We start from the raw sequence: 115,236 nt of genomic DNA, 5'->3' as shown, positions 1-115,236 counted from the left end.
TAAGCCTTGTTCAAAATAGCAAGGATCTGCATAGCTGTTTCAAACAAAAAGGTTTTTAACATTTCCCAATTTAAGTATACCAAACCTGTGAACCCGGGGGCGTGGCCAGTAATGACCCCAGGGGCATAATTTGAACAAACATTCACAAGCAATTGTGACTTTACATGTAAACTTGGCTAAAATTAAACTTCGCTCATGAAGACTTAACCAAAAATAGACTTAGCTAAAAATAGCATTTTTTATACTTTCAAGACCCATAATCTAGGCATGCATATGGATATCTAAATACTGTAGAAGTTTCATCAAGATACAATTAAAACTGAAGACTGTATCATGTTCACAAGCAATTGTTTACAGACGCACTGATTTTTTTTATTCTTTCAAGGCCCATAATCTAGGCATGCATGGGCGGATCTGGATGGTCTCCGAAAGGAACTGAGCTCTAATGGATATCTAAATACTGTACAAGTTTCATCGAGATACAATCAAAACTGAAGACTGTATCATGTTCACAAGCAATTGTTTACAGACTCACAGACGCATGAATGCAAGGACACAGGGATGCACATACAACGTACACATAACCATCGCATAAGCTCTTCTGGCCTTTGGCCACAGCTCACCCATATTCATGATTGTTGAAGACAACATTGCAGACAAGTTTTCTGACCAAGATCCATAACAACAAATAAATTAACAATGAGGATATCTGCTCTAGTTTTGACCTAGTTACCTTTTTTTTTGCTGAGTTTATCAATATTAATATTTGTTAAAGACAACATGCAGAAAAGTATTCCGGCCAAGTTTCGTCAAAATTGGATAAAAACTACATGTATTGAATTAATGACACTGACAACAAGTAAAAGCTTTTAACTCTGAATCGTTTTCAACACACGCCCTCGCTGTTTTCGCCCATCTATAACCAATTATGTTGTCCCAAGGGCATACATGACAAAAACATATTTCCAGCTCCAAGCCATCATGAACTATCAATAGATGGGACAAAACATTTGTCATGAAATGGCATAAAGAAATGCACTTTTTCTTAAGTCAAGCACACTGAACAGACACACTGTACAATATGTTCATTGAGATTCTCCCCTTAGGAATAGAAATATAAAATGTGTTAATGCCACAATGTTTATCACAACAATAATCATCATAACATAAAAACCATCATCTCCATCTCAAATGTAAACCATCATCATCATCATCATCATCATCATACCTTTACCATATAATGAGTAAAATTTATCAACAAATGCACCAAAATGTGACATTGACCTATGAAAAAGGGCAGTACATGAAAGTTAAAGATCAACCACAGACCTTTGATGTATGAATGTGGATCTTGCATACAACACACAATCTTTATATGCCAAACACATGTGACCTTGACCTTAGAGGTGGAGACATGGGTCTTGCACGAGACCCATCGTCTTTGAATGTCAAACACATGTGGCAAGTTATTTTAAAATATGTCCATACAAGAGAAAGTTATAGCCCGGACACGACAACCTATACTCTATGTCCTTATATGCAGCATTCCATTGTGAATAGACACCTTAGTGTGACCTTGAACTTAGAGGTAGGGACACGGGTCATGCACATGACCATCTTCTTGGTATGCCGAACACATGTGGCAAGTCATTTTAAAATCTGTCCATACAAGAGAAAGTTACAGCCCGGACACGACAACCTATACTCTGTCTTTATATGCAGCATTACATTGTAAATACTAAGTGTGACCTTGACCTTAGAGATAGGGAAACAGGTCTTGCCTCGACACTTCGTTGCTATGTCCAACACATGTGGCATGTCATTTTAAAATCTGACCATACAAGGGAAAGTAATAGCCCTGACACGACAACCTATACTCTCAGTTCTTATATATGCAGCATTCCATTGTGAATAACGCTAAGTGTGACCTCAACCTTAAGAGGTAGGGACACAGGTCGCCATGACATGTCGTCTTGGTATGACGAACACATGTGGCAAGTCATTTTAAAATATGCCCTTACAAGAGAAAGTTACACCCTGGACACGACAACCTATACCCCATGTCCTTATACGCAGCATTCCGTTGTGAATAACACTAAGTGCCACCTTGCCCTTGGGAAAGGGACACAGGTCTTGCATGCAAAACGTCTTGGTATGTAGAACGGTATGTGGCAAATTATTTTACATATGTCCATACATGAGAAAGTTACAGCGTGGACACAAGTTACTAAGCCAGACACATGGACGGACGGTGCGATTTAAATATGCGTACCTTAGCGGCATAAAAACAACATATCAACCTCATCAAAATTTTTCGGAAACTGTGAGTTATATTTTTTTCTTGAATCTGACATATAAGTATTCAATTCAATAATCAAGCAAACTGGCCCTTTATTTATTTTTCTTGGGCAGATCACTTGATTATTCTCATGAACCACACTAATAAACCACCTAGGGGGTGCAATAACAACAAACAAAATTCATGCAGCTGTATGCTAGCATGAAACACCGCCAGGCAGTGTGTTTGACAATTTGTAAGAGCATTCTTTCGAATGAATTGGCGGGTCCTGAAGAGGACCCTATAGGATGGACAGAAGGAAGTAGGCTGTTTCTGGAAGAAGAAGGTGTCGGAGACGTCGACGATAGATTTCTGGGATGTCGAGATGAAAACCGGGACTGGGGGTGTTTGTTGTCTTAGTAAATGTCTTGTTCACGAGTCTGTACAAAATGTCCTGTTGAAACTCTGCTTTATCACAATGTCTTCTCACACAATTAAACAAATAACAAATTATATGTATAAACAATTCAAAACTTCTCTTTCTTACAATTCACCATCTTTGTTGAGACATAAGTTTTTTGTGTAAGTCTAGCACAGATAATTGCTTTCATATCGTTCCGTTAGCTGCTTATTTGCACACTTACATCTGTAGCACAGTCAATTATGGCAAGCGTAATGGCTTGGCCTTTAATCACAGTTAAAACTGTTGTCTGTGTCTAAAGTTTTCTTTTGCTGAGATCATAGCAAATTGGTCATTCTTAAGGTATCACTTTTACAAAACTGTCCACATACATTCCATATTTAAGCTTTCAAGTAAGAACATTGTCCTTCTGAGATCGAGGCTGGATTCAAATGCAGCCCCTTTTACACGATCTCCATATCAGTCGTTGTGATACCTTTTAATGGCAGGCAGGACATAGCGACGCCCTAATCCGCAAGTCCTGTGTTTGACACTGTGAACTTGGGATTGTTTCAAAGTCCCTGATGAGAACTTGTGTTTGGTCTCAATGGTGAATATATTCCCTGAATACACCTGAATACAATATGTAACAACTGGCTGCATTGTACACAATAACAGTTCAAATGCACAAACGAGTAATGAACACACACCTGAAAATAGTACGACCCGTCGTTAATTTCTGTAACGTTGTTCGATGAAGAACCAAATACATGATGTATAGCTGGTTTCCATAGATCACAACGTTGTTCGATGTTGAGCAGAATACATGAAGTATAGCCAGTTTCTGTTTCACAGGGTCAGAATACAAATTGATAATCATAGTGACTGCTTCCTAGGACTTGGTCCGATTCAACAGAGTAAATTCTATAATTATAGTGTTCATTACATTCATACACAGCTGTTGAGAATGATGCCGAGAATTCTACATAGTATTGGATTACAATTTGAACAAAATTCAAAGATCTATAGATACACAAAACATTGCCTAAATATCAATTATCCTTTAACAAAGATTTCCATTTCTTGATTCTATCTTTACATACAAGATTGATTAAATATCAGTAATCAGTTAACAATGATTTTTCATTCCTTAATCCATAAAACTCATTTCTTAATTCTATAACATTTGTACATAGAATAGTAGTTATATATACAAAAGTTGATCTTTCAATGTTTTTAAAAAAATAGATTTGGTATATACGAATTAATCACATATGACATGTTAGCACAACAGTTTCCCATATATTAAACCTTTATACACTTCAGCATGCAACAGGTTCTAGAACCGTCATATGGTGGACATATCACAATTTTAGATACTAATATAATATTTAGCAAAACAAGAAGTGGAGATTACTTAACAAATCAAGGCTTAACATAAAATATTTATTAATTTAAATTTATGCATTCGTATATTTCATATCACCCATGTTTCACAAAAAATCCTGTACCCTTTCAAAGTTACTATTCAGTGTTCTTCGGCCTTGATTTGTAAGGCTTTCTAGCGTCAATTCCGTACAATGAATAAAGGACTAACATCAAAAGTTTGTATCAGATTTCATTCAGAGTAAGGCCGTTGCGCATCTTAACAAAGACTGATCTCGTTAATTTGTCTATTCATTGTTCACATTTGCTATCGTGTGAATTACTTGCACCATAGAACATAATCTCCACTTATACATAAATGCCTTTCCAGGAATTTTAAGTTTGATTTTCATGTAGTTATGAACATGTAGAAAATGAAATATTTAAAAAAAAATGAATGTTTTAAAACAGCACAAAGTATTGACTTTTAAAAATTGAACAACACCAAAATTCCTGAAAACGTGGCATCGAAGACAATAACAATCAAGAATAAGCACAGAAAACATGTCATATATTGCAATATCAACTAAAATGACTTAGCCCTATTTGATTTTCAAATCACATTTACTCCTCAATTCCGACAAATGCAGTAGTTTATAAATTTCAGTATTTTTTTTTTCATTCAATAATTTTTGAAACAATATTAGGGTCCTGAGTAATCAAGAACTCAAAATATTGTGATTACATCTCAAGAATATAAATATTATATCTCTAAACGCATGTTTTTGTATTTTTTTCTCTTTCGATATAAAGTAAGTTAAATAAACTCTAAATAATAAAAACACATTTTTTTCGTCTACTACATTTGTCCCCATTTCATGATTTTCATGTTTTATAAAAACTAGCTGAAACATTCACATTACCCTTAATGGTCAATCTGATGGAAATACTGAGTCATTTATGTAGTTGAGATCACTTGCCATAACCATTATAGAACTTCATTATAATCATAATGCACAATTCGATAGCACACCTTATGATAAGGTAACATAGCCGCTTGGATCAAAATCCACATACATCATCCTATATATTATTAAAAGGATTTCATCTTCTTCTCAGTAGCCTTCTAAACAAACCCCCTTTGAAACGTAACTACAGTTTGCCGAAGGGCAAAATTTGCACCATACTAAAAACAGAGTTTCTGACTTAAAATACGTAAAAATCTAACATAAAAATATTTGTATATACAAATATCTGACGATTCCGTACAAACAATATTGCACATAACTTAACTGTGTAGTGAACAATACACTTATTTAGACAACAGCTCAGCCCTAAAATATATTTACAATAAAAATTGCAATTTGGTTTTCAACCAAAGATCCCAGTAAGACAAGTGGTTGTAGATATAAAATATAAAAATCTAAGGGAGTTAAAACTAAAATGGAAAATAAAATTTTATCAGTGGTTATCCCCCTTATCCATTCAATGTTTTTGATTTTTTGGTCCAAAATTATACAACGATATTGTAAAATAGGAAGTTAGATTTAAATAGTGCTAATATTAAAGCGTAGACCGCTTCACATCATGACATGCCCAAAAGAGATTTCCATTTTAATTAAAACTCCAGATTTAAAACGGTGGTAAAAGATAGAAAGTAATCCAGTATTATCCGGTAAACAATGTTAACAATGGCATATGAACATGATACATGAAAAATGATTAACAGAACTCATGAAATCTGTAATGGACATGAACGTTAATACTGACTCATGAGCAATGTTAAGAGCAATGAAATAATGAGAAATGTTAATGAAATCAAAATGGAATGACTTAATTCAATGTCCTAACATCTTAATTATCAAATTTTCCGGTCAGGCTATACTTGCTGTGCAGCAACTTTCAGTAACATTTTCAATTGGCTCGACACATCTGATCCACCTCCTGAAGATTCTTGTCTGATAAATGAACCAAAGCTCATCCAATGTGATGGGGGTTTTGGCAGGAACTCGGGTGATGGTGGGTCACTAAATTTGGCTCCAGCATATGCACTGTCACCTGGCGATGGTGACCGACTCGAAGAGTTGGACGATGAGTCGACATATCTTGGTGGGGGAGAAACCCTTTCGGACTGAAACACTGGCCGTGCGTGTGTAGGAATTGCACTGCTTTCAATGGGACTGCTCCTACATGTAGAAACCAGAGGGTCAATATTTTGAAAAAAATACAGTCCACCTTGACACTGTCATGGTGTATTTAAAAAATTATATTTGTCTACGTATAAAGGTCAGTATCAACAACAATGTTTTGACAATGAATTGCTGACAAATAAGTATCAGAGTACTGGATGGTACATTTGATACAACCATTCCATATAAATTTACACATTCCAAAAAAGTGTGCCTAAATTACTATTAAGTAAATATATATCACTTTTTGTATTACTTGACCACAATTAAAACTGTCCAAAAACATAAGACTTGTCCATACAAATCTGTGTCCATTTGTAACTTAATTCAAAAGTGATGATGTTGATTGGGAACCCCATGTTTCTTTAATATGGTTTACAAATTTTAATCCTGTAAATGAGTCGTCTTATTGGCCTGATTGGACCACCAGCGCTTTCAAGGAGTGTCAATTACAAAATATGCAGATTACTGTTCAATTTCCAATTGGTTGCTTATGTGATATAAATACATATAACAATTGTCTGATGTCATCAATGGCTTTCCACTTTAGATACACAAATAAGACGATATAGGTCAGGGTCGCTAGCTCAGCACCTAAAAATAACCTGGCATATGGCCAAAACAACATTACCTATCCTCGATGAGCTTAGGGGATGGAGAACCCCTCGAACTGTTACTGTTGTAACGCTGCCTTCTGTTTTGCCTCTTTCCAACGTCCCTTGGCTTCATTGTTCCTGACCAAGTCATTCTGTGGCTGACAAATTCAAACCAGAATAGTTGGACCCCCGAAGTTTGGCTGAAAATCGTAACTACCCTTTTAAGTGGCTTGATTTATTTATATTACATAGAAGAAACTTATTTGATACAGATAATTTCCCATGACAAAGATTCAAAACACAAAAATCATAAGTACTCACGAATAATTCCTCCGTTGATATCGAAAACAAAGATGGCTGTCCTTTGTTTACAGCTTTGACCTTTTCAATTTCGTCGATTGTCTTGGTCCTTGTGCTATACTAACCCTAAACTCCTACGTCGTTATTTCGACCTCTTTGATGGGAAAATTTTGAAATGATTTCTTTCGACCTAAACCTTACTTAATTTCTGAGACTAATGATTTCTTTTCACTCTACGCTCGCCCAACTTGGCTTCTCCTTTACATCTTTCTCGCTAACAAAAACACTGGAGCGTGAGCCAATCAAAGATAAGGAAAATAGTCATATGACTGTCATGTGACAACAAACACCAATCAAAAAGCGATTATTTTAAGACGCGCACTGACCGACATGATTTTCTATTGTTAGAACTACATGTACAATATTGACCCACAAACCGTGAAAATTAGGTCGAATATGCCATTATTTTTAATCTTATCCTACTATACCACATAGTGCCTTTTATGACGGTAGAATACATACTACAACATTTATTTTACCTTTATTTCTTTCCTTTATTTAACTGTATATATTGGTTAATGGCCCCAATTGAACTCGTGACGTCAGAAACAGGAAATCGAATTGGGGTACCTACACTTCAGAAAATTGCAATCAAAATTATTCTTTTTAGGGTTCCGCCGCGTAATATCAATGGAAGTTAAGGTTTGAAGAAAACAAAAGTACCAACTTCAACTCTTTTAACGGTAAGAAACTCACTATGCACGTCTCTGGAATGATATATCAATCGATTTTATTTGCATGAAATTCGTACTCAAACCATTTCGAACCATATGATATTTCATTAAAGGAAGAGAAAACCGTCAGAATATGTATTTTACGCGCGCAAGTGTTGATGGTTATAGTAAGAGTTAACTCAATTACTTATTTATAGATTGATTTGCTACCAATACTAAAATTTACCAACAAATGACCAAGATAAGCAATGATCAGTCATGAGTGTGCGCCTTTTATAATAAATAATGTTTTTTATTTTAATAAATAATGTTTTTTATTTCTTTGCAGGGAGTAAAAAAACATTGTATTTTGCAATCTTTAGCTTTTGGTTATCACATGTTTTTTTTAGAATTCATCAAACTTTCAATTCTAGGTGGCGGAGGGTCAATCAAACCTTTAAGAAATCAATTCGCAACAATGCCCATAGCCTCTCCACAGAGCGATGCAGAACTTCTTCAACTTATTCTCCAATCAAAACCCCACAGTGTTGCTGCTCAGTCCCAACTTGTAGCAAATTATACTGGCGAAGGTGGGGCATGTGGATCTGATCTCCATGGGATATCGCCTGGAGGGGCAGAAGGGGACTCCGAGTATTTCAGCACCCACAGCCCTCCAATACTGAATCTTAGCCCAAATCTGAGTCCCTCAAATGAGCACCATCGTACGTCACCATGCTACGATTTGAGGGAGTCTACACGTAAAAGAGCATTGCAAGGTAAATGTTTTCTCAATGCTTTCAAGGCTTATTTTGAAGAGATAATAAACAACCTCATTAATACTAATATTAGGATTGATGGCTTTCAATTTCAGATTATTGTACAGTTGTTAAGTCATTTCTTGGCTTGAAATTTGTCTTAATCAAGACAATAATTAATTTCTAGTCATAATCATAAAGAATTTCAACTTACGCTGGTTTAAAGCCAATAAATGTCACTCATCCGATACACACAACCTGCATCAGATTTGCAATAACATGTGCCAAGCTGCCAACCAATGAGTTTGTATTCTAATTATTACTTAAAAATACTAATATGTACTTCAAACGGATCTAAATAGCTTTTTAAACAGATTTTACAGCAAACTTAGTCCCTTGACATTTTCTTGGAGCCTGAATCCCTCATACTTAAACTCAATTTTCATGATTGGGATTTTAAGTCTATTATCCCTGAATTTTATTTTGAGCATTCGATGGGACCTAGACAGTAATTTTTCTTACTTTTAAAATGTCCCGCCTTAAAGAATGAATATGAAGAAATGCATAACATTACCACAGGGGCAGGGTGCATTGTTTTCCCTATGGGTGCTTTTTTGAAATATTTTATAATAATAGTTTAAAAAATAGAAGTATTGCAATATACATGTAATTCTAGTTTATACATGTCTCCATCATTATTTGTAAGACTGGGAATATTATTTTTGGTAAATGACCGGTGGGGGGGGGCCAGGGATTGGGCATAACAACACAATATGCGCTTGTGAACATTACAACTTAGTATAGAAATGCATTTGTAAAGTTTCTGTTTATGAAGGAACCGGGGAGAGTGTGTTGAAAGGTTTTCATCATACAAGAGAAGTTAATATTGTGAAAATAAGCTTTAAATTATTTGTGTATGAGTTGATGACTAAACATTAGTAGGGTTATTTTCAAGTATTATAAAATTAACGGTAGCTAATTGTTCAATTAATCTTAGATTTAATTGTTTTGTTTCAACATGCCATGGTCAAGATTGGTGTTGAAATGAAACTCAAGTGTAGTTGTATATAAACTTGTCAGCAGTTTGGTTTGACTTGAAAAGGGAAGGGAATCAAAATGATTGCATTGTCTTTCACACTTTTTATAATGTTGTGAGTGCTAATCATTCATTCATTGTCTATTCTGGGGGTTGGAGAAGGGGTGTCAGTATTTGAACAGATTATAATGTTTAATCACACAAACTGCTAAAGCTCTTCACATAATTTTGTCATCGAAATTAGGCTTTTTGATGTACAAGCCTGAATTCTTATACTATTGCTTGGCATCAAGTTTTTTTAACAAGCCCTGCTACATGTATATTAAATTTAGAATTTGAGCAAGCCGAGAAGACATTTTATCAGTGCAGGGCTTGCAGGCTTGTGTTCATTTCGACCACTGTTGGCATAATGGTAGGGTGAAAATCAGTCAAAGTTGATCATAAAATGGTCAATCCATTTCGATCAATATTTTTTTATTCCTCTTAAATAATACTATTACAGCCATCTTTGATTTGGTTTTATTCCAAAACGGTTTTAAATTGAAGGTAGTAATGGTACACCCTTTAATATAGAAAGGGCTTCTAAAAACAGCAATTTGCCGATCTGGACTGATTTTGACCAAGACAGACCGATTTCAGTTTCAAATAGTGTAAATAAAATCGGTCCGATTTTTCTATTTTTTTTCTAATTCGGTTCAAAACGACTTAGTCAGTAAAAGTTGTAGAAATTGTAATACACAAACATTCATAGGTCATTCTCACATTCAAAACTACCCCTGATAGGTCATAAAAGTGTCTTAGTTACCATGAGACGGATGTGACCAGCTCCTTTTTCGCTACGCTGATCAATATATAGCCTATCTGTTAATTAGCAGACGCGTGCAATCGGTCCAATCACGTGTTTTGGTATAGTGGCAGAAGGCACAATTAAACAAACTATGTGTTAATTATGTGCCTGAAGCTATCCTGATTAAGTGTTAAAATTGGTCCATATTTTCACATGGCAATATGCTATGTCGTCGTTGATCATTACATTCATGATATTGTAACAGTCCGCTGTAGGCGGCGGATGTGCGTTCATAGTCTCCACTTTTATGCACTTGCTAGAAAGCTCAGCTGTCCTGTGAGGCATAGAAAGTTGGAACTTCAACAATCTTTAAAGCTCTGCTTTCCTGATTATTGAAGTGTAACTATGTGAGAATAGAGAATAGAGAAGTTATATATAAAGACCAGTGGACCCCTTCAGGGTCGAGCATGCTGTTGGTGTTTGTTTCATTATGCCAGAAAGCTCGGCTGTCTGGTGTTTGTTCATTGGCTCGCACGTTACAATATATCCGTTTGTTGATTACCAAATGGTAAAATTTAAATTGTAATAAAGAACCATTGCTGCTTAAAAATGGTTTTAAAGATAAATGCATTTGTCATCCATGAAAGCATTAAAAATCCGAATTAATTAACCTAGTAATATATAGGATATCAACAGCGACACTCTTGATTAACTACACAGTCTGAAATCTGAGTGCACCGCTTAGGTCATATTAATTCGCAGTAATGAAAAAATCGTTGTCAATATCGCACTTATAGCTTGTTGCCCCGATTATAAATCTAGATATATATTATTATTCAAGATTATCAGTTGAATGTTGACCCACTGTAGAAGCATTAAGCAAATAAATCATAATACTGTTTCACTTTTTGTCGTCTGACTGCTTCGCAACAGCCACAGTTAATTACGATCGCAGTCATTCTTGTTACAAAGGCTATGCTTGCTCTAGAGCCCTCTTTCGCATTGCCACATCGTAAAAAAATACTGACAGAAAAGCATTCGGAGCTCCTCGGCCATTATTTTCAAAAACAACCTCAGTCGGATGTATGCCGGTACATCAGTTGAAGTAGTCTGTAAATTTTTGAAAAATATCATTAATTAAATGTAGTGTTTAAGAGTTGTATTCATTGCTCTCAGTTTAAATTGATTGCCAGTGAAGTGTATTATTGCAAACATAATTAATATTCCCAAGAGTTGAGTCATAAAGTTTAACTACTAAATAAGATAACTACGCGATTATTTGCAGCGGACTTAACAAACCACTTTTTGAGTATGTAAACCGTCCAAATACATACGAGTTTTTTTTTTATAAAATGGCCAAGGAGTTCCGAAGTTCCGAAGGGACAGAAAAAACATCATGAAAATGTGCGACATTTCTATATAATCAGGCTATTGAACAGGTCTTTTTTTTAGGGGGGGGGGGGATTTTTTTGGGGAGGGGTTGTCGACGGGTCCGGACCGATTGAGGTTCCAAAATTTTAGAAGCCCTGAATATAACAATTTGTATTTGTACCAATACGACACAGATGATTAGTTTTTATGTTGCAATGGCACATTTTAAAGTTGAGTTTATGCCAATTATGTAGCTCTGGTGCTCAAACTGTTCTATAATTTGTGAAGTCAAAGCAAAAGTAAAGAAACAGCTTTCAACACATACAGTGTCCTTGGACTCCAAAGTTTCCAAATTTATTGAGGGACACAGACCCTACACATCTCCCGCTGGAACACCATAATTTCAGTTAGAAACAAGGAACCTAAAATATATGTTAATTTTAAGCAAGCATTAAGTTAAAATAGGCGACCATATTAGTATCCGGATGGAATATAATAATTTCAGTTAGAAAGCTAGAAACCAAAAATGAATGTTAAGTTTTAAGCAATATAACAATCAAAATTATTGGTTTATATTCGTATATTTACTAAAGGGAGAAAAATTGTGCATATTAGAATGGGATAGTCAAATCTGGTATTGACAATGTTAATTCGCAGACAAAATTGATTTGCATTCTGGGCATTTGTAAGTAATTTCATCAATTTTGGATGAAAAATTACCTGCAATCATAAGAATGCCACATCAGCAATACCCATACTACTACTACTACTACCACCACCACCACCACCACCACCACCACCACCACCAATAGTAATAAACACCTCAATGCAAGGATACCAGGTTTTTAATGATTGACTGAAATACTTCATCCTTCCTTGTGAGATACAGTTTCAACTGTTTTTCTATTTTTATTACCCTGATCTTGACATTGATTCAGGGGCCCCAGGTGCAATCCCATGAAAGTCCTCTATTTACTCTTCCAACATACCATGTTTGGTCACAATATGTAAATCCTAACTAAAGTTATTTATTTTGAACCATATTTTTTAGCTCACCAGAGCACAAAGTGTAAAGTTTACAGGTAGCTTCATTACATGACTCTTTACAAATATAAAACAAGGCATATGAAGATATGTTTAAATTGCAACATTTTTATTATACCCCCACAAACGAAGTTTGAGGGGGTATATAGGAGTGAGCTTGTCGGTCTGTCGGTCGGTCTGTCTGTCTGTCATTCTGTCGGTTTTCATGGTTCCGGACGATAACTCATGAAAGGCTAGACAGATTTGAACAATTTTTGGTACACAGGTGTAACATCAGAAGATACAGGTCAAGTTCGATATTGGGGCTGGTGGGGCCAAGGTCAAGGTCACTGTTACTAAAAATAGAAAAACGGTTTCCGGACGATAACTCATGAAAGGCTTGACAGATTTGAACAATTTTTGGTACACAGGTGTAATATCAGAAGATACAGGTCAAGTTCGATATTGGGGCTGGTGGGGCCAAGGTCAAGGTCACTGTTACTAAAAGTAGAAAAACGGTTTCCGGACGATAACTCATGAAAGGCTAGTTTTTCTTGTCAGCAGTGTAACTTCTAAATTACTCAACAGATTTAAATAAAACAATACATGCATGATAAAAGAAGATGCAGTGTGCAGTAACCTTGGAGTTATGGCCTCTTTCAAAGGAATGGTTTGCCATTCCTGTGTCCAGGCGGCATTTGGGGGTATTCGTCAGTCCTGTGACAGCTCTTGTTAATGCTTTATCACAGACTTGTGGCCCTTTGCTAAGGTGAGCATTTTAGGGCCATCATTGCCCTCTTGTTTGCTTTTAGTAATAGTGACCTTGAGGCTAGGGGCCCCAAATGCAATACCATGTAAGGTCTCCATAAACTCTTCTGTTATACCAAGTTTGATCGCAATATGTCGACCCTATGATTTTAATCATTCATGCATTGTCTAGTCTGGGGGGCGGGTGAGGAGTCAGATAAAATTTGAACAGATTATAATGTTTAATCACACAAACAGTAATTCAGTACCAACCGTTTTCCTATTTTTAGCAACATTGACCTTGATCTAGAGCCTAAGGTCCCTAAACCGAATCCCAGGAAAGGTCTTTATAAACTTCTTTTGCACCCAGTTTGGTTGCAATATGTCAACCCTAACTTAAGTAATTCATAACCAATCATTTTTAGCTCGACTATTCGAAGAATAAGGAGAGCTATACTACTCACCCTGGCGTCGGCGGTGACGTTGGCGTCACACCTTGGTTAAGGTTTTGCATGTAAGCAACTTTAAGTCATTATCTCAGTAAATACATCATGTATTGCATTGAAACTTTGGATATGTATTCCCAACTATCTTACATACTAAATTAATGAAGTTAGATGACAATTATTTGAATATAATGCAAATAATAGGCCTTTATTATTCAACTTAGAAATTCTGGTTAAGGTTTTGCGTGTAAGCACACATAGGTTAATATCTCAGCAACTACTTGAGGTATTGCATTGAGACTTAATACAATGGTAGTCAACCATCCAACCTACTTAATTAACCAAGATAGATAACTCTAGTTTGCATTTAATGCAAAATAATTGCCCTTTATTATTTGACTTAAAAATTATGGTTAAGGTTTTGCATGTTACCACATTTAAGTCAATATCTCAGCAAATATATCATGTATTGCATTAAAACATTAGATATGTATTCCCAGATAACACTTTTTTGAATATAATGCAAATTGTGGGCCTTTATTGTTTGACTTAGAAATTCTGGAAAAGGAAATGGTACTCAACCATCTACTTAAATAACCAAGTAAGATAACTCCAGTTTGCATTAAATTAAAATAATGGCCCCTTTTTATGCGACATAGAAATTCTGGTTAAGGTTTTGCATGTAACCACTTGTAAGTCAATACCTCAGCGAATACATCATGTATTGCATTGAAACTTTACACACAGGCTCCCATCTATTTAACCTTCTTATTTAATCAAGTAAGATAACCCTATCTTTTATAATATATAGTTTTTGCCCCTTTATTATGCGACTTAGAAATTCTGGTTAAGGTCTTGCATGTTAGCACACATAGGATACTATCTCAGCAACTATTTGATGTATTGCGTTGAGACTTTATACAATGGTATTCAACCACCCAACTTAATTGAATAACCAAGTTAGATAACTGTATTTTGCAAATAATGGCCCTTTATTATTAGACTTAAAAATTCTCGTTAATATTTTGTATGGAACCACATTTATGTTTATATCTCAGCACACCATGTATTGCATTGAAATCTAATCTAACAGTGATCCATGCATGTTTTGCCAAAACTTTTCAATCCTTACATTGAAAAGCGGCGGAAAAGTTGAGCGCGCTGTCTCTGTGACAGCTCTTGTTCTAGTTTTAGTAACAGTGACCTTGACCCTAGGGTCCCAAAACACAATCCCATAAAAGGTCTCCATAAACTCTTCCTATATACCAAGTTTGGTCGCTATATGTCTCACCTACCTAAAACAAGCTTTAGCAAAGGTATTTAATATGTCGGGATATCTATATAACATGATTTGAATTAGGATGCCATAAATGTCAATGCAATGGTGAATAAGATGGTTGGAAGACAAAAAGAATGGAAGCTTGAATGCAAAATACATGCCTTATACTATTACTAATGATAATCAAGCATTCTGCACTAAGGCTTCATGCGCGCAGTCAAGTGGTTTAGTTTCCCCCACCGCCTATAGGAGGAATAAATTTAAGAGTCTACTTGCAGCATGGAGGATGACTTTATTTTTAATTTTAGTCATGTAAAGCTCTCAAGACAAAAACAGAATTATGGTTTTAGGAATTAATATAAGTTATTTAACTTGTTTTCCAATCCATTAATTCAATTAGATCATATTCATGTTTTGTACCTATTGTCTGTAAATTTTTGTAATATAATATTGTTTAAACTAAAACTAAAACAAATTGTTATGGTAAGCTGTGAATTAAGTTTAACAAAACTAATGGTGTACTCTGTATAATGAATACATGATGGTCATCAATTATGCTGCAAAGATATCGTAAGTGACTCAATTTTCTTGTACACAGTGATCGAGCACTCCACTTGTTCTTACTTTAGAGCTTTGAGTCCATATGATGAACCACATTCAAATATCTTAATGGAAACCAAATTTCTATTTTTAATAACAGTGACCAAGTTGACCTTTTTTGAACAGACCCAAAAGCAGTGATGGCAATCCAAGATAGCTTTTAACAGGTTTTGACTATACACCAAGTTTGGTGTCCATATGATCAACAAAACCAAAGTTATTGGCTTGAAACCCCTAGTTGATGACAACAGAATACCTGCCCGTCCAACGACTGCTGACACACCATTCTAACTACCTGATTTTCTTTTAAAAAAGCCGGGTAAAAATCATAGAGGTATGTAAGAAATTAAACCCTGTTACGCAATCGGAACTCAGCCATCTCCGCCATACAAAGAGCCTCGATTGTATGGCAGTGCGTAAGTAAAAGTAGTTTGTCAAATTTTTAATAATGATATTAATTAATTGTAGTGTATTTTCATGCCCCTGAAGGAGGTAGTATTTAAATCGCACTTACCATCGGCCCACACGTCAGTCCATTTTTTTGTGTTCAGGCTGCAACTTTTCATGCAAGGAACGATTTTTAAAATACCTGTCTCGTTCAATGGCACTTCAGGGGCATTGGTCACTTACTGTGTCAGCTCTTGTTTATAATTAAGTTCAAATTGATTCCCAGGGAAGTGTATTATTGCATAAGTAATCATTCCTAAGAGTGAAGTACTTGGGCTTAAATGCTTAATTGAAATAACTTAGGAATCTACTAACAGCGTTAAGTTAAATGTTAAGAATTCAGACATTATAAATTGTCAATATACATCCGAGGATGTCTTTCACAGAATTTTATGCATAGGGTTCATACTCTCAGAATGTCATACACAGGATTCTTACTCTCAGAATTTCATACACAGGACTCCTCTCAGAATATCCTACAAGGGGTTCTTACTCTCAGAATTTCATACACAGGATTCTTTCTCTCAGCATTTCATACATAGGACTTCGACTATCAGAATTTCATACACAGGATTCTTACTCTCAGAATTTCATACACAGGATTCTTACTCTCAGAATTTCATACACAGGATTCTAAGAATTCTCTCAGAATTTCATACACAGGATTCTTACTCACAGAGTTTCATACACAGGATTCTTACTCTCAGAATTTCATACACAGGATTCTTACTCTCAGCATTACATACATAGGACTCCTACTCTCAGAATTTCATACACAGGATTCTTACTCTCAGCATTACATACACAGGACTCCTACTCTAAGAATTTCATACACAGTATTCTTTCTCTCAGCATTTCATACACAGGGTACCTACTATCAGCATTTCATTCACAGGATTCTTTCTCTCAGAATTTCATACATAGGGCTCCTAGTCTCAGCATTTCATACACAGGATAATTCTTACTCTCAGAATTTCATACACAGGATTCTTATGCTCAGAATTTCATACACAGGATTCTTATGCTCAGAATTTCATACACAGGATTCTTTCTCTCAGCATTTCATACATAGGACTCCTACTCTCACCATTTCATACATAGGACTCCTACTCTCAGCATTTCATACATAGGATTCTTTCTCTCAGCATTTCATACATAGGACTCCTACTCTCAGCATTTCATACATAGGACTCCTACTCTCATAATTTCATACACAGGATTCTTTCTCTCAGCATTTCATACATAGGATTCTTTCTCTCAGCATTTCATACATAGGACTCCTACTCTCAGCATTTCATACACAGGATTCTTTCTCTCAGCATTTCATACATAGGACTCCTACTCTCAGCATTTCATACACAGGATTCTTTCTCTCAGCATTTCATACATAGGACTCCTACTCTCAGCATTTCATACATAGGACTCCTACTCTCAGCATTTCATACATGGGATTCTTTCTCTCAGCATTTCATACATAGGACTCCTACTCTCAGCATTTCATACATAGGATTCTTTCTCTCAGCATTTCATACATAGGACTCCTACTCTCAGCATTTCATACATAGGACTCCTACTCTCAGCATTTCATACATAGGACTCCTACTCTCAGCATTTCATACATGGGATTCTTTCTCTCAGCATTTCATACATAGGACTCCTACTCTCAGCATTTCATACATAGGATTCTTTCTCTCAGCATTTCATACATAGGACTCCTACTCTCAGCATTTCATACATAGGATTCTTTCTCTCAGCATTTCATACATAGGACTCCTACTCTCAGCATTTCATACATAGGACTCCTACTCTCAGCATTTCATACACAGGATTCAATCACAGGGTTCTCAGAATTTAATTCACAGGTTTTTTTAATTTCATACACAGTTTTTCTTATGTGTGGACAAACTATTTCTCAAACCTGTTTTTTAATACTTTCAACAGACTATTATTGGCTAAAATTTTGTCAAATTGTGAACACAGGTCTTTATAGAATTTTAGATACTGTACAACATTCAAGGATACTAATAGGTATCTCTCCTTTTTACATGTATGCAGCTGGCACATTGTGATCAGTGATAATAGATTGACATATCGGCAGTATTATTATATAAGTTATTGGAATTTTTAAAAAGATAAAAGCATAGGCAGATCCATGGGGGTTGCGGACCCGGCGCGCGCCCCCCTTAAATTTTCCAAGTATATGTATAAATTATTAACATCGTTCCATCATTGTAGATAGCTTTTAAGGTTATGATTTGCTCCACACAAAAAAATAGATCTCGATTTACCGTGGTTGTATCGAACATCTATTTGGCCACATTGGACTGTTACGAAACGTAGTTTTGTAGTGATTATCGGACGGCTGAAATACATGCGGGGAATATCGGACACAACAGTTATTTTAATAAAATATGTTCTGGTTTTATTCGACATTGTGTTGAATGTATTAACCCTGAGAAGTCAGTGAAACAGACGTTTGCTCGTCTGTTTCACTTTTCGGATCGTTCGTCATAATGACTAAATACAATGTACAGAATAGCACCCAGCAGACTACGTTCTGTGCAAACAATTTTGAAATGATAAAAGGAACACATTAATTTGAAAAATACTTTTATCTGCATGTAATAGAGGTGAAAAATAATACGTTTGTTGTGTCTATTCATTAGAATAACATATATAAACACACCAATACAATATAATATTCAGAAACGGTAAAGTAAAGAGGTGTCCTAGAGAAAATATGCCAGAAAGTCAGTTAGATTGCGAATAGCAAGATGTGCAACTCTGTATATTGCTGTAAACGCGTTAGGTTAGAAAGAGTATCGTTTCTTCCACAGTATAATAATATTTCTGTAGCAGTATCAGTAGCCTATGTCTTACATCCCCTTCACTGCCGGGAGCAGTTCGGAACGTGCACAATATTTCGTCCGATTCAATTTGATTGTGTTATGCCATATGCGAAATGCTTTTTGGGAAATGATTTTTGTGCAAAATGCGAGATGCTAAATGCTTTTAAAATGCTTCATGCGAAATGCGAGATTCGAAGGAAATCCGTTATTCAGGAGGTGTTACTATATTTAGATTTCCGTAATTCCGTACCCCGCCATTCGATTGGTCGAAAATGAAACTATTGTTCTATATATAGCATTTGCATAACGCATTTCGCAAGAAGCATTGAGCCCCGGCGTTCCATAGTAAACACATGCAATAGTTTAAGAGCTTGAGGCCGTCATGAAGGCCTCCGACCCCCTGAATTACCATGAAAACACATGGGGGCCTTAGCGGCCAACAGAAGTCAATTTCAGAAGTTACGCCCCCCCTAACTGAGAAACCTGGATCCGCCACTGAAAAGCATCCTTTAAATAACTAATTGTGATTCCAAAGTTCTTTATATATATATAAAAAACATTGCCGCTCACATGTTTTAAAACATGCTCTTATTTGTAGAATTTCTATCTCTTTAGAGCAATTTAATTACACCAATTCGGAAGTGCCTTCTCATTGTTACATGCCATATTTCTTTTAATTAATAAATCACACTGAATCAGAGCCTGGTTAACCAGCTAGTGTTGATGTAAATATTTGCATGAAAATAGGGCAATTAATACAATGGTGTTTGTGGTGAACCTAGAAAAACATGTATATGGTCCCTTATGTAATAAGAAAGAGCATGAACACATATTCGACAGTGAAACAGTCATGGAAGAAAAATAAGAAAATAAAATGTTATACCCTCCACCAAAATATAAAATAAATTGGATGAAAATCTAGCAATTATTTTATGTTGGCCTCAACAAACATGAGATTGTTAAAAAGAATCATGCTTATGATGCTGTCTTCAGTTAAGACCAATTTGAGAGACCGGATGTCTCACTATATCTCTCTTGAAGCCAGCATGCATGTGTGAATCGCTGAATAACCCACCTAATAAAAAACACTTTATAACGAAATGGAACTTTGATGTTCATTTTGTAAAAAAAGTTCTAAATGATTTAATCAGAATCTATCCAGTGTGCCCAGTGGCAGAAACATAAGCATGAACACTAATAAATATTTTGGTTCAGTTGTTCAAGCTTTGACTAATACTTGGCCTGCCCTGCCGGAGCCTTTTTCCAATGATTAAAATGATCAAGTATCGATAACCTGTTAAATTATTTTTTTAATTATTGAATAATAAGAAAACTGCAATTAATTACACTAGTCATTATTTTATGAACTCAAGATGGTTCAGGTCATTGAACAAGGTGTGTTTTTTCATGAAACCAATCAAAAAATGTTGGCCATGTTACAAGAACCATATTTTTTTCTTTCTTGGCCTTTGTCTATTATCTGTTATCACTGTATGGAAATAGGACCAGCCTGGTCTGTGTTTGCAGATGATATCCTATCTCCCTAGTCTGGCAAGCACCCACTTTATACAGTACAAAGCCTTGAGATGGCAACTATTAAAGTAACTCTCTCATTTTATTCATGCCGGGGATGCATTTTATTAGTGTGTTTGTTTTTTTTAATTGAGTTATTTAATCAATTTATTTGATAAAACACCAAACAACAATTTATGTTTGTAAATGTAGTCTTAAAATCATTTGATGTAATGGCATGGATTGTTTTCCCAGCAAAATGATGAACATTGTCTCACTTTCAAATATTTTGGATAAAAATAGTATATTTGAACTGATTTTTTATTCATACTGTTTGTGGTCACCAAGACGGACAAGATGATTTCCTCTGGGTACTCCAGTTCCCCCCCCCCCCCCCCCACAAAACAAGACCACACCCTTGTGTAAAATCTTGCCAACAAGAGTGATTAATATAACTTTTTAATAACTTGTTTCACAATTGTGTAAAATAAATATGGTTAAACTAAACCGCTGATTTTTTAAGAAGGACAATCATCAGCTGTGAGAACCCATGGTTGGTCTGATTATGAAGATGTTCATATCTAACCCTTTCTAACGTGAGAGTCTCTTTAAGTAAACAACATATGCTTGGACTCTCATGTATGGATTGATTATTGAACTTTGTCTCCAGTTTCGAAACTTTCCACTTTCCCCGAACAGGAAATGATCATGGCTCTGAGGACGTGTCAAATTTATAGTGGTTTGCTTTCAAAATTTAGAGCTAACATATTCAAAAGTTGTTGATAATAATTATTCATGATTGATAAAATTCATGATTCTAAAGCTGCATGTTGAATAATTATAAGTTAGATATAGTTGATTGTGATTAAATATTCTCACTAGGAGATCCAGGGGTGGGGGGAGGGGATCCGGCGCGCAACTACCTTAAATGGTCCAAGTTTACTTTTTAATTCAATAACGGCATGGAAAAAGGAATAAAATATGCACAAAATGTACCATTTCATTCTAGAAGTTTTCTTGAGTGGTGTAACCCCAAATCCTTCTGCCAACATTTTAAACCAAATAAATTTCAGTTTTAATGGAGGGACTGGAAGACAAAACGTTACGCCCCTTAATAATAATGTTAAGCCCCCTCTTATGTCTAGTCATGGATCAGCCCCTGATTCTTGTGAAATGTAACCCTTCAAAACATGATACAACTGCGTAGAATGTTGCTTTTTGTTCTTTGAATATTTATAGAGTGTCGGGTCTGACAAATTATTAGATTTATGTTGAATAATCAATGAGCGATGTCAGGTATTAAAATAATACTTTTGGATGAACAAGCCAGAATTCATTACTTGCAGGGGCGGACCCAGGAATTGATGTTAGAGAGGGCATCATAATAAAAAAATTGGTTTAAAATCTTGGCATCAGGGTTTAGGAGTACTCCCCCATGAAATTTATACAATTCAAACCAGAAATGGTGCATTTTTATGGTATTTTATTACTTTCTCCTATAGAGTGGCCTGTATCAGGGTATCATTGAAGAAATGTACCCTGTTCAAGTCTTCATAATTTATTTTGTTTGTGCTATTCTATTTAAAATCCAGATAGACTTGATCACGCCCAGAAAGAATTAACCTGAGTGTTTGTTTGTAGGCTTTTGATAATTTTTGACAATTGCAATGTGTGTCTCAGCTTTGAAAAAAAGTACACTCCTGTGAGTGGGTTGTACATGAGATCATTATTATTTTCACTGACACAGTTTCGTAGTACTGTGACTAAAGTTACTCAGTGAAGCAGTGCGAATAATCTCAAGTTATTCCTGCTTGCTGAGCGCTGAAGTGTATTGAAATTTCAAATAATCAGTACTTGTAGATCTTTAAGTCTGCGTGACAGTTGCTTGAGTAATAAGCTAGGCGTCGCTCGAGGCTTTAGTGCAGTTTAAGTCTTTGTTAGAATCTTTGCTTTCATCTGTAACGTCAGAAGGCCTTCACACAGTAAACATGTAGATTTTATTAAAAAATTTACAAGATTTTTTCTCTCTCTTGGCCTGTGCTCAATATCGTCCATGCTCTGTTAGCATGCGGGCTGTGTTTGTCGATACAATTTACTTGCCAGCCGTCTTATTTTATCCTCTCCCCCTAGCTACTAGAGCAGTTAGATAAACTTGTGGTTTTCTTTCCCTTGCAAGCAGTGTTTAGTAAAGACTTCACAAAGGAAAATACACTTTAAAGCTTATATTATCTTCGAGCAGATCAAATGCTTTGAAGGAAATATAAATCAGTATTTACAGAATATGTTGTTAGTTTGTTCATGTCATTAAAGCTTTGCAACCAATTTTCATCGATTTTTTCTCTTATGGAAAACATTCCTAAACTTTTGATCATGGCCGATGATTCACGCCCATTGATCAAGAAACTTGAAGCCCTACTACTGTGACATCAAAGTGTCGCCCCAATATCTAGATGTAATAGCCCATGTTACTAATAATACCTGTGGTAAACACATACTATCCCAGTTTTTTTAATAGGCGTATTTAACAGTTGGATTCAAAAAGTGTGAGCCATGCACTAAAACTTGTTGCCTGACATTCTTTTAATGGTCTATCTGAGATTGTTACACATTCAAGACAACCTGTCAATTTAAAAATGTTGTAGATAGAATATTATGTTACTGGGAATTGAGAAAGCTGAAGTGTTTAAGACATTTAAATCGCCAAGGGACGGAGCTTTTGTTTGATAAAAAGTAAAGGTATTTAAAAATGAATTCATCATTTTTTTACGAAACTAGATATCTTGACATTGTGAAAACTCATTTCTTCAAATTTTATGACATGGCCGCACCTCATATAATCTTTGGTAGTGTGGGAAACCATAGGTCTTCTAAACTTCATACCAGGGGCTCACAAGATCCCAGACATGTATCCTTTGGATTCTCAATCATGACAGCAGAATGGGGCCTTCAGTATGTTTCTAGGTGAGCTTTTGTGATCGGTCTTTGTCCGACAATCCGTCAACTATTGCTTTAAAAACATCTCCTCTGAAACTACCTGGTCAAATTCAATGAAACTTCACAGGAAGCTTCCTTGGGAGTCCCTCTACAAAAATACAACAAGGGATCACGTAGTTTAACAACAAAATGGCCGACTTCCTGTTTTGCTTTAAAAAAACATCTCTGAAACTAACAGTCCAAATTCAATGAAACTTTACAGGAAGCTTCCTTGGGCGACCCTCTACAAAAATACAACAAGGGGTCATGATTGATCAACACCAACAACAAAATGACTGACTTCCTGTTTTGCTTTAAAAAAACATCTCCACTGAAACCTTACAGGAAGCTTCATTGCATGACCTTTACAAATATAAAACAAGGCATCATCATCAGTCAAGATATGTTTAAATTGCAACTTTTTTATTAATGCTTTATCATAGAGTTGTGGCCCTTTGCTTAGGCGAGTGCTTTAGGCCATCGTGGCCCTCTTGTTTTAAAATGAGTTTTTACCAGTACAAGATTCAATGATTATCAATACATTCTCAGTAAACCATGCACTGTTACATAATCTGATAGCGTGTTCTGGCACTGGAGTTCTAAGACAGATTTCCATGTCTGGCAAAAACAAGAAAACATAAAATAATGATATTATGCAAGAATCAATTGTAATTGTGGCGGCCCAGGAAACTGGCAGCACCTTGTTTGGTTTTCAAAACGCTGCAACGGTCCAGTGATATTATTTTTTAAGGGCTTTTGACCCTTGAATGGCCTCAAATGTAAGGAAAACCAATGGTCTATATTGTGCTTCTTTAATGGTTTTGACCCTAAGGGCCTCAACTGTCTAAGAATGACCACATCTTTACAACTTTCTGCCATGTGTTAAACATTCCCTACAGGTCCAAAATCCTTTGAAAAATTGTGCGGGCACACCTAGCATGCTGGGCAATTTCTCCTGTGTTATCTTTGTTTTGACCACATACTTTCATCAGATGATTGTAGGCTTTGGTTAGTCATTTTAAACTGGAATCGACTCGTATGCTCACATGATTATTAAATGGGTTTCAAAATATATAGGTAGAACACAATATAGAAAAAAAATAATTATAATCAATAAACTTATGAATGAAACTAAACCTGGCTTTGGTAGCAAGTTAAGATGTGTTCAGACGTGAGATTATATTCTTAAGATGCTCATGACGGCATGATAACCATTGGGCAGTTTTAGGTATTGTCAAGGTTTTCTTTGAAGTTAGGTGCTTTTCATGTTATAAACTGGCCATATGTATGAAAAGTGTCAGCTAAAAAAGAAATCATTAATGAGGTAAAAAATAATAAACAGTTTTTTCATCATTTTTCTACACACATTTTTTTAGGTGTGCGTAATGAAAAAGGTTTTGTTGTTGTTGTATTTTTACTTCCTAACCTGTTTTTAACCCCCCAGAGCAGTGGTCAAAATAAGAACTAGCCTGCAAGTCTTGCACTGGTGAAAAACTTGAGAAAATTCTGGATTTTATGTAGCAGGGCTTTTTGATTTTTATTCCAAACACTTTAGTAAGAAGTTTGGCATATTCTTCCAAAAGTATTTTTTTTTATGAATGCTAGAAGCTAAAGAAATTAAGGGCTCTTGTTCTTTTGTTAGTCAGTCAGGAAACACCAAACAAATTATTTATACATTGTGGATTAATCAGGAAACAAACCAGTCTGAGTCTCAAGATAAAACTCCAGGTTTAAATTGTCTCCCTTAGAGAGTGATTACACTCTCTGAACATCACTGTAGGGCAGGTTTTACGGTATGGAGGGCTAATCTATATCGACTGAATGCCGGGCGCATTGGGCTACTATATACATGAAGATCAATGAAATTAGTGAAAAATTCATAGAATGCATGCATCTTTTAGGCAAATTTGGATTTAGATAGCAATTCTTTTGCAGGATTATTGAAAATTTAGATGCTCAATGCAGGCAATTGTGTGTAACAAAGTTGTGCTAAATTTGAAATAAGTGATTCATGAGTTTAGGTTCCTTTACCTGAGGTGGCTAGCTGGAGGATATATTTTGTGTTGAACATATAAAAATAAAGAAGGAAAATAGTTTAAACATCTTTTAAAAACACTCTTGACGATGTACATGATATTTCAAGGTGAGATAAAGCTCTATTTTTGTTGGGTTTGTGATAAAATGGAGGAAATTACTTTTATAAGTTGAAACACAACTTCATGTATATAAGTCCACTTCTTAGCCAATGGTATGGTTTCATGCTTGTAGCCTGTGAATGAATATATCATTGTTAGTTTAGAAAGAATGTTTATGCATATGTATGTCTATTTTGTGATGATAAAGTCCTCTTTTTTTTGCAATTTTCGAAGGTCATTTAGCAACAAAGTGTATAATTGATCATTACAAATTACAATTTTGCAACTTAGAAACAACATCAAACATAGCATGGAAGGAATTTGTCTGTCTTAGCAAAAATTGATGAGAGGATTTTGCTTATGGGAGATTTTTTCCTACAATCAAATAAAACAGTTTTTAATTTCTCCTTAGAAGTATTTTTTTTCCAGCATTTCAATCGCTCCTTGCCTGTGACTTATAGCTTTAAAATGCGTCCGTTTAATAAATTAATAATAAATTTTGTTTAGCACAGTTACTTTTGTGATGAAGGCTTATAAATTATAGAATTATGCAACAGCCTGTTGCCTCGGCAAATACCAGTTTTGGCTTCGGGAAATTTAAAGGGGTCATGTGTCCCGTATTGTTTGCCGTCATGTGGCCATGTTACATTTGTAGGTTGACTGGTATTTTTTGTAAGGAAAATAAAAATGATTATTGGTAAACCAGGCCCAAGAAAAAAACACCCTATGAAATTGACTATAGGTCAAATTGCACTAATATTATTTTCTTCATCGAGACGTAAAAGGATCGGACTGTAGATAAAAGAAAAGCTATGAAATTGGTTTAAATTTGGATTTTGCGATATTTTAGTACGGAGCTCCTGAAAATTAAACACTCTGGCCTAACCAGTAGTGGCTTCCATTTAAAGTGGCCATGTGTCCGCTGTTTTGATTTATACCAACTGCCTCTTGGGTGAGAGGAGGAGAGGTAGATACCAGTATACCACTTCACAATCATTTCTCTATTTGGAGAAGTGTTTCTTGTGTTAATGGAATTTTTAAAATGTTTTATTTTGGTAAACCATTTGGACAAGTAAATAGTAAAATTGTTGCAAGGCTTTGGAAATTATTTCTGTGATTGTCAATATTTTTCCCAATGACACAACTTCCACATTTAAGCAATTCAGCGCTTACATGGATGTCATGGAAGACTAATGTGTAAAACATAAAATTGGTTCTATTCAAACCCGCTGCATGTTATGCAGGCAGTCAGCGCTGTTTTGGAGAATTCCAAAAAGTTCTGTCTCATTTCCCCAAAACTGATTTAACTGTGCATTCAAGAACAGAGAGTTTCTATGTAACATGTGTGTTGCCAAAAAGCACCATTTTGAAGAAACGTTTTTTGTACCAAAATAACCAACCTTTTAAGACCGTAAATCATGCCCCAGAAAAGGGTTTAAAGGTTCATTCAAGAATAGAGAGTTTCTATAAAAGCAACACATGTTGCCAAAAAGCACTCTATATATGTGAGGCAGCAAAAATCTTGTCAGGAGGATTTACAAACTGCTTTCATGCAACATTCGTTTGCATAGCAGTTTACTTCTGAGAGTTACGGAAGCTTAGACCCTTATCAGTACACAAGCCCATTATGTAACTTATGGAATTTTTACCGCAATCCCTTTCGCAGTCACATTTTCAGTATGGTGGTTTTGTCATAATTGTTTCGTTCCATTTCTGGAAACAAATGATAAATGTGTGACAAATAATAGGATTCGCTTCCTGTTACGTGTACAAATGGTACATCTGAGTGCTACAGAGTAAACATCTTATGCAAGCAACATGCTTATGACCCCAATCAGAAAGCAAGCCCATACTATATTTCAACACAATCATCCCTTTTCGCATTGACATTCTGATCAAGGTAGTTTTGTTAGTTGTTTATTTGCATTCCTATTTGTGGAAATGATGATACTATTTTAGGTTGTTTTGGCGCAATGGTTTGGCAAATAATGGTATCGCTTCCTAATATGTGTGCAAAATGGAGTTTTTTCTTTTGAATAGTAACAGTTTGATCAAAAGCTCTCTCATAGTTTTCTATTGCATGACTTTTCCAGGTTGGTTTGGCCTGATTGTGCGACAAATAATAAGGATTCTATTTCAACTATTAAAAATGTCATAGGTATATATAAAAATAAGAAAATAGTGGTGAAAGTACCTCAGGATGCTCTGTATCTGCCATTAGATATTTTTTTGCGTTCTTCTCATTTTTTGGGCTTGGTTTTAATATGAGTCCATTTAGGGTAATTCCTGTTTTAAAACACCTGACCTGCCAAGTAAAAATACTTCCATATATAAACATATATTATGGTAACAAATAGGTTGATTATAATTGTTTAAAAACAAAGTAAAATATCCTGTTTAATTGCTATAACATTAGATGGATGAGTTCATGCCCTGAGTTCATGTTCTTTATTATGTTTTGATTTCTTTCAGATGCGAGTCAGCGTGAAAACCAAGCTGCCGTTCATCACCAGGCGTCATACTTCTCGGGATATATAACTGAAGACGTGGGCAAGGTATGATCACTTTTTTGGTCTTGGCAAAATGATAAGATTATTTTTAGTATCTTCCATGGCTGAGAGTATAAGGTAGGTTCATCCCAACCCAAGTGCAGGGTGTTTTGTGAAAATAAGGTTTACCGAGTCCCTAGGACACCCGGCACAGAGGATGGGATGAATGTATATTATATGAGCGGCCATGCTTTTTCTCCCACCTCATTTGAACAAAATATCGTAAAGATGTATTTCATTTTTTTTACATACGGGTACTTTTTTTTTTATCTTTGCCCTTGGGCAAGATAAGGATTTCCAGCATGGCCAAATATTTGGATCTAACTTATTTGGTTTGGAAGAAAAGGCTTTTTTAGAGCTTTCAATCCCACTAAATGCTTACACTAAAAGGCTTTTTTGTCGTCTTTGACTGTAAACCGGTAAAAATCAGAATCAAGGTAAGCTTTCACAGAATGCAACAGTCAGGCAGAATAGCTTTTACTTAGAGATGCATTTACTGTCATAAGTTAACATCTTTCAGCAAAACACATTTAGACAACATTCACTTTTCTTGGTGCAACATTTAGGCATGGCAATCTCCTCAGTACAACACTAATATACTTACAACTTCTCTTGGTGCAACATTGCAGTAATGTTAATGCACTTCTTTCATTGTAACATTCAGGCAAGAATACCTCCTCTCAGTGCAACATTCTGGCAAGAATAACTTCTCTCAGTGTAACATTCAGGCAAGAATACCTCCTCTCAGTGCAACATTCTGGCAAGAATAACTTCTCTCAGTGCAACATTCTGGCAAGAATAACTTCTCTCAGTGTAACATTCAGGCAAGAATACCTCCTCTCAGTGCAACATTCTGGCAAGAATAACTTCTCTCAGTGTAACATTCAGGCAAGAATACCTCCTCTCAGTGCAACATTCTGGCAAGAATAACTTCTCTCAGTGTAACATTCAGGCAAGAATACCTCCTCTCAGTGTAACATTCAGGCAAGAATACCTCCTCTCAGTGTAACATTCAGGCAAGAATACCTCCTCTCAGTGTAACATTCAGGCAAGAATACCTCCTCTCAGTGCAACATTCTGGCAAGAATACCTCCTCTCAGTGTAACATTCTGGCAAGAATAACTTCTTTCACTGCAACAGTCATTTAAGCTTATCACTTTTTTCATTGTATCTTTTAGTCAAGGTTATAACTTTAACCATTGCAACATTCAGGCAAGATCATAATTAATATCAGTGCATCATTCAGGCATGAGTAACCTCTCTCAGATCCACATTTGGCAATGTTTTCTAATCTCAGTGAAACATTCAGGCAAGAATAACTTCTCAGTGCAACATTTAGGCAAGAATGACTTTTCTCAGTGCAACATTCAGACAAGGTAATAACGTTTGTCAATGTTACATTCAGGCAAGGATAATGTCTCACTACAAATATAATCACTAGACTCACGTTGATGGAATTTGTCTCGAAATAGTTTGAGCTGATAATTATACGATAATGTAAGGATAGAACAATGGATGATGTATTTATAAACTAGACATACATGGATGTGATTTGTCCGCGGATTTGCGTAATACCACAGATCTAATGGCCCTAGAGACCCCCCCCCCCCCCCAAAAAAAATAAATAAATATTTTTTTTACCTGAAAAATATTATTTGGTTGCTTTCAGTTGTTTAAGTTAATATTCCAGCTTGCTTCAAATTAAAAGTCAGGAGAGACCTCAAAAGAGCAAAAGAATTTTCTCTTCTACAGCAGTGTGCTTTTGACGCCAAGAGCGCCTCATAAACCCATTGCCGAAAATGTTTCAGCCCTCGTGCTGCCCAATCAATCACATCCCTGACATAATAGCACAAGGATATCCGATATATGAGTTATATACTTATAATATATATGTATATATTTATGTGTGTTTATATATGAAAATATGCGGCTGATTCCAGGAACTTATATTTGCTAGTGGTAATGTAGATGGGATACAAAATCACTCGAAACCACAGTTCTTTAAATGGTATTGTGTTGCCGTGATAATATTTATTGCATACAGACCAGTCTCTGGTGTTGATCAGCTTTTCTCAGAATTCTCTTGGCTTGCCTTATGTCTGCATTTTCTTTTTCTAGAGGCCATAATGAAAACAATTCTTTCCTTCTGCTTTTTAACTTGTTGAACATTCCAACCTTTGTGTACATGACACCCCCCCCCCACTCCCCCTCTGCCTCCCCCCTCCCTAAACCCCTCCACATGATACATATATATATTTATTACGGTATTTATAATTTATATCTATTTTTTCTAGAACAGCTCTATTTCAAATTTATCCTTGTTTGCTTTAAAAAATTCAGAAATCTAATATATATCACACAACCGGAAGAATTTGCATAATATGTATGGTCTTTCATTATTCTGAGAAAAGGAGGAAATAATTGAAAGTCTCATGGCTTTCTCAGTATTCACCAAATGTTGCCCAGGGTTTCTTTGTTTCAAAGGGGGAATTTTGTCCCAGATTTTTCTTTGGGGAAAATTTAGTATCAGCAGGAGAAAAATCCTGAAGCAGCTCAGTAAAATTTAATGTACATGAGGTTTTAGTTTTTTTTTCTGTGATCACTGATGAAAATTCTCACGGTTATGTTATAAATTCTTTTTCCTAGAAAAGAAGTTGTAGTATTGCCTTCTGTTTTGTGTCAAGAGCTTGCTATTGTCTGTGTTTTTAGTTAGGCCTAAAAATAGTTTGTTTCTGGTTACATTCCTGAAAAGATTTGGGAGGATAGGTAGAGATTTTTTTAAATTTTGCTAATTAACTTTCAAAGCGCATTTTTTGTTGTCATATGGATAAAAGAAATTGTGTACCATATGCTGGTGAAAAAATGTTCTCATGAATTCAGCAAATGCCATATTTGCCGGTGAATAATTTCAGATATCACATTTTACCACAAGCAATTTTTATTTTAATTTTTATGAATAATTTTTTAAAATGTGTGGCAACTAGATAGGCAGAGTTCCCATTTTCTTTTTTTTTCACTCGTAAACTTACCCCCTGGGCACAAAAATTGGGGGTAAAATGCAATCTTTGGGGGTATGAAATAAAGATATGTTTTCTCTAAAACCAAATACTGTCAGCTTCGATTGCATCGACATTTTTGATTCAGACGGAATTCCCGTGTGTAGATTGGTTACAATGTTTCACTGCTTATCATTCATTTCGCCAAGCGTAAAAAGTTAGAGCCCATCTACATTGTAATGACGTCACCGAGCAGAATCTGCAGTTTAGCCAATCGATGGGACTAGATAGTATTTGTCATGTCTTTTTTGAGAACGCGGCGTGGGATTCCAACGAAATAATTATTCGCCCCCATGATTTTTGGACGCGCACAATCTCGTACTGGGTGAATTTTTTTTTGCGTGATTTACTTAATATTTTACGTGAGTGGGAACTCTGAGATAGGGTTGGTTGAGGAACCAAAAACAAAGCATTTTTCCAGGCCTTAAGAATTCAGTTATTTATACATTCAGCTGTTTTCTCCTGTTTGAAAATACTGTTTTTGACATTAATGAACTGGTATATTATGTATGTAGTCCAATAACACAATATTTAAAATTGTTGAGTGCATAACTAACACTTCCTTGAGAGAATTCAGATTACCTGTTTAAGAAAACAGCTGAAATTGAAATTACAATTTTTCTTGAATGAGCCCAAATTCTTATAATTATGTTTTTTCCACAATTTTGGAATCATCAGGGACCAGGGGCCTTTACATATTGGGTAATTATCCATCTTTTTGGAATAAAAAGCCACTTATTAAAAAACAAAAAATCTTTTTGTTTGTTTGTTTGTTTATACTTAAATATTTTTTTTATAATTTTACAATTTCAAAAAGTTAATAAAATTTAGCAAATTTCATCATCAAAACTCAACTAGAAGGAATGTAACATTATAAACTGAAGATTTTCAGTAACTGTTGTGCCACGTATATTATGCACCAGTCAATTGTAACCACGTCCCCCCCCCCACCCCACCCACCCCGGTCTGGGGGTGTACCGGAGATAGCCAGGGAAATGAGCCGTGTTTTTACCTTTCAGGTGACCCCGCAGTACCGGGTGAATGCGGTGGTTTTGTCTTCGCGCAAAATATAGCGAGGAATGCGCCTTACCTCGGGTCCCTGGGTGCGGGGGAATTTGGCGGGGATTTTACCATCAGTTCGTCCCCGCTTACCCGGGGTTGGCTTGACCGAAAGTCAAAGTCTCCGCTATTCCCCGGATCTAGGGGGGCCATGGTTAAAATTGACTGGTGCATTAGTCTTAACTCAAATTTCTGTTCGTAATAATAAAATTACATATGTATAGTGAATTTTAGACAAATTGAATGCCGTTTTATGAAATTTGTAGAAGGCCCCCGCATTGGAAGCTAGTATTTCAAAAAATCCAAATTGTTTCATAATTATTAAAATATGATAAGATAACTAATAAATGATCATAACTTGAATAATAGCTGGATTTTTTTTCGTTTGAAGTATCACATTACAAATTTATTGTGGAAATATTATGAGACAGTAAAATACTGAAGCATGGAGTAATTGATGTGGACAACAGAATAAAAAATATCCAAATCAGCTTGTTGATTTCTAATGAAAACTTGTGAAAATTGCAGAAAAATGCCCTTTTAAAAAAAAATAAACATTTTTAGAGGACTGCATTATATTTTGAATATTATAAAAAGAACAAAAATCTTCCAGCTAAAACCAGAAAATTTGAGTAACTGGGACTGCATAACTAACTTTATGTTAATTGTGACTGACCAACCTTTGATTTCTCTGCCTGTAACTAAATGCAGCAACCTGTTGAATCAGATGGGTGTAAAGGAAATATTTGAAGAAAAGCAATCAAAATCAGAATTAATTATATTTCCGCTGCAAGATGATTTGGCTACTGTATAATGTCAATAAATATAATATGTTTTAGTTGTCCAGTTAGCGTAGTTGTTCGTGCACTCACTTCTCACCAAGGCGACCAGGCTTCGATTCCCGCCCTGGGCGCATGTGAGTTTGGTTTGTGGTCGCCAAGCCCGACAAGAAGGTTTCTCGGGTTTCTCCAAATTCCCCCAAAACACAAGACCACACTGATGGGCAACATCGTGCCAACGAGAGTGACTTAGTATAAGTTAATATATTATAAGATTCTTTACAAACATTGTGAAATTATTTGAGTTTAATTTAATGAATATTATTATGTTAAATGCACATTTTCTTCTCTCCTTTACAAATTAATATTAAATCAGTTATTTTCAAATATAATTTTTCCATTTAGGTATGATTTTTGAAGGAGACGGATTAATTTTTAGCCATGACGTTTCCTTTGTGGAAGCTTTAATAAATAAAGAGGAGTGACTAACTCTTGAAATATTGCCGGTATATTATTACTAGGCCATTCAAACATAATGCTATCTTCTCAACGACTAGGTACATATTAACAGCGCGACAACCCCATTTTAAAACCTGGCTGGTTCAACCACAATTTGTGTTTAAACTAGAAAAGGCTTTGTTCAGGAAAATTAAGTTTTTCCAATTTTTAAAGAAAGAAGAAAATCCTTTAAAGAAATAAAACTGTCTTCCTTTGGCAAAAGGCTGTCAACGGAATATCGGGAAACCGCATTTCTTACACATTTGTCATTATTTTCACAAAAATTGGACAAGTAGCCACCAGGCAAATAGCTGGCTAATTTAAGCAGATTTCAGGACAAAGAAAAGAAGAAATTGACACAGTTTTAGCACTTTCTGGTGCAAAAATATAATCGTCACTGTGTCATGGTGCGCTTGCATCGACTTCCATTTAAAACCTATTAAAGCAGTCATGGAAATAAGACTTTTGGGTGAACAAGCCCGAATCCTTATACTAATGGTTGCCATGAAAAAATCAACATGCCCTTCTATGTAAAATCGATCAATTGCGAAAGCCCGGAAAACCAATTTACCAGTGCAGAGCTTACTGCAGGCTTGTGGTATATTCAAACATTTCTTAAAGACAACTCTTGTACTCTATTATTTGATTTTGAATTAAAATTCATCTGCGTAACTGCGATTGAATAATTTGTTATAATTGACAATGCTGGTTTTTTGAATAATTTATTTAAAGTTTTGAATATTTTGTCTGTGCTGAAATAAAGTTTTTTCGTTGTTGATGTTTTTCTCTCTATATACGCTGGTGTGAATAATAATTGTTCTTCTTCTTCACAATAACGAAATAATCACCGATCTTTTTCATCACCATGCTTCAAAAGAGAAATCAGCAATCTCTAAGCTAGCGTTATACATTTCATGCATGCTTGTGTAGCTCACAAACATGTACAAAGATTTTTATCTTCCTTCTACCCTAGTAAAGTTGTCTCCAAATAAATGAACCCTCAAATTACTGAACAAGCAAGACCACGTTCAATTCTCGTCGTTTGATGTGGTCTCCATAGCAATACCGAGTGGGTTTTGTCAATATTTGTTATGAGCCGGAGTTTTTTCTTCAATTTTTAGTCCTAGCTTCAAGGCTTCCTTTAGGGAAACAATGGTCGATTTTCGGTTCAAACTGTACAGAGGATGTTAGAAAATTGTTAAGAAGGCTTTGTGTGTATGAGTTTGTGTGAGAGACTCAGTCATAAGCTTTTAGGCAATCTATAAGTCAAATATTGAACTGTTAGCTTTGTGATGATAAGATCCAGCTATGCATGAGAACGTTATTATTTTTATAGGGCTTTATGTTATTGTTGTTTTTGCTGCTGGTGTTATGATGTTGCTACTTCTGCTGCTGCTGCTGCTGCTGCTAATGTTGCTCCTATTGCTGCTCTTGCTGTTGATGATGATATGCTGCTGCTGGTTCGGTCACTGCTTCTGCTGCTGCTAATGGTGGTGGTGGTGGTGGTGGTGGGTGTGATGATGATGATGATGATGATGATGATGATGATGATGATGATGATGATGATGATGATGATGATGATGATGATGAAGTTGACAAAGACTACAATGATGATGATTATAATGATGACGCTGTAGATGAAGATATTATGATAACAAAAACAATAATGACAACAACAATGATGCTATTCTGTAAAAATAAAAAAGAGGTGTTACTTATTTACTGAATTGGAAACTTTTGATAGTTAAATGGTTATTTTCAAAATTAATGTTCTCCATATAGCCAAGAATAGTGTAATTTACTAGAGTGATATTTCCAAATAGGATATTACAATGTTTATGAAATATGCACTGACATTCCTCCAGGGTGTGTTTTGTAGAAAAAGTATTGCTTGTGTATAAACACGTTTTATACAGTCTTATTAAAAAACGCCATGTTTAAAACTATTGTTCACAATCTCCACACATTGAACACAACATGTCCACATGGTATATAACGTGACCTGCAATGTTGAAATTGCGAATACTTCCACTTTGACAATTTCTTCCACACTAAGACCATTAAAACTATTACATTTTGTAATTCATCATAATTGGTAGCAAGCATACGAGGAAGCGTGTAGGTCTATGATAGCTATGATAGCTGAAATAAAAAGCTTGTACTTCGGAACTCTCCTCAGAGAAAGCTTATACATACATAACTGTCATGGGATTGGTGGAAGGATGATGTTTATATTATTTATATTATCTTCCCATGCATTTTACATGTTTACATTAATACTGGGGATAAATACTTAATCATTTTCCTCGAAAAAAGCAGCTTGGAGTTGGACCATTGATTTAGAATTATTATTATTTTAAAAAGAGACTTTACTTACAGATTTTATTTTTGATTTTTTTCTGAATTTTTTTTTTTTAAAGCTGAGTAATTTTTATTTTTTTTAATAATAACTAATAACTTGTTAATTATGTTCAAACAAGAACTTGCAGATAACTCATTTGAACAGAATTTCGTAAATCCATGTTAAAAATAATTTCACAATAGCATAACTTAGTTTTCTGCAAAAAAAATCTTTTTTTGTCACGTTTTAAATTATCATTAAAAATGGAGCTGATTAATTTCGGTGGTGGCTTAACGATTGTAACATTTAGGTTTAGCTCAAATTTCACACAAATTATTTTGTTCATTTCCTGACCCTCTGAAACATGAATTGAGTTCCTTAATAAGAAAAAATAATTTAGGCCCCTCTGCCCTCTCTCCCCCCCCCCCCCCCCCCCCCAAAAAAAATTTAAAAAAATAAAATAAAAAAATATACATATAAATATATAAATATATATATATATATATATATATATATATATAAAACCTGTGTTTACCATGAAATCCATTTGTGTTAATTGTTTACAACTAAACATCAAATTATTAATTATTTGATACATGACTGAAATTTTATGGGAAGCATTGGTGACTTGCTTTGCTGTTTAGACTGTTTCAGAAAATAAAAACAAAAAAACAGCAACTTTGTCTCTACATGTAACCTACTATTTTTTACGGTTGGTCCTAACTCAGATAAAAAGTATTTTAGGCCAAAGCATTTTGATACCATCAATGTTATGATTATAATACTGCACCTACAAAATAAAGTGTTTCCTTACCGTGTCAAAACAACTCAGGAAATTGCTGTTACAACAGAAAGAACTGAGCCATGCTAAATGTTCTACAATTAAATTCAAATTAAATTAATTTTAAATTTATTTTGAGTCTCTAATTGTTTTAAGTCGTTTTAATGAGTATTTTACAGTCCTCTCTGCCGAAAGCAAAAAGACTATGCAATTAAGATAATGATCTTTATTCAACATATTTATGTTTCCTTTTGGCCAAGTTTGATCTCTGTTTACTTTTCTTAAGGCCAACTGTATAAAAGGCCTTTTGATACAGTAGTGTTTCCGTTTTCCTGCTTAAGAATGTACAATCTGATAAGATATATGCCTTCCCATTGTGTTTCTTGACATGGTATTCCAGCATTATGCTATGTGTGTACGTGTGGAAGCTTGACTCTTGCATTGAAGGATTGAAGCTTTAGCTGTAAACCGAGTGTGGTGTTAATTTATATGCAAACCCCTTGGCAAAAGTGGTATGAATACTTCATTGTGTGTCTTGACAACTCTGTCATGTGGACTTATCTGAATAACTTAAATATTCAGCTCGACAACTCGACCTGGCTTCGCTATACCCTGTTCATTGGCTGTGGTTTTATCGTTATATTGGTATAGCATAGCCCACATGTTGAATTGGAATACTATATAGCCTAGTGCGTAGAGAATATTGGCGATGTTATAGTTCGCTATATAGCTATACAGTACTTAAGTTTCGTTGAACACGAATGAATTGAATATAAGGCTTGCTGTATACTGTACTTGGGTGTTTTAAGTTTGGAGCAGAACTTGAAAGGACTTCAATGGGACATAATTTAGATATACTTTGAAGTTTTAAGCAAGGGGAAAAGGATTGGTTGTGTTTGTATGAATTATCTCGATCTGATACTGGCTGATATATCATTTAAGTGTTGCTCATATAGTACCTTACTAGGATGGTGTAAAGTTTGAATAGTCGTGAATTATCATATAAAACTTGTGGAAATCATTTATTTGAAAATGGATATACCTGAAACTATACCTGATGATTGGATTTTATTTCTGTCAAAGGTAACAACATTTGTTAACTTCATATAACTTCTAGAACATGTCTGTGTTATCAGTAACTGTATATACATTCTCATTGTATACTTAAGCAGAATGTACTGGTTTTCTGTACTGTTCATTGTTGGTAATTTAGTGTTATAGAATTTGCTCTTTGTAATTGTAAGAGAATTTGATAAATATGTATGTATGTATCTGTCCACAAAGAAAGACATAGGCTGATTTCTGTGTAGTTATATGCTTCAATGTTTTGAGCAGCGAATTAACAAAAGATAAACATTAATATTCATAAAGATTAAATTTTGTCGGTTAATTTTGCATCGCATGAAATCTCTTAGACTTTTATTATTAAACATTCTTCCTGCTTATTGAGGAAGAAAAATAAGATTTCTCTCAAGGCAAATGTTAGGGACCGAAAGAAACTTTCCTGTAAGGAAAATAACCCGGAGTTGTATTTCTCTCATGGAAACGGTGTATATATAGTTTTTGCTGTTATATGGACAATTTCTGTGATCATAAATGTTGCACACGTGGTGGTCGAGGCCCTAATAAAATGTCTTTATTGGTTCACTTATCTGAAACTCAAACCTGGACTATCGAGCCCCATTGGTTAGAACTCGCCTGGGTTGAATTTCTCGTCAGCTCGCACTTGATGTTAAGGACAGATTTCTATAAACTGAATGTAAGCATTCCTGCTTGGCTCAATTTTCTGAGGCATGAGGTATTTCCACTGGTCTCTGAGAGTTTGAGCCAATGGGGTTTGACTGTATTGAATACTTTTATTCATTGACAAATCAAAGATTTCAGGACAAAACAACTCTTAGGGCCTCAACATAGAATGTCAGTGAATGGGAAATTACAGCTAATCCAAGAAGACATCTTAGTTTCTAGTAACATCATTGTGGTTTCGCTATAAGGCAATTTATATGGCATTTTCACAACGGGCAGAGAAATTATTTTCTTTCAAAGCTGACTTTATTCTGATAAGATTTATCAAGAAATTCATGGTGAAAAAAGAGAGCAAATTTTAAAGTTGATTATTAAACCATGTGTATATGACTGTGAGATATTTATTTGCCAAGGTCTGTGAAAAAGATGTTAAATCTTTAGCTTCTGTTATGATTTTGAATTAGCTGCTGTTCCTGATTCTATTTGATAATTTGGCTTTTTTTTTCAGATTTGAGTTCATCACCTATCATATACAATTTAAACCACTGTCCCTAAAACTGAATTAACACCGTCTATCATTAAATTTTCAGAGTGAAAGCCCTTCCCGTAAGCGCCGCAAGACATCAGGCGGCATTGTGGATCTAACGAACACGTCCCCAAGTCCCCCGACATTGCCTGCACAATGTGAATCTGGACCCTCGGACAGCGTACGCTTAAGGCGGCGGAATCCTAGCCAGCGGCGACCATCGGGGGAACGTGCTCACACGCCAAGGGGTAGACGGAGGTAGGTTTACTGAAGTTTTTTAAGAGGTTGTTGCAGAACTATTGTTACTTCTGATTTATACTGACTTGTAGTTACAGCAGTAACACTCTCTTCTCACAAAGGCGTCCTGTGGGTTCAACTCCCAGCCTGTCAGAGCACATATGCATTTGGTTTGTGGACGTCACTTGGGTTTTCTCGAGGTATATACTCTGGTTCACCCCACATCACTAGACCACACTCTCACGCATAATAATGTGGCGACAAGAGTGAATCATAGAATGTTGTAATGATTTGTTTCACAATCACTGTAAAATAAACAAGTTGAAACTGAACTGATAGTTTGGTACAAATAAGTTGATAAATTTAGATGTTCTGGTGTTTACTGTGTGCAAAATAATCAGTATTCTGGAAGGCAATTATGGCTGCCAAACTTTGGCTAGACTCCTAGATTTTCCGAATTCAGTTGTGTCTTAATATTTTGTACTCAATAACTTCTAAAATAGTTAAGGGTCCAAATTCTCTTCAAAGGGAAAGAATTTTATATTCGAATCAAGTCCTAAATTTATGTGGAAGTTTTTGTTTTGTTTATATATATTATTGTCATAAACAACATTTCCCCTATCATTTATGCCTTAAAGACCATGTGTTCATTGCATTAACGATCCTATCATACCTTTTTGGATAAATTTTTTTTGTGTAGAAAAAATATCCTTTTCCGAAGCAAAAGTTGAATACTTCAGCTAAGAAAAATTCAGGATGATTTCGCAAGTAAAACATTCATTTCTATAAATTTGTTAGTCAGATCGACATAGTGTTTAACTGAAATTCTTCAGCTTAGGATATTTTCTTGTGTTTACGTCAATAACATTATAGGCCCCCAATTTATGACTAACAAAATTCAGTCGTTCCCAAAAAACACATGTTTGCTGTTTGATGGTTATGTCCTGAAAGTAAACTTGGATTAATTGCTAGTACACCAACTAAAGTCAGAGCTGGTTGTCACTGCTTGTAGTACGTTTGTTGATAGTTTTATGCGCTGGATGTATGTCAGACAAACACATTTATGTAGCTAAATATAGGGTTTCACTTGCAAACTAAACGTATATTGTAGGTCGTATGAATATATCTGTTCATTTTGTGATAACTACTCGAATACATAACTGAAAAAAATTGTAGTGAAAATATTTGTGGTCATATATATAAATAATTACAAACTAAATATGTTTTATAAAATGAAGTATATCTTTCACAACTGAAAATATATGTAGTAAAAATGTTTGTGATTATATATTAATAGTTACAAACTAAATACATTTTATCATGAGGCAATTTTAACTTTATGTCAGAGTGAATTTATGATTCTTTTATGGTTAATATTTAAAACAACTGTTATATATTTTCTAAAAGAAAAAGTAGAAGAAAAAGGAAATCCAGAAATATGATATTACATTGAACTTTTATTTTGCGATAAGCTATTTATTTTCAGAGGCTTAGTTTTAAATACCTAACATAACATTGCATCATAGACAATCCAGCCAGCAGTCTAAACCAGGCTTTAAGATTGACTAAGTTTGTCAATGTCTAAACCAGGCTTTGAAGATTGACCTACTTTGTCACAATACTGACAAAATAATTGACCTTATTTGCCTCTAACTATGTTGACAGTTCAATATCATCTATAAAATGTTTACAGAGGCTTGCCCAAGGGTTATTTTTGTCCAGTCCTGAGAAAGGAAATGAATTGATGTTGTCATGCATTTCAATGTTTGTGTCGGTGAAGAATTATTATATTAATGAAACAAAAATCTGCAAAATGTTATATATGTTATAGTGATTTTTCATAAATTTAGCACAGTGATTGTCTTGACATTCTTTGCAAATTTAAAATCTGAACATTAAAATGTAAACCTGGACTAAAAATACACCTCAAGCAAAATTTGCAGCTCATCAGAGGCCATTCCGAGGACTTATAAATGTCTTATAAAGACATCTTTTCAGTCAGTCAATAAATTCATGTTGTAAAATTCGATTAACATTAACTCAGAAGCTGTAAAGCTTGAGGGAAATAGTTAGACTTTATACAAAGTTGCAGAGATGTGAAGATTGTTCAATTTTCTCTGACAAATATTCAAGAAAAAATTTAATCTCATACCATGTGGTTTCTGTGGAGACCATTTTCAATAAACAACTTCCATGCTCAAACATAAGGAAGGGAGATAACTGTTTCAAGGCGATTAAATATTAAAGCTTCGGGGATTGAATATTAATTCTAGACATTTCAATCAATGCGCAAAATTGACAGAGGCCCATAGTTTTGCCGTCTCCCATCCGCATGCATGCACTTTTCTCCTTTCAAAATTAATACAGCTGTTGCATCGAATCCATTTTTCTGAAACAAATATCATTTTCAGTGCAAACACTCTCTTTCACTTGGAGGCATTATTTACAAATATTAAATCTTGCAGCGATGCAACATGGGACACTGTTTTTTTAGATCCGCCGGTTAAAAATATGGTGCCAGCTTTCACAGCTGCTGCAGCAGGGAGATTTTATTCAGGCAATTTTTTGTTTGTTTTACAAGTACTCTATTATTGATTAACCTGAGCCCACATTTTAATCCCAGTTTAAAAGGGATTCTTGCGTAAATTTTGGAATGAAAGGAAAACTGTTTTGTTGGCTTCTAATCTTACAGCATTTCATCCATCAAAATACACCCTCTAATCTCTGAAATGAACGAATTGATTCTTTCCCTTTCATTCCTAAATAGACCCAAGAATTCAAATAATCACAAAAAAAATAAGCTCCTCCGAGCTTTTCCTCTTGTTGTTGGTTGCGATGGCATACAAAAACATTAACCGTTGCCATAACCCAAAAACTGTTCAAGACATATATGTTATGAAACTTGGTACACTTGTTAACAGAGAAAATAACAGAGAAAAAACACACAACAGCAAGCCCATAAATTTGGCTTCAATAATTTTTCCTTTTTTCAACTGAAAACCCCCAATAACAACTCCTTTAATAGCTGAGGGTTGGCATTTGCTTTGCTGTGATTCGTTATGAAAAATATCATGTTGAATATATTTTCCTCCATAGAAACAAAAATCTCTAACATTTATTATAATCTATGTCATAAGCAAGAAACTTTAAATCCCTAAAAAGTTTGACTTATTTCATTAAATCATTGAAAGCTGAAAAAAGTACTGGTAGTATAATTTCTGAAAAAAATTGGACCCATCTGTTGTAGGGATGGGGATTTCTTTTTCAAATTTTCATCTCTGATATTGATTCAGAGGCCCTCCCAGCTCTTACCAGGGATGGAAATAATTCCCCTGAATGTTTGATGGAAACGCGTGGCCTGCCGAGCCAGAAAATGAGAAGTGTGAAGGAAAATGGATTCTTGTTCTGCAGCCTATTGATTATTTGATAGAACATGATCAGGCAATCGCCTTGGTTGAAAATCATGTGCACTCACAGTCGGCAGTTGAAATATAGATAATTGAAGGGGGGGGAAAAACCCAAAATGTTTAGAGTGAATTTTGGATATATTTATTTTAAAATTAAAATTGGCATTAATTGTGTGTTTTATCAAGAAAAAAACCCGAGTTATGTCTTGAAGTATAATTTATGGAGCTGAACCATTATTATGTGTTAATAACGATTGCTTAAAAATAAATGATAACTGGTAAGCTCCTAGTTGACTGGTTATTGATTCTCACCTAAGCGACCCGGTTCTATTCTAGCACACCGGATAGGCATTTCTGGTGAATTCAGCCGTGCTGGAAAACTCCATCTGGCATCCCCCCATGCCAGATGCGTCACGCTCTGTGACGCAATACTTTCAATTTCTTTTATAATACACTTTATGTAATCATAATATGACTTTACAAAAATGAACTTTAAAACCCCCCAAAATAACCCTATAAAGACGTAATTTCGAAGGAACTTATTGATGTCTGCAGTGAATAAAAATTACTGCACGTCATGACGTCAGTAAACATCATCGCACACGCTTTTTGGTGATGTGTACAAAAATGCGTTTTTTTATGTACTTTCTTCACAAAAAATGTAATGTAATGTATGCTAGAAAAAATATCTATCATGTGTGTCCGTTCCGGATAGAAAAATCCGACCCTCGGGCACGCTGCGTAGCCGGTAACTCGGCAAGCCTCGTTACCTGGCAACGCAGGTGCCCTCGGGTCAGATTTTTCTATCCGGAACGGGAACACATGACAGATATTATTATTCCTGGCTTGGGTGCATGTGAGTTTGGTTTGTGGTCACCAGGCCTGACAAGTGGGTTTCTTTTGGTACTCCAGTTTCACCCACAACACAAGACCACACTCTCAAGTAACATCATGCCAACAAGAGTGATTAATATAATGTTACAATCGTTGTAAAATAAATTAGTTTAAAATAAACTAATCTTCTGAAAACATAGTATGCATACACAAGGACTTTTTTGGCCTTTACTTTTTGTTTTTAGACCTAGCAGCATCTTTGAAAGTTTGATATTGGCAAGAATTTGAAAACTTAAAGATGTTGTCATGAAACTTGGTTTAAATGTTCACTATGACAGTTGGACCATGTGTATTAAGTCCCATAACTCTGGCTTAAGTAGCTTTAAAGAAATTATATATTGAAAAACAACAACAGCCTGAGCTAGCAAAGTTTGTCTTTATGAATGAGATTAAAGCTACGATTGTCATGAGCAAAATGGCTGTGTGACTGGGCTTAGTAGACAGTTTATTAGTAGGTAGCCTATTTTTCAAAAAAAAGAGAGCTATTGTCATAGTCTTTATGTTGTTTGTCATTGGCGGCGTTGTTGCGCAAATCCATAAACCTTAGCCACAGCTTGAAAGAGAATTTGAATGAAATTTGTTAAAAACATGTTTCCATGACGATACATACAAGTTCAATAAGGCCTGTAACTTTGGATTGCATAATTATTGAGTCATTTCGAATGAAAAAAAACGACACAAACATAGGCGTTTGCTTGCCAGCATTCTTGTCGCTAATCATCATCATGATAGTGTTCTGTATAATGGAGGTGTGTGCATGGTGGAAAATCAATTGGAAAAATGAGTCCATCTCGGCCTTTGTTTACCATATACATTTATAGCCACACATTGGGTTGCCTTCCTTTGCACAAACTCGGAGACCAGTCCATCTCTATCTTTGTTTACCATGTGTACATTATAGCCTCACATCTGGTTGTCTCCCTTTGCACAAACTCTGAAACCAGTCCATCTCTATCCTTTGTTTACCATATACATTATAGTCTCCCATCAGGTTGCCTCCCTTTGCGCAAACTCTGAAACCAGTCTGAACAAATATTGAAGCTTCATTCCTGTTTTATAAGAATCAACATGATTGTGTGTTGAGTATAATTTAGTGAATGTTTTCTTGCCAATTCGGCCACTGTACCAGCTTTTGTATTTTTCAAAAAAGAAAGAAAAAAGAACTTGGCTTTTGATGAATAATTGAAACAAAGAACAGATTTAGACCATCTTGATTGGCGGACATTTCATTTTGGAAAAAAATCTTTTTATTCAAAAGATGTTGATTTTTTTTTTACTTATGTAATTTAAGTTGAAACAAAGACACTTGTGGGGTCTTGGTGAAGGTTACGTGTGAAGTGTATTGTTGTAGTAATTATGGCTTAAAAACTATTTGTAATTGTTTTGTAAAGTTTTTCTCAATTTTATATATTACTTCTGCATTTAAATAATGTTACTCCTGGCGTAGCTTTATCTCGCTTTCTGATGCAACTATACAGTATATGTTGATTATGCTAATTTTAGCTTGTCAGGGCCCATAACTCTGGTTTAAGTAATTTATGGTTTAAGCCAGGTTTTTAAAAGGACAGATTATCTGCTGCAGAAAAAGGACAGAGTTCTAAGGGAGAAAAGAGCACTTTGTGTCTGGCAGTGAAGAATTTGAACTGAATTAATTTTACAAAAATAGTAGAAATTGTGCTTAATTGAAGTAATCATACGTTTCAACTGCCGAATGTGTCAAGTTTGTATGACTTTGTAATAATATGTTAAGTTTTAATCAAAACAAAAGAAATTTTCAACTATCTTAAGCATTTTATTCTATGAAGGCAGGAGGGTACACATGATCTCCATGAGGGCAGAAAGGTTCTACCAAAAAATGACAGGGTGCACCACCCTACCATAATTCTATAGCTAAAACCTTATATAATTGTTGACGAATACGTCCTTGGTTTGACTGGGAAAAAACAAACTTGTGTTGGGGTACACCCGGCCTCTCTTGTTCTGTATTATAATTGCAGCCTTGAACATATTTAGTTTATTTTTTTGTTCAGTGTTATTCAGCAGATAGATATAAAACACTAAAAAACAGACTTTTGCCTGAAATTGCAAACATTTTTCTTTTTATGTAATTGTTATACATTTTTCTCATGGAAGTAAACAGTATAATACTTTATTATGTTACTTTTTTATATATATAAAAACTGGTACTTTGAATATGTAGTACAATTTTTGCGATGAAAAACACCAAAACATTATGATCAGACTTTTGCCTGAATTTGCAAATATATTTCCATTCATATAATGATTATTTATCATTGGAGAATTATAATATTGCTCAAGGCAAAAAGAAATTGTCATAACGTGGTTTAGGTATAAAATATATGATTTTATGAATAAAATACGGCAATCTGTGGTAATATGAATAATGTATGAATAGAATATTGCAAATGTGTGTTAAATACTGAAGCATTCATGGACAAAGGGAAAATCTCACGAGGAAAACACTGAAACATTCATCGGCAAAGGAAAAAATCTCACAAGGAAATTGCAAAATTATTTTTTAATTAATGAATATTACAGCTCATGTGTCTTCATGAATTACAGATTTTCACTACAAGGCCAAAAGAATGTGATTTGTTTTGTTTAACAGATATTGGCGGAGAAAAATTGGTGCTGGTAGGCGAAAAACAAATAAAAAAATACTGAAGAGAAGCAACCCATTTCTCCCCCTTTTCAAACATTAGTTCTTACAGTGTAAACTCTAAGCTTAAGTTGAAGAAAAAAATACACCGTAAAGTATTGATTATACATAATTGTTTTATTCTGTTGGAAGTTGTCATAGAAAGCATATCATGTCTTTGCGTTGTCTGATGTCAAATGTCTTCAATAGAATGCATATTTAAAAAATAAATAAATAAGTAAATTAGAAACAGGAGTGAACACATTTTTCGAAAAAAGAGGTAAAACTGATGAATAAAGTCTTGTTTGGTGTGGCCTAAGTAAGAAATGTAAGGTGATTAACTGACTTATTTGGGTTCAGTGTCCTTGGGAAGATGGATAATAATTTTTTCTTCATTGAAAATAGGCTGTCTTGTAGTACTTAGTTTATAATATTTATGTGTCTGTAGGGAAATTGGCACATCAGGCTTGTGTAGAAGCTTGTTTTGTGAAAGTATGAAGAGTTCATATCTCCATGGTAGAGCTTTGCCATTGAACATGGTTCATATGTCTACTAAGGGCTATGTCATTAAGCAGAGTTTATACATGTCATCTAAAGAGCTTTTTCACTGAATAAGCGTCATCAATATATAGAGCTTTGTCTTCAGTGAGTAAGGTTCATATATCTATAATAGAGCTTCGTCATTGGGGCAAGTTCATATGTCTACTAAGAGCTTCGTCAATGAGCTGGGTTCATATGTCTTATAGAGATTCTTCATTATCAGGGTTCATATAACTATAGAGCTTCCTCAATAAGCAGGGTTGATACGTCTATAGAGCTTCCTCATTGAGCAGGGTTTATATAGCTATAGAGCTTGTCAATGGTCAGGGTTGATCCATCTATAGAGCTTCATCATTGAGCATGGTTAATAGGTCTATAGAGCTTTGTCAATGAGCAGGGTTCATATGTCTACAGAGCTTCCTCATTGAGCAGGGTTCATATGTCTACAGAGCTTCCTCATTGGGCAGGGTTCATATGTCTACAGAGCTTCCTCAATGAGCAGGGTTCATATGTCTACAGAGCTTCCTCAAAGAGCAGGGTTTACATGCCTGATAGAGCTTCCTCATTGAGCAGGGTTTATATAACTACAGAGCTTCCTCATTGAGCAGGGTTCATATGTCTACTAAGAGCTTCATCAATGAGCATGGTTTACATGCCTGATAGAGCTTCCTGATTGAGCAGGGTTTATATAACTACAGAGCTTCCTCATTGAGCAGGGTTTACATGCCTGATAGAGCTTCCTGATTGAGCAGGGTTTATATAACTATAGAGCTTCGTCAATGAGCAGGGTTTACATGCCTGATAGAGCTTCCTGATTGAGCAGGCTTTATATAACTATAGAGCTTCCTCAATGAGCAGGGTTTACATGCCTGATAGAGCTTCCTCATTGAGCAGGGTTCATATGTCTACAGAGCTTCCTCACTGAGCAGGGTTTACATGCCTGATAAAGCTTCCTCATTGAGCAGGGTTCATATTACTATAGAACTTCATAAAAAAACCAGGGTTCATATGTCTATCGAGCTCCATTGAGCCTGGTTCATATATCTATAGAGCTTTGTCTTTGTTGCTGAGCTGTATAGAATAATTCATATATATTAATTCTATAGAAATTATTTACTATCTGTGTCTGATCCAAGCTTAATCCATCCTACTATTTTTCTTACAGTCCGGGTACACTAAGAAGGTCAGCGCGAGACCGTCACCCAGGTGGTGCCCGGGGGGAGGGGTCCCCGGAGAGACGGGCATTCCAACCCCCTTTGGCGACCCCACACATCCATCCTGCAGCCTTGCCCCTTCAGCAACATCAGACACAGCTCTTGCTGGATGTAGAGTCGGTGAGTTTAAGAGTGACCATGCATGTGCGCTACTTGGAGTGATTATGTAATTGAAATATAAAATGCATAATGATATACATAAACAATGTCATAGTTTGAGTTAGATGTATTAAAAAATTAATTCAGAGATAAGCTCTTAGTTTTAGGCAGATATCAGATAAAAAAAACTTAAATTTAGTACCAATGTTCTACTTCATATTTTTATCTTAATTCATTGTTTTATTTATTTTTTTTATAATACTTATTAATCATTTTCCCATCTCTGACATTAACCTAATAATATAATGATGCTTTATATTATTTGCCTGGCAAAACATTTTTTTATTATACACAAATTGATGTTTTGATATGTAAACAAACAACACCAGGGGTGTGATTTTTACATTACAGCTTTAGGATAGTGATATTCATGCCCTATGTAATTGCTGTAGCATATGTTGCAGGTACAGGCCGCCGCTCCAATGAACCTTGCACCTTACGCCATGCCAATATGTACGGGACCACATGGAATGCCGGTGTGCACAACTGCCGCCCGAATTCCCGTCTGTGCTGCAGGAAACGGGCAGCCAACATGGTCGTTTCCAGCCGCGTGCAACATACAGCACATTCCTGCGTGCAATCTTCCGCAGTTTCCCTTGACGACGCATCACCATCCAAGTGTTCCGCACATGTTTTCTATGGCTCACCATCCCCAGCCACACCCTGCTCACCACCAGCCTTCCCGCCCACACGGTGCCCAGCAACAACAGCATCATCATCATCAGCATCAGCAGCAGCAACAACAGCAACAACAACAACATCAACAACAACGGGTTCACTATCATAATCAACAGCATCATCATCATCAACAACAGCAACATCAACAGCCTCATTTAAATAGAAATCATCACCCACAGGTAATTGTTGATGTAAAACTGTTTGAATTTTATTATGATATTCGGAATTTTCCCGGTATTTAGTGACTGCCACCCTGACTTCTATTTATTATGCTCACGCAATTGTTACCGAAGCTTATAGCTTATAGAATCTCCCTGCAGTACTAGTTTCCACTTTGTTTAACAAGAATCCATTACCCAGGGTTCCCAAAAACCTATAAGTTTAGGGGAAAAGTAGGAATTATGAAGAATCAATTCAATATCTGGAAAGGTTGCTCAAATATAGAGAAAAAAATAGAAATCATTCCATTTATGAACAACCTAATATAATGGTTTATTCATGTTGTTTTTTCAGCGTCGCCCAGAAGATGAGGGTAGCCTATTGGAGCGACTCCATGCCCGCGCTCCACCGCCCTACCCGCTGAACCCAGGGAGGGGATATCCCCACCCACCAACTCTCACCCCGTCACCACCTCTCATTCTTCAGGAGCCTGCTGTACACCCGGCGCCTCATGACATTTTTGTAAGTGCTATTGTATGATTTTGGCCTTACTTTCTAAGGTTCTAAAGCTTGCACCATTATGAATTGTCTATTATTAGTTATTTGGTGTGATATTGACCCACTACGGAAAAATGGGGGGTCTGTGAAATTTATAGGGGGCGAGGCGTTAGCAAAAATGTTAAAACTATGAGTGGATAAATGGCGGCCATTTTTGTCGACTATTGACTTTACTGACCCACTATAGAAAAATAGTGGGTCACCATGTGACTTCTCTTATCCAATGAAAAAGTCAGAAACTAGTGGTAGGTGAATAATAATATACTGAATCCAAATCCAGCATTTGTTATTTTAAACTTTATTTATTTGACAAATAGCATACAAATATACATACATTATTATGAATAGAGATGAAATACATACACAGTGTATTCAAGGATTAGAGCCAGGGCAATCATGTGACTAGTGAATCTCTCCATTGGTTGATCAGTTATGAATATTTTGGCGCCCTGTCCATTAAGGATCAGTTAATAATTTTGTTACATCTATATTAAGTTATTGATTGCCTTTTCGTTTTATTTCTGACCAAGCATGATTGTTTAATTTTGTTGATGATAAAATTTGTCTACAATAGCTCCATGTTGAAATGATCCTGAAATTTTTATCTTTAATTTTGAAGAATTTGAAGATTTTTTGTGATTTTTTTTATATCTTTCTCAGATAAATTTCTTTTAAACTCCTGCCAACTATTTGCTCTTGCGGCTAGTAAACAAAAAACGTAAAAGGGACATTTTTTGGAGTACATGATGAAAATGTTCTTTCATTGAAGTATGAATGATTTGGTTGCTGTTTTTTTTGCCGATAAATCATCGAACCGTGAACTAAACAATCTCAGTTTGTAAATAATCTTCCTGTTTGTTTTGGATCCTGTTAAGAGATTCTGGTCAAGGGTGGTTAGGAGATGAGAATGTATAATGTTACAGATTGAGCTCGATCCTAGAAATGGTTAAATGCTCTTGAAATAAATTAGCACTAGGGATACTGCGACCTTCCTGTGCGATTGTTACGCACGCATGGTATACTGTGACTGACGTGGGCATTGTTATGTACATATGAGATACTGTAACCTTGTTGTGCGATTGTTATGTACGCACAGTATACAGAGAGGGTCTTGAGCTTTGTTATGTACATATAAGGTACTCGAACCTTCTTGTGCGGTTGTTATGAACACGTGGAATGTTATGAACACGTGGGATGACGAGACCTTCTATTGCGGTTGTTAAGTACATGAGGGATGCTGTAATTTTCCTTCATGGATGTTGTTAATAATAAGAACAATTTTTATAGAGTTATATGACTAATGAGTTTTTCCTGGTAAACATATTATGTTTGAAATGTACTATAAGGAGTTCAATAGGCGGGGATGGGATTTGTCTGCAGAAATCCGCGGATCCCATGGCGGCACGGACCATAGAAACCAGACCCTCATAGAAATGCCATGCCAATCATATCCCTGATGGCTGTTTATAATTATCTCAATTTTGTTAAAGAATCCTTAAAAAAGCTAAATAGAATTTAAAAAATACTTGAAAAAAGAGTCTCTGTTAAAAGTACTTGTCCTGTTAAAAATTAAGTTGTAGTTGATAACTGGGAATATATAAGTGTGTTTCTATGCCCATTTCGCATGGAGTTTTCAAAAATCAAAATATAAAAGCAGCAAGAAATTTGGTAAGCCTTAACTTGACTTGAAACCAGATATCAAACTAGCTCTTCACTAAAACATCAAGAGTATGTAAGATGTTTTACTTATACGCTTGCAGGGCCCATTCCATGGGTTATACTGATGTTTTACTTATACATTTGCAGGGCCCATTCCAGAGGTAATACTGATGTTTTACTTATATACTTGCAGGGCCCATTCCAGAGGTTATACGCCCACCACCAGAGGTCGCTGGGTCGACGGTCCATGAGGAATTTTCCCCCACCACCTCAGCCCTACCCTGGCTTCCTACTTCACTTCCTGTAAGTAGTTGTAAGATTATAGTCCATCGTTCAAATGAAAGTTTCATTATTTTACCAGTAGTATTTTAGGAAACTTCATAAAGTAGCTTTTATTTGGCATAACTTTTGAGACAAGCTGTTCCTCGTAAATCTATAAGAATAAATACTCTTAATGAATTAATTTTCAACTCCACTCTACGTTTTAGGGCAATGTTGGGAAATCCCCCAATGCCTCCATTTGGCCGAGAAGTCGTCCATGACGAAGCGACAGAAGAAAACTATGAGGCCCTACTCAATCTTGCGGAACGACTCGGAGACGCAAAGCCTAAAGGACTGTGTAGAATGGAGATCGAACAACTTCCTGCCTACCGCTTTAACGGGGAAAATCTACGCAATGGTGCAGATCAGACGTCGTGTGTCGTCTGCATGTGTGAGTTTGAGAATCGACAGATGTTACGAGTACTACCATGCTATCATGAGTTCCACGCAAAGTGTATCGACAAATGGCTGAAGGTAGGTTTTGTTATGTGTATAATGAAAGAATACATAACAGTCATCAAAATTAGACAGAAACAAGCCCAATTTCTTTAGTGCTTGGCATGATTATTTTTTTAACCAGCCCGGCTATATAAAACCTAGGATTTTAGCAAGCCTGGAAAGTATTTAACCAGTGCAGGGCTTGTCGGCTTGTGCTATTTTGACTGCTGTTGTATTAGATAATTGTCCACATTCTATAAAGTATAGTTGGTAACCTGAGTGAATATTTGAAATTTCAAAAATGCTGAAAATAAAATGTTTCTCAGTTGAAACGCAATTTTTACAATCCATTTTATATGACAAATGTTTTTCTTTTTCTCTGGTAAATAGTAAGGTAGGTAAGAATTCAGGCTTGTTCATCTTAAAGTGTGATTGCCATGACTGCATGTTTGACCTTTAGACATTTGGTTATAACATGATATATTTGCACCTTTGAGCCTCAGCTGCCAATGTTAATAACATTTTTCAAGGGTTCTGAAGCTCTGGATTAACCATGAAATCAGGATTGAAAACTTTTAACTTCAGATTATTGTATAGTTGTAATGATTGTAATTTTGCTCAGACACTTGCATATAAAAAAGTAGGAATTAACTTGAAATGAATATGAATGACCTTGGAAACAATTCCAAAAGAGGTTTTAGCCCCTGTACCTTGCTTTGGGCATAAATCCCTCATACTCAAACATACCCCCTGCTATCTTTCAGGATTGACAATATCAGCAATGAGAACCCCTTTGTTAAACTTAAACTGATGAACTTTTTTTAGTGTTATGCACATCACGTTGAACAAATTTTATTTTTGCATTAATATGCATGTTGCGTGTTATCCTTGTTTTCAATTACATCCAATTTGTGTTCGTCTTCCTTTACAGACAAACAGAACATGTCCAATTTGCAGAGCAGACGCATCAGAAATAGGCAGCCAATCGGATTAATCCTGGCCATGCAGAAGATCAGTGGTGCATTGAAATTTTCATGCATCGTAAAATTTGCAAATTAATGTGCTAAATGTGTCTATACACTATTATGTTCTGTACTTATACTCTGTACCTGAAAGCACATGATTGAAATGTGGGGTTTTGTGTAACTGTCGGAAAGCTTCTCAAAAAAAGTGCTTCGTTACACTATAGCTGTTGTGTTTTGAAATTATGTGCTTGTGTTTAATTGTTATAATTCTTGTACAATGGTTATGTGAAGTTGTAATGTAATATTTTGACATTTTTTTGGTATTAATTTTGTATTAAATGTAAAATTATATTAGTAATTTCCGGTTAAATTCTATATTAAATACGTTAATTTGTCCATATTTAAATTCTGTTAAAATTGCTCATTTTTCATCTTGTAGCTTTTGTTTATATTTTGTTTAACAATTAAATCTTGATCCGCATGAAGACATTTCATATATTGTACTTTTAAGGCCAGAGAAGAATAATTTTTGAATTAACGTCTGCATTGAATTTGAAAAAGATGGGATGAATGGATTTTATTTTTGAATTCTTTCTTGACATGGGTTCAACTTAAACGTTGAAATATTGGCATTATTTCTCTATTTTTTCTACTATTTCTGTTGAGGCCAAAATTTTGTTCTTAAAAAAAAGTGAGGGGAGCTTGTTTCAAGTTGGGAAGGTGGGGGAATGAGAGTATATATATATTTTTTTTTGGCCTCATTTAAAATTCTATAATTACAAATTAAATACTTCTATCGGAAAATATTAGATCTTTGTATTTCCTGTATAGCTAGTGTACTATATAACAGCTTGAGAAATGATAAAAGGCGTTCAAGCATAATTTATTTTATTTATCACTATTTGTAACGAGTACAAGAATAATTCCATCAGGCCACATTTTATTAATTATTTGTTTGGCATTTCCCAACTTCCATTTTTTTCCTTAACCATTGGAGAGGCTAAAAATAAAGTTGGGTTGCTGGTATATTTGTATATCAGTTGGAAAATGCCAAAAAACTAAATATTTTTTTTATTGTGGCCTCAGTGTATTTAAAGTAGCCTTCAAGGCTTTAGTGCTTAGAAATTAGCAGATTAGACAGGAGAATTAAATTGTTTATGTTGAAGAAATTACCATTGAGTATTCATACATAATTTTATACACTAATAGTATATTGGAGAAATATTTGACTACACCAAGTTTTGTTATCATAAAACAATGCAAGTTTCGGTAGCATTACAGAAATATATTACAGTCGAACCCCATTGGCTCGAACTTCCAGGGACCAGCGAAAATACTTTGAGCCTCGGAAAATTAAGCCAAGTGGGAATGTTAACCTTCAGTAGAAATAAATTGGTCCATTACATCCAGTTCGGGCCAATGAGAAGTTCGAGTCAACGAGGAGTTCGAGCCAATGGGGTTCGACTGTACATTGTTTTAATTTTTAAACTATTGTTTCCTTAAGAAGAACACCAATGTTTCTTAATTGTTATGTTGTTTTTGTTTGTTTGGAATACCGAAAAAATGACTGTTTAATAATAATATATAATTTGGTTTAAAATAATTCAATTGTCATGTTCCAATAAAATTACAAGAAAGTTGTTTATCTGGAGTAACAAGTAATACAATTTTGTGGTTGTTTCGCTCTTGATTTCTTTTTCTTTTCTTTTTATTCTTTGATTGGTCAAGTTTTTGTGAGGCAAAAGAAGGTTCAAAAACTGTACCTGTTTAATGTTCGAAGAATGATTTTTTCCCCCGTTATTTCCCTTTTTTAAAATCTTTGATTGGTTCAAGTTTTCTTTGAGGCAAAAGAATTATCAAAAACTGTGCCTGTTTAATGTTTCATTAAATTAAACTCACCATGAAAAATTGTTCGCGTTTCATTTAGCTTTTATTTCCATTCTTTTTGTTCAGGTAAGCGATTCATGTTATAAGTTCATTACGTTTGTTCACTCTTTGTTCATCCTCTGTTATTGATTGATGTTAATGATGATGATAAATGTTGTGTTGACGCTGAGTTAAACTGTTTTGCATTATTGCAAATTGTTCTTTTTAAAAATCTTTGTCGATTACCATTGGTATTGTATGTTATTTCATTTCAGATTATATCCCCATTTTAGTTATTACGGAAATTGTTTGTTTATTGTGAAAGCACTTTTATTTGTTGCTTTATCGTAAAAAAACCTTTTTCATAGCACTTTGTTTAAAACTACTGAAGAATGTTTCAATTTTGCGGAATACGTGTTTGCTATTTCTTGATTGATTCTGGCAATTTTCGCAAGCTTTAAAATTCCTGACGCCATAATTACATCATCGATAAACATTGATGAATTATTAACTCAGTAAAATAAAATTTGGAAATTTGCGTCCTTAGTGGTTTGCCAATAACAGCAAAGGTTTAACACTCACAAAATAGCAATTATCTACAGTATTTCTTTTTAAGAGATCTAACAACATAGGGAAGTTTTTTTGGACTATATACGGTACCAAACTTTGTGCACAATTGCGGAGTTGTAAAAAATGCAATTCACCTAAATCTGTTGGCCACGGCTGTATTTACAAATTTTAAAATCAAAATGTCATCTGCTGAAAATTTATTTCACAATTTGTATTTAATGAAATTCTACAACTAAAACCAAATTTTTCAAACCAAGTTTTGACAATGATTTTTATAATCATTACTTTTCAATTATCTCCTACTTTGTAAAGGTATGAAATTTTATGTAATCATGGGTAAAAATGCTAATAAAATTTTTAAATTTGAAAAACCTTTTTCAACCTTATTTACTAACCTGCTCTATATAACTTTTACTATGGTAGTAATTTTTGGGGTTTAAAGTTGTAAACCGAAAAACAAATACTAGACTTTTGAAATTGAATAAGATAAAAAGCTGCTTTTTTCACATGCAGTTATTTTGGGTGAATACTGTATACTACAAGACTTTAAACAATTGTGGAAATCTAGGATTTTAATGTAAAGCAGTTTTGATTGGTCCAAACCATAGGTGTCAGTATCTGTCAAGAGATGGTGGAAAAAGGTATATCCAGGTGGCTGTTACAATAAAGATCTAAGTCAATTTTAGGCATAAAAAGATCCTAGTGGCAGAGTTTCATAATTTTGCCACATATTTGAGTGAAATGAACAGCCCTGAAAATGAACACAAAGTTTAGGAAATAAAAACAATCAATGTATTTCCGTTTGTGAAGTTTAAACAGATTTAACCTAAAATTATAAATTGAAGTTACGACTGTTGAAACGGCCCCAATATTGTTATTTTTCATCATCGCTGATTGATACTGCCTTCTGTGGTATATACATGCTTTCACAATAATAATATGCTTGTTTGAACATTCTATTTTGTGAAGTCCTTTACGGCTAAAGAGAAACATACTATATTTGATATCAGTATTAGAAAAAAAGAATTTTGTTGTACAACCATAAAAAAAGAGAATATTATATATTTTATGTGGTTTGGTTGCCCAAATGGGAAAAAAATATTGTTTGTTTGAAAATCGTTAACAATGATATGACATGTTTACGATACCTGTTGATAACTTTTGAAATAATTATCATTATGTAAATTAAGGTGTCTGATACACAATTAAGTTAATTTTGTATGCTTGATGACCCCATTCTATTTTTGGTATCATTTCAAAGGGTTTATATGTAGAGAAATTATTAAAAATATACTGACACTAAAATTGCAAACAAGCTCACTGGTCTTTGAAGACATGTTTGTTTTTCTTTCAAATAAAAAACAAGAACATTTTCTATATTGGCATTTAGACAGCATTACCTACTCCAATGATAACAAACTAATATGGGATCCTAAAAGATGAAAAGATATAACATTATCTCTAATGATACAAGAAAACTATGTCTAGGATAATTGTTTGTTTCAGTGTAAGATCGTAATATATTTGACTGAGCGAGCACCAAAATTATGTTTCATGAGTGGTGTAGTGTTTGATTTGGAACCGAGGGCGGGCTTAAATTTCAATACAGTGAAAAATATCAAATTGATATTTTCACCGTTTGAAACCGTGAAATATCAATTTTATTTCACTGATAAATCTCTATAACTCACTTGAAAGCATATAATAAATGCTTACTTGTACATTAGACACCTTAAACTCCATCAGATTCTGATCATAGGCCAGTATATCTTAATTGTTTGCTTCCATAAAAGTCTTTGTGCTATATCTTCTAGCTTCAATATTTCTTTGACATTTTTTGTGTATTGGGTTGAATAGAGCAGACGAAAATTGTTGTATATGCATATATTACATGTATTGTCAATGTGTCACAAATTTTTACTATCAGAATTCCTCATACATGTAAAAAGAAAATGCAAATGAATTTTTTTTTCACAAGTTTCATTTAATTTTTATCCATTTCATATTTTAAGCGATTTTTTAGTCTCATTTCATATGGAAAATATGCATAATTTATCAGAAAAAATAATGATGCAACGTCAATTTTAAATGTCCATACACATGTGACATGCAATTATTCATGTTTAACATTGTCAAAATTGAATAGCTTTGTAAATATGAGCCCCTGCTAATTATAGGGTAATTTTTTTGTGTCTGTCGTAAACCTACTCTGAAATTTGAATTTATATGTAATGGTTGTTTCTAAGTTGAATATGTTTATGATTAATTTCTTTGTAAAATGTGGGTATATCATCTTGTGTATATGTTGTTTAAAGAATTTATAAAAGTTGTATTTTTAGAGAAGAAATGTCTTGAATATTCTTTGAACTATCATAATACGGTAATTATGTGAACATTTTTTTGTTTGAAAAGAAATATAATTATGTGAACTAAATCTACCTCGAATATTTCAGGTAAAAAGTATTGCTATTCTTTTTATAAGGTGACATTCTGATATAAAAACATTGTCAAGTAGTTGAGTATTAAACATTTTTTTTTATATAAAAGTAGATTGTAAGTATTAAAGCTGCACTGTCACAGATTGAAAGTTTTGAAAACTTCTTAATTGTTTGTCTTGGAATGAGCCTAACTGCGTAAATGTCTGAAAACCATTGATATAAGACAGCTGATAAAAGATAAGATAACAGTTTTTAATATTTATGCTCAAAAATTAATGTTTTATGGCTTAGGCTATGAGAAAATAAAAGAAAATTTGGGCAGTTTTCAAAACAATTGAGTTCAGGTTTTTGTATATGACTGATTTGAAAACACTGAAACAAAATTCAGCTGATTCTGAGACAAAAAATGAAAAAATTATCAAATTGGTCAATCTGTGAGACCGCAGCGTTAATTTTTTCCCTGTGTAATAGGTAGAAAATGAATATCAATCATACATCTTAAAATCATACAGATCCTTACAGTTGAAAACACCAATGCAAAAGATATTGGCTGTTATTTTGTTCGTGACATGGCACTGTTGTAAAGCCATTATCCGGGGGTTCTAAAATTCAGGATTTTAAGAGCTATTAACTTCAGACTATTGAATAGTTGTAAAGATTGTTGTTTTTTTTGTGGCAAATTTGCATCAGAAACAGTAGAAATTATCTAAAAGGAATATAAATGACTTTGGAAACAGTTTCAAATGTTAAAGCTCCTTTACCCTGCCCCTGCTTTGCAATCAATCTCACACACTCAAACAGACCCTGGGCTATTTTTCATGATAAACAATTATCAGCCAGTTTGACTAAGTAATAATTTTGTGCTCGAAACCTTGTTATTAAAAAATATGTTACTACGTTAATTTTTTTAACCACTTTTAAGCTCTCTAGAAAACAGTATTTAGAGTAACAATATTTTTTTATGATGCATTTCATGCTGTAAAATAACGATATGCACTCACACAGTCTTTTTGTGATTATTAAACCCAAGGGATGCAACTCTTATATCTTGAGCAAAATTTGTTTTCAGTTGTGAAACTCTATAATGTTTAAGTTAACAGGTGACCTGGCACCAGCTATCATCCCTAATATAGATTTAACTGTAGAAGTATTATTATTTTTTAATAAAATTAAAAGCTGATTTTTCAAAAATCAAGAAGGTATGTTTTTTAGATCAATTGGTGCATTATTGATTGACCTTTTTTTCTTCTACTGCATTACATCTGTTAAAATATGAAGTTCTTTAAGATAAAATGAATAAAAATGATAAAATGAAAAAAGTATATTTGGCCTATCTGTTTTTTAATAAAAAGTCAAGGTATTGTCATTTCTCTGGAATAGTCATCAGCTGTTTGAGTGTAATCTTGTAAACAATTGAATCCTACCCATAACACAAAAAAGAGATTCTAAACATACAAATGAAACTTGGTACATATGTTGTTAAAAACAAGGAAGCAAGGGCAATAGCATTTGGTTTTATATCTGTTGAGTTCTGCCCCTTTTTGACTGAAAGACTCAGAAACAGAAGAGGGTTGGCATTTGCGCTACGACGCTCTTGTTTGACTCTCGTTTGTAATAAATTACTGATCAGTTCATGTAAAAGAGTGTCATTATCATAAAAAGTGTAAAAATTCATGTTTAAGTGTTTGTTTTGTGGGCCCTGTACTAGCAAAAGTAGTCTGCTTGTTATTATACCCTTGCACTGTACGTAATGAAACTTAGTAAAACCCTTTATTTTGTTTTCTCAAATGTTTATATTGAAGATTCTTTTAAAAAGCAATAAATATATTCTTAACTGAGTCTGTTGTTTTAGTGCTTTTTCCTTATGCAGAGATGTGATTGACCTAGAAGCTGAAAGGCTGAAACCGTTTCAGGGATGGACTAGCTGTGGGAGTGGGGCACTTTGGGGGTCAAAGGGGGTGTGGCACCCTGCCCCAGAAGCAAAACTTGCTGTTTAGCGGGGCGCTTCGGGGGTCAAAGGGGGTGTGGCACCCTGCCCCAAAAACAAAAACAAAACGCTGTTTAGCGGGGCGCTTCGGGGGTCAAAGGGGGTGTGGCACCCTGCCCCAGAAGCAAAACTTGCTGTTTAGCGGGGCACTTCGGGGGTCAAAGGGGGTGTGGCACCCTGCCCCCAAAACAAAAACAAAACGCTGTTTAGCGGGGCACTTCGGGGGTCAAAGGGGGTGTGGCACCCTGCCCCAGAAGCAAAACTTGCTGTTTAGCGGGGCGCTTCGGGGGTCAAAGGGGGTGTGGCACCCTGCCCCAGAAGCAAAACCTGCTGTTTAGTGGGGCACTTCGGGGGTCAAAAGGGTGTGGCACCCTGCCCCAGAAGCAAAACTTGCTGTTTAGCGGGGCGCTTCGGGGGTCAAAGGGGGTGTGGCACCCTGCCCCAGAAGCAAAACCTGCTGTTTAGAAAATTCTTTTGAGCACTCTCCTGACTTCAAAATTGAAGCAAATTTGAGTGGAGTCCTTGGAGCCATTCGATCCGCTGAAAAAACACGAATCGGCATACATATTACATTCCTACTTATTCCATGTTGGAGGGTGAAATAAACCCAATCCCCTCTTGTGTATCGCATATTCCTTTCTTTCGGTACCTGTCACCAATATCAAATTATTTTACAAATCTGCTTACTGAATAATGGCAAGTATTAAGTTCCCTCTTACTTAAGTACCAACCTATTGAGAAAGGGGCAATACCTGATGAAGTAAGTTATGATATTAACATTAATTATGTCATGTGGGAATCTTTTGGCCTAAACTAGGAAAGGTCTGTCTGGAAAATAACTCCGAATTATGAGAACTGGTAATAATAATGAACTAATAATATGTCAACTTACTTTTGCACAAAAATCTACTTAAAATTATTGGGCCAAAAATCCTGTGATCTCACGTTTGTTTGATGTGGATTATCTTTCCCTGACACTTTTTAACTACCGTGTACTTAATGTTTGTTATATTGTATATATAAAGAACAAGAAAACGGTATATTGAGCCTGATTGAGCTTTTTGAGTATTGAGCGCAATATTTCATGAGTTTTGATAAGGAGCATAATTATGCGTTACCATCACTCGTAAGTGTTGGCCCTTGAACTGCTTCTAATTGATCAAACTGTGCATAAGGGGTATACAAATCATAATTTTATGCCTTTTTTGTTTTGGTCATTTGAGTCAAATGAGTTGAACATAATGATGCATGAAAATCAATGTTTCCTTTTTGTATCTATCCGGTGTAAACCTATATTGTGTCCCTTTAAATAGACATTTGATGCCCTTCCTCACCCTGCTGTTGTAAGTCCTATACATGCCATATCCCCATGCAGGGGCCCCGGAATTTCGATCTTTTCCCGGGACATATTTTGTTCTGCAAGTGCATAATAGTATGACATGACAGTTTCATAAGAATATGATGATATATAATATACTTCTGTATGTCCAAAAAGGTAAAGGTTTTCATAGCAATAAGTACATGTGAATACATTTCATACTTGAGCCTATTTTTAGCTCACCTGTCACTGTGTGACATGGTGAGCTTTTGTGATTGCCTTTTGTCCGGCGTCCGGCGTGCGGCGTCCATCAACAATTTACTTAAAAGACATCTCCTCCTTAACCGCTGGGCCAATATTAATAAAACTTCATAGGGATGTTCCTTGGGTGGTCTTCTATCAAAGTTGTTCAAAGAATTCAATTCCATGCAGAACTCTGGTTGCCATGGCAAACAAAAGGGAAAACTTTAAAAATCTTCTTCTCCCAAACCACAAGACTTAGGCCGTTGATATATGGTAGGTAGGATCACCAAATGGTCCTCTACAAAGATTGTTCAAATTATGGCCCTGGGGTCAAAATTGGCCCCGCCCCGGGGGGTCTTAGGTTTTCTCTATATGTTTATAGTGAAAACCTTAAAAAATCTTCTCCTCTGAACTTACTTGGCCTAGAGCTCAGATATTTGGCATGATTCATCGTCTAGTGGACCTCTACAAAGTTTGTTCAAATTATGGCCCTTGGGTCAAAATTGGCCCCGCCCCAGGGGGTCATGGGTTTTCTCTATATGTTTATAGTGAAAACTTAAAAAATCTTCTCCTCTGAACTTACTTGGCCTAGAGCTTAGATATTTGGCATGATTCATCGTCTAGTGGACCTCTACAAAGTTTGTTCAAATTATGGGCCTGGGATCAAAATTGGCCCCGCCCCGGGGGGTCATGGGTTTTCTCTATATGTTTATAGAGAAAACTTAAAAAATCTTCTCCTCTGAACTTACTTGGCCTAGAGCTTAGATATTTGGCATGATTCATCGTCTAGTGGACCTCTACAAAGTTTGTTCAAATTATGGCCCTGGGGTCAAAATTGGCCCCGCCCCGGGGGGTCATGTGTTTTCTCTATATGTTTATAGTGAAAACCTTAAAAAATCTTCTCCTCTGAACTTACTTGGCCTAGAGCTTAGATATTTGGCATGATTCATCGTCTAGTGGACATTTACAAAGATTGTTCAAATTATGGGCCTTGGGTCAAAATTGGCCCCGCCCTGGGGGGTCATGGGTTTTCTCTATATGTTTATAGTGAAAACTTCAAAAATCATCTCCTCTGAACTTACTTGGCCTAGTGCTTAGATATTTGGCATGATTCATCGTCTAGTGGACCTCTACAAAGTTTGTTCAAATTATGGCCTTGGTGTCAAAATTGGCCCCGCCCCGGGGGGGTCATGGGTATTCTCTATATGTTTAGAGTTAAAACTTCAAAAATCTTCTCCTCTGAACTTACTTGGACTAGAGCTTAGATATTTGGCATGATTCATCGTCTAGTGGACCTTTACAAAGATTGTTCAAATTATGGCCCTTGGTGTCAAAATTGGCCCCGCCCCGGGGGTCATGGGTTTTCTCTAAATGTTTATAGTGAAAACTTCCAAAAATCTTCTCCTCTGAACTTTCTTGGCCTAGAGCTTAGATATTTGGCATGATTCATCATCTAGTGGACCTCTACAAAGTTTGTTCAAATTATGGCCCTGGGGTCAAAATTGGCCCCGCCCCGGGGGGTCATGGGTTTTCTCTATATGTTTATAGTGAAAACCTTAAAAAATCTTCTCCTCTGAACTTACTTGGCCTAGAGCTTAGATATTTGGCATGATTCATCGTCTAGTGGACCTCTACAAAGATTGTTCAAATTATGGCCTTGGGGTCAAAATTGGCCCATCCCCGGGGGGTCATGGGTTTTCTCTATATGTTTATAGTGAAAACTTAAAAAATCTTCTCCTCTGAACTTACTTGGACTAGAGCTTAGATATTTCGCATGATTCATCGTCTAGTGGACCTTTACAAAGATTGTTCAAATTATGGCCTTGGGGTCAACCCGGGGGGTCATGGGTTTTCTCTATATGTTTATAGTAAAAACTTAAAAAATCTTCTCCTTTGAACTTACTTGGACTAGAGCTTAGATATTTGGCATGATTCATCGTCTAGTGGACCTCTACAAAGATTGTTCAAATTATGGCCTTGGGGTCAAAATTGGCCCCGCCCCAGGGGGTCATGGGTATACTTAATATGTTTATAGTAAAAAAAAAAAAATCTTCTCCTCTTAACTTACTTGGACTAGAGCTTAGATATTTGGCATGATTCATCGTCTAGTGGACCTCTACAAAGATTGTTCAAATTATGGCCCTGGGGTCAAAATTGGCCCCGCCCCTGGGGGGTCATGGGTTTTCTCTATATGTTAATAGTAAAAAAAATCAAAAAATCTCCTCTGAACTTACGTTGCTTAGAGCTTAGATATTTGGCATGATTCATCGTCTAGTGGACCTCTACAAAGATTGTTCAGATTATGGCCATGGGGTCAAAATTGGCCCCGCCCCGGGGGGTTAGGGTATTCTCTATATGTTTATAGTTAAAACTTAAAAAATCTTCTCCTCTGAACTTACTTGGACTAGAGCTTAGATATTTGGCATGATTCATCGTCTAGTGGACCTCTACAAAGATTGTTCAAATTATGGACTTGGGGTCAAAATTGGCCCCGCCCCCTTGGGGGTCATGGGTTTTCTCTATATGTTTATAGTGAAAACTTCAAAAATCATCTCCTCTGAACTTACGTTGCTTAGAGCTTAGATATTTGGCATGATTCATCGTCTAGTGGACCTTTACAAAGTTAGTTCAAATTATGGCCCTGGGGTCAAAATTGGCCACACCCCGGGGCTGATGGGTTTTCTCTATATGTGTTATAGTGAAAACTTAAAAAATCTTCTCCGAACTCACAAAGACAAGTAACGTCTTAATTTAAACTGGATAACATATTTAGTACACATACCAATTTTCAATATGGGCCACATACAACAATTAATAACAAATAAACATATATAGATACACACGTAAAATCAAGTAGTGACAAGAGCTTAGATATTTGGCATGATATATCATCTAGTTGACTTGTACCAATATTGTTCAATCTTTGGCCCTGGGGTCAAAAAATGGCCCCACCCGGGCGGTCATGGGTTTCCTTATATATGTATATGATGAAAACTTAAAAAATCTTCTTCTCCGAAACCAAAAGGTGAAGGCCTTAGATATTTGGTATGAAACATCGTTTATCGGACCACTATTAAGATTGTTCAAACTTTAGCCCTGGGGTCAAAATTGGCCACGCCCCGTGTTCATAGGCTTAGGTTTTCAATATTTGTATATAATGGAAGAATGTGCAATATATGACAGGTGAGCGATTCAGGGCCATTTGGCCCTCTTGTTTTGTATTTCGCCAATTTAGACCTGCTAGAAAAATACCCTTGAATACTACCAAAACCCCCCTTAATTTTCAGCCTTTCTGAACAAATCCCCTGGAATGGTCTCCAGAAATATGGCATGTATGAACGCCCCTACAGCCAGCACTGTAGCGAGCAATAGGTTTACCCGTTGTGTCAATATGTAAAAAAAAAAAAAAAAAACTGGACCCTTAAGTATCAAAGTATCACAAGAAGTATGCAAGCTGGGTTCATTGAAAGTTGGGAAGAGGAAAATACAATGTTTATGCGTGTCAATTTATTTCTTTTGTCAGACAAAAAATGGATTTGCAAGGACAACGCAAACTTCAAATTATCACACAACATTGGTTGCTATGGTGATAAAAATAGTCTGAATTTCTTTCTATGTGTCTGTAAAGACTTGTTCCCGCAATATCTTAAGAAGTATGCCAACTAGTTTCATGAAATTTAGTTTGCAGTCTGAGAGCAATAAGGAGAGTATGCACATCATTTAAAAAAAAATGGACATAAAAATGGTTGCTATGGAAACAAAAATAGTATAATTTCTTTCTATTGGTCTGGAAAAACTTGATCCTGCAATATTTCAAGAAGAATGAAAGCTTTTTCTATAAAATTTAGTTTGTGGTGAGAGGGTAGTAAGAAAATTGTGCACAAGTTTGAAAAAGTGGTTAGACAAAAAGTGTGGCTGCTATGAGCAACCAAACTGGAAGGGGACTATTGTATTGCTAATAATCTCAGTTATTTTCCAACAGATATCTCCTCGAAAATAATATGGGTCTTTAAAAAGGCTCATCACGGCAGCGCACATATTAAATAAAGTGTTGTTTGAGTTTTCAACCGTCAAGGGACATATTTAATGTTTTAGGGAGGAAATTATCAAGCTGCTCTTCTTTTACTTTGATTCCTTTTTCAAGTTTCTCCAAAGAGTAATTAAGACATGAATCAAAATCATTAATTTCAGTACATTGTTAATCTTATCGAATTGGTTTCCTTAGTTTTATTGAGTTAATCGCTGGCAACCTCATCACATTTTCGTATATCTTGAAGACTGTTTACGAGGTCTATCCCGAAGCTTGCCAGAGATGGCCGAATTGTAACGATTGGCAGTTTAACTCAAGGACTTGTTCACATCCTATTTATACAGAGGTTTTTGTATCAGCACTTTTACTGCTTTTCTGTTTACAAACTAAAGCAACTAAATTTGTGAAATGTTTGTGTAGTTGCACTCAAACATATAAAACTGTCTGGTCATAATAGTTATTGTTTATTTTTGCTTTGCTTAAAATGATTTCACCAGTATGGCTGTGCCTGGCGTATATATATACATAAATTAAAACAATAATGTTTTTAGTGTTTGGCGCAAATGACTATACAAGACAGCGCACATGTGCAAAACACTAAATAACCTACTAAATAAACAATTTGACCACTTAATGGAAATATGGCAATTATTTTTTTTTGAGTCCATATAAATGATTAAATCATTATCTGTCCGGCAATGCCATTGGTCGAAACATGAGCCTAAACACTAAAAGTAATCCCAATACTGTTCAACTCTCTTATTTGACACACTGACATTCAGATTTGTATATTTTTTCTCATTAGTTTTACTACAAACTTTTGTTGTAGTTTTTTATATTAATTTCAGGTAGTATTCACCTTTAATACGCATTAGACCAATTACACTGACAGACAATTCCGTAATTAACATGGCACCGCAGCACTTCATAGCACCCGAGGTACCTTAACATTAAACAATTGTGTTTAACGTGCAAATATGACATTATATTTACCTTCTGCTTGAAACTTAAGTATGCCTATTAATTTAATTGGCTTCATACATATTACCGACATAGGTAACAGGCAATTGTAAACAACTTTGATAAGATGTCACAAAATATATATTTTGGTTAGTTTTGCACATATAAATCATTTGATTGGTTAATAGTAGGTATGCAAGCGAATATTCGAATATTCGATCAAACGTTTGGTATTCGAATGTCAAAATCGGTATTCGAATATTCCAAAATCGGTATTCGAATATTCCAAAAAAGAGTTAAATTTTCAATAAAAAGAATGAAAAACCTTTTGTCTACAACACTGTTGTTGTTTATAAAGTTTGTTTGTATTGTTTTTACAACGATTGACCCCTAATGCCAGAGGTGTGAATGTGATGACAAATTATATACACGCGTCACATGTCATTTATGGACATATTGTCTATTATATAAAAAGTCCCTCTACTTTTACAATAACTGGCTATGAATCGGCTTTAACACCAATGCGTTGTCTTGGCTACAAATTTATCTGTGCAACATAGCTAAAGTCGCCGTGATGATATAAATGCCATGTACTACAATAATGTTGTTACATATATGTGCTTTAAACTGTTTTCCAAGGTTTGATACAATGTTCGTGCTTTGAAATGTAAATGTGTAGTATAGAGTTTTAGGATTTATTTCCTCTATTTAATCCATATAGAAGTCAATCTCAGAATGAGGCTGCTCGTCCGTCAGAAAGATCCTCAATTGGCGCAAAACGCTATTTGACTAGGAATCAATCTAAGTTCACATTGTTTACAAATATAAAGGCAGCGGAATTGAAATTATTTGATTTTGTTCTCCATTTGTTTGTTTATAAAGTATTGCTTTCTTCTTCCTGAAAATGGAGAATTTCAAAGGCTCATTTGGGGACAACCAGGGTCCGCCATTCGTTCTGGCTATACGACAAAATAGGATAAAAATGCCCCGGCTATTACTTTATCGAATAATTATATTAGTTTACTACATGTTCTAATATATATGTATTTCGGTAAGCGAATATTCGATCAAAGATTTACCGAATATTCGAATACCAATTATGCCATTTGTTTGCATCCCTAGTTAATAGTAATTAATGGACAAATACTGACCGATTAATAAATATATATCTGCTTACTTTGACCAGATCAAAGATTTAGCCAATTTAAGGTTAGCCATCAATCATCAGGATGCAAAGATGTTTAAAGGCATTATAGATATAAACATCCAGGTGTGTAGCTGCCTATTAAGAGTATGCGGCTGAATCAGGCTGATTCTTCTACATGATTCTTACAACACTGGTACAACTGGTGGTAACCGCCGCCTGTGAGTAAAACTGTTTTCGTACCTTTGAAATACAACTTGTATATAATATATAATATATATCATGGAATATTACGTATATATCATATATAACTTATAACATGGAATATTACGTTACGGGGTTAGAAGGTGACCTGATATGGGATATACAGGGCTCAAGAAACCATATTTGGGTTGGAGAGCTCGAACCCGAATATGGTTTCCTGCGCCCTGTATTTCCCATATAAGGTCACCTACTCACCCTGTAACATATCTATCGTGTTGACAACCGGTTCAAATGTTTCAATTATTCATTGGAATATTTATCGGAATTGGAAAATAGACTCCACTGTGGTATGATATAAATTTGGTGACCCAATATGGAGAAATATGGGGTCACTGCATGACCAGTCCTGGACCAATTGTGTTGCGTCATTTATGTTGGAGGCGTGAAATAGTGGGATTTGGAACAAGTTTTTTTTATCATATTGGCCCTGTGTCATAGGTGAAAAATAGCCATGTCTCTATTTAGGTGGGCTTTTGCACATCAAAATACACCATTTTAAATTTTAGACCAATATATCAATACATAATTTGGATCTGCCCAGCTGCTTAAAATTCTCCCCATTTATCTTAATCTAGTTCCTGTATTAATTTTTAAACAGAGAGTTAAAGGATTAATGACTATATTTGTGAGATTGTCCTATAACAGCATGTTCAAATTAGGCAGATATTATAAATGTAGGATAACACAATTTCTATGAAACAAGTGAATAAACATTAAGTTATGGTGCAGACCAGAAACTGAATAATTTATTGGCCAGTATTATTATGTAAATAGATTCTCTGTTGAAACAATTATCAGTCCCATATTGATCCACTATACTAGTACTTCACAGGTCACTGATTAAAGACCCACTAGCTGCGGTATTGAAGTATGCAAATATGAATATTTTAAAATACAAGCATGAAAGATAGAGATAAGGTTAGTTTTAATAATTTTTATCTTAAAAAAAGAAAAAGAAAATAGTTTAAATTTGCTTCCGGAGTCTTTCCTGGGACCTCTGAATTTCCATCGTCTGATTCCTGCAATACACTAACGTGTTTGGCTTCATTGTGTACCATGGGAGATTTGGCTGGGAAAAATCTCGTAAAATGGAATTATTAATGAGGCAGTTTCATTTTTTTCCACAGTCAAGCAATGCAGTAATATGCACAGACACTAAAAGAATATTCTAGCAACAGCTAGAATTGAACTTGCTGGTGCCAGATCACTAAAAATTTTAAACCAGCTTTGTAGACCACATGCCTATGGAGACAACAGACAATACAGGGTTATTGAAGTGTATTTAATTGTAAAATGTGCTTTCAATGGAAAAAGAGTTGTCTCCCCTGCCTCATGCATATTCATTAAAACAAGATTTTTTCAGTCAATTTTCCCACAGTATTTATAATGAAGCATCAGCAAGAAAGTACTGTCAATTATGCTGGACCACTGAGGCATCGATATGCAACAGGTGCTTTTAACAATATGAACACAACGCATCATTATCTCCCAATTTGTCAACATTGCAGCAAAAACTGTACACATTCAAATGTTTAATTTTTATGTTTAACAGATTAAGTAAACATTCTTTTGAACCAAGTTTATATCTTTTTGTCAATACACGTTGCTATCAAACAAGAGGGTTAATAAGAAATGTTCAAGAGGCCTTATTTAACCAATAAATTGTTTCATTTTTTGTGAGCATAGACAAATATACTAACCTAAGCCAAGAGGATGGCTTTAAAAAGACTCCTGTATTTATGAAATTCACTTTTTTATGACGAAATAAATTGTGGCAAATCATTAGGATTGTAAAAACTATTATAAAGATACTGACGGCTGGAACCTTTAACTAATGTTGATATGTACTAAAATATTGTCCTCGAAGTCTGTGATTTTGAAAAGCATTAGTAACATTTTTCTACAAAAAGCTTAAAGATTAAAATATCCCACATTTTATGAAGGAGTCTTTGTGGGCGAGTGGCTCCCCACTAAAGTCAGGTGTTTTTTATCATATTGTTGGTGTTTTCAGATACATTTTGTGGACAAAATAAATTTGGTCCAAAAACTTGAACGAGTCCCTCTAAAATAAAGTAATTTATATAGCTATTGAACCATAACCCATACCTGTACAGTATGTCACTCTGCTTTGATGGTTATATATTACTTTAGAAATACCATGTTTATTTACATATATATCCATTGATTGACTCAGCGTCTTGTTTTAAATTTTTATATGACATTGGTTAACAATTTTGGATTTACATGATTGTTACAATTAGCCATATACCTGGTATATGCATAACAGGATTATAATACTTAAACAGTTAAAGTAAGTTTTCTCTCCTGTTTAATCTTTCACAGATCATTTTTCACACAAAATTCAGGTAGTTTTAAAAATGGTGACCCATTAATGTGTTAATATGTTAGAAATGGTGTTACCAAAAACAGCTTGATTTCCAACTGTTTTGTGGTCTTGAACATTGGATTACAGGGAAGGTTCCATGATTTGAACTTACCGTATATGGGGCGCATGTTAAAAGAGTTGATCTAAACAAATAAGCCTCCCCACAAAACCAAATATACATGGTTTAAATGAGTTAATGGGATAATGAGGTCATTCCCCAAAGCAAAATCTGGTTTTGTCTGAAATAGTACATTCTGTTGTATTAATTCCATTTCTTTTCTATTAGAGGTGTCCCTCTGTATCAGCTAGTGGATTATGCAGAGCCAGTATGACATAAAACATCTTTTTAAATTAATTTTCTAACTGAAGTAGATTTCTTTACATTTTTAAATTAAAATTGATTGAATCGTTGAAGTGGTTTTAACATAAAAGTATATATTTTCAATAAAGTAAACGAAACTTATCAGAAATTTTAAGTAAGTAATTATCATTTGAGTATTAAAATACATGCATTGTGTAAATGACTTAAGTCTGGAAATGACTTAAGATGCTTTATGAATAATTACTGCTCCAGGGACTATTGCTTCATTTATGCAAATCAATATTGTTAACAATATTGAGTAACTATTGCAAATACAGGCATGGCAGGGGCAGATCCCGGAACTGATGTAAGAGGGGATTTAACTTGGGGCATGCAACCGGCCTCCAATCCACAGAGGTTTCTCTTGATTGTTTTTAACCCAATATTTATATTGTAAATAGACAATTTATATAGGTTTGTTTTTTTGAGAGAAATCCCTTTGCTCCAATCAGTGAGCAGAAGGAATATTTAATGTAATATGAGTTTCAGGCTAATATTTGTCTAAAATGATGCACTGTTGTTTGTTCTATTCATATTTTTCTTCCATATTGATGTTATAAATGTTCACTATGACAGTTTTAAGGGGGATTGTATCGGCAACTTGGGTCCAACCAATATCCGATGCATGTACTATAATAAGCTATATAAATTTTAAAATTCTTAAGATGATATTGTAACTAAAATGACTATGTAAAAATTAATATAATGTATTATTTTACCATCCTTGCAAAAATTTTTTGCGATATCTCTAAAGGGTATTATGCAGGATTAATCACATTATATGTATGGTTAATTTATGAATGTAATTGCCAGCATCCAATTATATAAAAGTGGTTAATTCTTTGGTATGGTCAATGATAGCCCAAGAGTTTATTGATTGGTCAATATTTATCCAATAAACAGTATTGTAGCGTGTGTGGGCTAGAACCAGCTACCGGGTTAGCTCTGTTGGTTAGAGCTCCATGCTAGTGTTCCGTCGGTCGTGGGTTCGAGCTCAACACCAGGTGCACTTTACCTCCAAAGTTTACTTTACTGGTGGCAGCGGTAAATGGCAGGAGTGCCTCCAGCGGCCTAAAGGTTAAATGGGGGAGGAGTGTAGTGTGTGTTGGCTAGAACCAGCTACCTGGCTAGCTCAGTTGGTTAGAGCTCCATGCTAGTGTTCCGGCGGTCGTGGGTTCGAGTAGTTTTTAGTATTAACCATTCAAAAAAAAAATAAGTGTGTAAACTAACCTCAGAACAGCTTAACCAAGTTTTATTCAATTGGATACTGGATATAAAGAATTATATTATATATGATGCCGTTGTTAGTTCGTCCATGTATTTGATTTAAAAATTAAGGTGACTCGGCTCTTGAATAAGTTATCAAACTCAGAGATTAAAGTTCTTGACCTTACTCTTATTGTAAGCAATATGCTTCTTTAAAGTTTGAGTTTAAATATAGGAGCAAAAGGAATTCTACATGATAACACTAAACCCACATTAATTTCAGCATTAAAGCGACTGCGGTTACAACTCGTTACTTGGCTGTACGGAGTATTGAAAAAAGGACAGATAAGATAGCTAGCAATATTGAACAAGCATGTCCTTAAACTTCGATTACTTTCTGATATAAATGACGGGTTTTTGATTAATTGGAAACTGTCCTTATACTGCACACATGCAGAAGACGGTAGAGGAAATGAAATGTTGTGTCCTAGGATCTCTGGTTATCCCAAGCATCTAACAAGATGTAACTTAAGTTTGCATAGTAACATTAAAATTGTGTGTGTGTGGAGTTAAACATTTTGAATGAATACAAATGAATGTTTGGGTAACGGAAGAACGACGAAAAACCGGTGAGTAAACGATGGATAAAAAACATGAACAAAACGGCAGACATGTGGATGTAGGTGAAACTAACATGACTACCAGAGAAAACAAAGGATTTGAATCCGACACTGAATTAAGTGAAAACTTTCATAAAAGGAATGGACATTTAAACAGTGATACTGAAGTTTTAGATGACTTTAGGAAAACAAATGGAACATGTGGTGTTAAATCTTCTGAATCGAAGACAGAAATCGTGAAAGGCCCTGAAAGTAGAAATGGAACAATCCAACATAGAGGTGCAGAAGGTTCAGAGTCAGAAGGTTCCACTTCAGGGAAGGGGGAGTACAGGGTGTACTCCTCAAGATGGTTCATGCTGTTTATTGTCTGCTTCCAGAATGTCACAAATGCCATGGTAACTTATTTCATATCATAATAATTAGTTCAGCTAGGCCTATTTGTACATTTACAGTTATTACTTTTGGAAGATATAATAAAAAATCATAGATGATGTAGTATAATTTTATACGAAAGGTTTAATAAACACATAATTTGAATAAAATAAGAAAGGTACATTTTAAACAAGTCTTAGTTTTAAAAATAAAATTTAAATAATGCAATGTCATTTACATTCAAAGAGTTTAATTATGTATGGATAATTACACAATTTAGTAAAGGTGTAATAACCATTTAAAATGATTATAGTATATACGTATATATTATATATACATATAATTATGTGTTGTTTATGATGTACTTTGTACAAGTCGAAATAAACTGTCTGTCTGTCTGTCTGTCTGTCTGTATAAAAAAAAACTTCATCACTTTTTTCATCCATATTATCAGATGTGGATAACATTCGCTGCTGCAGCGGACACGACAGTGGCATTTTTTGAGATCACGCCACTTAAAGTTAACATGCTCAGTATGGTGTTCATGATTGCGTCAATTCCGTTCGGGTTTATCGCATCCTGGGTGCTCGATACATTTGGCCTCAGAGCAAGTGTAAGTTTATGTTTAGGTTTAAACTTCATCCATATTCATTAAGCATCTTTAAGTTACATTTTTCAACTTAGTGGCAAATTGCCTTTTTTCTAATCTGATTTTTACAAAAACAATCAAGTTATGTACACCAAAAATATAAAAATAAGCAAGAAAATGGTCTAAATAATATATGCATATGAATAAATCTGATAAAAAATAGAGTGTAATCATTATCAAAAAATTACAATTTCGCTAAGTTGAAAATATTCATTTAGATGCTTTATGAATTTGGCCTCAGATAATCTTTTTATAAAACAATATCAATACTATTATTATGCAAAATTTAATACCAATTCAGTGTGGTTGTTTTCATTCAGATAAAAAATGTTTGTTTTCCCTAGCTTATAATATTCAGTCAGATTGTTATGAAACTGAACACAATTCTCTATTGTCTTTAATCAATGTTTTTAATGCAAATTTATGAATGACTTGTAAGTTCAAAAAATGCATTTGGCTTAAAATTGCATTGCAGTCCAAGATATTGATTAATAAACTAGTTTTATAGTCATTGCTTCAAGTCCTGAATTTCAGTCAAAGATATTGAATAATAAACTCGTTTATAGTCATTGCTTCAAATCGGCCAATCTGAGTCAAGTATTTCATGCACTCAATTTTGGTTATTGGTGTACATGACTAATGCACAAGTTGAATCTTATATTTGGCTGTGGCTTCATACTTAATGATATACTTAATTAAGTTCGACAATAAGTGGGTTATGTTAATGTATTACAAATTATACAAAATTATTCCTTTGGTCGCATTTGCTCCCTTTGGAAAAAAATCTTTAATTTGTAATACTAAAGATTATTTATAAATTCTTATTACAGCTTATTCTATCAGCATGGCTGACCGGCCTCGGTGGTTTACTTCGGAACCTCAGCACACTGGACATAGTTCCACGTAACCATAGTTACACCATCCTCATAATCGGCCAATCACTGGCGGCCATTGCTCAACCATTTATAATGTTCACCCCAACGAAACTGGCAGCATTATGGTTTCCAGAAAACCGGCGAGCAACAGCCAATATGATTGGAAGCATGAGTAAGCTATTTACTTACAAGAATTAATCTAATCTTTGATAAAAAAGATTGTTTGCACATTCGCAATTAAAAAGCTTAATTCAGTCTTTCTTATCAAGATAAAAAAATATTGTTTGCAAATTTGCCATTCAATAGTTCAATTCAGTCTAAAAAGATTGTTTGCAAATCTGTCATTAAAGTAACCGTCCACTGTAGGCGCACGTTACATTATAAAGGTAAATTTTAGTTTCTCTTATCAAGAAAATAAGTTAACTTAATTAACTATTGTACTCTATTGGAGAGTGTTTTCTTTGTTTTTGTTTACATCAAAATCAGGTGCCGTAGGCAAGAGCTCTCATCGTGCAATCATTAGCGTGTGGATAAATTACAATGACATTTCAATATATGAATGCTACTTATCACTCGGTAGGGTTGACTGTATTTTCCAAAAGAGTGACAACACCCATCCCATGCAATTGAAATTATAACTTGTGCAATAATCTATATAATTTCAATCTCAGGTAGATTGTACAATAACTTTTAATTATAATTGTCAAGGCGAGTATCATTTTTAAATCTTTTGTTAGTCAATTAAGTCATACTAGATGGCTTTGTAATATTAAGTCTCTTTTATGCAAAGGGTGGCATAAAGTATTAGTATATAGTATAGTACTGTCCCTGTGTCTGTCCATTATTAAACTTTGTCAGCATAAAAACTTGAGAACAGTTTTCACCTAGGACTGTCAAACTTCAGTGCTAGGTTGCCCTTGACTAATAACCTATTATTTTTGGGGTCACTAGGTCAAAGGTCATGGTCCGCAAACTTGTAAATAGTCTGATCTAGAGCCATGAAACTTCAATGGTAGGTTGCCCTTTACCAGAAGATTACCTCTTTTGATTTTGAGGTCAGTAACTAAAAGGTAAAGGTCAGACGCAACAGTCTTATGAACATTTTGTCTGAACAGTATTTTAAAAATGGTTTGACCTAGGACCATCAAACATCAGTGGTAGGCTATCCATGACTATGAAAAGATCCCTATTTCAACAGAAGGTCAAGTTCACAGGTATGAAACCTTTAATTGCACAATAACCTTATTTTAGACCTCTTTGATCTACAACCATGGAACTTGAGTGATGTGTTGCCAAAGACAGCAGATGACCCTTTTATACATAATTTGATTCCTTTTGGTTAAAACAATGCTCCAACTACATTTTATCAATTTGGGCAGTATTGTCTTATGCTTTCTATATATTGCTTTATTTTAGCAGGTATTATTAGCTTAGTGGTCAATTGGCTATAATCACTCTGACAAGGCCAAATCCGGGATATTTGCCATGTTCCTGTGACAGCTCTTGTTTTATATCATCATTGTTAAAGGAACTGGATACCAGATGATACAATTGCAAGAAAAAAAACTAACTGATATAGCACATTGCCTACGATATATCTATATTTCATAATTATTGCCTATTTTTCCAATCCGAAAGTCTTCTAAGTTTTCGTCCCATGTTAATCTGAGCTGGGAATAGTATTATTGGTCCCAGATCTGAGTAAGTTTTAAAACAGAGTCAATATATATATATATATATATAATCACTCATCAAGTGACAATCTATGGCGACCCAAATTGACAAACAGTGCATTTAGGAACTGGAAAATGTTTTTAAACAGGGAAACTGTTCTGTGCTATTTCTAAATGGGGAAACTCAGCTGAGACTGCATGTGGGCCTACAAGATTGTTGTGTTTATTCTTAAAATAATTTAAAATGATGTATTATTTGCCATATACTAGCTCCTATTGACAATTCTAGGCTTGTTTTGAGGAAATACTGTATTTGCCCATTTATGGACCATCAAGTGTCTAGTTCCTTTAAAGTATGTATAAAGGTTACTGTTTTCACTATCTCTGTCTTATATGGCCCACTATTGTAAAAGTGGGTCTGGTTGATTCTACTTGAACGTTGACTTGTTTTGAAAACTGCTGGGAAATCAAGTTTCTCAACTCCCTTCACTTCTGTCCAAATTTTTCTTTTTCTAATTCTAACTCAATGAAAAGTACGGTAGTAACAAAATCAGAAATGAAAACCTGTAAAATCCTTATTACCTCTGCCATAAGTAAGACAAACACATTTCAATACTTTTTCAGTGAATCCTCTTGGGAACATGCTGACATTTATTATTGTACCTTTAATTGTGGAAGGGCCATCAGACATTCCATTAGCAGTAAGTGCTCATTTATTCTCATTGCATAAAAGCGTTGGCTGTTTTTTATTGCAGTTATCTAATCTTACAGTATTTTATATCAATATACTAGTAAGCATCTTAAACAGCTGTAAAGTTTGACATAATTTGTCAGTTAACTGTTCTAAATAAAATGTGTGTGTGTAGCTTGATTAATGAATGGTTAAATGCGCTCAATATACTATAGGTCGATGCAGAATTATTTTTTTTATAATTTTAATGCATAATCATGTTTAACTAATTTGACTTTAATGATAAAAATAACAACAATAACATGATTTGTGTACAGATAAAAAAAAACTGTTCACAAATCTGAAATCATACTTATATATGCCTTTTATTTTTTTGATCATTAAAGCAAAATAACTTTAACATAATATTAAATGCATTAAAATTAAAGTTTATATTTTGCATTAACATACACTTAACAACTTTTCTAACGCTACCAGTAGCCTTTTCGCAATAATTTAAAAACTACTGAGGATAATTGCGTGAAATTTTCAGAGCAGTTAAAGAAATATATCAGACAGTGTTTGGTGGAAAACAAACAACAGACATTTCCGTACTTTGAAGATTTTGTATTTTATTCGATGCAACCCCCACTTTACAAAGTCGCAAAATTTATCAGATAAATACAATTATTAATAAAATGAAAGTCAAGGTCCCCAATCTTGAAAAAGTCCTTGGAATGCTAAGAACAAAATTATCAGTAGATTTAATAAACATGTAAATTGTTATCACCATCTTTGTATAACGTAAATGTAAAAACATATATCACATGACGCGTGTCATTCTGACACATTGAAAACAACGTAACAACACGCTGTTCACCGTGTATGACACACTTAACTAAATTGTGTATTTGTACTTAAATTACCATCTTCAAGCTTTTTTTAAGCTCGAATACATTAAGTATCCAGTTTTTTAGTCATGTACTCTCGGCATTATTTAATACTTGGTATGACCACCATTTGCTTGGATGACCGCCCTGCATCGGCTGCGCATGGACAAGACGTAATTTCGACAAGTGGCCTGAGAAACACGGTTCCTGACTCCTCCATGACAAACTGTTCCAGTTGCCTCAGATTCTGTGGAGCTCTTCTTCTGACAGCCTTACCAACTACATCCCAGATATGCTCAATCCGATTGAGGTCCGGTGAGCGGGATGGCATTGGCAGATCATTCACCCTGCTGTGTGGCAAGGTGCCCCATCCTGTAACAATCGCATGCCTCTATTATTCCATATATGAGGAATACAAACGGGAAGCAAAATCTCATTAATGTACCTGTCAGCATTTAAATTACCGTGAATTTTGACGGCAACAGTTTTTGTGTTCATTGACATTCCTCCCCAAATCATAACGGAACCCCCGCCAAATGGTGTCTTTCCGACTATACAGCTACCTCTGAATCGTTCATTTCTCATTCGGTAAATTCATACACGACCATCTTTATCGTATAAATTAAAGCGTGATTCATCGGTAAATAATACAGCCGCCCAGTCCGCTCTGGTCATCCGTAAACAGGGCCCAGCGTAAACGGGTTAGTTTGTGCTGATCAGTTAAGATAATCCCATGAAATGGGCATCTGCAGCGTTCACCATTTTCCCTCAACCTTCTACGCACAGTCTGGGCGCTGATAGTGCGAGCATGCGTTTCAACTGTTACCCTCGATGTATCAGTATCTCGACGATGCCTGTCTTGAAGGTGTGTATTCAGAATGTTTCTGTCCTGATTTCTTGTAGTAGCTCGTCCTCTTGGCTGGCGTGGCAGGTCTCGGACAAAGGCTGTCATTCTGTTTTACGAACAAACATATTACTGATGTGCAGTGCACATTCAGCATTCTTGCAACCTGAAAATGAACGAAATTTGCAGGTTTCTGAAACTGGCCTAAGTTATATTTAATATATTTTTTTAAAAAGTCTGATCGAAAACGAAATTATAATGACTGGCAAAAAATAAGTAAACGAACACTTACAACATTGTAACTTGCACCACCTTCAATTAGACCACTCGCTCTTACTCTTTCTTGGTTTGACAGTTTCGGCATTTCAAAAATCTTTCCTAATAACTGATGCAAATGTCAATGTCCATGAATTTAACCGTTTATTTTTAGACTACTTAGACAGTACATGTATTACTTACCAGTAAGCACAAGTTTCACGTGCACCGCGCCTCTAAAAACGAGTTCTTGGAAAAATTAAAAGATGCCCACATGAGCAATTAAACAGTTATTTATCGTTTTTTTAGGGGGGGGGGGGGGGGGGGGGAATAAATATAAAATCACATTAAAATATATTAAAATAACAGCGATTATAAAAACGAAATTTAATTTATTATAAATTTGCAAGAATACAGTTAATAATGTGGATAACTGAATAATTGGCTAAATTTGCGACTTTGAAAAAAGGGGTTTCATTGGATAATTAATAAAATTTGTTATCTTTTAGACTTATTTTATTGTAAATTTTATATCAAACGTCCTCTGTATTAATCTATATTTCCTGAAAATATTGTTAAGTTCCTTTCGGTATTTTTAAAGTTATTGCGAAAATGCTACTGGTAGCGTTAGAAAATTTGTTAAGTGTATATTGTGCTCCTTAAAAAAGCTTTATAAATCTAGAATCATGTAAGAGTATAAATGATTGTTTTGTTATCAAGACTTTAGTTACTGTGTGCTTGTAATTAAACAAAACATTCTTCTTCCAGTTATGGGTGGTGTCTGCACCAGCATTTTTCATCACCATAGTAACAACCTTGGGAGTGAGAAGGTCGAGTCCACCGACACCTCCATCACCAAGTGCTGGCGAGGAGTCGGAGTCATTTCTGGTTGGACTCAAGACAGTAAGACCTGCATTTCTGTTGTTTCTGTCTTTGAACTCTTTAAGTATTTCATCACCATAGTAACAACTTTGGGAGTGAAAAGGTCAAGGCCACCAACCCCACCATCACCAAGCTCTTGAGAAAAATCTGAGTCATCTCTGATGGAGCTGAAGAAAGTGAGACTTACGTTGCTTTATTTCTGTCTTTGATCTCTAAGTATTTCATCACCATAGTAACAACCTTGGGAGTGTGAATGTCAAGGCAAGTGACCAAACCCTGACCAAGCTCTGGAAAAAGTCTGATGAGTCATTTCTAGTGAACCTCAAGAAAGTATGACTTGTGTTACTGTTGTTTCTGTCTTTGATACAAGATTTTATTAGCATAGAAACAATATTTAGAGGCCACCATCACAGTGTGTTAGAGAGAAATCAGAGAAATTTCTCGTGAGACACAATGGAAGTAAAACCTGCATAATTGTTATTTCTTAGTTTATCATCACCATAATAACGGCATTGGAATTTGATTTCAAGGCCACCGGCCCAGCCACCATAGAGTGCTGGTGATGATTAAATCATTGGAAAATAATATATTTTGCTAGGTTTTAAATTCCTAACCTTAAAATGATGAACAATTGTGGAACTTTAGTCCTTGAAAATTAAAACATTTTACTGGTTAGGGAACACATTTTTGCCCATTCCAATTATTGGCCCACGCTATTATACCAGTTTTTAGCAATTCCATGATGATTATTTTCACATCATTCATGATATTTTGTGTTCAAATGAAGCTTCAAAATAGGAAAGCTAATATCATTCTCTGACAATGAGCAATTAATCAGCAATATTAAAATATCATCAGGTTGCATCATATTCCTTCCAGTGGGGGATTACTGTTTTTACCACATAACAAAATGGAATTGATCATGCACACCCCAAATAGTCGATTAAACTCAGCAACATGTTCAATTTTATAGAAAATTGAAATAAATTCAACATTTAACTAACAGTTGAGATGTTCTATTATGATTTCAATCCAGTTAGTGTATTAATTACATTTTCAAACAAGTCGGTGTATTAATTATACTTTCAAACAAGTCAGTGCATTAATTATAATTTCAAACAAGTCAGTGCATTAATTATAATTTCAAACAAGTCAGTGCATTAATTATAATTTCAAACAAGTCAGTGCATTAATTATAATTTCAAACAAGTCAGTGCATTAATTATAATTTCAAACAAGTCAGTGCATTAATTATAATTTCTAACAAGTCAGTATATTAATGGTATAATTCACTGTCATTTCAGTGGATTTAAATGAATATGTTTGTTAACTGATTTTTTTTTAAAACAAGCAGACATTATAAATCATAGAATATAGATTTTTCAATGAAGGCTCTATCTTTCTTCCTGTGAAATTTCGTGCAGAAATATTCATCATTTTTCGGGTTATTCAAGAAAAGCCTTCATTATTTTCTTGGCTGCATTTTCTGTGATCATGAATGAAATAAGTTTTGATCTAACATCAAAATGCAACAATTTTATGTTTCTTTGATGAAATATGAAAATGTCAATTTAACTAGCATTAATTGAAAAAATTGCATGATATACATAACGTTGTAACTTCATTTTGGCGGTGTCATTTCAAACATTTTCAAACCAGCACTGTGAAAATCCTATGTTACTATGAATAAAAACAACAATAATCTATATAAGCAGTGAAAATATCACTGAATAGCATACAAGAAATAATTCATATTCCTCCTTCCTCCCTTGAATAGGATTGTTCATCAACATGAATATACAGAGAAAAAAACACATCAAATTTGTTGAGTGTACATAATATGCATAGCTAAAATGTGGGATAGGGCTTTCATAAGTTGTTTACCATCTTCCAGCCCAATCCTATACGTTGACATTGTATACATGACCTTGCATACTTTGTATGTTTCTTTCAATAGTCAAATATGTTTAAACCAAGACTCAAATAGTTAGAGCTAAGCTTAGGAGAGAAAAAATAAATTAAATACGCCCATAATGCATCATTTTCCAAATCCACATAAAAGTAGTTTATGCCATATCTCTCGTTCACAAAATGTGACTATATTCGTTTGATATGAACTGCAGTATTGTATTTTATATTTCAGTTGGCTTGCAGTAAGAACTACTTGGTGTTAAACTTTGCCTTTGGAGTTGGCCTGGGACTCTTTACAGCCCTTGCCACTTTGCTGGAACAAATTCTTTGTCCAAGAGGATACTCAGATGTAAGTTGGCCATTTATTATATTACCTTTATTTATTTATTTAAATTCTGCCTGTTTTTCAAAGAAAACAGCTTTAATTTTTGTGAAAGCCTTGGACATTATACACTCAAAACTCAAAAACTTTTAATTTAATAATTTATTTATTGCAAATTTGTTACCAGTGATAATACAATATGTTCAGGACTCAGCCCTATTAATCCTGGCTTTTAGAATTGCTGAGTTATGTCCCCTGAAAACAGATGAACACAGGTATGCCCTTATTGTGCTATTGTAAGAATTTCTTAATGAATTCATTTTACATGTTTTGTGGGAGATTAATTAGATTTATATCATCTAAATGAAAACTAGAGCCTCACAAAAGGATGCCAACAAACGCTCTTAGTTTTTTCTCAGTTGGTGCAAGTCAACAATTATTCAACCAGAGTTACAGAACTTTCTACTCACTCACTACTGTTCCTTGACTAGGTATGATAACCAGATGCGGCTTGAGAATGCAGATAGCGCGTTTACGGCTATGAACTAGGCCACAAGTGCCCTAGTCCAAAAAGGCCTGCGAGACAAGGCAAAATAGTGCGAGTACTAAAATAAAATTATTCTATTTCTTTGTGAACATTTTCAGGATTTTGCCGGCCTATGTGGTGCTTTGATGATTGTTTGCGGGGTAATAATGTCGGGAGTAGCGGGTGTTTATGTTGACAAAACAAAACGGTTTGACGAAGTGCTAAAAGTCTCGTTTGCTATCGCGACACTGGCTGGTATAGCATTTACTCAGGTAAGTTAAGTTTTATAACTAAACCACACTAGTGCAACAGTATTTTATGCTCGTCTTTAGTTGGGATGAGTGAGAGAAAAGGTCCAAAGAAATTGTTTTCAACATTTGACTTCACATTTTTGTCATAACTGTCTTTGTTTGAAAGCAAAATCATCTGAACCTCAGTATTCAATGAAATTTCTGATTGAGATTCAGTATAATTAATGTGAGAATAGCACAGCCAAGATAACCTTTAAATGTGCATTTTGTTAAAAATGCATAAAAATGGCACAGGAAAAGGTCAATTGATGGAGGCCATGACATCTATTTGAAAAATGGCGCCAAAAGCATCTTTATTCTTAAAAGTAAACCAGCTCTTTATCTTGCCTGTTCAACCTTTGGAAGAATAATGTTTAAGATATATTTTCCGTTTGAAAGTGAAATTAAGTCCTCTGCATTAAGTATAATTGAAGGGAGCCATATTGGATTATATCAATTGTCAGCTATTTTTCATAATGACCACTTCTTGTGCAAAGTTAAAACATATCTAAAATTGGTTCCTGTTTATAAGGCCAGCAGGTGCTAGTTCACAAGACATTCGGCCCTATTTTGGGAATTGGCCCCGCCATATACATTATAAGCATCATACATAAGCTTAATCATTATGTGAAACATAATACTTCAGGTTTCCCGTTTACGTGACCAGCAGGCGTTAGTTGCCATAACGCTGGCCCTATTTGGGGGCTTCGGCCTTGTGATCTACCCAATCAGCATGGAGCTCGCTGTTGAGGTCACTTACCCAGTTGCCGAGGCAACCAGCTCTGGACTGTGTATTGTGTCAGGGTAAGGAGTAATTTTAAAAACGAGATCATTTCCAGATCTAATTCAAAAAAGATTTTAGTCAATCTTAGACGTAAATTGAAATGATCTTAAATGTCATTATATATATTTATTTTGAAATTATCTGCGTAAATTGAACTTCAGCCAGAATTTAAGATGCCACAAAGTTGTGGAAACAAAGTAAACCTTCAAATATTACCTACTGGTACTTAAAACTAAGATCATTTAATGACCTGGGAGCTGGCAAAACTTTCTCAAAATATTGAGACCCTTATAAGAGGATTCTGCTAAGTAAGCTCTCTAGTTTTGTTTCGGTATATATTGTGTATTTTTGTTTTAAAGTGTATTGAAGTTTGAACATGAAATTATTTTGAAGATATTAAAGCAAATAGGTTAAGAGTATAATCTTGTTTCCATTCCATAATAGTATTTACAATGATAATGACCGATAAAAGATGGATAATCTATAATAAACCAGTGCTTTACAAGACGATAAACTTTTTTGTATTTGATTGATGATAAATAGAGAAAATAGTAGAATATATTGTCATTTATATGTCATTTACTAATCTAAACAACTGGAAAAGTGCATTATTAAATAAGGTTGAAACCAGTTGACATAATCTTGATATTCATAGCTTCTGAACAAATAGAATGATTTACTAATAGTCATATGATAACCCTGGACAAGGTTCTAACCTGTATCCTAATTGTACATTGGCTGTTAAATGAAGTCAGTTAATGGTAATTGAGGATGTTTGTACAGGTGATTTATTTTAAGAGTCTATTCTTTTTATAGAACTTTAAACAATGTCATTATACACATTTCAAGAATACATACACCTCAGGTAGTCTTTTTAAATGATTCATTATTTTGTTTACATTTCAGACAAGTTCTGGCCATTGCCACCCTTTTATCCATGCAGTACATAGCACAGCCTCTCTCCGGATATGAATCTCAACTGGAAACGGGCTGCCACATCTCAGAAAACTCCACAGACAACTTTGTACCACAAGACTGGACATGTATGTGTTCAACAAGAAATTGACTTAAGTTCAGAAATGACTTTAAGAAGTTATAACACTGAAAATGAATAAATTATCAACGATTGCTCATTTCCAGTGTTTATAAAACATGTTAAAGTCATTTCTTAACTTCAGTCAATTTTTTTTCAATTTTTATAGTCAAATTAAAATAAAAAGTATGTTTATTCAATGATATCAGTAACAAGAGCTGTCACAGTATGTGACGAATATCCCCGAATGTGACACTGACCTATGAACAAGGTCAGTACATGAAAAGTTAAATATCAAACAAATACATACGGCAAGTTTTTTTAAATTGCCTCTGAACATAAAAAATACCACCCATGCTTGACAACCTACATTCTTATGTCCTTATATTCAGCATTCCATTGTGAATAAACACAAAGTGTATCTTTCACCTTAGAGATAGGGACATGGGTCTTGCACGTGACATGTCATCTTGATATGTCGAACACATGTGGCAAGTAATTTTAAAATCTGTCCATACAAGAAAAAGTTACAGCCCGGACATAACAACCAATACTCTGTATCCTTATATGCAGCACTCCATTGTGAATAAACACCTAAGTGTGACCTTGACCTTAGAGGTAGGGACACGGTTCTTGCACGCGACACGCTGTCTTGGTATGTCGAACACATGTGGCAAGTTATTTTAAATTCTGTCCATACTAGGGAAAGTTACAGCCCGGAAACAACAACCTATACTCTATGTCCTTATATGCAGCATTCCATTGTGAATAAACACTAAGTGTGACCTTGACCTTAGAGGTAGGGAACGGGTCTTGCACCCGACACATTGTCTTGGTAATTCAAACACATGTGGCAAGTTATTTTAAAATCTGTCCATACAAGGGAAAGTTACAGCCCGGACACGACAACCTATACTCTATGTCATTATATGCAGCATTCCATTGTGAATAAATACCCAAGTGTGACCTTGACCTTAGAGGTAGGGACATGGATCTTGCACGCGACACGTCGTCTTGGTATGCCGAACACATGTGGCAAGTTATTTTAAAATCTGTCCATAATATTCTGAGTTATTGAGTCGGACGAACGGACGGACGGACGGTGCGATTTTAATATGCCCATCTTCGGGGGCATAAAAATAGCATATTTCAGATATTATTAAGTTAATATATCAAATGACCAGTGAGATACTTCACTTAGAAAAATAACTTAAGTTTAGAAATGACTTAAGATGTTAAAATGGATAGGGGTACTGGCCCAGTACTCTTCTTAATTCTTTTCCATGTTAATTGCATTTACTTGGTCACGTGGTAGTTGATTTCTGTTGTAAATCCCATTTTTGTGTGGCCTGTTTTGAGCATTTTGAACAAAGTATATTGCGATTTTCTTGGCCCTTTCCAGTCTGTAAACTTGGCAATGAATAACTCAAAAACTGTTCAAGATATTTAAAGGAAACTTGGTACACATGTTGCCATAGACAATGGCAAGGCCAATCAAAATATTCAATGAAACTTGGCACACATGTCGCCAAAGACAATGGCAAGGTCGATCAAGATATTCAAATAAAACTTGGTTCACAAATAACCAAATACAATTGCAAGACCCATAACTCTGGCTTAAATAATGGTGGAGTCATGCCAGTTGTTTGACTAAAAACAACTAAGATGTTGCTGTTAGTGTTTGCGTGGCAGCATTCCTGAAATGATGAAAGATGTAGAACTAAGATTCAGTGACAATAACTTTCTATGTTCAATTTCAGACTCCAATCTCTTCATATTTAACGTGTTCTCCACAGTGGCAGTCGTAGTAACCATCATATTCTTCAAACCTGTATACCGAAGACTCAACGCAGAAAAGAAGGCTGAACTTTTGGCAAAAACTGTGGCTCAAAATGAAATAAGTGTTCGACATTCTAATGATTCATATACTATCAATTCTTCTGAAGGAAGCACAAAATTGTAAATATCAGCCAATATTTATACGAATTCACATATTAGTGGATTATATAAGCTGATGTCTGACCATCTGGGACTTTATACATGAACAGTTTAGTATTTTGCTCATACTAATGTCTTATACATTACAGTCACTATCACTTCTCCAAAAGAGCTTCTAGCTTGTAAATATCAGCTGTTATTTAATGTGTTTTTCAAGATGCTGTTTTTTTACTGGAAATAAAAAATATATAAAAAAACAACTCCTGTTTGTATTTTACATAAAAAACATGGTAATTATTGGCCATGCTTTGTCTGATATTTTAATGTTTTATTTAAAGATGCACTATTACTCCCAAATAAGATTTAACACATTTAATACAATTGTTTAAATATACCAAAAAGGATGAACAAATGTCGAAAACAATGATTCTTATGAAGGATACCGAGTTTAATTTAAAAGAAATGTGCAGAAAACACGATATTGCTACCTTATAAGACCATAGTTAATCATAGTAAATCTTTTAGCATTCACCAATGATTTAATATTTTTGCATTTTCAGCTATTAAATACACAGTTATAATATTGTTTATAATAATTAATATTTTTCATAAATGCATTATTTATTTAAGTAGCTGAGGGTGTATTACTCAAACTTTATGTTTCTTACATGTATGTGTATTGATTTTGAATAAGAGTGTCACTTTACACAACAAGATCATTGATGACTTTATGCTATTACTGGAATTCCATAGCTCTGTATAAATGTCAGCAATCTCTTTGAACAAATTTGTATGGTGCCCTTCTGTTTCAATAATATGGCTTACATTGCACACTGCTGCATGGAGCCACCCTTATTAATCAAAGGGAAACAACTTATATTTATATTGACATTATTGTTACTAGGTTGTTTCCCTTGGTTATGAGTTGTAACTTCAATCATCTTTAATAAAAATGTATTAACATCTACAGTTGCAACAAGTTTATTTTTGTTAATTTCATTTTCTACTATCATGTATGTGAACTGACTAAAGTGCGATTTTACACAAATATGTATCAAGCTAATGACAATATGGCAGTGAGATCATTTTGGTTCGCGACATAGATTGATTACGATCATCATTAAAACAAGCCCCACAGCCCACTGGCTGACAAACTAGCTAATGAACAACTATCACTTCAATAACTCAAGTTAAGGCTTGGCACAAAGGATGGGAACACAACCATCATTTCACAAATAGACGTTTTTAACAGGACAAGGTTTTTTACTATAACTATATTGGAAAACCAACTCTGCCTCTTGGCCACAGTTTTTTAACCAGACTTCACAGATTGTACAACTTTTGTTTGGGTCAAAATATCAGTGTAATTACTCAACGCAGAAAAGAAGGCTGAACTTTTGGCAAAAACTGTGGCTCAAAATGAAATAAGTGTTCGACATTCTAATGATTCATATACTATCAATTCTTCTGGAGGAAGCACAAAATTGTAAATATTAGACAATATTTATATGAATTCAGATACAAGTGGATTATATAAGCTGATGCCACCATCTGGGACTTTAATACATGAACAGTTTTATATTTTGCTCATACTAATGCCATGTACATTACAGTAACTATTACTTCTCCAAAAGAGCTTCTAGCTTGTAAATATCAGCTGTTATTTATGGTAATGTGTTTTTAAGATGCTGTTTTTGCTGGAAATAAAAAACAAAAAAAATCCTGTTTGTATATTTCAATGTTTTATTTAAACAACAGGGTCATTGTTGGCCATGCATTGTCTTGATGTTTTAATGTTTAATTAAACAACAAGATATGTTATTACTGGAATTCCATAGCTAGGAATAAATGTCAGCAATATCTTTGAACAAATTTGTATGGGGCCCTTCTGTTTCAATAATACAGCTTACATTGCATTCTTCTACATAAAACCAAATTCATTTTTTATCAAAGGGAAACAACTTATATTTATATTGACATTATTGTAATTAGGTAGTTTCCCTTGGTTATAAGTTGTGCAATCCGAACAAGAAAAAAATCATTGCAAAGTTCCTAAGGCCTTCTAGTACGCTTTCTGGTTTAAACACTGCAACAGCCAAGAAGATATCATATAGGGAAAACAAGACCCACCCTTTGATGGCCATGTTTTCGTGTCAAATTATCACATCTTGAACAACTTGAGATGTAGAGGTAGATGTGAGTCACTTAAATATGATTTCTGTGATCGAATTTCAAAATTGGTCAATCGGTGTATGACTGAGGGCTTTTTAAGTATTCATTATAGCCATATATGAATTACAGCCCCTGGGCCAATTTCATTAATGGACTTTAAATTTTTCAACCCCAAGACTTTTCAACCCCTTTGTCATTTGTGAAATCAAAGACTTTTCAACCCCTTTGTCATTTGTGAACTCAAAGACTTTTCAACCCCTTTGTCATTTTTACCCCAAAAAGTGCTAAGACTTTTCAACCTCCCCCCCCCCCCCCCCACCCCCCTAAATCAAAGACTTTTCAACCCCTAAAACACGAAGACTTTTCAACCCCTTAAATTCACACCTTTCTTATAATAATAACCACAAAAACGAAAAATTACTTGTTTAATTTATTTTCAAAATCAAGCAAATATTAAGAATAAAGATAAAACGAAACAGTTCTAATAAAATACATAATAAATACATAATATATACAAACTATAAAAAATCAATTCTTGGAATACATTGAAATACAAAACTTCATTACATATTTGCACTGAATATCTCAAAACTCCTGTTCATTTTTTTGGTCACAGACTACCCATAAATTTCCCCGATCTCCCTCAGGAAGTCCTCGCACAAGATGTCATGCGCATCATACTTTTCCCACAGCTTATTTATGGGCGTATCCATATCCGAATACACCTCTCGCCTATTTCTCCCTACCCCCTCTCCCACCAGCTGGGGCTGCAGTGGTACTAGCTTTGCCTCCTTTGACGTAGTCCCAGCAAGATGTAGAATTTCAGTTTACCCCTCCCCGCCCGTGCATTCATGCGTAGGTGCCATCTTAGATAAAAGACATAAAAGAAATGTTTAAATGAAATACGCATTGGGTCTTTTTATAAATAGTGTTAATGATACGAATAAGAATTGACCCATTGAACAAGTTAATTTATGTTTTTATTCAAAATGAAACTTACCTTCAGTATCGTTGTTTGTCCTGACGTTTTTTCGGTACACGGACCACTCGTCAGGTGACCACATTGAATTATCTATCCACTGGTCGCTCACATAATGAAACAGCTCCCGGAGCTGCTCAGAACTGCCATCCGAGCAGTCCTTAAGCTTCCGAAAAGCCCGTGGAATATCTCCAAGCGCCAGGAAAGGGAGGGCCAGGACCTTCCTAACATACTGATGATCACCTTCCCGTCGCTCATACGTTGCATGCAACCAGACTGCCTGGACTCGTCGCTGGATCACTTGTGCCCAATGAAACCCACAGCCATGAAGTTTCGACCGGGGAAACACCTCTTGAAAAGCCTGCCATAACCCTGATGAGATATATATTAAGAACTTCTGTTATATTATTTATTTATTTTAGTTATTCTATGGTTATATATCATCAAATACTGTGCTGACATGATAAATACTATTCTCTGATTTCATTTAGTAATTTACCTGCTTCAATGTCCATCGCGAATGCTTCTACAACTGGCACCACATCCATGAGTTCAACGATTTTCCTCAGGACTTGTTAAATAGAAGAGAATGTTATAAGGCAACGTACAAACAGTGACTTAACAAAGACATTGTAATAAACTATGTTTGTATCTACCTACAGCTTCATAATCGTTCTTTCTCCTACGTGACATTAACACGCACAAAAGGGGGACATGCTTTGTGGCACCTTGTCGAAGGAAAGCATGGATGGACCACAACTGTGTAAATGGCTTGTTGACCACACGAAATGTTCCGTCCAGGTACAATGTACGGGTCCTCTGAAGTAAACATAGCTGGTCGGCCGTTGCAAACATCATGTGGCGCTTGTCTCCAACACGAACATCTCCTACAAGGAACTTCTCACCAAGGTAGTCGGCGTTGAACTGAAAAAGAGGGTGAATATAAAGTTTGCATCAAAGTATATCATATATACCTAATCTTTAATAAATCATGTCATATTTTATGTAACATGTATGTAATAATGATATGTATGGGCAAATGGTAATACCTCAAAATCAAGTGAAGTGGGTTCTTGTGGTCTGAGTTTCTCTCGGGCGCAGTTCAACTGTCTGACCAAGTCCGAGGGCGTGGCAGATTAAAGTCATCTCGGCCGAACGCCTTAACCATCTTGTCGTCGACGACTCATCCGGCAGGTGCATGAATATCTCTGACAGCTTCCCGTCTGATCTGAAAACAAGAAATGCTTATGAATATAAATATAAATGTTATGCAATTATCTTAATTCATTATTTGAAAATTTCTTACAATAGAAAATATTTTGATATCAATATCTTCATTATGACGCGCTTCTTCATCAGTGAATCCGCCAGATGGTTACGTGCAGTTCCACGGGTGAAGCTATCTCCACACTGATTCAGGCTCGCGTCACACAAATGGCCCTTTCTACGCCGCTGCAACGCCAATGGGTGCTGCTGGCCGTCTGTTTCTGCAATAAAATATGTCTCACATGCACAAACAAATGTATAAAAAACATACATTTTGAGTGATAAACCTGTAACTACTTACCAAATGATGCATTTATGGAAAATATTGATAAATGATTAACAATATTGTAACCGTGTATTTAAAACCTGATTGGTGAGTGCTAAAGATTTATTCTGATCATAAGGTTGAAATACTGCACCTTACTTTCAAATTAAACTTACCTTTATGCAGTAGGAAAATCCATCTGAAGAAACCAGCTTATTCTTTTTCCGCGTTGAGCCTGCGTCTACCACCTCGAATTCGACCTCGCCATCGTCTTCCACAATCGTGTCGGTCAGGGCAGCCTCACCAAGTGACCTGGAGAAATTGTATGATATTATGAATATATTGTTATTCATAGTTGAAAACAAGTGCATTTTAAACAAACCCTATCTAAATATCTGCATCAATAATAAAGTGTATTTTACTCTTGTTACATCGAACGCGCCTTCCGGTTCCTCTTCTGGGGGGTGTTCCTCGGCCGGTCTGAAGATGTATGTTGAGTTATCACGCCATCATCAACACAGATGTCGGCTAACCCCATACTGAATTCCAGGTTGAAGGTCATCACCGGTAGAGTATCCCTTGGTGGTGACTGAAAATAAATTGAATAAACAACCATTTCTTATCAACATATTATTTCTTCTTGCAATACCAAAACAAAACGGTTTAGTATTGTTCAACTCTTGTCTTGGGCAATATATTTATAGAGACACTTAAGGGGTTTAACACATAGTTTTACCTCAGCTAGTGTAGAACGGAGCACACTGGATATGCTCTCGGCAAGAGAAAGTTCCACTGGTTCTGGTTCTGCTGCTGCCGTTGAAACGTCTTTACATCGTCGGCAGGTTAAATCAATGATAATAAGGCGTTAACATGCCCTAAAGTTATCAATTCTACTGACCCCTGAAAAAGCATATACCAAACTAACATTAAACAGTATCTAAACATCACTGATACTTGTAGTCTTTTTCATTTAATACAAGTTTCCAAGTTTCAAAATGTATACCTGAATCTATTTTCATTACCTGTGAAAAAGCAATTGTACATTCAAGTGGTCAATCATTGGTGATATACGAAGAAAACATGAAATAAAATCACACTGGCCTAGCTTACTTAAATTTAAGAATTTATTATCCTGTCAAAAATTTAAGGTTATTAATATTGATGCTAGATTTATTTCCAATGCACTGAAATTTCAAGAGGAAAAACTCCAAATTTTGGCTGTTTCTAAATTTTACTTAAATAATAATTTTAGCAATGTCAATATAATATTGATAATAATTATAGTTATTATGAAAATAATTGAAATGACAATAAATAATAATGATATAGTTTGTATAATTCGTTAATTACTTAGTATATTGATATATTTCAATTGTCAATATACTGGCTAAGGTCACAAATCCGAACACTTTATAAGGTTTTTCACAATTATCTTGGTGAGTTTTTGTTGTATTAAGTTAAAATTGCGTATGAAACATCTTTCGTTAATGTGACAACATCTGTCATAGTACAGATTCACGATCTCGACAATTTTATGTCGAAAATCATCCATTTTATAGGCAGTAAATCACCCTTGAATTTATGCCATGGAGGGCACAAATACCGAACACTTGAAAAGTGAAAATACGTGGTCATACAATTTTAACTAATAAGTATGCTATATTAACACTTAGCTGCAAAGTTATTTATTGTTTCCAATGTTTTTCAAAACATGAAATTCAAATGTATTAGCGTGGTTTCTGTTTATAAATATCTTGAATGTATGTCAACATAACTGCAAAACCTAAAGATGCGCGTGCGCCCTCTGACATCATTCCCCCGTGTGCTACATTTTGATCTTTAAGCGTATAAACATTGAATGGCATTTTTTTAGAAAAATACTCAACAAAACAAGATGAAACTTCGCAAGTGTGACCAAGGCAAGCCTTTGTATTGATCTAAATCGTCGAATAATCGATCACGGTAAACAAACGCGTTTTTTAGCTGGTGTTCGGGATTTGTGCCCTGTTCGGAAATGTACCCTCAACCAAATATATATATATATATATATATATATATATATATATATGTATATACTGTACATTTTCATATGCATTTTATACAGTATGTATTGTATTGTATTGTTTTCACATATTTTTCCCTAAAGGTGAAATTTCACAGTTAGCAATATTTCTATTAATTTGATTTCCAATTGTATTATTAAATAGATTATAAAATACAGTTATTCTGATATTTGAATGCTAAATTATTTTATGACATTTGGCAAATGCAAGAAATTCTCACTATCATTGATAGTTTAACACTTCTCACTTTCATTGATAAAATTAACACTTGAACAAAATAATCACCCTTCTCATTGCAAGACATTCTGCAAGGTTTGTTGTAGAGCTGTTAAATATAAGTTATATATACTGGTTGAGTTTGTAAATCCGAACAGTTTATAAATACCGAACACCTGTTAAATAACGCGTTTGTTTACCTCGATCAATAATTTGATGATATAGATTGATACAGACGATTGCCTTAGCAACGAATGCGAATTTTCGTCAAGTTTAAGTGAGTATTTTTCTTATAAATCCCTGTCAAACTCCAAAGCAGGTGAAATGTAAATATGAAGCACGCGGGGAATGACGTCAGATTTTAAATCGCACTGTAATCAATATCATGGGTATTAAGGAATGTTCTTAGATTTTCGAAGCAAGGGGCACAACTCAAATTTCCTAAGATTAGATTCTGTTGATTCCCATTCCCATTGTGTGTTTGATTAGAAATGAAAACAAACTATGACGGAATCGCAATCTATTTTTAGATAAAATAAAAGCGATCAGGATTTACATACTCCATTTCACCGAGTGAATGGTGATTTACTGTGCTTGAAAGTAACGTTTTGTGTTTATTAATTAAAATATGAACTGTAAATGTGTATTTCAGCAGAGGCTGAGGTTAGTCATTCTAAAATGCCGTCCAGGCTTTTTTTTAATGATGGTTAGCCTGGACTGGACGGCATTTTAGAATGACTAAGGCTGAGGTTTGAACCAAACATTATTTATGCCAAGTTTGAAGTTACTTGAACCAAAACTCGCAAAGATTTGGATCTGGATCTGGATGGTACGTTGCAGGGCCTTTCAGCATCGGGAGAGAGGGGTCAGTAGTCCAAATGGACTACGGCAGATTTGAAGCCGTCAACTGTCTTTGCTTAACAAGATATTGTTAAAAATCTGTCAAAACTGTTCGGATTTACAAACTCAACGAGTACAGTTAATCAGGTACCTTTTCAGCTTAATTGTGCCCGGTTCATGGCAAGAAATTCTCTCTGGGAGTATGTTTAATATTGGCCCAAATTTAAAAAAAAAAAACAGCGATTTATATCAATCATGAACACCATTATACAAGTATTACAAACCTTAATATGTTTCTTTCATATCAAACAACAATGCTAATTACCTTTAAAAAGTGGAGAAGGTCTGTATACAATTTCGTCGATGCTATTGTCTATCTCAGATTATTATACGACCTCTTATTGGGCATCACAATTATTAATATACTGTAAAGTAATGTAAAGTAGCTCGACTACCGTAAATTGGTCGTTTTAGGTGATACAACATGGCGGCGACCATGCAAAAAAGTTTATTGGAGGCTCTGGATGCAATTCGAACACATGAAATTGAAACGACAACTCGTTTTGTGTCATGGTCTTCGTCTAAAGGATTTGGAAATCTTGGTAATGGTTTTGATATTGCTCTAACTTCGAGTTTATAGACGAAAGTCAACAAAGGAGAAACACATTTTTGGTGTCTATCTGGAAAATTTTGTAGTTGAAGCATAAAAAAGTGGTCTTATTTGTCATATTTTCTATCATTCATTATCAACGCAGTTCCTCTTGTCTATCGTAAAATATCATTCTTGAAATGTTGAACTTTAGGCCTAAATTAAAATTAAGTTTGTTTGCCCTTTACCGACCGACCCGAAAAAAAGCCGCTGACCCAAAATATTTTATTGCAAAATTCGTGAGAATATTTTTTTTTTTAATTTTGCTGTCACGATTTCTTTTCGCTGTTTTTTCGCCGTTAGTTTAGTTTATTTTCTTTCCGCTCAATCGTTGGGTTCTTTAAATCAATCAAGACAAAAGAAGCGCTTGTTGTACGTTTTGTGAACAATTTGCAAGCGTCTAGAAAACAGTTCATCATCATGGCGTCCATATTAACATTTTGTTACAGTGTTTTTATTAATATTGATGGTAAATTAAATCAAATTGCGAAAAATAAAATAAGTTCTTTCGAGTCCACTAACACATGGGAAGATGTATTATCAGACTTCATGAATAAGGCAAACGTAACATTACAAAAAACGGATTCCGTTACAATTTCCGTTTGCAAAAACAGCACCGATGTCGAAAGTTTCCATCCAGACATTTCTGAAAGTATTTCGGTGCTCAATACCTTTGACTGTTCGTTGAAGTATGTTACTTACAATATAAAAAGAGAAAGTGATATCAATATGAAATTCTTACATATTCCCCCAAATTTATATGATCAGAACGGAAGTTTCTTTCTACCTCACAATAATTACACTGCCATTTATACAAACACTGCTGCAACATGTTTGGTCATACATGTCACTCTTAGAATGTTGTCAAGGTCAGAATTCCAAATCAAGCAATAATACTCTGCCATCTGACAGAGAGTTTAACATTTAAAAGTAACAACACGAGTTCTATCAAAATTAATTTATTTTGCATATATAGTTAAAACATGCCTCCCTCCCCCTTTTCTACAGACTTGGGACTGTCTTGCACTCTTCTAGTATGATAATGTATGGGGTGTAAAATGACTAGCAGTGAAAAGATTGAAAAACCACATCCAGAAATGCCAATATTACACATTTGTGTCTAGATCAACAATCATGCAAGAAGTTAGTGCAAGGTGGGGTTAAAGCAAAGTGTCTGCATGTACAGTAAAGCATATCAATACAGCATACATTTATATATTGAAGTACAGTCAAGCTTACAAATATATATTACAACACACGACAAGGTGGATAAATACAGAAATGAGGTGAACCATGCATATAAAGCTATATATCATTTAATAATAATTTAAACATTAAAATGCATTCCCATATATTAATGTAATGGTTGCAACAATATGGTTCATCCACTAGAAAAAATAAAAAAGGTCAAACATACAAACACCAGTTTTTGTGTTCAAGATCAAATTCTAGAAAAAAATAAAATATTTTTCCTACCTACCGACCCACCTCTAAAATTTAGGGTCGGTAAAGGGCAAACAAAGAATTTTTTAATTGTGGCCTTAGCTGTTTATCCAGATTTTTTCTTATTATCTATCGTAAAATATGTTGTTTTTTTAAATTTATGATAGACAATAAGAATTATTTATATTTTTCTTATTTGTCCTATAATTACATGAAAACACAAGTAGTAAGTTTCTTACAGTCAATCATGATTTTTGCTTTACTGTAATTATGTATAATTTGTTTTCGTATTGTCTATCATAAAATATATGTATTAAAATTTATGATAGACAGAAAAATATTTCATGATAGATAATAATAAAAATAATTCATGATAGACAGTAAGAAATATTTTTCATGATAGACAATAAGAAATATTAAAAAAAAATTCTTATTGTCTATCATATAATATGATGATATTTATGATAGACAGTTAGAAAAATATTTCATGATAGGCAATAATAAAAACAATTCTTGATAGACAGTACGAAATATTTTTCATGATAGACAATAAGAAATATATATTTCATGATAGACAATAAGAATATTTTTTCTTATGTATCATTTACATAAAAAATATTGTCTATCATAAAACATGGTTTTCTTAATTGTCTTTCCTAAACATATATATTTTATTTATTTTCTAATATAAAATGAATCTTTCATACTGGGATTAATCTGATCAATAAAAAAATAGAAATGAACATTACTGTTCATTTAACTTTAACCATTGTTTATCTGCCATCACATGGCTTCAAGATAAGTTTAATGAATTTTATTATAATAATAAGGTAATAAGTGATACTGGTTATGAAAGTTTATCTTAAAAGCAGGGGAGAGTTCAGGAATAGACGTTAGAGAGGGCATACCTAAGGGGCGTACTCCGCTCCCCAAGAAAGGGCATACCTAAGGGGCGTACTCCGTTCCCCAAGAAAGGGCATACCCCAAGGGTCCGCTAGAAGTAAGCATTTTGTGAAGAAATCAGAAAGACATACAAGTGAACATAACACATCGGTGGCCTTCAAGTAGTGGTGATATTGACTTCATGGCATATCTTGCACATGTTCAAGGATTGTGTTCTGCTACAAGACTGGAGAAAATAACTTTTTTCTCAGTTTTATGGCATGTATGCTTTTCTTGTTTTCAACAAATATCACACGGATGATGGATACATTTTCACCAGTATTGGAAATTGTTGGAAGACGTGGAAACTGTTGTTTATATACGGATGAAGAAACATCAAGAGGACATAATTAAAGGAAGCTGCGCTGTTTGAATTTGTTGTTTTTATGAGTTCACATCGCCTGCACATGATGGCATTTGAAAGGTGTAGTTTATTAATTTCCACTCCTTTGAGATAGAATGCAAACTTTGACGACTTTAGTGATGGGGCATGTGCCAGGTGTGCCATCCCCCCTCCCACGGAAGCGTTTGTGTTAACTGTTGGTCATTGCAATTGCTCATTGATCTGTGATAGACTGCAGACTGTGAGCAGAAATGTGAGCAGAAATTACTGATTGGCAATTGAAGCCAATTCTATTTCTTTCTCACTTACACTTGTTTGATCAATGTACTTTTCTTTATATTATCAAAGAACATATTTGATGCAAAAATTAAAATATATCAATTGATTTTGTTAATATGTACCTTCAAATGTCCATAAAAGAAATGGTATATGATAGGGTTATTTTTGTATGACATACATAAATATCAATTAAAATATTTCTTTGATAGACACTAACAACTTCGTATTAAAAGGTTATTTTTGTATGACATACATAAATATCAATTAAAATATTTCTTTGATAGACACTAACAACTTCGTATTAAAAGGTACATATTATTGAGATGCGGACAACAGTTTCATAAACGTGATACTTTTAAGCCTAAAATCTGTTTGCTCAATAGCCTATTCGTCAAGCTAAATAATCTGTGATAGACAACAGTTGCAACGTATTTATAAACGTTGCATTAAAATAGTTCATGATAGACTCCTAAAAAAGTATGGAATATACTATAATATAGTAATATTGCCATTCCTTTTATAACATAAAAGTAAAAAAAATATCACGACAAAGATGAACGACATTAATAATTCTGATGGCCTCAAGCAGGTCCGATCATAATTTAGGATAGACAACTGGGCCGACCATACAATTTTGGCATTTTTTTGGCAAAATCAAATTAAAGGGAAACAACGTTAAGGTAACAGGCAACAGTTTTATATGGCTGTGGTAAAATTCGTTAACGATGTGTATAGAAGAATAAACACTTTTCCAGGAAGCATGTTCCTGACCCTACGAGCAGAACAGACCGGCTCGTTTTATTTGGTCTAACCTCGCCCCTCGATGCGGTATCTTGAGAAATCCCTAAAATCGGTAGCGAGTAAGTTAAATTACTGTACATAGCCGACGCGGTACGTAGATCACAGATCTATCTGCAAATGGTACACAAAAAATTTACACTCTGCAACTATAAAGATCCAAATAATATTAAAATCATGCATGAATATATTGCACACAAAAAGGGAATGTTGTATTAAATATAAAACATGCATACTTCAACTCCACCCCGCTAGGACAGCTCGTACTACTAGAGTAGTATAATTCATGTAATCCGTCCCGGACCAGCGCGTCCACACTCTGAATGAAATTATCGAAACAAAATAGACTGAGTAATGATCATATGCCTCCTAGCCCCTGGACATGTGTATATATAGGTGTGAATCCATGGAGCGATAAATTGTGTGGTCAGCCATGCACTGATGATTTACATTGGTCAGTTGAAGGCGGGAACCGAGATCAGACGGACGTTTCGCAATGGTTGTCTTCAGGATTTCAGGTATGTTATGTGTGTTTTACATGTACTTTACTTGCTGATAATGTTAATGATTTGTACGAATATCCCGAACTGTTTCTACTGGTTTTATGTTGTTAATTTTTGCTTTCAAATGTCAAACAGCAAAAAGCAAAATGTCCACAAGTGCATGTGTTACCTTTATCATGAGATCTCGTTAAGGCCTTGTTTAAGGAATATCTGGCATGATAATCCCTGGTGTGTTAATGGCACTGGTGTCACAGTAGGGGCCAATTTCCTGTGTATTCGTTTATTGGCTCAGGGCTATTTAGGGCCCATTGTACAAATACACGGTTTGGGGGGTGGGTTGGGGGGAGGGGATCACCTATAGAAGTCTTAAACTAGGCCTTTAACAAGCCCACAACTCTTGAGCTGTGCCTGCGCGGACGCGTCCCTGGCAGTGATATGCAAGCCGGAGAGTTCTTCCGGTCTCAACCGGGTATCACTGCTGTGTTTTCGTCTCCCTCATTAGCAATGTCATACCCATGACTGTGTATAATTTTCTCTCTGTTTCTATCTATATTTCTACACATTCTTATATCTAGGCGTTTGCTTCTTTCCCACTATATTTTAACTGAACCCGAATAAGTATATATTTGATTCATTTTCATGTTTACATACATATAATACTGCAAAATGTCAGACATTCCTTTCAATGAGATTAATGAGTATATTTAGAATTTGGTTAACAGTTTAATTAACGGTAGAAAAGGCAGTGGGAATTATAATAAAGAATACAATGTTTAATAAATATATGACCCGCATCGCGCGATGATATCCCTTCGTACAAAATTATAACAAATGAAATAATAAAAAATGACAAAAATGATTTTTCTATAAATATTAATTTCTTCTAACTTCTTTTCTTTAAAGGATTGGCATGAGCGCATCAATTTCTTGACGAGTTATGACCATTAATTTACTCTTGTTTCCATAGCAAACACGGATTTCGTCCCGACTTTTTTGTCAGAATTCATAGCCCTGTGGATTATCGGTACAAAAATGACCCGCCAAATGTTTATGTTCCAGAAACAGTTCGCATTCAGAAAACAACAAAGATTATAAGCATTATGTAATATTGATGCGGTCATGTTACGCGTCATTTCAATTATGTACTTTCGTAAGCCTGTCATGTGCGTGCCGTCAAATGTAGTTTTCTATATGCGGAATACATGGACTTGCATGGAGTTGGGCGACAACTCACTGATGACAGTAGCTTTACAGCTGGATTGAAACAGGTGATCAAAGTGTATGAAACTAAGCACATTTAGGTAAATATAAAGATAATGCTAGTAGTGATGAGAAAAATGCATAGTCACTGTACAAGGATTAAATATGTAATGGATGATGATGGTGTCCACTGTACCGGAAGTGTCCAACTGCCCACTTGAAGTGATGAAACATGCATGAAGTTGGTTATGGGTGACAACTCACTGATGACCGTAGGTTGACAGCTGGATGGTCTTGCATATGATGATGATGATGATGATGATGATGATGATGATGATGATGATTGATGATGATGATGATGATGATGATTGCAATGATGATGATGATGATGATGATGATGATGATGATGATGATGATGGCAATGATGATAAAGATTATGATGGAGGGAGATGATGATGATGATGTTGATATTGATGGTGATTTCAATGATGATGATGATAATGATGACACTCCATAATTTAGTATTCATTTGAGATATCTCGTGTTTAAAATTTGTTTAATTTTAATACTTGTTTCAATGATATACTATATAATCTCTTTATTGAAAAAGGCGGCTGCATCAGTTAAATGTCTCAGTGTCCACTGTGCCGGAAATGTCCAACTCTTCACCTGAAGTGATGACTGTTGCTACGGCAGTACTGGAAGTGTCTAATCATCCAACAGGAAGAGATGCATCTTGCAGTGGAGTTGGCAATGGATGTCCAGGCAATTAAGACACGATGGCCTCATAGCTGAACTTTACCAGGTGAACAAAGTCAATACAATGAGTATGTAATGGATTGTGATTATGGTATTGCATTTAGATGATGATTGTGATGGTGATGATGCTGATGGTTGTTAGTGATGGCAGAGGTTGTGGTGGTGGTCATGGTGTTTGTCATTGTGGTCATGCTATGATGATGTTGGTGATTATGATAATGATGATCATCCCTGGCACTCATTATTAGCTCAACTATTCGAAGAATAAAGAGGGCTATACTACTCGCCCCAATCTCGGCGTCCAGTTAAAGTTTTAGGGCAAGTTGGGATTTTCACTTATATTGGTCCAATACCCTTTATTCAATTCCCTTAATACTTACCACAGTTGTTCAGGGCCATCTCATAATGAGGTTAGATAACTCCATGTTGTCCTTTATACAAATTATAGCCCCTGATTGACTATGGAACTTAGGCTGAAGTTTAAGGACAGGTTGGGATATTAATTGATAACTTCTATACCCTTCATTAAATTGACTTGATACTTCACACAGTTGTCCATGACCATCACACAATGAGGTTACATAACTCCATATCATCCTTAATACAAGTAATGGCCCTTGATTGACTTAGGAAATTCGGTTAAAATTTTAGGTCAGGTTAAAGTTTTAGCAAGTCACCTTATGTATCGAATTTTTTTTATCTAGCTTAGACATCAAATCACCAAACTTGGTATATAGGAAGAGGTTATGGAGACCTTTCATGGGATTGCATTTGAGGCCCATAGGATCAAGGTCAAAGTTAAAGCTACTAATTGTAGAAAAATGGTTCAACTTGGTATTGAATAACTTAAGTAAAGGTCGACATATTGCCAGCAAACTTGGTACATTTAAAGAGTTTATAGAGACCTTTCATGAGATTGTGTTTTGGGCCCCCAAGAGTTATTGTCACTGTTCACTTTTAAATTTGACATTTTATTGCTTTTGACAGGCACATATATCATTATTGTATTAACCAAAGCGGCTGGTTGAGCGCACTGTCTTACCACATCTCTTGTACAATAAGTCCCTAAGCTTACCTTTGATGCTCTTTAAATGTCTTAGCAATAGTACCTAAGCTGTTTTATTTAGATTGGACGTATGGGGCTACATTGGGATGATGATGGCGGTGGTGGTGGTTGTCATGATGATGATGGTTGTGATGGGGTACATTGGAATTCTTGTTCACACCAGATGCTGTGGACAACATCATCAACAAAGATATGTATTTTGTTGGTCATTTTTGTGTCTAAAAAATTGTTGATTTAAAAAAAAAAATCAATTTATTACGCATTTTTAATTATGAAGCAAGTTAAATGGTTTGCACTAAAATGTATTTGGATCAAAGTTGTTTTTTTGAAGGTCATTACGTCATGAGCCTATCATTTATTAATTAAAATTCATGGACAAAATTTTCAATTGGTCATTTTTTAAGACTTTGGACAAAAAAAAATTCTTTATATTATTAATTCAAATTTGTTTTTAAAGAAATACACAAAAAGTGAAAAAGCATTTTCTGTTGGTTTTTGAAATCTTACAGTGAAAATGCTAAAAGGCACCAGCATTCTTTCTCAAGATTTCCTAAACCAAACCCATGCAGCAGAAAAGGTTTATTTCATATTAGTGTATATTAATATGTAATACTTTCATATAGAATATTGTACATTGGAGTGGCTTCATATGTATAATTTTGCATGTGGCTTGTAATAGACTGTTAGGAAAGGCTCATGAATTGAGAAGTGAAAAACAATTTACAAATAATTTATGTAATGTAAATATATAAGTGTAATGAACATATTTTTAATAAATTTTGAAGGATATTAGTTCAATATAAGCATATTTATTAATATCTTTGATATTTGCTTCTTTAATTATGATATTTGTTTCAATTATGTATAAGAGTTTTATTGCAATAATTCACCGCATTGGTTCCATGTTTCAGTGTGTATTTGATAGGAAGTGTTCAACCATTCAACAGGAAGAGATGATGATGCTGCTGGTCCTGGTGGTAATGATGGTGGTGCTGGTGATGATGATTATTGTGGCAGAGGTGGTGGCGGTGGTGTTGATGATGATGGTGATGGTTGATGGTGGGTGTGGTCATGATGGTGGTGTTGGTTGTCGTGGTAGTGGTGCTTTTGGTACTGGTTGTGGTGGTGGTAGTGATTATGATGGTGGTTGTCATGATGGTGCTGGTGGATGTCATGATGATGCTGGTGGATGTGGTGCTGATGTTGGTGGAGGTGGTGCTGGTGGTGGTGGTCATGATGGTGCTGGTGGTGGTAGTGCTGGTGGATGTTCTGATGGTGGTGGTGCTGGTGATTATGATGGTTGTGCTGGGGCTACAATGGCAGTCTTGTTGGCACCAGATGCTGTGGACAACATTATTAACAAAGATATGTATAATTTTGTCATTTTGTGTTTAAAAATTTGTTGAATGTAAAAATCAATTATGCATTTTAATTGATGGAGAAAGTTAGATGGTTTGCCTTATTTGGATCATCATTGTTTTTTTTCTTTTAAAAAAAAAAAGGTTAAGCTTTAAATGAAATGATTTCACAAAGTAGGTCACTTCATATTTCAAGAGCCTATCATTTATTAAGTAAAAATTATGGACAAAATCTTCAATTATTTATTATTAAATTTTGGAGAAAAAATTAATTATTCTTAGTATTATTAATTTAAATTTGTTTTTAAAGTTATACACGAACACTGAAAAGGCATTTTCTGTTGGTTTTTGAAATCTTACAGTGAAAATGCTAAAAGGTACCAGCATTCTTTCCCAAGATTTCCTTAACCAAACTCGGGTAGCAGAAAAGGTTTATTTCATATTCGTGTATATTAATATATAATATTTTATATAAAAAATTGCACAAATTGCACATTGGAGTTGCTTCATATGTATAATTTTGCATGTGGCTTGAAATAGACTGTTGGGAAAGGCTCATGAATTGAGAAGTGAAGAACAAATTAATAAAAATATAAGTAATGTAAATATATAAGTGTAATGAAAATATTTCAAATTAATTTTGAATGATATTACTTAAATAAAAGCATATTCATTAATATCTTTGATATTTGCTTCTTTAATTATGATATTTGTTTCAATTATGTATGAGTTTTATTACAATAAGTAACAGCATTGGTTCCATGTTTCAGTGTGTATTTGATAGGAAGTGTTCAACCACTCAACAGGAAGAAATGATGATGCTGGTGGTAATGATGGTGGTGCTGGTGATGATGATTATGGTGATGGCAGTGGTGTTGATGATGGTGGTGGTTGATGATGGGTGTGATCATGATGATGGTGTTGGCTATTATGGTAGTGGTGCTGCTGGTGCTGGTTGTGGTGGTGATGATGGTGGTGCTGGTGATTATGATGGTTATGATGGTGGTTGTCATGTTGGTGCTGGTGGTGGTCCTCGTTGTGCAAGTGGTGGTGGTCGTGGTAGTGGTGCTGGTGGATGTCATGATGATGCTGGTGGATGTGGTGCTGATGCTGTTGGAGGTGGTGGTGGTGGTGGTGGTGGTGGTTGTGGTATTCATTGGTGCTGGTGGTGGTCATGATGGTGCTGGTGGATGGGTTGCTGATGCTGGTGGAGGTGGTGCTGGTGGTGGTCATGATGGTGGTTGTGCTGGAGGATGATCTGATGGTGGTGGTGCTGGGGATGATGATAGTTGTGCTGGGGCTACAATGGCAGTCTTGTTCCCACTGGATGCTGTGGACAACATTATTAACAAAGATATGTATTATTTTGGTCATTTTGTGTTTAAAAAATTGTTGAATGTAAAAAAAAAAATATGCATTTTAATTTATTTAGAAAGTTAAATGGTTTGCATTATTTGGATCATCATTGTTTTTATCTTTTAAAAAAAAAATGTTTAGCTTTAAATGAAATGATTTCACAAAGTAGGTCACTTCATATTTCAAGAGCCTATCATTTATTAAGTAAAATTTATGGACAAAATCTTCAATTATTTATTATTAAATTTTGGAGAAAAAATTAATTATTCTTAGTATTATTAATGTAAATTTGTTTTTAAAGAAATACACGAACACTGAAAAGGCATTTTCTGTTGGTTTTTGAAATCTTACAGTGAAAATGCTAAAAGGCACCAGCATTCTTTCCCAAGATTTCTTAAACCAAACCCATGTAGCAGAAAAGGTTTATTTCATATTTGTGTATATTAATATATAATACTTTTATATCAAAAATTGCACATTGGAGTGGCTTCATATGTATAATTTTGCATGTGGCTTGAAATAGACTGTTAGGAAAGGCTCATGAATTGAGAAGTGAAGAACAAATTGATAAAAAATTAAGTAATGTAGATAAATAAGTCATAAACAAATTTTAAATAAATTTTAAATGATATTAGTTATATAAAAGCATATTCATTAATATCTTTGATATTTGCTTCTTTAATTATGATATTTGTTTCAATTATGTATGAGTTTTATTACAATAAGTAACAGCATTGGTTCCATGTTTCAGTGTGTATTTGATAGGAAGTGTTCAACCAGTCAACAGGAAGAGATGATGATGCTGGTGGTAATGATGGTGGTGCTGGTGATGATGATTATGGTGATGGCAGTGGTGTTGATGATGGTGGTGGTTGATGGTGGGTGTGATCATGATGATGGTGTTGGCTGTCATGTTAGTGGTGCTGGTTGTGGTGGTGATGATGGTGGTGCTGGTGATTATAATGGTTATGATGGTGGTTGTCATGATGGTGCTGGTGGTGGTCCTTGTTGTGCAAGTGGTGGTGGTCGTGGTAGTGGTGCTGGTGGATGTCATGATGATGCTGGTGGATGTGGTGCTGATGCTGTTGGAGGTGGTGCTGGTGGTGGTGGTTGTGGTATTGGTGCTGGTGGTGGTCATGATGGTGCTGGTGGATGGGTTGCTGATGCTGGTGGAGGTGAAGCTGATGGTGGTGGTCATGATGGTGCTGGTGGTGGTCAAGATGGTGCTGGTGGATGGGTTGGTGATGCTGTTGGAGGTGGTGCTGATGCTGGTGGAAGTGGTGCTGGTGGTGGTCATGATGGTGGTTGTACTGGAGGATGATCTGGTGGTGGTGGTGCTGGTGATGATGATAGTTGTGCTGGAGCTACAATGGCAGTCTTGTTCCCACTGGATGCTGTGGACAACATTATTAACAAAGATATGTATTATTTTGGTCATTTTGTGTTTAAAATATTGTTGAATGTAAAAAAAAATAATATTCATTTTAATTTATGGAGAAAGTTAAATGGTTTGCATTATTTGGATCATCATTGTTTTTATCTTTTAAAAAAAAAAGATGTTTAGCTTTAAATGAAATGATTACACAAAGTAGGTCACTTCATATTTCAAGAGCCTATCTTTTATTAAGTAAAATTTATGGACAAAATCTTCAATTATTTATTATTAAATTTTGGAGAAAAAAATAATTATTCTTAGTATAATTAATTTAAATTTGTTTTTAAAGAAATACACGAACACTGAAAAGGCATTTTCTGTTGGTTTTTGAAATCTTACAGTGAAAATGCTAAAAGGCACCAGCATTCTTTCCCAAAATTTCCTAAACCAAACCCATGTAGCAGAAAAGGTTTATTTCATATTTGTGTATATTAATATATAATACTTTTATATGAAAAATTGCACATTGGAGTGGCTTCATATGTATAATTTTGCATGTGGCTTGTAATAGACTGTTAGGAAAGGCTCATGAATTGAGAAGTGAAGAACAAATTGATAAAAAATTAAGTAATGTAAAAATATATAAGTGTAATGAACAAATTTTAAATAAATTTTAAATGATATTAGTTATATAAAAGCATATTCATTAATATCTTTGATATTTGCTTCTTTAATTATGATATTTGTTTCAATTATGTATGAGTTTTATTACAATAAGTAACAGCATTGGTTCCATGTTTCAGTGTGTATTTGATAGGAAGTGTTCAACCAGCCAACAAGAAGAGATGATGATGCTGGTGGTAATGATGGTGGTGCTGGTGATTATGGTGATGGCAGTGGTGTTGATGATGCTGGTGGTAATGATGGTGGTGCTGGTGATGATGATTATGGTGATGGCAGTGGTGTTGATGATGGTGGTGGTTGATGGTGGGTGTGATCATGATGATGGTGTTGGCTATTATGGTAGTGGTGCTGCTGGTGCTGGTTGTGGTGGTGATGATGGTGGTGCTGGTGATTATGATGGTTATGATGGTGGTTGTCATGATGGTGCTGGTGGTGGTCCTCGTTGTGCAAGTGGTGGTGGTCGTTGTAGTGGTGCTGGTGGATGTCATGATGATGCTGGTGGATGTGGTGCTGATGCTGTTGGAGGTGGTGCTGGTGGTGGTTGTGGTATTCATTGGTGCTGGTGGTGGTCATGATGGTGCTGGTGGATGGGTTGCTGATGCTGGTGGAGGTTGTGCTGATGCTGGTGGAGGTGGTGCTGGTGGTGGTCATAATGGTGGTTGTGCTTAAGGATGATCTGGTGGTGGTGGTGCTGGTGATGATGATAGTTGTGCTGGGGCTACAATGGCAGTCTTGTTCCCACTGGATGCTGTGGACAACATTATTAACAAAGATATGTATTATTTTGGTCATTTTGTGTTTAAAAAATTGTTGAATGTAAAAAAAAATATGCATTTTAATTTATTTAGAAAGTTTAATGATTTGCATTATTTGGATCATCATTGTTTTAATCTTTTAAAAAAAAGATGTTTAACTTTAAATGAAATGATTTCACAAAGTAGGTCACTTCATATTTCAAGAGCCTATCATTTATTAAGTAAAATTTATGGACAAAATCTTCAATTATTTATTATTAAATTTTGGAGAAAAAATTAATTATTCTTTGTATTATAAATTTTAATTTGTTTTTAAAGAAATACATGAACACTGAAAAGGCATTTTCTGTTGGTTTTTGAAATCTTACAGTGAAAATGCTAAAAGGCACCAGCATTCTTTCCCAAGATTTCCTTAACCAAACCTGGGTAGCAGAAAAGGTTTATTTCATATTCATGTACATTAATATATAATACTTTTATATCAAAAATTGCACATTGGAGTGGCTTCTTATGTATAATTTTGCATGTGGCTTGTAATAGACTGTTAGGAAAGGCTCATGAATTGAGAAGTGAAGAACAAATTGATAAAAAATTAAGTAATGTAGATATATAAGTGTCATGAACAAATTTTAAATAAAATTTAAATGGTATTAGTTCTATAAAAGCATATTCATTAATATCTTTGATATTTGCTTCTTTTATTATGATATTTGTTTCAATTATGTATGAGTTTTATTACAATAAGTAACAGCATTGGTTCCATGTTTCAGTGTGTATTTGATAGGAAGTGTTCAACCTGTCAACAGGAAGAGATGATGATGCTGGTGGTAATGATGGTGGTACTGGTGATGATGATTATGGTGATGGCAGTGGTGTTGATGATGGTGGTGGTTGATGGTGGGTGTGATCATGATGATGGTGTTGGCTGTTATGGTAGTGGTGCTGCTGGTGCTGGTTGTGGTGGTGATGATGGTGGTGCTGGTGATTATGATGGTGGTTTTCATGATGGTGCTGGTGGTGGTCCTCGTTGTGCAAGTGGTGGTGGTCGTGGTAGTGGTGCTGGTGGATGTCATGATGATGCTGGTGGATGTGGTGCTGATGCTGTTGGAGGATGTGCTGGTGGTGGTGGTGGTTGTGGTATTCATTGGTGCTGGTGGTGGTCATGATGGTGCTGGTGGATGGGTTGCTGATGCTGGTGGAGGTGGTGCTGATGCTGGTGGAGGTGGTGCTGGTGGTGGTCATGATGGTGGTTGTGCTGGAGGATGATCTGGTGGTGGTGGTGCTGGTGATGATGATAGTTGTGCTGGGGCTACAATGGCAGTCTTGTTCCCACTGGATGCTGTGGACAACATTATTAACAAAGATATGTATTATTTTGGTCATTTTGTGTTTAAAAAATTGTTGAATGTAAAAAAAAATATGCATTTTAATTTATTTAGAAAGTTAAATGGTTTGCATTATTTGGATCATCATTGTTTTTATCTTTTAAAAAAAAGATGTTTAATTTTAAATGAATGATTTCACAAAGTAGGTCACTTCATATTTCAAGAGCCTATCATTTATTAAGTAAAATTTATGGACAAAATCTTCAATTATTTATTATTAAATTTTGGAGAAAAAATTAATTATTCTTTGTATTATTAATTTAAATTTGTTTTTAAAGAAATACACGAACACTGAAAAGGCATTTTCTGTTGGTTTTTGAAATCTAACAGTGAAAATGCTAAAAGGCACCAGCATTCTTTCCCAAGATTTCCTAAACCAAACCCATGTAGCAGAAAAGGTTTATTTCATATTTGTGTATATTAATATATAATACTTTTATATGAAAAATTGCACATTGGAGTGGCTTCATATGTATAATTTTGCATGTGGCTTGTAATAGACTGTTAGGAAAGGCTCATGAATTGAGAAGTGAAGAACAAATTGATAAAAAATTAAGTAATGTAAAAATATATAAGTGTAATGAACAAATTTTAAATAAATTTTAAATGATATTAGTTATATAAAAGCATATTTATTAATATCTTTGATATTTGCTTCTTTAATTATGATATTTGTTTCAATAATGTATGAGTTTGATTACAATAAGTAACAGCATTGGTTCCATGTTTCAGTGTGTATTTGATAGGAAGTGTTCAACCAGTCAACAAGAAGAGATGATGATGCTGGTGGTAATGATGGTGGTGCTGGTGATGATTATGGTGATGGCAGTGGTGTTGATGATGGTGGTGGTTGATGGTGGGTGTGATCATGATGATGGTGTTGGCTATTATGGTAGTGGTGCTGCTGGTGCTGGTTGTGGTGGTGATGATGGTGGTGCTGGTGATTATGATGGTTATGATGGTGGTTGTCATGATGGTGCTGGTGGTGGTCCTCGTTGTGCAAGTGGTGGTGGTCGTGGTAGTGGTGCTGGTGGATGTCATGATGATGCTGGTGGATGTGGTGCTGATGCTGTTGGAGGTGGTGCTGGTGGTGGTTGTGGTATTCATTGGTGCTGTTGGTGGTCATGATGGTGCTGGTGGAAGGGTTGCTGATGCTGGTGGAGGTGGTGCTGATGCTGGTGGAGGTAGTGCTGGTGGTGGTCATGATGGTGGTTGTGCTGGAGGATGATCTGGTGGTGGTGGTGCTGGTGATGATAGTTATGCTGGGGCTACAATGGCAGTCTTGTTCCCACTGGATGCTGTGGACAACATTATTAACAAAGATATGTTTATTTTGGTCATTTTGTGTTTAAAAAATTGTTGAATGTAAAAAAAAAAATATGCATCTTAATTTATTTAGAAAGTTAAATGGTTTGCATTATTTGGATCATCATTGTTTTTATTTTTATAAAAGAAGATGTTTAACTTTAAATGAAATGATTTCACAAAGTAGGTCACTTCATATTTCATGAGCCTATCATTTATTAAGTAAAATTTATGGACAAAATCTTCAATTATTCATTATTAAATTTTGGAGAAAAAATTAATTATTCTTTGTATTATAAATTTTAATTTGTTTTTAAAGAAATACATGAAAACTGAAATGGCATTTTCTGTTGGTTTTTGAAATCTTACAGTGAAAATGCTAAAAGGCACCAGCATTCTTTCCCAAGATTTCCTTAACCAAACCTGGGTAGCAGAAAAGGTTTATTTCATATTTGTGTATATTAATATATAATACTTTTATATCAAAAATTGCACATTGGAGTGGCTTCTTGTGTATAATTTTGCATGTGGCTTGTAATAGACTGTTAGGAAAGGCTCATGAATTGAGAAGTGAAGAACAAATTGATAAAAAATTAAGTAATATAGATATATAAGTGTCATGAACAAATTTTAAATAAATTTTAAATGATATTAGTTATATAAAAGCATATTCATTAATATCTTTGATATTTGCTCCCTTAATTATATTTGTTTCAATTATGTATGAGTTTTATTAACAATAAATAACAGGATTGGTTCCATGTTTCAGTGTGTATTTGATAGGAAGTGTTCAACCACTCAACAGGAAGAGATGATGATGCTGGTGGTAATGATGGTGGTGCTGGTGATGATGATTATGGTGATGGCAGTGGTGTTGATGATGGTGGTGGTTGATGGTTGGTGTGATCATGATGATGGTGTTGGCTGTTATGGTAGTGGTGCTGCTGGTGCTGGTTGTGGTGGTGATGATGGTGGTGCTGGTGATTATGATGGTTATGATGGTGGTTGTCATGATGGTGCTGGTGGTGGTCCTCGTTGTGCAAGTGGTGGTGGTCGTGGTAGTGGTGCTGGTGGATGTCATGATGATGCTGGTGAATGTGGTGCTGATGCTGTTGGAGGTGGTGGTGGTGGTTGTGGTATTGGTGCTGGTGGTGGTCATGATGGTGCTGGTGGATGGGTTGCTGATGCTGGTGGCGGTGGTGCTGATGGTGGTGGTCATGATGGTGCTGGTGGTGGTCAAGATGGTGCTGGTGGATGGGTTGGTGATGCTGTTGGAGGTGGTGCTGATGCTGGTGGAAGTGCTGCTGGTGGTGGTCATGATGGTGGTTGTGCTGGAGGATGATCTGGTGGTGGTGGTGCTGGTGATGATGATAGTTGTGCTGGAGCTACAATGGCAGTCTTGTTCAGACTGGATGCTGTGGACAACATTATTAACAAAGATATGTTTATTTTGGTCATTTTGTGTTTAAAAAATTGTTGAATGTAAAAAAAAAATAATCATTTTAATTGATGGAGAAAGTTAAATGGTTTGCATTATTTGGATCATCATTGTTTTTATCTTTAAAAAAAAAAGATGTTAAGCTTTAAATGAAATGATTTCACAAAGTAGGTCACTTCATATTTCAAGAGCCTATCATTTATTAAGTAAAATTTATGGACAAAATCTTCAATTATTTATTATTAAATTTTGGAGAAAAAATTAATTATTCTTAGTATTATTAATTAAAATTTTTTTTTAAAGAAATACACAAACACTGAAAAGGCATTTTCTGTTGGTTTTTGAAATCTTACAGTGAAAATGCTAAAAGGCACCAGCATTCTTTCCCAAGATTTCCTAAACCAAACCCATGTAGCAGAAAAGGTTTATTTCATATTTGTGTATATTAATATATATATATTTTTTATATCAAAAATTGCACATTGGAGTGGCTTTTTATGTATAATTTTGCATGTGGCTTGTAATAGACTGTTAGGAAAGGCTCATGAATTGAGAAGTGAAGAACAAATTGATAAAAAATTAAGTAATGTAAAAATATGTAAGTGTAATGAACAAATTTTAAATAAATTTTAAATGATATTAGTTATATAAAAGCATATTCATTAATATCTTTGATATTTGCTTCTTTTATTATGATATTTGTTTCAATTATGTATGAGTTTTATTACAATAAGTAACAGCATTGGTTCCATGTTTCAGTGTGTATTTGATAGGAAGTGTTCAAGCAGTCAACAGGAAGAGATGATGATGCTGGTGGTAATGATGGTGGTACTGGTGATGATGATTATGGTGATGGCAGTGGTGTTGATGATGGTGGTGGTTGATGGTGGGTGTGATCATGATGATGGTGTTGGCTGTTATGGTAGTGGTGCTGCTGGTGCTGGTTGTGGTGGTGATGATGGTGGTGCTGGTGATTATGATGGTGGTTGTCATGATGGTGCTGGTGGTGGTCCTCGTTGTGCAAGTGGTGGTGGTCGTGGTAGTGGTGCTGGTGGATGTCATGATGATGCTGGTGGATGTGGTGCTGATGCTGTTGGAGGACGTGCTGGTGGTGGTGGTGGTTGTGGTATTCATTGGTGCTGGTGGTGGTCATGATGGTGCTGGTGGATGGGTTGCTGATGCTGGTGGAGGTGGTGCTGATGCTGGTGGAGGTGGTGCTGGTGGTGGTCATAATGGTGGTTGTGCTGGAGGATGATCTGGTGGTGGTGGTGCTGGTGATGATGATAGTTGTGCTGGGGCTACAATGGCAGTCTTGTTCCCACTGGATGCTGTGGACAACATTATTAACAAAGATATGTATTATTTTGGTCATTTTGTGTTTAAAAAATTGTTGAATGTAAAAAAAATATGCATTTTAATTTATTTAGAAAGTTAAATGGTTTGCATTATTTGGATCATCATTGTTTTTATCTTTTAATAAAAAGATGTTTAACTTTAAATGAAATGATTTCACAAAGTAGGTCACTTCATATTTCAAGAGCCTATCATTTATTAAGTAAAATTTATGGACAAAATCTTCAATTATTTATTATTAAATTTTGGAGAAAAAATTAATTATTCTTAGTATTATTAATTTAAATTTGTTTTTAAAAAAATACACAAACACTGAAAAGGCATTTTCTGTTGGTTTTTGAAATCTAACAGTGAAAATGCTAAAAGGCACCAGCATTCTTTCCCAAGATTTCCTAAACCAAACCCATGTAGCAGAAAAGGTTTATTTCATATTTGTGTATATTAATATATAATACTTTTATATCAAAAATTGCACATTGGAGTTGCTTCATATGTATAATTTTGCATGTGGCTTGTAATAGACTGTTAGGAAAGGCTCATGAATTGAGAAGTGAAGAACAAATTGATAAAAACTTAAGTTATGTAAAAATATATAAGTGTAATGAACAAATTTTAAATAAATTTTAAATGATATTAGTTATATAAAAGCATATTTATTAATATCTTTGACATTTGCTTCTTTAATTATGATATTTGTTTCAATTATGTATGAGTTTGATTACAATAAGTAACAGCATTGGTTCCATGTTTCAGTGTGTATTTGATAGGAAGTGTTCAACCAGTCAACAAGAATAGATGATGATGCTGGTGGTAATGATGGTGGTGCTGGTGATGATTATGGTGATGGCAGTGGTGTTGATGATGGTGGTGGTTGATGGTGGGTGTGATCATGATGATGGTGTTAGCTATTATGGTAGTGGTGCTGCTGGTGCTGGTTGTGGTGGTGATGATGGTGGTGCTGGTGATTATGATGGTTATGATGGTGGTTGTCATGATGGTGCTGGTGGTGGTCCTCGTTGTGCAAGTGGTGGTGGTCGTGGTAGTGGTGCTGGTGGATGTCATGATGATGCTGGTGGATGTGGTGCTGATGCTGTTGGAGGTGGTGCTGGTGGTGGTTGTGGTATTCATTGGTGCTGGTGGTGGTCATGATGGTGCCGGTTGATGGGTTGCTGATGCTGGTGGAGGTGGTGCTGATGCTGGTGGAGGTAGTGCTGGTGGTGGTCATGATGGTGGTTGTGCTGGAGGATGATCTGGTGGTGCTGGTGCTGGTGATGATGATAGTTATGCTGGGGCTACAATGGCAGTCTTGTTCCCACTGGATGCTGTGGACAACATTATTAACAAAGATATGTTTATTTTGGTCATTTTGTGTTTAAAAAATTGTTGAATGTAAAAAAGAAATATGCATCTTAATTTATTTAGAAATTTAAATGGTTTGCATTATTTGGATCATCATTGTTTTTATTTTTATAAAAGAAGATGTTTAACTTTAAATGAAATGATTTCACAAAGTAGGTCACTTCATATTTCAAGAGCCTATCATTTATTAAGTAAAATTTATGGACAAAATCTTCAATTATTCATTATTAAATTTTGGAGAAAAAGATAATTATTCTTTGTATTATTAATTTTAATTTGTTTTTAAAGAAATACATGAAAACTGAAATGGCATTTTCTGTTGGTTTTTGAAATCTTACAGTGAAAATGCTAAAAGGCACCAGCATTCTTTCCCAAGATTTCCTTAACCAAACCTGGGTAGCAGAAAAGGTTTATTTCATATTCGTGTATATTAATATATAATACTTTTATATCAAAAATTGCACATTGGAGTGGCTTTTTATGTATAATTTTGCATGTGGCTTGTAATAGACTGTTAGGAAAGGCTCATGAATTGAGAAGTGAAGAACAAATTGATAAAAAATTAAGTAATGCAGATATATAAGTGTCATGAACAAATTTTAAATAAATTTTAAATGATATTAGTTATATAAAAGCATATTCATTAATATCTTTGATATTTGCTTCTTTATTATGATATTTGTTTCAATTATGTATGAGTTTTATTACAATAAGTAACAGCATTGGTTCCATGTTTCAGTGTGTATTTGATAGG

General features: G+C 34.9%; 4 protein-coding genes and 1 long non-coding RNA gene across 9 annotated transcripts; 2 read left to right on the top strand and 3 right to left on the bottom strand.

Moving 5' to 3' along the window:
* Positions 1-4,732: 4,732 nt before the first annotated feature.
* LOC128210276 (proline-rich nuclear receptor coactivator 2 A-like) lies at positions 4,733-7,398 on the bottom strand. Its single transcript, XM_052914511.1, has 3 exons — positions 7,150-7,398; positions 6,864-7,028; positions 4,733-6,229 (listed from the first exon to the last, which is right to left on the bottom strand). The coding sequence occupies exons 2-3, from the start codon at positions 6,977-6,979 to the stop codon at positions 5,923-5,925; spliced, it is 423 nt and encodes a 140-aa protein (XP_052770471.1). The 5' UTR covers positions 6,980-7,028; positions 7,150-7,398; the 3' UTR covers positions 4,733-5,922.
* A 345-nt stretch (positions 7,399-7,743) lies between these two features.
* Positions 7,744-59,736, top strand: LOC128211263 (E3 ubiquitin-protein ligase RNF38-like). 4 transcript variants are annotated; one of them, XM_052915843.1, is made up of 10 exons: positions 7,744-7,871; positions 8,276-8,617; positions 28,274-28,356; positions 39,201-39,394; positions 48,039-48,207; positions 48,651-49,103; positions 49,438-49,605; positions 51,494-51,603; positions 51,789-52,095; positions 52,991-59,736. In XM_052915843.1, exons 2-10 carry the CDS (start codon positions 8,320-8,322, stop codon positions 53,051-53,053), a joined length of 1,845 nt encoding a protein of 614 aa, XP_052771803.1. In that variant the 5' UTR covers positions 7,744-7,871; positions 8,276-8,319; the 3' UTR covers positions 53,054-59,736. The 4 variants fall into 4 exon arrangements, with proteins under 4 accessions (XP_052771803.1, XP_052771802.1, XP_052771804.1 ...); XM_052915842.1 differs by having other exon boundaries at positions 48,639-49,103; XM_052915844.1 differs by lacking the exons at positions 7,744-7,871; positions 8,276-8,617 and adding an exon at positions 25,458-25,809 and having other exon boundaries at positions 48,639-49,103.
* A 10,244-nt stretch (positions 59,737-69,980) lies between these two features.
* Positions 69,981-88,006, top strand: LOC128211892 (solute carrier family 49 member A3-like). Of its 2 annotated transcripts, XM_052917005.1 has the most exons (12): positions 69,981-70,155; positions 70,870-70,948; positions 72,081-72,812; positions 73,244-73,402; positions 74,269-74,485; positions 76,611-76,687; positions 79,414-79,548; positions 81,671-81,787; positions 82,406-82,558; positions 83,223-83,380; positions 84,267-84,403; positions 86,154-88,006. In XM_052917005.1, exons 3-12 carry the CDS (start codon positions 72,438-72,440, stop codon positions 86,354-86,356), a joined length of 1,731 nt encoding a protein of 576 aa, XP_052772965.1. In that variant the 5' UTR covers positions 69,981-70,155; positions 70,870-70,948; positions 72,081-72,437; the 3' UTR covers positions 86,357-88,006. The 2 variants fall into 2 exon arrangements, with proteins under 2 accessions (XP_052772965.1, XP_052772964.1); XM_052917004.1 differs by lacking the exon at positions 70,870-70,948.
* A 917-nt stretch (positions 88,007-88,923) lies between these two features.
* On the bottom strand, positions 88,924-91,321 carry LOC128210652 (uncharacterized; the record flags this gene model as incomplete). The annotated part of the gene is made up of 6 exons (XM_052915004.1): positions 88,924-89,369; positions 89,504-89,854; positions 89,982-90,406; positions 90,532-90,710; positions 90,789-90,985; positions 91,190-91,321. Coding segments are annotated over 3 exons (501 nt in total), but the record flags the coding sequence as incomplete, so codon positions are not given.
* A 23-nt stretch (positions 91,322-91,344) lies between these two features.
* Positions 91,345-94,495, bottom strand: LOC128212245 (uncharacterized). Its single transcript, XR_008257410.1, has 3 exons — positions 94,458-94,495; positions 91,750-91,913; positions 91,345-91,602 (listed from the first exon to the last, which is right to left on the bottom strand). It is a non-coding gene; the product is annotated as an uncharacterized LOC128212245 (long non-coding RNA).
* Positions 94,496-115,236: the final 20,741 nt, after the last annotated feature.

The sequence above is a fragment of the Mya arenaria genome, chromosome 12, assembly GCF_026914265.1.
Source record: "Mya arenaria isolate MELC-2E11 chromosome 12, ASM2691426v1".
NCBI lineage: Eukaryota > Metazoa > Mollusca > Bivalvia > Myida > Myidae > Mya > Mya arenaria.
The sequence above is the reverse complement of the archived record's forward strand: the minus strand, read 5'-3'. Positions and strand labels throughout refer to the sequence as shown.

Bases quoted from the DNA above. Each gene is read 5' to 3' on its own strand.
- LOC128210276 (XM_052914511.1), bottom strand. From the start codon at position 6,979: ATGACTTGGTCAGGAACAATGAAGCCAAGGGACGTTGGAAAGAGGCAA. The intron at 6,230-6,863 runs GTAATGTTGTTT...TTCTACATGTAG, and splicing joins CCTAAGCTCATCGAGGATAG to GAGCAGTCCCATTGAAAGCA.
- LOC128211263 (XM_052915842.1), top strand. From the start codon at position 8,320: ATGCCCATAGCCTCTCCACAGAGCGATGCAGAACTTCTTCAACTTATT. The intron at 8,618-28,273 runs GTAAATGTTTTC...GATTTCTTTCAG, and splicing joins ACGTAAAAGAGCATTGCAAG to ATGCGAGTCAGCGTGAAAAC. The intron at 39,395-48,038 runs GTAGGTTTACTG...TTTTTCTTACAG, and splicing joins ACGCCAAGGGGTAGACGGAG to TCCGGGTACACTAAGAAGGT.
- LOC128211892 (XM_052917004.1), top strand. From the start codon at position 72,438: ATGGATAAAAAACATGAACAAAACGGCAGACATGTGGATGTAGGTGAA. The intron at 72,813-73,243 runs GTAACTTATTTC...CCATATTATCAG, and splicing joins AGAATGTCACAAATGCCATG to ATGTGGATAACATTCGCTGC. The intron at 82,559-83,222 runs GTAAGTTAAGTT...ATAATACTTCAG, and splicing joins CTGGTATAGCATTTACTCAG to GTTTCCCGTTTACGTGACCA.